This window comes from Cheilinus undulatus, linkage group 22 (genome assembly GCF_018320785.1).
Source record: "Cheilinus undulatus linkage group 22, ASM1832078v1, whole genome shotgun sequence".
NCBI classification, from domain to species: domain Eukaryota; kingdom Metazoa; phylum Chordata; class Actinopteri; order Labriformes; family Labridae; genus Cheilinus; species Cheilinus undulatus.
The window spans coordinates 23,690,993-23,821,418 of record NC_054886.1 but is presented as its reverse complement, the minus strand read 5'-3'; the positions used below and the strand labels follow the sequence as shown (position 1 = coordinate 23,821,418).

At 38.3% G+C, this 130,426-nt stretch overlaps 5 protein-coding genes, 1 long non-coding RNA gene and 7 other non-coding genes across 15 annotated transcripts in view; 7 read left to right on the top strand and 6 right to left on the bottom strand.

Moving 5' to 3' along the window:
* Positions 1–11,274: 11,274 nt before the first annotated feature.
* Positions 11,275–58,190, bottom strand: c22h20orf27 (chromosome 22 C20orf27 homolog). Its single transcript, XM_041779791.1, has 6 exons — positions 57,864–58,190; positions 50,306–50,409; positions 36,852–36,991; positions 22,656–22,794; positions 21,718–21,843; positions 11,275–15,400 (listed from the first exon to the last, which is right to left on the bottom strand). Exons 2-6 carry the CDS (start codon positions 50,322–50,324, stop codon positions 15,300–15,302), a joined length of 525 nt encoding a protein of 174 aa, XP_041635725.1. The 5' UTR covers positions 50,325–50,409; positions 57,864–58,190; the 3' UTR covers positions 11,275–15,299.
* Positions 16,637–16,707, top strand: trnag-gcc. Its single transcript has one exon. It is a non-coding gene; the product is annotated as a tRNA-Gly (tRNA).
* Positions 58,191–60,919: 2,729 nt separating the features above from the next.
* LOC121504090 lies at positions 60,920–67,492 on the top strand. Its single transcript, XR_005991432.1, has 4 exons — positions 60,920–61,024; positions 61,574–61,609; positions 67,265–67,332; positions 67,451–67,492. It is a non-coding gene; the product is annotated as an uncharacterized LOC121504090 (long non-coding RNA).
* trnak-cuu lies at positions 62,992–63,064 on the top strand. The gene has a single exon. It is a non-coding gene; the product is annotated as a tRNA-Lys (tRNA).
* On the bottom strand, positions 63,524–63,597 carry trnan-guu. Its single transcript has one exon. It is a non-coding gene; the product is annotated as a tRNA-Asn (tRNA).
* trnak-cuu lies at positions 65,559–65,631 on the top strand. Its single transcript has one exon. It is a non-coding gene; the product is annotated as a tRNA-Lys (tRNA).
* trnak-cuu lies at positions 66,130–66,202 on the bottom strand. Its single transcript has one exon. It is a non-coding gene; the product is annotated as a tRNA-Lys (tRNA).
* Positions 66,334–66,407, top strand: trnan-guu. The gene has a single exon. It is a non-coding gene; the product is annotated as a tRNA-Asn (tRNA).
* trnan-guu lies at positions 66,841–66,914 on the bottom strand. The gene has a single exon. It is a non-coding gene; the product is annotated as a tRNA-Asn (tRNA).
* A 17,323-nt stretch (positions 67,493–84,815) lies between the features above and the next one.
* Positions 84,816–108,718, bottom strand: gba2 (glucosidase, beta (bile acid) 2). 2 transcript variants are annotated; one of them, XM_041779785.1, is made up of 18 exons: positions 108,670–108,718; positions 107,719–108,392; positions 97,953–98,044; positions 96,555–96,670; positions 95,399–95,617; positions 93,647–93,886; positions 93,393–93,495; positions 93,152–93,305; positions 90,727–90,852; positions 90,459–90,643; positions 90,211–90,315; positions 90,006–90,113; positions 89,767–89,918; positions 89,535–89,641; positions 88,530–88,672; positions 88,299–88,414; positions 86,139–86,330; positions 84,816–85,845 (listed from the first exon to the last, which is right to left on the bottom strand). In XM_041779785.1, the coding sequence occupies exons 2-18, from the start codon at positions 107,910–107,912 to the stop codon at positions 85,597–85,599; spliced, it is 2,601 nt and encodes an 866-aa protein (XP_041635719.1). In that variant the 5' UTR covers positions 107,913–108,392; positions 108,670–108,718; the 3' UTR covers positions 84,816–85,596. The 2 variants fall into 2 exon arrangements, with proteins under 2 accessions (XP_041635719.1, XP_041635720.1); XM_041779786.1 differs by having other exon boundaries at positions 108,651–108,692.
* Positions 108,719–109,211: 493 nt separating this feature from the next.
* Positions 109,212–117,292, top strand: rgp1 (GP1 homolog, RAB6A GEF complex partner 1). Its single transcript, XM_041779893.1, has 9 exons — positions 109,212–109,605; positions 109,797–109,912; positions 111,316–111,449; positions 111,656–111,739; positions 112,100–112,249; positions 112,479–112,625; positions 114,334–114,461; positions 114,545–114,722; positions 115,614–117,292. The coding sequence occupies exons 2-9, from the start codon at positions 109,797–109,799 to the stop codon at positions 115,835–115,837; spliced, it is 1,161 nt and encodes a 386-aa protein (XP_041635827.1). The 5' UTR covers positions 109,212–109,605; the 3' UTR covers positions 115,838–117,292.
* A 181-nt stretch (positions 117,293–117,473) lies between these two features.
* Positions 117,474–119,602, bottom strand: msmp1 (microseminoprotein, prostate associated 1). The gene is made up of 3 exons (XM_041779894.1): positions 119,462–119,602; positions 119,280–119,388; positions 117,474–117,940 (listed from the first exon to the last, which is right to left on the bottom strand). The coding sequence occupies exons 1-3, from the start codon at positions 119,568–119,570 to the stop codon at positions 117,769–117,771; spliced, it is 390 nt and encodes a 129-aa protein (XP_041635828.1). The 5' UTR covers positions 119,571–119,602; the 3' UTR covers positions 117,474–117,768.
* Positions 119,603–123,355: 3,753 nt separating this feature from the next.
* Positions 123,356–130,426, top strand: part of pik3c3 (phosphatidylinositol 3-kinase, catalytic subunit type 3) — a 16,959-nt gene continuing 9,888 nt past the window's right edge. The window contains exons 1-5 of one of the 2 annotated variants that reach the window (XM_041779996.1): positions 123,356–123,732; positions 126,978–127,166; positions 127,408–127,551; positions 127,668–127,797; positions 128,366–128,392. In XM_041779996.1, the coding sequence (XP_041635930.1) occupies positions 123,668–123,732; positions 126,978–127,166; positions 127,408–127,551; positions 127,668–127,797; positions 128,366–128,392 (555 nt within the window). In that variant the 5' untranslated portion in view covers positions 123,356–123,667. The remainder of the gene's footprint in view (positions 123,733–126,977; positions 127,167–127,407; positions 127,552–127,667; positions 127,798–128,365; positions 128,393–130,426) is intronic. The other variant, XM_041779997.1, reaches the window with a different exon arrangement.

Sequence of the window (130,426 nt, the reverse complement as noted above, 5' to 3'; positions counted from 1 at the left end):
TATGGAAGCTATCTCTAATCCATGTTTTTTACTTTTTTTGTGGTGTAATCTGTATAACAAACATCTGATGTGGGAGGAGGCTAAATGTAAATAGCACTTCTTGTCATTAAGATTTCCCAAGGAGGTTGGCAGAGTATCATTTTGCATCATATCACATTGCGCGTTATCATAAAGTATCATATTGTATTTCATTGTATTTTTAGTTTTGAATTATACTTGAATTATACTTTCCTCTTATGACAAATTGTATCATATTGTATCTTATTTTTGCTTTTCTAATCTTATCACATCATTTTGTTCTGCATATTGTTTCATTTTGCATCATAATCATTATATTGTTATGTATCATAATATATCTTATCATTTTGTCCATCACTAAGATACAAGAAAACCTAAAAAAAAAAAAAAACTACATTAAAGAAGTCTGCATTATGCCTTTCTGTATAGTCAGTTAACTGTATTTGCCATTATATTATTCATATTTTTCTAAAATCAAGCTAAAGCTAGCTACAAAGTTTTGAATTTGCTAAATCGAATTTAGGAGATTAGTTTTTGTGAAAGTACTTCCGATCCAAAGGACCTATGGGGTTAGGGCACAAGCATTTTTGATGCTTTTCAGTGGTTTACAAAACCCACCGACAGATGTAGAAAGTGACCAATAGCACTGATTTATGAAAAAAAAAAAAAGTTGGTGTGAATTTCTGCCCGACAGTGACACCTGTTTTTGTATAGAATCACCAGGTCTGTCCTCAGAACTGGCTGGGCCCCTGACAAACCCAGAGATTGGGCCAACCCCAAGTGGGATTTATTAATGACATCAATAACTGTGTGTGATGGTAGCATCCTTGCTAAAAGTTACCTCCTTTTTTTGTTACAAGCCATTGTTGGGTTCTGATGTTGAAATGAATTTTGTTTAATCCCCTTTTGCCACTTTTTCCATTCATTTTGCCACTTCTTTTTGCAACTTTTGACCATTATTTGATCATTTTCACATTGTCTCAGTTTTCCCTACTAGACTCCTGATGTCTGTGAACATTATGGTTTATCTATGAAGTCTGATATAACTTTTCTAAAGGTTTAGCTCAGTGTGCTCATTAACATCAATAAAAAGGTCATTCTGTGTTAAGAAAAGGGGATTACAGTTCATAGAAGGCTATATTGTACTGAAGCATAAAGATATAAAATAATTTTTGTTGTTTTGATAAGAGTGGTTATTATTCAGCTTAGAAATTAAATATGGCTATTGCAGCTTAACTTTGCAGTGAACCATGATGACCTCCTTCAGCCCCCAGTTTGGCAGCGCTTCCCTTTCCTCCCCTTATGGGCAGCCTTGGGAATCAAACCTATATGTTTTGTTTCATTTCATTTAGCATCATATCAGTAAATTTCATATATTTCTATATGGTATTGTTTCATATTATATGGTGTCAAATCATATATGGCATTTTTTTGTTTAAATTTGTATCAAATTGTTTCTTTTGGCTTTGCTTTGTATCGTATTGTGTTGTAACATATTGTAACGTCATACCTTGTCATGAAATCCCTGCTAGCATTGTATTGCTGATGCTGGTACTGATCCAGATTGTATGTGATATGTATGATTATATGTGTGTAGTATCATTTGGTTTTGTGTTGTTTTAATCCTATTTTCATGTTTTGTTTTGTTTTGTTTTTTATTTGTGTAAAGAATCATATCTGTATGTTTTGTATCATTTTATTTTGTATCATATAAGAAAATTTCACATATTTCTGTATAATATTGTTTTGTGTCAAATCTTGTTTTTTTAATCTATTTTTTACCAAATAGTTGTTTTTAAAAAAAAAATGATTTGGTTTTGCATCATGTCCAATCATATTGTGTCATATCTTATCGTACCGTATCATATCGTATCGTATCGTATCGTATCATATCATATCATATCATATTGTATTGTATCATATCGTATCGTACTGTGTTGTACTGTGAAATCTCCCTTAGTATTGTATTGTTTTACATGGTTCTGATCCAGATTGTATGTGTGTAGAATAATTTGTTTTTTTGTTGTTTTAGTCTTATTTTCACGTTTGTTTTTAATGTATGGAATCATACCTACATGTTTAATTTCATCTTATATCATATCAGTTTATTTGATATAATATTGTTTTGTATTATATTGTTCAAAATCATAACATATGGTATTTTTTTGATCTGTTTTTTATCAAATTGTTTCTTCTGTGTTTGTTTGTTTGTTTTGTATTGAACCCCCCAACTGTTGTATTGTATTGTATAAACACGAACCAAAAGTTCATTTCATATGATTTTGTATGGTATTTTTTGTATCATATTGTGTTGTATCAAATCATACATTGATGGGGTTTTTTTTTGTTCAGTGTCATTTTTTATCAAATTGTTTCTTTTTTTCTTTTTTTATTGTTTGGTATGGTATCATATTGTATAGTCAGAGCTCCCTTACTATCAGATTGTATTGTATGACTTTGTATAAAACCATATTGTGTAGTATCATTTGGTTTTGTCTTATTCTTTTGGGTGTTTTTGTACTTTTTGTCTGAAATCTTGCCTGAAGTTTTTTATAAAGAAATTATGTATAGTACTGGTCATTTCATATTAATTGTACTGTATTGTTATACAACATATATCATAATATATTATCAAATTGTTTTGTTGTGTTTTGTTTCATTTCTTATAATGTTATTTCATTTTTGAATCATACTGAGCTGAATCAAATCATCATATCATACTGTATTGTACTGTATCAGATCCAATACTGTATATCACATCTGGATTTCACCTCTTTTTGGTGTTTGAATATCTTTGTAAAGAGGCTACATTCATGTCTTGTTAACCTGATGGATTGAACACAAAGCAAGTTGATTTTTGGGTTAAAATTGGAAATTTATGAAAAAAAAAAGAAAAATCAGCTTAAAGTCATTTAAATGTCCAATAAAAAACATGCCTGGCTCTGCAAGCTACAAATGCAGACATGATGGGGTTTCATATTTGACAAAGTTGGGTAAAATCTTTGTGAATAACATGTTCAACATGTAATGTCAACTAAAAAACACAATGTTGCCAGCCTTCACTAGCTCATATTTGTAACAATATTTAATACACACCTTTAACCATAACGAGGAAAGACTAAAGGGACATTACAACATACTTTTGTTAGAACGAATCTCAGATTAAGACCTGAAATAATCAGTGAGTTGGGTCTAAGTGAAAAATACAATTCAACAGGTGTTTTTCTTCATTCTTTCATCTTCTCTTTAGAAGAAAGTCCTTTATTTCTAAATTTCTATAGCAGCTGTTGGAATATCCCAGCTGTACATAAACTGTAAGAAAAAGATCCTTAAGTGAGTTTAGTATCTGTGTTTTCATACAAACACTGTAAATGTACACCATACATGTGTGCAGACATCTTTTTTTCAGCAGTTTTGTGTTGATGTTGCAGCCTGTAGTTTGTTGTGATTGTGAGATAATTTCAGTGTTAGCAGTGACAGAAACACTGGCTGGAGTTTCCTCCTTACAGGTGAAACATCTTTGAAAACACGGGGCTGAAAAAAAGAGCTGGATTATATAATTATAGTTTAGCAGTGTGTGTTTTTTCTTTACTTTTCTTTCACAGGCCGTAATTACAGCTCTGAGGCGCGGCTCGTTACTCCTTTCAGCGTCTCTAATCTCACACAGGAAGAATAGAAACTGTCAATCACACAACGCACTCAGCAGAGAGACAAGAGGGGACTGATTGCTGCTGCTGTGCTGGGACACACACTCACACATACACACATTTCCTTCCTCCTTCTCTGCGGTGTTGTCAGCCTCTCTGTCTTTACTTATGCACATCCAAAGCCTCAAAAAAGCTGAATTTAAACACCATAAAATCTTCCATAAAATGTAAATCATTGTCATGTGATTGTATAAGCATTCAATGATGGAAAAAGCACCTTTTTGTGATCATTTTAACAACTGTGGAAACATTTTAGTTGCTCTTTTTGCTGCAAAAATTCGACAAACGGGACAGCCTCATTCATGGTCTGACATACCGGCTTATTTTGTCTATTTGTAGCTTTATACACGGTAAAAAACCTTAACCAAAAAAGAGTAAAAAGCTTGTCTATGATGTCTTCATTTGTACCAAACACTTACATAAATCTCAGTATTTTTAAGTCTTTAAATAGTCCTAGGCTTATCCTTTTAATGGTACAATTATTTGTTTTGTATCACATTATAAAATCAAGAACATGAAACACAGTCCTTTTGTCTACAAGCTTTAGTCTGTCTTTTTTTATCTTCTCCTTTAAAAGTGTGCAGCTCATAGTGTCTGTCCAGCTTCCCATGTATCCAGTGGTGCCTGTAGAAGTAGGTATACTCTTGATTTTTCCTCTTCCTCCTGTTATAAATAAAGTCCAATCCAATCATCCTCCATGTTAAGTCAACATAAACGTAACCTATTAGTATTTGCACACAGTCACCTCATGTCCGTTATGAAATTAACAGCAAAAGAAGAGCAGAATTGTCAAAAGACTATTGGCTGAGAAAACGACATGATTACACATTCTGAGTTAACTGTTCCTCATTCTTCAGCAGTGTTGGCAGTAACGCATTATAAATCAATGTCCTAGTGTAAGCAAATCGCTGTTATTGTAGCTTTTGCTTTCCTAGGAGAGGGGATTTAGATGCGAGTAGACTGTAGAGACTGAAAAATAAGTGGTTGTATTTTATACTCTGAACTCTGCCACTGGTTGCATTATTGCATAAATTATAGAGTGACTTTATTGGTTCACATCATATCGTATTGCATCCTATTGTATTGTATCAAATGGTGCCATATCTTGTTGCATCATATCCTATTGTATTAAACCAGATCAATTCACTCTGCATTGTACGGTATGTATCTGTGGTTCTCAGCTGGTGGGTCGGGACCCAAAAGTGGGTCGCGAAGCAGTTTTCAGTGGGTCGCAACTAGGTGTCTAGTAAAAAAATGGTGGCAAAAGTCCTAAAGTCCTTATTGGATATGCATGGATACCTTTTATTTTACCCTTTTTTAAGTGAAATTGGGTAAATTTAAATGTTTGATCAATAATTAAACTACTTTATCTCCTCTTCTTGCAACAGATGGCTACTTTTCCCATGATAATGAAGTAATTGCTCTAGTTCTCTGGAAAATTGGCAAAAATGTACACATAATGACAGGGAAAGAGGGTATACAATTTGACAGTTTTCTCTTTTCTTTCTTTTTTTTTTTATCAGGTGTTTTGGTCCAAGCATGCTCCAAACTGCAACACATTCAATTAACTAAACATACTTGTTGAAAATTTTGGGGAAATTTGGGTTGGGATCTGTTTTAAGACAGACTGGGTCCTGAGACCGGACCAGTTGAGAGCCACTGGTATAAATGGAATCGTATTGTGTCATGTCCTGTATCATTTTGAATGGAATGATATCATGCTGTAACTTGTTGGACTAAATAAAATCCTGTACCGTTTGATGTCACATCATATCGAATTGTACCGTATAGTTTCGTATTGAATGGGATCATCTCGCCTTTTTTTCCTCATATTGTTTCGTATTGTACATATCGAAATAAAAGGAATCCTATTGGATTCTTCCTGATGGAATCCTCATATGGTAATGTATCAAACTGAATAGTATTTAAAAATTGTATCAAATGGCACAATATCATATTGTATCATAACCTATTGTAAAGGAACTTATCGAATTGAATAGAATCCTGTTGTATCACATAGTATCGTATTGTATTGTATTGAATGGAATCATATCATCTTTTCTTGTCTCACATTGTATCATATTGAATTGTAATGAATCGTATCAAATTAAATGGTTTTATATCATAAATCATATCATATCCTATGATAGGTATGCCATCATGTTGTATCACATTGTGCCATGACATCATATCATTTCAAATCTTATTGTGTTGTCCTGTATTCTATCATATTAAATGGAATCATATCATCTTGTCTTATATCATATCAAATGGTATTGTATTGTATTGTATGACACTATATCATACTTGATCTTTTCCTACTCTGTCCTGACCTGTTGAATGAAATCATACTATATCGTCTCTAATAGGTATCCTATTGTGTCGTATCATGTCGTGTAGTCATATTTAATCTTACTGTATCAAACCTTACTGAACCATATTGTATCGCATGATCTTGGCATATATTGCAAGAAAAAATGCTTTCTTTTGTATATTTTCATTTGATAAAGTTCCTTATTTTTGTACAGTTTTCTATCATATTCCAGTTTTTCTTTATGTATTGTTAATTCTAGTTTAATTGTAATCGCTCTCTGTCATTTTGTTTTAGAGTATCAAAATTCCAAATGTCAAACATTGTAGTGTTTTTTTCTTTTTGAATTTTCGGAATTGTTTTTATTAACTTTTTTGATTTTGCCTTTTATTTTTTCTTTCACTTTTCCCTTTACATAACTCTTGTATTATTTGTTTGTTTAAGATTATTTCCTCTATTGTATGTCAATATGTTGCAAAATGCACTTCATACGTTGAAGAGTGTATTCAATTCTCTGATCAAAAGCTTTCATGTTTTTTCTCTCCACTTTTGTACCTTAACATGATTTTAAATAATTCAGCTATTAAAGATCAATACAAACTGAAACAAACAAGTTAAAGGTCATTTCAGAAAGAAATTTCAATAGAAAATCAAACAGCCTATCAGTTTCATAGGGCTGAAAGAATAATGCTAACATGCTAATGTAACATTACTTCTGTACAGAAATGTAAATAATAAAGTGTTTTTATTGTGCATCATAATGAGTCTGCTCTGAAACAACAATAACATCTGCAAATAACACTTTTACCTAATGTTATTTTTTCTGATTGTCCTTTATTCCAGGTCCTGCCTGTTTCTTCTTCTACTGTAAAAAGTGTCACACCCTCCTTTGATCACACACAAGGGGACTTAATTCAATTTTGCACATTCTTCACTTCTCATTAATCACTCCTGTCATGTTAGTTTTTCTCATTAATTTCTCAGTAGGACAGACCAATAACCAACTTTTCCTTCTTTTCATTCAGATTTCTTTGCCTAAAAGAGAGGCTTTTACTTTGAAATGGTTTAATTTGTGTTTTATTAAACACATGATGAAATGGACATGGGTTTAGCTCTTATCTACTGCAAATAAAGAGTGAAAAGGTTGTCGTTCTTGGTGTTTTTAATTACAGATGATGAAATCAGAAGTAATCCCTCGAAATTTAAAACCGTATTTCATTAGACTCACATTTCTGAAATAATCTAAATCCTAATTTCCCTCCATGGGCGCAGATTTCTGCTGCACATGATCCTGATGTGTGTATGAAAACCTGGATATGTTCCCTGCCTGCACGTGCCCATGGGCCAAATAGAGAGAGAAAATGTTTGTTTGCACCACGCACAGACTGCCTCATCTCCACCACCACCCCACCCACCACCACCTCCACCCCCGCGTGCGGCTGGATTGCGGCCTCGTGGAGATGAATCTGATCAATCAGATCAATCAACAGAGATTACAGTAATCCTGGAGGTCAGAGGGAGGGCACCGGGCCACTCAGAGTTCACACATCGAGCACGAGCTGCGCACAAATCTGCGCTGGAATGAAAAACACTCGAGCGCGTGAAACTGTGATTTTATGTCCAACTGTTTCAACAATATAAACAAAGAGCTTGATTTTTCACAATAAAAGCACATATTCAAGCTCTTTCAAGTCTTTCTAAGGGTCGGTAGCGCTTATGTGAGTTGCATCGTGTGTCTGTTTCAGTGTGAGTCGAAGTAAACAATGAAGGAATTGTTTATTTATTGAAAAAAAAAGTGTAAATACGTTTTTTCAGTTTTAACTGAGGCCAAAACACGCAGACTGGGTTTTTTTCTTTATATTTCTTGCAGAGAAAAATGAGTTGTTATGCACCTAACACTGTGGATTTTTTTAAATCTGAGAGTTTGAAGGGAGAGAAGAAAAACTGAAATCTACAAGCGGCGTTTACGCAGTTTTCTTAAATGAAATTATCCACGTTTAAATGCTGGAAACAAACAACAAAGAAAAGTTTTACCAACTGGAATATGGCTCTTTTATGTGCAGACCAATAAATGTCATCAAATCATCTTCGTGTATAAATTCCTGCTTTCTTTGAGTGTAACAAACGGAACTCAAATTTGATTGAAAGGGGTTTCAAGTCACACTTTTTGCCCTTCAGAGTAAGAGAAAATACTCAAATAACACTGCACAATCTGGAAGATATTTATGTCTTATTAAATCAAACAAAACGCTACAAGTAAAATGGCAAAAGCCAGTATCTGAGAAATGACAGGATACACCTGCAGAGTTTGAACCAGTTTTAGGCCTTTTTTGGTAACAGATTTAGCTTAAAAAGTGTAAACAAAAATGATTCCTGCATTAAAAACATTCCCTTTTCCCTCAAACGCATAGTCTGTATAATTGTCTGAATTGTCATCAGCTTTATAAATATGCAAATTTAAATGCATTTATGAAACTTTAAAGAAGCGTTTAATATTATCTTATTTACATAATCTAAAAAATATACAGCCTACATGATACATTTTAGTAGCATTCAGATGCTCAATGAAGGATTTAGACATTTAAAGGCAACATAGATCAAATTTCTTTTTCAGCATGAATAAATTACATTTTGGTAAATAAAAATAATGGATTTGATAAAGCATAACTCTGGATTATTTTCTTTAGATATCAGAAATGAACGGTACTGTTTAAAAAAAAACGTGAATTTAGAAAGTTCTACAAGAAAGCGAAACAAAACACAAAAACCCTCTCACGATTAATGTGGCGAGCACTCAGGCTGTGGTGTTAAGAAAATCACGTTAGCTACACCGCAAATGTTTCGTGCCATATTCAAAATGTAAATAATTAGCCCCCCGGGGACAAATTAAGTTTTTTGAATTTGAATTTGAAGCTCAACCCGATCGTTATAATAAAAAACTAACGAATTAAGGGAAATAAACGACTATTTTTTTCGGAGTGATGAACACACTTGTTTTAAAGCATAAATATGCTGAAGAAGAAACCAAATGTCTTCTTCTCTTCCTAAAATGCGGATCCCTTCGCAACTGCGTGTTGATAACATTTAAAAAATAGTAGAAGAAGAATTTATTCACCTGCTGTCGGTGAGAATTTTGTTTCTCTCCCGCTACATTTCGATATTATTCGTGTTTTTATCGCAGTTAAAATGTGTCTCGGTCGTTTTGTGACTTCCTTCTCGGTCCAGGATTCAAAAACTTCCACAGGGGACGATCTTTGTTTGCTAATGTCCCCTTTAGCTTGTTCCTTAACCACCTAAATCCACGTTTATGTCTCTGAAAACCTCCTTCAAATTTCCAACTATGCAAAGTTTTAATGTAAAACAACCCCCCCCCCAAAAAAAAATTAGCATTTTTAAAATTAGTTTAACAATGACGAAAAAGGTTTCCTCCTTTAATAAAAGATTGGTTAATTTATTCTGTCATTCGTAATGGCTCTAAAAGATTAGTTGTGTAAAGGCTGGAGCTGAGCCAGAAACAAAATCTACAGGATATAAACTTGTAACTCGCTGCTTTTCACTATTAGTTTAAATTTTGTACTTGAATTCGAAAGAAATAGGCTTTAAACTATTGATATACAGTAAGAATATTGATATAGAGGTTTAATGTGAATTTGACTAATGATAAAGGAGGTAAAAGCAGCACAGACTAGCAGTCACCATGAGGCCTCTTAATGCTGTCTCTAAATATTCACTGCCTTCTTTAATTTAAACTTAGAGGCTTATTTCTATAATGAAATTGTTTTTCTTTTATTCATTTCGTTACCTTATATTTCATTTCAGACCTATAGGTCCTTCTTAGCTTTAAAATCAAGGAATATCAATCTGAATACAGCAAGACAACAAGATTTTTTATTTCAATGCTATGGAAGGGCAAACCGATAGTTTTAAATGGTCTTAAAGTGAAAGTAAAGCGCTGATGTGATTTTACAATCAGATGAAATGAATGACAAATGTCATTTGATTTTGTTGTTGCTGTTCGAGCTGTTACAGGCTCGTATTCATTGCTAGATCTCACTCATTGGATGGATTACTTTACTGTGCTGGAGTTTTCCTATTCTGAGAGACAACAAGATGCATGTTTTAGACTGTAAATCATTATTTCTACATGTAATGCTTTGTAAGCCTCAACTGCACTTATTCACACAAAATTTTGTTCACATTTATTCTGATTTGGTTATAAGGAAAATAAAATGTGCAGCCGGGCTACTGCCACAAACAAAATAAAAGCCAGAAGATTTTTTCTGGTTGTTCTTTAAAAGCAGACATTGTGGATTAGTCAGTAAGACAGTGTCATCAATGGGTGTATTCTTTTATGAAAGTCAACCTCCAAAAAGCATCAGATGATTCAACAATAATTAAATTCTTTTACTAGAAAAAAAATCAAGAATTAAAAACATAGCATGGGGTGTACAAAAGCTATCTAAGAGCCTGAGATTTGATTTAAAAAAAAAAAAAATTCTTACTACACTCTTGCAAATTTGTAATTATAAGACATGGTTCTAGCTTCGTAAAAACTCGCATTGTTCCACTGTTAGGTGCAGGGCCAGTAACATCATTAATCACTTGATTTGGGGATAATTTTATTGGATTTTGTACAATGATATGTTTTGCATCTTTATTCAATTTTGATATATTTCAATATTTTTCATATTCTTATGCCTCTCTTTTGCTCTATGTCATGTCTTTTTTTGCTCTTGTCATACAAGACTTGTTTTGAAGTCTCTTTAACTTAGGTATGAATGTCTATAAATGAACTTGTAAGAAACAGAAGAAAATGTTTGTATTTCTTTGTTTTCAGGAGCAGTGACTGTATGGCAGCTTCTTTAAAAGAGCAACAAAGTTGTTGCAGAGCTCTTCCTTCTGTGGAGGATTAAAAAACAGGAGCTGGTCATGATTTATATCTTTAAAGGCAGTTAACCACCATTTCTGTGCCATGTGCAGCCTTTCCAATCGATTTAAATGATCGGTTATTGCACTGTGAAAGGCGCATATGTGGGGTCTTCAGGGTGAAGCTACAGCGTGCAGAGATACATCAGTTAATCGAAACTGTCACCTTCAATTTTCACGTCATTATTTTAAAGAAAAATGTTTTCATAACCTCCACTGGGTCACATGTAGAGAGATTTTGTAACAGAGGTGATGAAAGTGCAGCGGTGTGCAGTGCCACCTAGTGTTCAAGCATTGAAATAAAACAAAAAGTCAAACATACACACTTTTATTCATTTTAACATGAAAAAATACAAATCACACACACACAGGGAGCAGATATCAACAAATAAACTGCTACATGTTGTAAACAGTGACCTATCCAAGCTTCGCTTTAACACTAAGAAGGAAGAAACTTTTGACCTTTAATACACGCAGGCAAACATCTATTTAATCCGCACTACACTAAGAGAAAAACACAGAGTCGTTTCCTTTAAGGCTGATGGATTTAACAGGATGTAACATAACAAAATAAATGTCGATTTATATGAAAGTTTCAGTAAAACAGAGAGATGACGGGAAGAGCCACATCATGGCACTTGTAAAATGAGGAGTGGGTTCAGTGCGTGACAGACGGTACAGCAGATCTTTAAAAAATCAAGCTTGAGTGAAATGACAAACAGTACGGGTTCAATGGAAGGCACTTGTATCAAATGTGTGTTCTGAAGGCGCCACAAAGTCAGGAATTAAAATTAAAACCGCCTTAAATTTTTCCTGCATCAGAGGAGAAATCCTCGAGAACACTTAAAAACAAGACTATGGATTAATCTGATGAGTAATTTCTCAATAAACAGATCAATAACTGTTTTTCTGATGCGAGTTAACTCCAAAGTGACAGGATGATTTCTGAAAATGTCCTTTTTGGTTGCACTAACAGTCAAAAACCCCCAAATTAACAAAACAATGATCAAAGTTTACAGAGATAAAACCACAGAGCAGTACAGACTTATGTTTCTAAAGCTGGAAAGACATTTCTTGATATAAAGATTTCTTTATTTGTAGGTCAACACAACTTCATCTAGTTTAACACCCTGAAAACACATCTCTTGGCAGTCCACAGGAATCTGCATTGGTCATTTAATCTGGTTGAAGACTGATTTATTCATGAGGAAAATGGTCAGACAATCAGAAAAATACATCTCAACATCAAAAAAGTTTGGAAACGGAACAAACTTCTACAGAGTCTTTCATATTTATGTGTTAGTTTGTCAAATTCAAAGCAACGTGTTTTTTTATACTTGCACATTTGTTTGTTAAAGATACAGGAGGGTCCAATCACAAAAGACCTTAATGAACTAATGACATGAAAGAGCTAAAGCGCCATTATTCTCTATTTTCTTTCATTATTGATGCTGCAAATCTTTCCTTAGGCTGGCTACACACAAGACCAGAACAGTCCAGACTGTTTTCACTGAGGGCCACGTACAGACAAATATAAGGCTGATGGGGCCACATTGATATCCTTTAGTTTTAATGTATCAGAGTAAGTTAAACCAACCCAGTGAAGGCTAAAATATGTGCAGTAAAAAAACAGCCAACATCAGAGCTTTCCATTATGACTGAAAGGGCAAATAGCGAGTCATTGTTAAGGACTTTGGGGGGAAGATCACATTTCAGGTGGGCTCTGACTGCAGGATGAGTGACTGTGTGCAGATGAGAGGGGAGGCCCTGACGGCTCATCTTTACATTCAGACACAAAACGAGAGCAAACTGCAGGAAGCTGCCAGACTTTATAGGAGCACTGGTTCTTTAAGATGATCAGCATGATGTGCTTGGTACGTCAGACCTTGAGATGAAGCAGATAGCTGAGAAAATCAGCAGATTAGTGCTGCTACTTGCTGGTATAATAATTTTTTTAATCCTCAGTACTCTGAGTCAAGATATCACTGTTAATTCAGCTGCTGTCTCTATTTTTGTCATCCACAAACTCTTGTCAAAATGTTTTACAGAATAAAAACGGCAGCTCAGCCTAGAGTTGAAACTAAGAAGTAAATGCAGAACATATTTCTTTTATTATCTTTAATTTGCTGAGGACCATAGGCCATAGTCGGACACCTCATGAGACAGTTTTAAGGCCAAGAAGCTGGGGTGTTTGTGGCCTGATCTGAGAGTTGTAACAAATGATTAATTATCACAATAATCCTCAAGTCAATATACTTATTTTACAGTGCCTGATCTAGTTGGAGCTTTCCTTATCTGTTATCATAAATATCAGTCTTACTGCTTTTAACAGAACACCCACAATAATCCAGTGAAGGTGAGTGGACAAGGAATCGCCACCAGCAGGATGTTGCATACTTTCAATCTCAGAAAAAAAGCAGCAAACATAAACTCAACTGTAGCAGCATTTCCAACACATTCTTGTTCTAATTTCATATTTTTCACATGTAATTTGTTATGTTTCATATTTAAATGCCTTGTCATGACTACGTGTCTTTTTAGATGCTCTTGATATTTAAAGTCTTTGGCTCTGTAAAGCACTCTAAATTGCTATATGCATGAGTGGTGATTCAATGATGAGGTTACCCTGCCTCACTGCAACACAAAACATAAACCAGCTGATCGTCCTCCATACTTGTTTTTCTTCTGAAGTCACATTTGATCAAACAGGTTTTTGTGAGATCTATTGTATTTGGAATCAGCACTGTAGAGGTGGACATTTTTCTAAAACAAGATTTGAAAATTCTCTTGTGTGTAGCCAGCCTAACACTGTCTGAAATAAGCTTGGTTAAATCCTAAAGAACACTGGTAATAAAAGTGAGGATTGGTTTAGGTCAGACAGGAAAAAGAGAAACAATTGTTTAATGTGATGTTCTAAAAATCCTAAATTAACCTCTTGAGACATTGTGTGTACATATGAGGACATTCCAACAACATAGTAATACTTTTCTGCTATTAGAATTTTGGCAAAAAGAATTTTTGAGATTATTGTCGGGAATGTTCACTGAAGTTTGAAAAATTTGCTTGAAATGTTGGGAGAATTTGCTATGAAATTTTCATGGAAGTTTTGGAGCATTTCATTAGAAGTCTTGAGGGACAAATCTGATAATTTTTTGGGCATTTTCATGGGTATTTTGTCCAGGTATTATGGGGAGTTTGTTTGGACATTTTCCTGCATTTTTATGGAAATTTGGTAGGAAAAAAATGGGAATTTTCTAGAAAATCTTCAGGAATTTTCTGGGGATTTTTTTAATGAAACAATTTATGGGATACTTTAAAAATAGGTTTAAGAATTTTCAGAGAAATTTAGGGAAATATGTGTAGATTTTGTAAAGGAAAATTCCAAAGAAACTCTGAGCTTTTACTGGAAATTTCACAATAAGAAAATGAGTCCACCATACCTCTCTCAATGACAGACTGGCCAAAACATTTGCTTCAAAACCTATCCAGTGCTATATTTTCTGCAGAAACTGGATCTTCAGGGGTTAATTTAAAAAAAAAAAAAAAAACTACTTCGTGTTCAAAGACAGGGCTGAGCTTTTAAATTTATCTGGTCCTACTGATCCCAAATAAGTGTGAGAAACTAAAAATGCATTCAAAACAAAACAAAACAAACAAACAAACAAACAAAAAAACAAAAAACAAAAAAAACAGGCTGTAGGAGGTTAGTAGTCAAAAATGTAATGATTCCTATTAATAGATGAATATCAGTACACTGCTGCACCTTTAGGTGATGCCTTTGGACTAGAGGAATTACATACAATGGTCTGCATTGCCCCTTTGTGGTAAAACAGACACACTACATGCTTTGTGTCTTTAGAATTACCTCCTTTTCCTTCAATTCTGCGGGTTGCAGTGAGATTCAAACAGCCAAACTAGTAAGAGCCCTTGTGTATTCTCAAACATTATAAACCCATGTTGGATAAACTGAGTACAATCAGAAAATGAGTGAGACATGGATACTTCATAAAGGAGCTGAGGTTGCTCTCATTCAAAGAGCGCTGCCGCCCTCTAGAGGCTCAGATAGGAAAGCACAACAAGAGATGAAAAAAGGAGAGCTGGAGAAGCACAAATAAAACATCAAACTGTCCACTTAGATGACAGAGATGTGATGATTGAAACCAGAGGGGTGATTTTGTGTTTAAATTTCCTCAGGAGGGAGAATGAGCCATAATCCAATCTAAATCTGAATCCTACGGTTATTTAATCATCTTTGTACATTTTTCTGTTTCGTGGGAACAGCAGTGTGGATGATGGCATGTGTGTGTGTGAATGGGTGTGTAAGAGGAGCAGGAGTTTCAGTCGAATCCCTGCCAGTCGCTCTGTTCAGAGTCGTACTCCAGCTCCACCCCGATGCAGCGAACTCCCTCCAGCAGCATGGGTGTGCCATGGTGACGGTCTAGGCAGGAGGGAAAAAACAGAAGAATTATTATTCACATCCATAAAACTTTTATATTTACGCAAATATCAAGTCAAAGATTTGTTTTTAGTTTTTTTTTTTTATCTGCTGGCATAAAATACTTAGGATGCACTGATAGGGTCAGTTACCCCCTCCTCAGTCCTTACTGTAGCCTATTGGTCAGATTCTGCTCTCTGTCACTCCATCATCGATTAAACTATCAAGAGTAACCATTGCAATGATTAAACATCACCCGTGCATATGAAAAACTACCAATACCAGCAATAATTCCATGGTGAAGCACACCTTTTCTGTCAAGGCCAAGGAAGTTTGATGTGCTTGAGCATGGTACAGAGCTCTCATACTATTCATAAAAACAGGACTTTGGGGCTCAAATGTGCTCAGGTACAGCAGAGATTGCTTAGTGTGAGTGCACCCTTACTTGCAAACACATGTATATACAGTACACTACAACGGTACCAGGTCTTCATCAAAATTGTGATTGCAATATTTGGGAGAAAATAATTGCAAGTAGATTATTTTTGCAAATTGTTCAGCCCTAGTTTGAAGTCCCAAAATATTCTTCCCTTCTCTTAAAATGCTCCCGGGCTTGTTTTTCTTCTTTGCTGAAATGTTTTTACACTGCATGGATCTTGCTCCATTTGGGTAAATTCTATTAAAATGTCATAACAACACCTCGGTTTTGGCTTTCACTTTACCAAAGAAAAGTATTTTTGAGATCTTGGAGGGTTTGTAACCTTTGAGGCCAAAAACGAACTAGCTTTTTCACTTATTCAGAAACACATTAGCCCTAAATTGCAAAAACATATTCAGTGTGAAAACAGCCCGGGAGAAAAACCAGATCAAGTTGCTCCATGTAGGGTAGAAGTTCCCCCTCAACCCCCCTGACTGAAAGTGTCAGCTTACACTCAGTTTAAGACCCTCCTACACTTACAAAGAACCTCCCGATGTGACGTTTCAGTGAAAAACTGCAGAACACAATGCAAGAAATAATCAAAAAAAATCAACACTATGAGACAACTTTCCACTCTGTACTGCACAAAAACCTACAAATCTCCTCAGGTCTTTTACAAGATGATGAATGAACATTAGTTTGGGTAAATAAAGCATGTTTTCAGTCACTCTTTCAACAACTTGGAAAGTTGGAAAGCAACTGATTCATGTAAACTCTGTACATCACTGACTCTCAGCAGTCCAGCTGTTTCTGACATGTAAGCATTGGTGGTTCAGTGGTAGAATTCTCGCCTGCCACGCGGGAGGCCCGGGTTCGATTCCCGGCCAATGCAATGCCCTTTTCCCCCTTTCTGCTAAAGTGAGACTGAAGGTAGTGGTAGTGTTTCTTTTCTTGCTAATATATAAGAAATCTGTTCTCAGACAAGCACAAAGAGGGCCTGATTGCTCTTACATCCTCACACCCAACGATACAAAGCCCCCAAAACTGCTTTGAGTTCACCTGTGTTGATGTTTAGATATTTCTTTAGGCTGCATGGGTTGTGCAAAAGTCACAAAAGTCAGCACTTGAAAATGTATTTTCTCTGGGCTGGAGGCATACAGATCACGACTAACGCTTTTGGACATCCACAAAGCAGAAATACCACAGCCATCATAGTGATGTAAAATATTACCTTGGACTAGTTCTTTAAAAGCTTTCAATGAATGTTTATATTCTTATATTATATTGTTTCATATTGTAATGTACAGTTACTCTGGTTAAAATGTGCTTTAAGTAAAATTAAAAGTACTGCTCTATAAAGCTACACAAAAGTAAAAAGAATCTAGTTAAACTACACTTTTGAAAGTTTTAAATATTTCACAATACGGCAGAATTGCAGTAACTCTTGGCAGTCCCCTCTGAAAAGAACATAGCAGAGAGTCAACCTCATAACAAGACAATGCAAACTGATGAAGATATGCTGTATGCATCCTTTATGAGCATAGAGCATTTAAAGTCACAGAACTCTTACTCAGTGGATAACTTCACTCATGGTGCAAATACATCTCACATCAAAAACAACAACCTGCCAGAAACATGACCAAAAGAGCCAAAGCAGGGATCACTGTACAACAGAAAACATCCAAACACAACTATAAAACACATCTAAACCTGCTGCCCAAGGGCATGACGGGAAACAACGCCCACACATCCCCAGGATATGAAGACACAGTGGGGAGAGCTTAGATCAGTTGATTCTTTACAGCAGTGATCATCACCTGGAGGCTCTTCAGGCCCCCAGAGGATTATTACATCCAGAAAATTTGTAAGGGAAAAATATGGCATGCTATTTACTTTTTTTCTCAAAGGTTAAATAAAACCTTCAACCTAGCGACTTATCAAACAAGAAGCAACAAGCATTTTTGTGATTTGGCATGTTAAATGTGAACTTATTGTTCTTATCTTGATTAAAGCTGCAGTTTTTCACATCAATTTCCATATAAGGCCCTTTAAGAGTACAATTTCCCTTCCTGAGAATCTTCACAGAAGATCTGTTTCCTGCATGCGTTTTTGGCCAATCACGACAAAGAATATTAGCGTCAAACATGACGGATGTCATGAGGGTTCCAGAAATATGTAGCAAAAATATCTTAATCGCCCCCTTGCGGTTGCCTGCAGCGTAGGTGATAGGGACTGATCTCACTGTTAAAGGCTTAAAGTTCATTAATTTTGAAAGCTTTTTTTTTCTTTTTACAAAAATATGTTGACTAGACCGAAATATTGATTTAACTTTAGTCCAGCCCCAACAGCGTCTGTCTAGTAAAAGCTGGCCCTTGTGAAAATGGAGTTGATGACCCCTGCTCTACAGAGTTGAACTAACATCAGTGGCTTAGGTAAGCTGAAAAACTACAACTCCCAGTGCTACAGGTTCCCAGAGGTAGTGCCAGTTCCTGCAGATTGTTTGCAAAGACCTGCTGATTGGACAACTGCACACAGCAGCAGCAGTGGAGACACCACCCACATTCTTGTTGAGGAAGAATCATAACTTAGCTTTTACATCTTTATATCTGCTTTCACTGATGGCTGTAGTAAAGCTGTCATTCATAGCCACCCCACTGTAGCTTTACAGATTTAGCATGATGCAAAGTTGACTCCATATCAACAGTAGAGCTGTGCTTGTCATGTGGAGAGACTTCAACAACCAGTGGCATAATTTTCCACCTTCTCTGCACCAAAAAAACCCTGAATTGGATAAGATCAAGCCTGCATGAAAGCTTTAGATTGCAGCATTGGGTCATGGAGAGAGGACATGCTCAATAAAATTCAGACCCAGTGCCCAATCACATGAGCATCACTGCGTTGATACTCAGCTCTTGTTTACATTCCAGCTCCTAGGATTATGGCTTTCCTTGCTTTTAGGTTGTGATGTAGTGGCTGCAACTCCAGGTGATGGCAGTTTAGACAGTGTGCTGGAGTGTGACTGAAATGTTGGGAAAAAAAAACCTTAGGAATGATTTTAAAACAAATTACTGTCCTGATTTCAAAAGTAAAACCCTAAAACATTTAAAGTATCTAAATATCTACCACATTTACACAGAACAGTCCTAAAACCTGAAGGTTCCTGCAAGCAGAACAAAGTTAATATCTCTCTCATTCAGTCACAGATATAAACATCGTATTGAAGCTCAGCGTCTGTAGACTCACATCTTAATCCTCTGATCTGGTCGACATCCAGGCCTCAATTACACACACACACACACACACATCTGGACAGATGTTCAGCTTTGTGAGTAAAAATAGACACTCACTGACTAACACAACCACCATTCATCCTCAAACACACATGTGCATGCAGAGAAAAACACATCTGTGCTATATTTAAGCTGGCATAACTGAAGACCCAAACACACCCCCTTTACCTAATTGTCCATCTGCTGACACACAAACCAGCATCTAAATGAGTCTGACTTATTCAAAGGAGAAAATGGAAATTCACACAGGCTCCCCTCTGATGCAGAAAGCTTTAGAACAACAGAGATAGAGAAATATCGATAGAGATCCTGACAAAGCTCACAACAGAGATTTAATGCTTTCTTTAGTGCCCTACAAAACTCCTCTGCACAGTTTACCTTCAAATATCTTAATATAACTTATAGTATGTGTCTTTATTGTTTAAATTATATAAACCACACTGAGCTTCTTATTTGGAGCAGCTGTTGGAAAGACACAGTGTTCAGACTCTGTCACAGAGCACTGAGTCACCAGCAGGGGGCAGTAGCACACATAAATGAGAGTTTGCCTTTGAAACTAGAAGAATTAAAAAACATAAAAAGCCCCAACATGTTAGAATTCGGCAGTAGTTTTAATTATGGGCTCAAAGAGCTGGTTTAAGACTAAAGAAATGTTTTTAAGAGAAAAAACAACTGTGCTGAAATTAATATATGATTATCCCCATTACGATAGATACAGTTTAAATAAAATTCAGGGTGACTGTGGTAGACAATAATAGCTCCTGTCTGGAAATTTAATTTTGATTTTTATGCCTCCTGTGGACAAAGTGGTAGCTCTTTTCTTTTTGCAGACATTTTCCTGTACATGTGAAAGTACTGTTTGTTTCTAATGTAAAGTTATAACCTGTTAGTTTGCGATTCTCTTTTTTAAGTTTTACTTAATTTAATTTATGCCCTTTTGGCCTGTGTTTGCAGTTAGCATTTTTAGTGCTGTCAGCGGTCATTTTCAATACAAAGCCAATGCAGTCCAACTTTCTCAGCGCCCTAAGCAGAAAAAAACACTCATGGCTCCAGTTGTTTTTCTCACTTGGTGCTCACTCCCAAGTGAAAACAGCTCAACTTGTGGAAAAGCGCTGCACTCGTCAGTGTCACTGCTCCTTCACTGGCCAATCAAAACTGAGAAGAGGCGGGACTTCTGATAATGGCTTAAGAAAAACAAATTTGATTTTTTGAGAATGAAGGTTCCAGGTCTACAGCAGCTGCTGCCTATGCCAGGACAGGATCCTTTATTTATTATCCCATTATCTACATGTTTTTGACATGTGAAGCACACAGAGCTATTCTAAAACTACGTTGCGTATACTATTGAGAGCTCTGCACACACTAAAGCGCCAGCAGCCTGTTGCACCAGCTATGCATAAGTTCTGTCTTAAGTTATGGTGTAGAGTCCAAACTAAACCCTACACTGAAGCGGTTTAAAGTTAGGGCTGAACATGTGAAAACAATGTAATTGCGTTTTTTCCCTAATATTGCGATTGCTATTTGATATGCGATTATTTCTAGGTTCCTCATCTTATATATTTTTAAATAAATACAAGCAATAAATCATTCTATATTGTAACACAGAGGAAAGCATTTAGATTAGGGCTTCATCATTGTTGTATTGTTGTTCGACCATGATGCCAACGTGCGCATAGGTGATATGCACATGCAATGTTAGTCTCATGACCTGAAACATGTCATGCTGTTTAATGATATACAAAACTGAAAGTTTTCTGGAGGTTTATGACCCATTTCTTAATAAAGTCTGTTTGTATGACAATTAAAACTTAGAGGACTGACTGTATGCATAAAGAGGCAGTAAGACATATAACGACAATTTGGCTACACACACCTTATGCCTCCTGTGTGCAATACAACACAACCCATCCGTTTCACTGAATCAAACTGGTATCGACACTTTTTAATCATCCACAAGGTCTGTTTTAATGGGCTCTGTGTGCGTAATATTAGCAGCAACTCCAAATCTAGAAACTGTGCCTATAAAAAGATATGGTGGGGTCAGTTTCCTCTCCCCTGTTGTTGTTGATGATGCTGATATCAGAAGCCCCGCCCCCTCTTGATTCTGACAGGCTGATGTGGGAGAGGTGACACTGATGAGTGCAGAGGTGTTCCAAAGCTGAACTATTTTCAACTGAGAGCACCGTGAATGTTGCAAAAAAAAAAAAAAAGAACAGCTGTCACAAAAGGCGTTTCTTCACTCGGTACGCTAAGCTCTGAAAAGCTAAGGATACAGTCCCTGAACATCTACCTTGAACGGACTGAAATAAAAACGTGTAGTGGATATCATGTTAATTCCATCTGAGTCATGCTTTTTGTTCATCATAATTACTCCTTCAGTGTGCTTTGACTGCCTCTGCCACATTAATCAAACTTTCACCTCCTCAGTAAACGATTTTTGCAGCCACTTCTTTTTTCCAAGTTTCTTTTTTTCCCCACGGGGTTAATGTCCAAATAGAGAACAAAAACAAGCTCTACTGTCCAAAGGCCATTCAAACAGCTCTGTGTTTAAATGTAAACTGTACATTCAGGGAAGAAGATTAGTATCAGTTATATTTGTAAAGTAACCTCACCCATGACTCTGGCGTGGACTTTGACTTTCACACAGACATCTTCGTTGGTCTCACTCAGCAGCAGCACCTCCTCACACAGAACCCCCTCCTGCTGGGCCATGTACTCACACGTCACCTTCAGACCTCCTGAGAAATACACAGAGAGGGGAAATATGAAGAAGCGGAGAGATTAGATTTCTCCTTTAATGTCCGGTTTTAAACAGCACACTCACGCTGTCTCTGGCTCTCTGCGTGACTATTTTTAATACAGATCAGACACTAAAGAAATAATCCGGCTGTCAAGACAGAATGACAACAGGATGAAAAGCTGACTGATGAGCAAACTGTCACGAAGATATAATACAGTCACCATCAGCTGACAAAAGCTGACACAGCTTTAGATTACAGTGTATCATAAAGAGAGTGACACTAGCTTGATGTAAAAGGTCACTAACCTGCCAAAGCTACACATGTAGCTGGAACGGCTCCCAGAGTCAGAGGATCACCTTTGGCCTGAATGAGCAGGTTTAACCGTGAGGCCAGAATAGACTCTCACACCTTTAAGTTTGCTGTTATGCTTAAAATAAAAGGTTTTTTTTAGCTTGGGCCTAGTGTTCTAATTAAAGACAGAGATAAGGATGTTTTCGCTAAAGTTTTCTTTACTCTTCTGACGTTTTGTCATCAGTGAAGCCTGAAACAACAGTGTTAAGGATGACAACACAAACTACAATCTAAGAACTCATCAGCTATCATCTGAAGGCTATACATGCTTCTGAGAAAAATGGCTGAGTATAGGGGCATCATGGTTAAGAGTGCACCCGGCATTAAAGGCTGAATGGAGGTTTGATCAATGATGTGTGATACAGTCAAGGAAGTTTTAAATTTAAACGCTTTGATCAGACTCTGTGAAGCGGATTATTGGTAAATGATTTGCTGCCCTTGTTCTCTCCTGATCTTACCCTCAGGTGCAGGTGTGATGTCAGTGATCCGGAGGTGTGGACTTGGAACAGGTGCTGGACAAACATCCTTCCCCAGAGCTGGGACCTCGGGTAAGGTGAACACTATTTCATACCGGTGCTGCGTCTTTAAGAAGCCGACCTACAGAGAGAGAGAAGAAGGCCAAGGAGTCAGGAAAAGATTTATAAACCTGTAGGAAAAACAATGTCTTTTTCAGTTGCAAAAACTTTGGATTAGTGTGACTGTAACACACAGAGAGAGGCGGAATAACAGAGAGAGGGATTTATACACAGGAAACAGGCTTTGGCCTGACCACAAAGTCCATTAGAGCTCAGTAAACAAGGATTTATTCCTATAATAAGTAATTCTCACAAGCACCGCATCGTCAATCTGAGTTTTCCAAGAAGGAGTCGTCTAATTGAAATCATTCGTTATTGCTGAAGGGTTTTTAAACCCTCTCACCTCTGCGCAGGTTGGCAATTTAAGCCAGAGGGAAATAAACCTGAACCACCTCCTGGATTTGACTCAGCTTCAAAATCTTCCAATAATACTAATCCAATGTGAAGAGATTTGTTCTGAACTCAAGAGCTTAATCTTATTTATGGTTACACCATCTAGTTTGTGTTAGAGACAGCAGCAGAGACCGTGTAAAAGCTTGAGAGTCACAAAGCAAAAAACAGATCCTCAAGAGGACGACATTTAGAATAATAAAAGGGATGTGCCACAATCCAACCTCATTACATGAGTGCAATAAAATATGAGTCCACATTAAAACCCTTAGGACTTATTCACTCTTGGGTAGATCAAACAGTTTAACACATGTTCAGTATGCTGTTTCTTGATGCCTTCCACGTTGAAGTAAATGCCTCTTTAAAACCTTGTAAATGATTGACACTGAAGGAATTGTAACCAGGTGGGCATCTCATCCAAGCTGTGGCTGGGAAGTTTGTTTTCAAAGTCACCGTATTTCAACACACCTTCAACTCAACTTGCCAGACTCCATCTTGTTAAAGTGCCAGAACAGCTGTTTACTGGCTCCAGGGCAGGGTGGCTTCAATGCCACAACTAAACCTTAAATCTTAAGATGAACTGTAATGACCTGGCTCTATTTCATGGCCAACGTGTACAACCCTATATACACTGATTTAAATGAGATTTAAAGCACACACACAAAAAAAGTTTTTTTCTACAATCTGTATCTGATGTTGTGTCTGCTTTGAATCAATAGCATTTATATATCTGATTTTGCAGTGGCTGATTGGTTACAATGAGCAACCTTGTAAACTTGTGTAAACTACTTTTCATATCATATATGTGTACTTGTGCTGTATTTAGACCTTTTGCATCATCATGCTGTCTGTTCCATTCTGTCTCGCCCCTGACTGGACAGCAAAAGGCAAATGTTATTCACAGGGTGCTATTACTAAAGAGATACTCCTGTCAACAAATTCCCTGAAGTAATCTTTGTAGTGCAAATTTCGAACAGGGAAAGTTTAGAATGCTTGAACTGTCAATCAGAGATGCCAGCAACACTAGTTAGCTAGCGCTAGCAAACGTCAGTAATGTGACCATATTCCTGGTAACTTTCAACCGAATGAGAAGGAAAAACAGAACTGAAAACAGAACAGTATATTTTCACATATTAATAAAACACATCACCACAAACACACTATCCACACTTTGAAGCATAGTGGTGGCAAGCATCATACTGTGAGGATGCTTCTCAGCAGCTGGCCCTGGAAGGCTTGTAAAGGTAGAGGGTAAAATGAATGCTGCAAAATATAGGAAAATCCAGGAGGACAATCCTATTGAGTCTGCAAGAGAACTACAGCTTGGGAAAAGATTTATTTTCCAGCGAGCATACAGCAAAAACAACGCAGAAATGGTCAAAGCCCAGACATCAACCCCATAGAGAATTTGTGGCAGGACTTTAAAAGAGCTGTTCACCCCTGATTCCCGTGCAACCTGACAGCGCTTGAGCAGTTTTGCAAAGAAAAATGGAGTAAAATTGATGTTCAGATGTGAAAGCCTCAGATCTATCCACACAGACCAAAGCTACTAAATACTGACTTGAAGTAGGTGAAAATGTATGCAGTCACTTATTTTACATCATACATTTACATTCAACTGACATAATTTTGCAGGTTCTGTTTTCACTTTGATGTTTAAAGATGTCTTTTTGTATTTATTTGCAAAAAAAAAAAAAAAAAGCTTCAGTGCTGCTGCTGAAAATGGACACACACTCTTAAGGCATTTATTATAAGCGTGCCCCTTCTTAATAATGCTCACCAAAACTACTATGGCTTTTTTCTTTTAAATAATCCAGGTTTAGTAATACTACCGCCCATTCTTATAATGGACAATATTACTTTTCATAGTATGTGAAATATGACCTTTCATTTCCTGTGCAACATTGCTCCTTAGATCATGTGTAAAATTACTTCCTATATCACTTGCAATACTATAAAATGCTCTGTTGTGTTCAACTTTCACTGACTTTTTCATGAAGAAATTTTTACTGGGGAACTTTGCCTGGACGTCAATGTAACAGACATGTTTGGATATTTTCTGACCCTTTATAAGGTGACTTATAATCAGCAGATTAGTTGATGATGAAACATCACTTGCAGTTCTTAGTTTTGTTTAAATCCTTAAACTGAAAGAAAAAATATCAGAACAAAGAGATGCAAAAATATCTGATGCAACAAAAGTAAACCTCTTTCGTTGTTGCTTCTTCTAACGGCTCTATTCACACTCTGTCAATTCATATCAAAAACAAGCAAAATCTAAAGAGACGCTACGATGCAGGGGAATGAGAGAGCAATAGAGGATGAGAGGATGGGATTGATGGAGATGCAATGGTGTAATAATCAGCAAAGAGAAAAATTCATGAGGGAATCTACACGAAGAAAGGCAAGCCTCACAGAGGAGACAGGTACAAAGAGATGCAGAGAAAAGGGGATGAGAGACAGAGAGAGAAAGGGAAAAGAAAGAGAAGAGAGAGATGGACACCGCAGGGAAGTGCAGGCGAGGAGAGATAAGCCCAAAGCCCCTCAAGCTACTGCTGCACACAGCAGCTTCAGCCCCACACGACCCCGTGTTTAGGCAGCGGGCAAAGCTGAGCTGCAAACAGCATGAAGTTAGGAGAGAGAGAGGGAAGACTGGAGGAAGCTCTGCAGAGAAAAACAATAATCACTCTGTGAGAGGAGTCCCACGCATGTCCACAGATCATCAACTGTCTCTGAAATTGCTTTAGTTTGGATTTCATGCTGCGGATTTGGACAAAGAGGGAGGTTTGAGGAACTTCAAGGAGAGGGACAACAACATGATGCATTTACAGAAAATTAAAGACTAAAGTGTCTTTTAAGGGATGACAATATGGTGCTGTTTCTAGAGATGTGTAGCACTGTGTGGGACACACCCAGACACACAAACAACGCAGCGTTCATCCTCAACAACGGCGCTATTCTTTGCTAAACTCCATGTTGAATACCACATCTTTTATGATCTTGGCTTGCCAGTTCACCAAGACAGATCAGCCAGTATTAATGAACATAAAACAAACTTTACTATGAAACTACACTTATAACATTCCACTTACAGGAGGATGAACAACAGCCCCACAAAATTAGACACGCGCGTTTAACATTTACTTGTAAGCTCTTTAAAATTCTGGCTTAATGCTCTTGGCAATGTGAGAAATAAAAAATCATGTAGTATGACACTATTTGGTGAGTCAGAAAATACATTTTCATTAGAGTGCTAGCACGCAACCTATGCAGATTATCTCACTTTAAACTATAAAAAAAGAGAAACTGAACTTAGAGAACACTGTTACATAAACAAATCAGTCTGGTAAGGACAGAGAGATCCCAGTGGGGAACCAAACCATAATTTATTAAACCAACAACGCCTGCAGTGGCAAGTGAAAGAAATAAAAAGATATTTGGTTAAGCAAGAAAGCAAGAAAGAAAATGACATCTTTGACACTTGATGTTTTTAACCAAAGACATGAGAAGTATTGAATAAAGCCTGGGTGAGGTCAGGCCTTTGATTACTGGAGGGGGATTTTGAAGCCACTCCGCAGTGGCCTCCATCCATCCATCCATCTTCTTCTGCTTATCCAGGGTCTGGTCGCAGTGGCAGCAGGTGAAGCAAGTCAACCCAGATGTCCATCTCCCCCACACTATCCAGTTCCTCTTGTGGGATTCCAAGGCGCCCCCAGGCCAGATGGGATATATAATCCCTCCAGCGAGTGCTGGGTCTGCATCGGGGTCTCCTCCCAGTAGGACCTGCCCAGAAGACCTCCACAGGAAGGGCAGAGGAGGCATCCTGATAAGATGCCTGAACCACCTCAACTGGCTCCTTGTGACGTGAAGGAGCAGCGGTTCTACTTCGAGATCCTTCCGGACCCTTCCCATCTCTAAGGCTGAGCCCGGCCACCCTCCTAAGGAATCTCATTTCGACTGCTTGTATCCTTGATCTCATTCTTTTACAATGCGGCAGCCTCTAAATCAAAAATACTGTCTCTAGCTTTAGATCAGCTTAAAAACAAAGAAATAAAGCTGAGGCAGGTCTGCAGCCACCTGACAGGTGGCTGAACCATGCTGGCTTAAGTATCTGGCCACACCTGTTAATCATTGAATTCAGGTGGTTCAATCAGACCCGTTGCCACAGGTGTACAAAAGTCAAGTATGTAGCCATACAGTCTCTATTTGCAAAAAATGTGATTCCAAATGGGTTACTGTAAGATTGTTTCTGTAAATGATTGATTCTTTACCATAAAAAGGTTTGTGAAATTTCATCCCTCCTGGATATTCCACGGTCAACTGTAAGTGATAACATTAGAAAGTGGACGTGTTTAGGAACATTAGCAACTCAGCCACGATGCAGATGACCACGTAAAATCCCAGATCAGGGTCAAAGACTGCTAAGGCGCAAAGCTGCACTGATTCCAGAGCTGAAAAGTTCTGAATTTCCACTGACACTAGACGGAAACTTGATCTGTGGAGTCTGGGAGAGTCTGTTTGGTGGATGCCGGGGAACGTTACCTGCCTGCCAACTGTGAAGTTTGGTGGAGGAGGGATATTGCTATGGGGTTGTTTTTCAGGGTTCAGGCTAGGCCCTTTATCTCCAGTGAAGGCCAATCTTAATCCCATAGCATACCAAGACATCTTGGACAATGCTATGTTTCTAACTGAGTAGCAACAGATTGGGAAGGCCTTTTACTACTCCAAAATGACTGTACCCCTGTGCACAAAGCAAGGACTATAAAGAAATGGTTTGATGAGTTTGGATGCAGAAGAACTTGACTGCACTGTGCCTGACCTCATAAATGCTCTACAGAATGAATGGACACAAATTCCCACAGAAACACTCCAAAATCTTGTGGAAAGCTTTCCAAGAAAAGTGGAGGCTGTTAGAGCTGCAGACATATTAAAGTTCATGTATTTGAATACAATGTCATCATGGTCTCTGTTGGCATAATGGTCAGGTGGCCGGATACTTTCTTCCATATAGTGTATTTCTAATATCTAATTTCATGCATATCAGGACAGATAGCTAATCTGCTCTTGGATTTTATTGTTCTGATCAAAGGTTGTTCTATATAAACTTTTGATTGGATGACATTTAAATCACAGGAGAACTACAAATCCTTACGGGACAGGTTATGATGCCTTTCAGAGGATGATTTGCTGTTCACTATGACAAAATTACCCTGTTTTGTTGCTTATGCCATGGGTGAGTACACTGAAAAATTAAAAGGGTTATGTTATCTAGAGGGGATGTGGGGAGTCTGATAAAATCCGGGAGTTTTCCACCTCCAAAATTAACTTCTCTTGGTCAGTGGCATTGTATTTCTTCAGAGACCTCTGTCCAGTTTACAACTTTTGGCTTGTATAGTATATAGTATAGTATATAGTCTATATATATAATATAGTAATGAGATTTACAATCGGGAGTCTGTGTGTTGTGTTGTATTTCAAAACTGACAAGATGCTTTGTGCATGCTCATTCCTTTTCAGGTTGAGCTGCTCCACTTGGATTGATGAGTCCTGGCAGTGGTCTCCACTGAAAACAGACACGGTGGGTATGACCAGTGGAGCAAAGTGGAGAGGTGTTTCTGGCATGTACTGGAGAGAGACAAGAGCGCACGGTGTGGAACTTGCAAAGGTTGGCCTGAAAGAGAGAGATATGCGCTACACTATGCAGGTGGAGTATGTGGAATGTGAGGGTTAGTGTTCCTTTATCCAGGTGTCAGCTTTGTCTTTGACCATTTAACTTTCATTCACCTTTTCCCTCATTCATGCTGTTAGAGTCACCATGAGCAATCATGTATTAGTCACCCTGTGAGTCATATAGGCAGTGAAATCTAAAAAACAGTTGTATCACAAGTATGTAAAAAACTGCATGGATATTTAGTCCCATTCCAAACATGAAAACATTACACTGCAGACCAGAAAACAGTGAGTAGACAGATGCTAAGGTCAATCACAGACTCTGTTTTTAATGAATTATTCATACAGAAATATTGATCGATGCTGCTTTGAACTAAAATAATTACTAGTATAACCTCTTTAATTTCCCCTTCTCTGTATTTTCATGCTGTCTTCCCTCCAGGCTACATTGATTCTTGCTGTCGTTAACATTTAATCGTGTTACCCAAAGTAATGTGATTGTAGTTAATGAGCATGTTAACCTACAGAAGATAGTTCAAAAATTGGCTCAGAAATGTAGAAATGCAGTAACACTTCCTCAGCTGAACTCTGTGGCAGCGACAGCTGCTCATTTCCATAGCCTCCTTCACCGTCATCACCAGAAACCAGAGAAAACACTGAAAATTTAACAGGATTACAGACTGTTCCTGTGTGAACCTGCCTGCTGCAAGGACAAAACACAGCTTGTGAAAATCAAAAAGCCTTCATTAAAAGTAAAAAAAAAAAAAAAAAAATACAACTGTGATGAGCATACCACTTCCATCCCACACACTTCCATCTCATCTTTGCAGGAACCCCCCCCAATTCCTTGATTATTTCCTTAGCAACAACCCCTTCACCACCGCTTACAGCTCTACGGTGCCAGTGTGACAGAATTTATGCCCACTCTCAGGGACACTTCTAGAGCTCTGAGAAACACTCAAACTCACACGACCAGGCTGATCTGTAACTGTGGTGGCCAAGTTTGTAGTCCATCTACTTAGAAGGACACATAAAAAAATTACACCTAATTATTTTGGCTTTCAAAGTTTAGTAAGGCTCAGTCAACGACAGTACAGAACTTTCCCTTGGGATTTAATTGAGGAGGAGCAGAAAAAGAAAGGTAACGTATGCTTTTTGATTGTGTTTGGTGTATCTTAAAGGACGTATGGTCTTTTATACCAAGCTGAGAAGATTTTCAAAGGCCTTTCCAATAAGAGAAGCTACTTGGTTTGCACTTAGTTTAATGAGCCATCCACTGGAACAGAGACCAGTGTATGACTTGTCTGATTCATCATGTGGTTGATTTTCTGCCCGTATGCATATCTTCAATGTTTTACTATGGCCTCAGACTAAGAGCTCTTATTTATTTGTAAATGATTCTTTATGCTACCTAAGTGTCCTCATTCAACATCTAAAAACAAAATCAAAAGAGACAATTTTTCTATTTTTTGCACAAAGCAGTGCACTGTGAAGGGGTCATTACTTTTTCAGACCAAGCAGATAGAAATGTTCTGCTGTGTTCCAACTGTTTTAGAAACAAATGAAGCCAAGTAAACTGTTAACTTACAGGAAAAAAGCTTTTCCTCCATGAACAATGTTATGCAAATAATGTAGCTGGGGCTAAAGTTAACAAAGCCAACCAAAGTACATAAGCTACATAGATAACATAACTTCGTAGCCAACGTAGATAAGGCTAAAGCTGATTAAGTTATGTTTGCTTATGCTTTGTTTGCTAAAGATAACGTAGCTACTCAGCTATGTTAGCTTTAGCTACATTAACTATGTAGCTAACACAGCTACCTTAGGCTTAGCTACATTTGCATAATTACATCAACTACACAGCTAGCATAGCTATGTTAGCTAATAAAGCTTAAGTGAGCCACTGTTTGTGTAACTACTTCTACAACAGGTCCATACATAATTTGATCCTGGATTAGTCCTCGGGTCTTTGCTGTGTTTGCAATGTGGTTATTTCATAAATGTAACTGCCAGATTTCTTTATAATTTTTTAAAATCTAAAACTGAAAATACTCTGCACTGGCATATTACATTACTTCCGTTCTGACAGAGGTGGTGTCTCACAGTAGTGCTCTGCAAGAGGGGGCATCCGTCTGGGTCTGCAGCCAGACTCCTCTCAATGTGAACAACTAACTAATTACCAAAAATAAACAATAAAAATATATGTTGTCATCCCCGCTTGTTTGCACAAGAGTTACTGTTGGATACACTTATAAATATTTTTATTAGGGGTGTGTGATTAGCCAGCTTAAAGGCCTAATAAAGCTGGCAGGTGCAAGTCGGCTAAACTACTGAGCTTTCTTTTGTAAGAACACGGGTCTGATTTCCCAGTCCAATGCTCTTTTTGAACTGTAATGAAGCCTTCCTGTCACTAGTAGCCACCATAGATTCAATCTGTGGCCGCTGCCTTTCTGTTAGAGCTTGCCCTAGGCACTTCACCGGATGTGAAAACAAGAAGCTCAGAGGTTAGCATGAAATAGGAATGTCATGGTTTGACAGGTTTTTTTTTAAACTAGAAAAGGCTGTTGAGGGTTATCCTCACATATAACTCAACTCAAGTGATGAGTGACCACATTAAGCATGTTTTAAATCTGCAAAGTGGAATAAAGGCTCACAGAGCTAGCTGCTAACTTTGGCCACACTCAACTCTACATTCTGGGCTCATACTATAGACTCTCAATGGCCCCATAATGAATTTGACTGTTCCCTAAGCATTTCCATCCACCTTAGACTAGTCATTTAAACAGAATTTAAATGGGTGTTTCACCAAATAGGACTAAACGGTTGAAGGTGTAGGAAAATCTTTTTCTTTTCCCAGTGCAATCCAACCACTCAGATGCAGACACATTGTTCCTACTAAATTAGAGATGAGCATAATAGAAAGGCATTATTGACAATTAGTGTACCACTGAAACAATAAACTCAATTTATGCTGAGTCATGTTGACTTATTATATAAATTGGTTGGGCTTATATAAAAGCCCAACCAGAGCGATGCTTAATCAGCACAGGCATGGGGACACGAGCCTAGGGCTAGAAGAACTGCTAACAACAACAATTAGCAAGCCAATTTGATGTTCTTCACCTGCAGACGCTTTGACCTTGTGTTTAGCTCTATTAAATTTAGACAGTTTTCCAAGTGTTTACTTTGCACTTGTTGGTTAGTCTGAATTTAACTTCCATTTAACTGACGAAGAAATTGGTTGTAAGGGAGCAGTGGAGCAATGTAATGTGTAAAAGGGTCATGAAAGGGCCTCTGGAGCTACAGTACTAGATATTTTTGCCATGCACAGTAATGCTTTAGCTATGGTCAACACACTGTCAACTCATTGCTAACATCTGGATGTTTTGGTGATAAATTTAGCATGTTTACTATCTTACTGAAGCATATTAGCTAGCTAGCTGCTCTGTGTTTCATGAGAGTATCTTTGATTTTATATGTACTGTGTCCCAAACTGAAGGACTAGTAAAATTCAGACAACAAGTAAGGCATTGCTGTGGCTACTCCAGTTAAAGCAAGCGTCTGTGCACTATGAAATAAACCAAATTTCAAGGTTATTCACTTCATAGTTTTGAGCTATTTCCATCTGAAATGAACTGTTGAAATGACAGACAGGCAGACTGATGGTCTTCAAATTTTAAATGCATTTTAAATCTGGTATAACTCCTATCCCACAAGATGAACTGGGTCTGTGATGGAAGCTTTCATGTCCTTTGCTTTGAGACTGATGAGAATCTTTGCTGCAGAGCATCAATCAAATGTTTTTTACAGCTTTCACTGCCCATGATGAATGCGGTGTGCTCACAACAAGACTGAATCCAAAAGGAAGAAGAAGAAACACAGCTATACGGATATGGTGAGATTAATTTACCCTGATTGGTTAGTTAGAACTGAGCTGCATTTAAATTGGCAAGGCAGAGCAAAACAACCATCATCCTAGCAATCCCTCATTACTGCCATTACCATTAGGTCTGAACACCTGAACACATTTATTGCCACCGATTGTCAATTTGAGTCATTTTTCAGGCATTGGTACCAGTTTTTTAGCTGAGCCAAGCAGCTCCAGAGGTTTCTGGGCTGACAGCAGAGAACAGATGAGAGTACTGATATCATTGTTCAGTGCTTTTAGAGCCATCACAGGAGATTAACGTGATGGGAAAGGAATTTAATCTTCTCTTGGATGATTTGCGGGAAAAATCCTATCAATCCTTGTAGAAACTGAGGGTCCGACTCCTACAATACATCTGCTACTTAAAAAATATGGCACTAAGGGAAGGAAAGCCCCAAATTATGATCAATAACAAGACTTAGAGTAGCACTAAAGACAAAGTGATATCAGTATTTGAAAGAAAGTGCTGGAGGCACTTCATCAAGGGAAACTCAGCCTACATAGAGTACCTGTAAAAAGTATTCACCTCCTTGGATGTTTACCCTTTGATTGATTTTATAATGATCAATAAAATTTAGCTTTTTTGACAAAAAACAAACTAAAAAAACATTTTATGTCAAAGTAAAAACAGATTTGTACAAAGGTATATCAATTTAATAAAAATATGTAACATAAAATGAGTGAGCCAGTTTATGCTAGTAGTTCCACAGTCACTGAAATTAGATCATCTGAATGCAGTGAATGTGACTATAGTGATTGCAGTATATAAAGACACCTGTGTCTGGAAGGTCCAATCACTGGTTAATCAGTATTCCTGGTTACCATTACACTATGAAGACAAAAGAACACCCTAAGCAACTCAGAGAAAAGGTTTTTGAAAAGTATGAGTCAGGGGATGGATACAAAAAAATTCCAATGCTCTGAACATCCCCCTGAGCTCAGTTAAATCCATCACCAAGAAATGGAAGGACTTTTGCACATGTGTAAATCTGCCGAGATCAGGCCGTCCTCAACCTGAGTGACCTTGCAAGAAGGAGACAAACACACCATCCCCACTGTGAACTATGGTGGTGGCAGCATCATGCTGTGGGGATGCTTCGCGGCAGCAAGCCCTGGAAGGCTTGTAAATGTAGAGGGTAAATGAATGCAACGAAATACAGGAAAATACTGGAGGACAATCTTATTCAGTCTACAAGGGAACTACAGCTTGGTAAAAGATTTATTTCCCAGCAACACACTAACCCAAAGCATAGGTTCACAGTCAAAGCCTAGACCTCAATTTAATAGAAAATTTGGAGATGGACTCCACGTGCAACTTGACAAAGCTTGAGCAATTTTTTTGCAAGCCTGATGAGACCCCATTAGGTTTTGTGGAAGGCGATGACTTCAGCAAGCTGATGGCATTTGTTGAGCCAGAGAAAAAGCCATCATCACAGCTATCCAGTTGGCAGCGATGACTGAAAAATGTTGGGACTCTCTCGTTCATAGTATGGAGCTGGGTGTTGATGTTCTCTATTTATTTGTACAATTAATAGCTTTGGTTACATTACCATCTCTAGTTATTTAATTCAGAGCTGGGATATGAAGCACTGATGGGCAGAGGATGTTAAAAAATAAAAAAATAGCATACACCTTTATCCCCATGTGTTATGTTTTCTAACAGTAATCATGATTTGTAAATACTTGAGTATTGAAAATACAGTAAAATTCCATTCCTAGTCAGAACCATATATTTTTAACTGAAGAGAAAGCAGAGTTTATGTGATATCAGCTGAAGGGCTTGAAAGGATTGAAGTACCAGGAAGCAAACACAGAATGGGGACAGTCAGTTGTTTGGTATGTGGTATAACAGGGCAGCTGAAGAAGGTTCCAGAGTAACTAGCTGAGAGGGGGCATATCATCACCCACTGTTGAGAATTTTGGCATGCTTCCATCAGTTAATCAATTCTCCCCTGGTGCTTTTATTCTGGGACAAGGACAGTGGTCCAATTAAACTGTGTCACTGACCTATACTGTGACTGCAGCCTGACTTAACTGTGCAAGTATGATTCATATTGTGACATCCTCATAAAAAATGTGCTGTTGCTGCTGCTATGTTCAGAACATTTATCAGCATAAATCAGGCCCGATTTTTACCTGTGAAACCAGCTTTAACACCTTGCTTAGTCATTTGTGTTGCAAAATCATGTTTACCTCATATTCACTATTAAAAATATTAATACCCTGACATGATGATTAACTTGGACATGGTTTGAGTATCTGTTGTACACGATGTCCATGAAGCAGATGGAGACTCAATAATGTCATTTGGCAGAGGGGAAAAGCAGAGCATTTCTTATCCAAGAAGGGATGTGAAGATGCCAGACGATAACCGAGCCTGGTAAAAAAAAATCTGATCATCTATGTGTCTCAAAGACGTCCAAGATTTTAAGGAAACCACTTCAAACTAAGTGGATTCATGCCAATCATAATGGGACTGCAACATGCTGCTTTGGGACAAAGTCTGCCCACATATCTTTAGCTTCACTTTGAGTAAAAGGGTCTTCAATGCACTACAAGTAACATTTGGTTTTATTTACTGCTGTCATTTAATCCCACCTGAGCACTGACTGTATATAAAGATGAACAAGACTTTCCCACCTCCTCTTGCTATACAAAAGTGAAGCCAAAATACTTTAGCAAAGGATACAGACATATTCTGCTGATGGTGTGATTTTAGAGCCAGAGTTGTTCCTGCATTTTTGCTAACCGAAACAAACATTTAACTTGACCATGAAACTACAAAGACTTTTCAAGTCACAGCACAGCAAAATCTACCGTCAGTCCTTGTGCTTCTTTGTATTTACTCTATTTGAGTCATTTCTCAAAGTAGATCCTGTCTGCAGTGACACTGAGGGCCACATCACAGAGTCTCTCTCTCTCTCTCTTTCTCTCTCCATTCTTACCTATTCAGGACATCTCCACCACAATCCCCTCACAAAGCATTCTTGGAAAAAATATGGTGGTTAGCATTAGCAACTAAGACAACAAATTATAAAAAATTGATTAAAAACTAGATAAAAATACATTTAATATCAGAATCACTGATGTGGATTTAATCTTTGAAGCCCCTAAAAAGTCACTTAAGTTCCAGGCTTGCTAGAAACGCTTCTGTAAGGGCTACAAAGGTGTGGATAGCGTCATAAGAAGAGCGCAATGGCTAGCTTCAAGAGGAAAAATGTAAGAGGCTACCATTTATGGTTAAAAATATTTAACTTTTACTAACGTGTGTCACTCCTTGTTGTATACGACAACATCAGTCTAGAAGGGTTTTAACAAGAACATATAGAGAATAATGAATGTCAAGCTGCCTCCAAACTTTTGTGCTGCAGTTGGTCCTTCTTTCTCCTTTGTTTAGTTCTTCTTCTCTGCTCTAACAACAGTAGTTCATGTTTGTGCATTTGAACAGCAAAGAAGAACTGATTTTCAATTTAGAACGTGAACGTACAGCTAACCCATGGCTGAATACGGCAAAAGATATAGTTAAACAAACTATCAGATTGGTGCATAAACATTTGTACTCACCAAAACCAATACCCACATTTTCAGCTGTATCAGATGTATTTTGAAACTGCATTCATATGATTCCTAGTTCAAGATACTGGTCCATATGGTCTTAAAAATTGCAAAACTGTAAACAGCTCTGTTTACAAACATTGCAAACCACCAGTGGTTATATGTTGTGTCCAATCAATTCTCTGCTTGCTTCTGGTGTATCTAACTGAATTAAATAAGATATTTTTATAATAATTATTATTAACATTATCAATTATCTGTCTGTGAGAACCATTATGTTCTCCTTGCCCTTAAGCATGTTCCACTAAACAAATTGCTTTGATAGAGGATAACACTGATGGAAAGAGTAGAGCAAGGTTGTGTCCTTTGTGGGAATCAGGAATAGACTCACCAGACCTGAATTTAAATAGAACAGATACCAGCAGCGGAAACAGATCCAACACTGAGATTAAAGATGAAAGTGGAAGGAAAAAAAGCAAGAATTTGAGTTAAATCAATAGCTTTCAAGTGCCAGTGTATTGCAAGGTTAAACACACCTTGACCATGAAGTTACCGTCGTCTTCTGGCGTCACCATGACGACAGAGTCATGCAGCTTCTCCTCAAAGTGAACATGTGAGGGGGCCCCGGCAGCAGGAGGTTCCTCAGAGAAGCGCACGCCTCCCATCTTCACACCACCTGAGAGAGAAAGAGGGAGAGAGGAGGTTTGGTCAGAGCCACACAAAACAAACACACACTGGGCGATGTTAGAGAAAAGATCTGTTCAAAAGAGACACATGGAGCACAGTGCAGTAATTTACAAATGCAGTAAGTCAGTGCTGCTATGACGGTTTGCTTTTTCTGTATCTTTTATCACCAACATGATTCCTGCATTAAGCAGATTAATTTCTAGTCCCTTTAATAAAGATGCTGCATGCGTGTTTCTTGTCATCACCACTCTAGCATGGGAGCACTCGTTCACAGCACATATCAAACACAAAAATGCTTTGTCAGCTCAGTCTTGTTATAACCAAGATATCTGCAGGAAAGTTTTCTGCTGACAGATTTAGCTGCTACAGCCTTGAATTTCTAATGTGTTAGCAAGTAAAGCACAGTGGATCCTGCCTTAAGTGGGCAGCTGATGGAGAGGACAGGTGTTCATTTAATAAAGTTTCTCTGTGAGGAGTTTAAAAAAAAAAAAGATGTAATAATAATAATTCTCTAAATTCACAGTATTGTTTGTCTAATGCAATATTTTACTTTGAACAAATAGGCTATGTGTCTGTTTGCAACACCCAAAACACAGCTAATGGCAATGTGACAAACTGAATCACCAGAAACACGTCATCAGCCGGCCTGATTACAGCTGTAACAGTTCCATTCACACATCTGCAATTAGCTCTGTAAAAAATGTCAATCACTCAATCAGTGATTAATCTTTATATGGCAAGGAGTTTCTACATATGTGGCTGCATGAGTTAGAAATAATCTTGGGTTTAATGAACTCTTTCAGGATAATCTACAACTCCAATACCAAAAAAGTTGGGGCACTATGAATAATGTAAATAAAAACAAAATGCAGTGATTGTAAATTTCAAAATTCATAATTTCATAAACCCATATTTTATTCACAGTAGGACATAAAGAAAATATCAAATATCAAACTGAGACATTTTACCATTTCATTAAAATATTAGCTCATTTTGAATTTGATGGCAGTAAAATATCTCAGAAAAGTAGGGATGGGACAACCAAAGGCTAAGGGGCAGAGTCTGTAAGAAGTAAAGATGGGCAGTCTAAAAACTGAAAAATTAAAAGTCATCTTTTCTGGGCCACAGTTCATTTGAATGGAAAAATGATGATCAGATCAAATGATCAGATGATTCAAATATTTGAAATTCTTTATGGAAACCCTGAAAGTTGTGTCCTGAGGGACCATCCAGTTTGTTATCAGCACAGTTCCAAAGCCTGCATCTCGTATGGGGTTGCATTAGTGCCCATGGCAGCTTACACATCTGGAAAGGCACTAACAATGCTGAAAAGTATAAAGAGGTATTAGAGCAACATATGTTCCAATCTAGACAACGTGTCTTACAGGAAAGGCCTTGCAGATTTTAGTAAGGCAGTGTTTAACAACATACTTCACCCATTACAACAGCATAGCTTTAAAGTAGAAGAATGCAAGTGCTAAACTGGCGTGCCTACGGTCCGGACCTTTCCCTGATAGAAAACATCTGAAGCATCATAAACCGAAAAATCCTGCAAGGATGACCAAGGACTGTTGAGCAGCTAGAATCCTACATCAGCAAGAATGGGACAGCATTCCTCTCCCAGAACTTTAAATTGGGGTTGTAAATCTAACTGTGTACGATTCAAGCCTTGTTCTACAGTGAAAAATAACCATAATAATAATAATAACTAAATTAATTTCAGTGTAATAACCTGAAGCTTTCTTTAAAAAAATACTTTATTTTGAAATTCACTTGAATAAACTTAAATATGATCACTTGCATCAAAAACAGGCATCTTGCAGCTCTAATGGAGTCTTAAGCCTTGAGTCAAACAAGGAGAGATGGCCTTTTAATCATTTTTTATTATGTCAGGCTGTTTGCAAATGAAATGTACCATTAAATTTCCCTTTACAATCAAATTACCTTGCAGAGTTCTGAGTGCAGTCTCTACAGAATCTCAACATAAAGAATATGAGGTTTAGGCTTACAGGCTACACATATCATTTCCCTTTAGGTTTACTTTTGACTCCAAGACTCTAATGTTTATTGTTCTCTCGTCCTGACATTCAATTCTACTGTGAGAGAATGGAAACCTTTTCTCCAAATAAGCTAACTCCACCAAAAAATAAACTGTGATGAATGAGTTTCAGTTACAGAGGCTTTCCCAAGACCTCATGAGAGTGCCAGACATGTACAAAACAAGAGATAAATAAACAGTGCAGAGAATCGCTGTCCTTTCCTGCTATAACAACAGCCCTTCAATGTTTGGTTCATAATCTTTTAATGAGAGAGCCTCAGGGAGTCATCCATCAGTGGAACTTAGAAGTCATTTCCCACAGAAACTTCCCTGGAAGTAGTTGTTGCTACGTGTGTGTTTTTGCGAAAATTTGACTTTAAAAAGACACGGTGATGTTGAATATGGTAATCACGAAACACACACACTTCAAGGGCCCTGTGTGTCTCGTTACCATCTCTCCAATTATTCTTGATTTATTCAGAAACTTCAAAGTTGCTCCAATCTTCACGGTGACACTGAGCTGGAGCTTTGTTTGTTGGCCAATCTGACGCTTTGCCAACTATTTTAAGTGCGGTGAGACAACAGAGCACAATCAGGTACAAGTACTTAACTTTCAAAATAAAAACATTCTCCTAAAGAGAACCTCAACCTCCAGAAGACTCAGGCTTGGTCACGGTACTACAAACTTCAAGCAGCTGTTTTTGCAAACGAGGCAGAGATATTTCATTACTTCACATCTCTCCTTTTCCTAGTAAACTTTAAAGTTTGCTAAGCCTCTCCTTTTTGAAAGTCATTGGCAGAGAGACGTCCTTCACTTTATATGTGGTCCAGAAATCTTTCTTAAAGTCAATCACAGGTTTTTTTTTCTCAGAGGAGGATGAGTTGAAGTTTCCTGCCAAGCAATGATGAGCCAACGTTTGTGAAACTGGTGCCATCTGTATGAATTATTCAGCAGGCATGCAGAGCCTGGTAATAATTTAACATACATCATGAAAATCAAACAGACAGCAACATGATGAATGTCCTATTCCCATACAACAGCACAGGAAACCTGGTCATTTCATAATATAATTATATTAAATTAACCTGAATGTCTGCTCTGAATTATGTGCTTGTATTTCTCAAGGAACATGCCATTACTGACCCACATGGGCCCACTTCCATTAAACTTTTATACAGACTCATATTAGAGATTAGGACTCCTTGCTATCAGCAATCTGGTTCAATATAATGAGTTCAGGAGTTACATAATGTTCCATATGTGCATGATTACAGACCTGAATGAGAAAGTGAGAATGAATGCTGTTGGACGTGTGATATTAAAAAGCCCTTTAATATCTACAGATCTGTTTGCAAAAGATCCAATATCACAATATTAGCAGGATCCTGGAAGGAGGCTAACAAAATACCCTTTGTTCCTTATTCATTTGGTCCTGGATAGCACAATCTCTCTAATGTCCAGATAAAGTAGTGCAAGAGTTAAAATGAGTTTTCTTATCAAACTCACACTTAAATGAAAAACTTGTTTACGAGAGGATAAATTAATAAATGAATGAGTTTCAAGAGTTCCATCATTGTAAAATGGCGATATGATTATATATAGTTCATATATTGCATTATAACAGCAGATAAAGGTACAAAAGTGGTGTTATGTAATGTAGAATTTACCAGTCATACAACAAAAGAGAGTTACACTGAGTTTGGAACTGTATTAATTCAAAGCATTACTGAATAAAAAATATCACATATTTTCTTGCTTTGGCTTCTAGATCATGTAAAATAACCATTCTTATCTGTTTGATATTATTGCTTAAAGGGACTTTTCCCAAATGACACCGGCCTTGCTGGTGAAAAGATTCCATCAACATGAACGGCAGCAAATGGCAAAGATTGGGTCATTAGGGGTTTAAAAACTTAAAATATGAAAAAGTACGCTTCAGCGATTACTGAGAGCCCAAATCCAATAGGAAGACATTTAAGAGTAATGATTGGCATCTTAAGATTATAAAATGAACAAAGGTTTAGTTGCATGAGTCTCTGTTCAGACTCCCTGAGTCATACTGGACAAACTACCTCATCCTTATAACCGGGGAAAAATCTGTTAACGGGAAAACAGATTACAGCCAAAAATTATGTCTTAATTATTTGACAAAACACATGCAATAACATTAAATCTGTGTCCTTTCTTTTCTACTGCCATTCAAACACGAACCTTTTTTCACCCAAATGGGGGTGTAATTTCTAGGGATGTGCGCAGTTAAATGGTAAAACAGTGACATTAATTTATCATATTAGCTGGCAGGAGATTTACGAGTCGGTTAAATAATTGCCTATCATTTTTTATAAACACAGGCTTGAAATCCCAATCTGTAATGCTCTTCTAAACTGTAATGGACCTCTCGCCACTAGAGGCCGCTGTAACTTCAGTTAATAGCTGCTGCCTTCCTGTCTGGCACTTCACCGGACATAAATATGTAGTAGTATGAACAGTGTGGTATGACAGTTTATTATGAAGTAAATGGACATAAAGTGGTATGTAGGCTGTTGAAGGTTGAACTCAAGTGTAACTACTCAGCTGAAGTGAAAAGAGGCCACACATCAAAGCACAATATTAATCTGCAAAGAGGAACGAAGGCTGGCGGCGTTAGCTTTGAATGTTAGCCACACTGTACCAGGAATACACCCACTGACACAATGACACTGTAAGGAATTTGACTGTTTTCTAAGAATTTTCTCCTGTTTAGATTAGTCAGTTCAATGAAATTTAAATGAGTGGTTAGCCGAATAGGGAAATAGACGCTTAGGAACATCCTTAGTAATTTCTCTGGAGGGTGGGAAGAGACATTGCACTGTTTCTATAAATAGTGGTCAAAATTTGTTGACCATTTTTTTTATAACGACTCAACATTTGACCCAAAAATTATGACCGCGGACCTGTCGGCAAAAAAAAATCAACCTTTTTTTTTTAAACAAATGTTTAAAAGATTGTCAGGCGGATTGGTGCTGCATCAGCAGTATTGCAGACGTTGCATCAGATCACTGTGGTGAAGATGGAGCAAAGCAGGAGGGCAAAGCTCTCAATTTACTGGTCGTCTTCATTCCAACCCTCACCTATGGCCATGAGCTTTGGGTAATGATGGTAAGCATGAGAGGGTGTCCAGGCTCAGCCTTAGAGATCGGGGAGGAGCGCGGAAATCCAGAGAGAGCCAGGAGAAGAGCCGCTGCTCCCTCACATCAATAGGAGGGAGATAAGGTGGTTTGGGCATCTGACTAGGACCTGTGGGGGTCTTCCAGGCATGCCCAACTAGGAGGGGACCCTGGGGTAGACCTGGGACTTGCTGGAGGGATTACATATCTCATCTGGCCTGGGAAAACCTTGGGATCTCCCAGGAAAAGCTGCACTGTTGCTGGTAGGAGGGATATATGGGCTGACTTGCTAAGCCTGCTGCTGGAGTTACCAGCGGTGTTTGGTCCTATGTAGAATTTGTTCATGCTTAGACTGTTTTCTTGCCTGTGGTTTGGCCATTGATTTCAGTGGAAAAGTGGAGTAAAATCACTCCACAAGAGCTTTGCCACCATCAGTATCGATTCAACGGACATGCACATTTGCGAGGAGGTTTGTGAGAAGAGGAGCAGTGCTACGGAGCTCAAACACAGAGAAGAACAGGAAGGGAGGGGGAGTAGAGTTGATTCTACAAGGCTCTCATTGAATGTTACATACTCAAGCTTGAACCTCCAGTATATAAATTACCTACATATTCGGTTTTCTCCACCCCTGGCAGTATCAATAGACCAGGACTCAAGCTGGGACTTCATCTTTAAATCACTTGACATGACCTGTTATTTTAGGTCACCACTCCTGCTATAAGAGGCTTTCATCCATGAAGCCTTTGACTTCTTACAACAGGACTCCATGGCTGTAATTACAGGCACACAGTAAGCTTGATAATGGCAGGCTTTCATGTTATAAGCAGGTCTATGAGGAGTTTAGAGTGTAGAAAGAGATGGGGCTTTTATTTGCAGAGTTAAAGTGAACTCTAATATCAGAGGGGGAATTTGATGACTGTGGCAGAACAATTAGTTTTATCGCTGTTAAAAAAAAGATAGGAGCGCATACAGTCGGTTATTGTGCAGATATAGTGTTTGTCTCATCTCAATCGTCATCACTTACTCATTAATTTGTCGTGCAGCTGCTCCCTTTCTTGTTTGTACAAGGAAAGCATATTTGGTTTCACTTCCTTTGTTTTTATCTTTACTCCTCCAGTTCAGACTTTTGTCTTTTTTTTCTGTGCTTGTATTCGATTTACCTCCTCTTAAACAAACAGCACTCAATCAGCAGTGAAGCTCTGAGCCAAGCTTCTGTTTCAGGCTCATTATCACAATACTGAATTCTCGGGCCTTTCCGCTGGGTCGGATAATCTCAGACAAAGCCGTGGCAGGGGCACACACACACACACACACACACACACACACACCCACACACACAAACACTCTTTACCAACTCAGTAACCACACACAAGCATGTGCACACAAAAATTTACTATGCATGTGTGCACGCCCATGCACGCCCCACTGAACTGGCTTATTTCAGATTAATCTCTACCTCTGTTCCTCCACTAATCTGTCTGTCAGTGTATCTGCTTGTGCTCTGCTAAATGCTAAATATGCTCTGTCAACCCAGAAGCCTATTCTATCAACTCTCTCTTATACAAAACTGTCAAATATAGCAAAAATGTGCTCCTATCTAGAGGATAAACAGCTTAATTTGGCCAATTAGAGCATCAAATTTGGCTGCCATAATTGCAGGTTTAACAATGGAGCATCACTGTCTACAAATGATTGTGCAGCCTGGCTGATATTTCCAACAACACCATGATTTTTTTGACTCAGCAGTAACAATCAGGAGCTTCTCCAGCACAGTAATGAACACCTGGGATTCTACCTATTGTTAAATAAAATCTCAAATATGTTTGGGTATAAAGCAGCTTGCACATTTTGCAGTTAGATTGCACAATTCCATCTCTGTCATTCCAACTTCTGTTGAAGCTCCTCTACAAAGAAAGCAAACAAAAGCTGATGAGTTACTTTCATATACAATGATGCAATTCAAGGAGGGAGAGTAGATTATATGTGTTTATGATTGACCAATAAAACCACTGAAAAAGGAAAGTGTTAAATTTAGGCATTAGTACCATACAGGTTAAGCTAACAGCCTGTCAAACAGCAGAAATAGTGGCTGCAGACTCTCCCCACTTCAATGCTGATTTTAGGCGTCAGCTGAATAAACCGGTTGTGTTGCAACTGAGGCATGTAAAAAAAAAGTGATGACCATAAAAAACTTTCATAATCCTCCAATACTGTGAGAACTGCTGACAAAAAAAAACAACATGACATATAAGGATATAACTGGCAGCTCAGCTAGCAGCCCCCTTACTCAACATTCTACAGCCAAAGAGGCACTGGAAAGATCACTTATTCACATTTTTACTGGTTTCAATTAGGGCAGATGGATTCAACATTCTAGCTTTGCAACAGTTCAGCTGTCATGACTTTTTCTTCAAATTTTGAGTCATTTCCACCAGGATTAATTTCTCACTTAACTTTGGCAACGGGTCTGCAGTCATGACTTTTTGGTCAAATTTGAGTCGTTTTTGCAGGGATTGATTTTTCACTCTAATTTGGCAACAGATTTGAGGTCATGACTTTTTGGTCAAACTTTGATTTGTTTCTGTTGTGGTCCATTTTTCACTTAAATCTGTCAACAGGTCTGCTGTCATCATTTTTGGTAATATCCGCCTTTGTAGGGGTCAATTTTTCACTTCAAATTTTGCAAGCGGTCTGCCATCATGACTTTCTGGTCGATTTTTGGGTCTTTTCTGCCTTGGTCAATTTTTCCACTGAAATTTGGCAACAGGTCAGCCGTCATGAGGTTTTGGCCAAATTTGGGGTTGTTTCCACCTAGATCCAATTTTTTGCCAAAATCTGGGGATAGGTCTGAGTTCAAGACTTTTTTGTCAGATTTTGAGTTGTTCCTGCCATGTCAATTTTTCGGTCAAATTTGGCAACAGGTCCATTGTCGTGACTTTTTGGTCAAATTTGGGTCGTTCCTGCAATGGTCGCTTTTTTTTTCTTTTTCCACTCAAATGTGGGGACAGGTTCATGGTCATGACTTTCTGATCAAATATGGGTCGTTCCTGCCATAGGCGCTTTTTCACTCAAATTTGGCGACAGGTCCTTAGTAATGACTTTTTATTTGGCTAATTTTGAGCAGTTTCTGCTGTGATTGATTTTTCACTTTAATTTGGCAACAAGCCATGACTTTGACAAATTTCGGGTTGTTTCCACTAAGGTTGATTTTTTGCTTAAATTTGGCAACATGTCCACGGTCATGACTTTTTGATCAAATTTTCAGTCGCTTCAGTCCAGACGAATTTTCGGTCAAATTTGACAGCAGGTGACAGGTGACAGGTTCACCATTATGACTTTTTTTGTCGAATTTCGAGTTGCCACGGTCTAGTTGATCAAATTCTGCTCAAATATGCACGAGTATAGTTATATCCCAGGATGCAGAATGTCAGTTATGTGACCCAAAGCATGTTCGTCTTCATTTTTTGGTTTGATATTAACTAAAACCACCTGTTTTCTAGTTTGACTTGACTAATCTACTGATGAAGTTTGTCTGTTTACCTCCTAAGACCCTCAAGGGGACATAACAGCCAGGCTTTCCTATAATATAGTTGAAGTTTGGGTAAATTGTTTGAAATGTTGGGAGAACTTGCAATATATTTTGATTATTCACATGGAAATTTCAGGGACATGTTTGTTTATTTTGAAGAGTTTCATTGAACGTTTGGGAAAATTTGCTTTTAATTTTTTTTTCTGGCATTTTCATGGAAATTTGAGAAAAGCATGAGTAATTTTGGGGTATATGATTTAACTTTTTTACGACTTTTAGATATTTTCATGTAAATATGTGAAATTTAAATTTTGGGGGAATTTAAAATGGGAACGGGGTGTCCTTTAAAATGAAAGAGTTTTCATAGAAATTTCATGTATCTGGATATTTGGGTCATTTTGAATTCTTGATAATTCGATAAGAAAGTTTAGGCAAATTTAATTTGGCATGTAGGCATGACAAGGATGCAAAAGGTTGTCTTTGTTTGCTGTATTCAGAGACGAAATGTTAAATGGAAACTTGTATTACATTCTGGCATCACATTTAACTTGAAAACGTTCCTCTGGGCCGGAGATGAGCTATCGGTTGGGTTGTACCCCATGTACGTGGAAAGCCTGAGTTCAGGTCCAGACTGTGGCTCCATTCCCGCATGTCTCAGCCACTCTCTCATCCCTGTTTCTGTTTCTGTCCACATGCAAAAAGCTGAATCAGACCGTAATACTACAGATAGAGCAAATGATCTGTAATTATTTGAGCTATTAACACAGCAATCCACAGTTTGCTGTTCAAAAAGAAAAAACACCACCCTAAATGGGGGAAGCTAACTAATAACACATTAACAGTGGTTTCTTAAAGCTTTCATTTTTTCAGAGCATTAATGTATTTTATTTTGCGTATCATGCTGTCCTACATTCACTGTTGACTGAAAGAGTGTCATGGTCATTTAGACATCCTTTAAGGTTATAATTCTTATGAGGAAACACAACCAAAGATTACACAATAAAAGCTTCAGTGCTCCTAGTAATATAACTTGAACCTTCACAAACGTGTCAAAACATTCCTCTCCCTGTCAAAAAGGAAACTAACACTCTTCCTGTGACATTTCAGTCCACCCCAAACACACGTAAAATACAGTTTTCTTTACAAATGCTGTCAACAGGAAGTCAATACACAATCTCCCTATGCACTGCCTTTCATTCAGTGACCTTATCAAAGAACAAAGGCCTGCAGAGTGGTCCTTGAATACAACAAGTACCCATTTCCACTGGGAAGCAGACAAAGCGAATTTATGGTGCTGATAAAAAATAATAAAAAACTGATGAGCAATTTAAAACTCTTCACCAGCTCTTGAACTTTTCACAGTTTTTTGTAGTCCTTCCTACTTTTTAGGAAATAAATGTGCTGGCCTTCACAGAAAAAAGCCATAAAGCTGCTCAGCCAGAAACCAAAACATGTCTTTTCCCTAGAAACCCAACCCAGAGAAAAAATCAATACAAATTTAAATTCAATCGATCCACCATCCCGAGGATCCCACCTGGGGGATTCCTGTGTGACAATCACAAAGTAATATACTAAAAAAACTGTCCAGCATTTTTTTCTTTACCAGGTATTACTGTGAAGCTCTTCTTAGAACGTCTGAATACAGAGGAAGGATTACAGATGTTTAATTCACCTATAGCAGATTACAGGATATAGAGTCATAAACATCTAATCACTTCCTGGTTGCATAAAATAGCTTACAGGTACAGAGTAATCCATCTCCTGCACTACAGAGTCAGGTTTGAGTGTTTGCAATTCAATACCAAATGAAAATACAAACTGAGTGTGTAGCGTTAGCTCCAGCAAGCCAGGAGTCAAACACTGCCATATAACTGAGGTCAGCTGATCCCATGCAAGCCCTCATCAGCTGACAGCCAGCTGATTCGCTCTAGGCACGCTATTGGCAAATCGCACTCATGCTGCCATATTTAACCTGTTCTAGCTTTACTGCTCCCTCTGCAAGCTGCTTTTTGCAACCCTCCTCCACCCAAGCTCCTCCTTTAATCTGCTTCTGACTTAAGCGGTGCCATTCTGTTGTCATTGATGGCAGTCCTGCTCTGGGTTTTTGGCTGCTTCTCTCCCTGCCTCAGGATTTTCTTGCAGGCACAGAAAAGGCAGGAGCCTGTGCTGATGTAAATCATTTTGTCTGACGAATTTCCCCAATTAAATTACGTATTTATTGCAGATATAGTGAAAATTTGTCTCGTCTGACATCACAAAGCAATTAAAGCCAAAAAATTACAATACAATTTAAATCCATCTTGTCACTGATGGTTTCATTTGCATTGGTAGGTCATAAAAAGCAACACCATGAATTTCACTCAGTTTCAAATCCAGATAAAAACTTTTTACAGGGGCTGCAAGGAGACGTTTTATTGTTTCTTTTCCTCATGAACCTGGACTTGTGACTTTCTCTGTACTTTCACTGCTTGTCTACAAATTCATTTCTGCAATGAACTTCAAGCACGTTTCCATACGGTTGATGTATTCATCAAAAAAAGGATAAGACCTGATCCTGAGAGTGCGATGCAAATTCACCTAGTCCCCATGAAATCTGCATTTACTTGCAATTTTGTGAAATTACTGATTTTTTTCCAAAAATATTACCAGTGGTCATAGCCCTGCACTCTTCCAGCCCTGCACATCAACATCTTTACAATCAGACTTACTTCCTCTTAAGAGGAGCCATGGCTGGGGCTCTCAGCATTAACACGTTAATCACAGTGAGATTAAGGGCTAAAATAAAAGTATTAAATTATCTAATCACATGTTAAGTTACCATAGCCGGCCAGCACCTAGAAGTTATTCACGGTAGTGTCCCTGCTTTTACAGTGATGAAAAACAAGGACACCACTGTTTATCATGACTTAATCAACTCCCAGTCTTCTCAACAGACGAGTCAGAAGCAATCTGAACCATGTGTACATTTTACTTTTATACAGTTCCCCACATTTACTTTTTAATCCATATAAAGTGGTTAAGCAGAAGTTCCCCACTTTTCATTAAAATAGAAGCAGAATCTTATCAAACCGGAAGCAAGGTACCTTTAGCTCAATATGGTGCTAAACAAGGTTATCATAGCGATCTAAAACTGATTAAAGAACTAAAACTAGAATATGAAAATCCTTTTAGTTAACTAAAACTAATTAAAAACTAAGCTTTACTAAAAAAAAAAAAAGAAAACTACCTAAAACTTTATGGTGCACATACAAAACTAACTAAAATAAAATCTAAATAGAGACAAAATGTCCTTAGTTTAAGTCTTTGACACAACCATACTGACTGGCACAATCTAGGGAGTGAAAATAGCCTGATTTGATTGGTTAAGACTTGTGTTATGTGAAGAGTAGCCTGTTTGAATATGTTTTTAAAAATGCATGATGCTCACTCAGCCCTGACATCCAAAAAACAAAAACACTAAAACTAATAAAAATGAAACCAAAACAAAGCATTTTTGCAAAATAAAAAACTAAACTAAACTAACACACCAGCAGTAAAAACTAATTAAAACTAAACAAAGTGAAAACAGAAGTGAAAACGAAATAAAAATTAAAACAAATAAAAAATCCAAAACTAATTTAACCTTGGTCCTAAAACTAACAGCATCAACAAAGACAGTTTCTTAAGAAAGTACCTTAGCTTACCTTTTAGCTTTAAAAGGGTTATTTTCACAGAGAAAGCAATTAAATGTGAACTCCTGAAAAGAGTGAATGCTGTTACATTGTTCCAGAATAACTGGATTTCAGAGAGTCATTTTGTACATGCGCTCCTATGTATTTCTTAAACAGTGTTTAAGACTGTTTTTCTACAAATAAGCACTTTGAAAGTGTCTCCTACCTCTAAGTCAGTGCAGCCCTTATTAACATAATGAAGCTGAAATCATGATGTGCATTTCACTGCATCCATTTGATTCCAAAATCAAGACACTACAAAGATTTGCTTTCCATTATAAAAATATGGACTTAAGAAAGACGTAAAGAAATACAGAACTTGAATGTAGTAATCAAATTTTTTAAATGTTGAGTTTGACTGTTCTTGGTTAAATACACTAATAAAAATTTCTGTTGCGCAGATTCATATAAAAGATTTTGACTGATACTTTGATTTTTTATCTTAAGTCTTTTTATGTAATCTACGTAGAACACAAAATTGGTTGCATGAACTCTTCCAATTCAATCATATTAGGATATCTTGAATAAGTAAAGCCTCATAACATCATAAATGCAACTTTGAGGCAAAATCAGGCATGCAACAACCACAAGACACACTTGCAAATGCTGGAGAGCCTGGATAGTATTAAAAGGTACCAAAGCTTTGAAAGAATTACAACTCTTCAGTGATATTTTTAACCAAAGCTGCTTCAGAAAAAGAAAAGGAGCAGAGTTGATGTTTCTTCTTATTTGTAAAAATCGGTGTGCAGGTGAATTTTGTTAGCACGGCATCAAAACAGGTAAAAATATTTTGATTTTTACTATTATTGGACCGAAGTTCAAGATTCTGATATTGTGACAAGCCTACATCAGGCACTGATGAGAAAATTAAAAACTTACTCTTCTTTGCAGCAGCCATGTCCCAGGGTTCGGTCCAGCACAGACTCAGTTGGACAGACACTGTCACAGCCTCATCATGTCAGCAATCTGACCTCAGAACGACCCTGCAAAGCACGTCAGGATGGAGGACACGGTGTGAGAGGGAGATTCAGCAAAATACAGAGAGCAGAGTGAGGCAGAGGCAGTAGGCGGTGATTAGATCAACAGAGGAACACTAGAAGATAAGGAGGAAGAAAGATTGTACAGGAGAGAGAAATATAACAAGGAGATAACAGCTTGTCATTGTTAGCCTCCTGAGGTGTTTTTCTTTCTAAATGTCAGACCTCAGGTTGGCTGCTGTATCAGCTGACAGCACAGCTGTGCTGCAATAGTCCAGCTAAGAGAGGCAGGGGCTTCCAACAGAGAGTTCAATTAAAAGAAAACAACATAACAGTGTAAGAGGATTATCCAGGGGCTGAGGCTGCTGTTTGTGTCAGCTTCACACAGATGGGAAACTATTATCACCTCTCTGAGAGGAGCTTTATATCAATAAGTTTATGAAGAAAACTGACCGCAATTTTGTTTTTCATATAAAGCATATCTACTGTTGTGATGCTTTATATGACAAACAAAATTGCACTAGAAATGCTTAAAAATGTTTAGAGATGCTTAGCACATGATAAAATACTTGATTGAATTTCAATTCTTAATGTCAGTCTTTAAGTATGACAATCATTAAGTGGGCCAACAACACAGGTATAATTCAAATTTATATAAATGAAAAAGACAGCATTGTTTCCCACACATAGACCATACTGAGGCTGGCCACCCAGGTGTATTTGTCCACCATTTTCCTTCTTTCATAAAAGGAAATCCACATAAAATACCCATGCACAAGAGAAAGCATCCACAAGTGCCCCCCTCCAATAAATGTAACTTCTGGGGAGAGATGTCTCGACTTAATCTTATAAGACTCTATCACAGTGGACTTAGTGAAAAGTTTTACAAAAAAATCTTTATCATTGTACTGACATAAAACATTCCATTTAAAATACTAATAACTATAGGTAAGCAGATTTGTGACAGCAACAGTGTGATGATTCTAAAGACACAGTATGTTTAATTTTTCACCGAAACATCTTTATCAAGTAAAAGAATTCTACTCATATACCATGAACCATGAAAACACTGGATATAGATTCTTTGCAGATGACATCACGTAGCAGCAGAGAACAACCGCTGGGGGGCAAGTAGTGATTTCTGCATAGAGAAATGCAACCAAAAAGGCCACATTCTGAGTGTTCAAGGTGCAAAACTGAAAAAGATCTTGATTCTTATGCTACTTTTGTGTCTCTGACGTAGTGAAATATTCAGGCAATAAATCTGTGTGAAACGGCAGCAAGATTCTAAGACTCCTGCATTCATATACACCTCTTATCTACCTTCAATTGGCTAGATCAGTGGTTCCCAAAGTAGGGGTTGGGACCCCCAGAAGGGTCGCCAGACAGTGAAGGGGGGTCGTGGGATGCTTTCCAAATACAAAGGGAAATTTAATATGCTTTAAAAACATTAATTTATGTATTATTGTAAGAGTATTGTTAAAAAGAGTTCAAGTTTAACGTCGTTAGAAAGTTATATTTGTGCTTAAATGTAAGTAAAAGTTATAAAAATGACCTGAAATGCAAACTTTGTACATGATGCTTTGTGCAACATTGTACACTTTATCCCACCAGGGGACAGTAGGGTCTCTGACACTGTTAATTTGGGGGTCATGGGCCGAAAAGTTTGGGAAGCCCCCTTGGCTAGATGACACGAGAAGATCCAGGGGACTAAGTGTATGGATTGTACCCCATATACATAAACTATACTAATTGTCCTCCATTCCCACTTAATGCAAATGTCTGTCCTCTACTTCCTGACCCCTAACAGGCATTTGGGATCATGTGATTGCAAAAAACCTTTTACATTAAAGACTTTGACATAAATGTGGAAGCGGAACTGCAGCTGGAAGCTACCCTTCTTATTTGGTATTTCCATGAGAAATAGTGGCCAAATGCAATGCTCTGCATTCAGAGCGGAGTATAAACTAACATCACTGATAAATTTCACACAACGCTGCTGGCTACTCTCACTTTTAACAACTATTGAGGGTTACACTTATGCATAACTACTCAATCAAAGTGATGAGTAACTACATTAATCTCAGTTAATCTGTAAAGAGGAACAAAGCATGGTGCCACTAGCTGCTAATGTTGGCGATGCTCTGCACAGTATATTGACTCACATCATACTCACTGCCCAAATGACCCTGTTATGAATTTGACAGTTGTTTAGGCCTTTTCTCCTCTTTAGACTGGTCTGTTAAACACAATCTAAATGGATCTTTGGCTGATTAGAGAAATAGGCACCTTGAAACAATCTTAGCATGGACTGCTGTTTTTGTTGTAAAGAGGAGCTGGGTGAAGCTGAGCAGTGCATCTCCACTCCTCTTGTCTTTGTTTTGCTTGAGAGCTCCTTAGCAGCAGAATTTACATTCTGTGCTTTTAAATTTGTTGCACCAATTAAGGCTACACCAATCACCCACAGATTACTATGATGATATTTTATGATAAATCATAATGTCTACTGGAATTAATATTTGCAGAAGTGAATAGAATAAAAGACACTGATGTTTGCTAAACCCTTGCAGAGGTTTGGGCAAAAACTGGTGCTATATTCAGTACAACAGCCTACTGGTGCCTTGTGTATATCAGCTTGAGGGCACCTTTGACCATAAAGGCAGAAGGGAAAGCTCTGACTATTGAATGCCAAAATTCTGACTGGCATGCACGTTTGAAAGGTTGAAAACACAGCATCAGCTCCATAACAGTAACAGTTCACTGCCTTTGTAAAAATATTTTTACAACCTCACAGATCAAAACTGAGTGTTTTTAGAATAAGCAAACAACTAGAGACTACATTTCTGCATGGGCAAAACTAACTATAAATGAAAAAACAGCTTTTTCACTGCTTCATAGCTTTGATCACTAGTCTTACATCAGTTTTAGAAGCATTCTCCTTCAGATTTTCCAACTTTGTAAACCACAGCATATTCATACTTTCATTTTAACATGGGGAGTATTTTTGTTTAATCGTTTTGAACATTTTAAGGCTGTAAAGCAAAACTCTGAAAGCTCTGATCTGTGTCAGTCTATCATCTACTGAGAAAAGTTAAGAATCAGAGGACGATCCTTTTTAGACAGCTCCAAATATCTGTGCTGTTTTGGGCACTGAAATGGGTCACTATGATTGGAAAACCAAGGATGAGATCCAGATCCTATGAGAGAAGTAGAGTGAATAGAGAAAATGAAGCTTGTCTGATCAAATGGATACTCTGCACACACACACACACATATATTCTGATATGGCATGCAATACCTTTTTTAACCACTTACATTAATATAGCATTATTATAGCTCTGAGAACAGCTGAGAACTTGAAATGCGCATTCACATCATTAGAGGAACCAAAATGGGCAAACAGACAGTTAGATAGGATTAAAACAAACAACCCCTTGTCTAATCTCACACCGACATGAAAATAAGAAGAAAGATTAAGCTGTTACCCCCACTTTATGTTTAACTTCTCTAAAGATATTGCACAAGATCCATCAACAAGCAAACCTCTAGGAAGACCACTTGTTTCCCAAAAGGGGGCAGGGGTCACTGCTACCACCTCTACAATAATATTACCTCATTGGATAGCATTTCCTCTAGACACACAGCTATGAAATGATGCTCAGTTCTTCTCCAGCTGCTCGTCTCTCAGACTCCCAGAGTCTAAAAGCAGAACTTGTTGTTCTTGAAAAAAAAGAGAACCACAGGAGATGTTCATAATAATCAGGTTCTCTTTTTTCATGAGGCTTGGGCTTTCTTGTCTACTCTTGAAAGGATGAAGTCAAACTAATGTCGACAATTATGGAGCACAACTTCCTCTGCAGAGGTTCAGTCTTTGTTTAAGTAAGACAAAGAAAACCAGTGTCCCTGCTTGCTAAACTATCTGAAGCATATAATAGGGACCTGTGAAATCCGTTTTATTTTTTGCCAAATTCCGTTTTATTTTTTTCTGAATTCTGTTTTTCTGTTTTAATATTTTGGAATTCCATTTTTTAACCTTTCCACTAATTTTACCACGTAAAAGAGTGTCCTGTTTATGTAAATGAAAATGTTCACTAATTAAATGGAAATAAACTTAAATTTCATGAAAAAAGGGCCACTGGTGGCCACAGATCCATTGTTTGAATAACCCTGATATAAAATACTTATAACCAATGAAACAGATATTTCCAACATTTTGACACATCCACAAGTATAATCACACCCTAAATTGGGCTGCAGTAATCAATTCCTTTTGTAATCGAGTACTCTATTGATTCTTCTGGTGATTAATCAGGTACTCTAATAAGAAATGTATTTTTTTTCCAATCACTTTTGCTTTTTAAGAGAAGTAGTACTAGGCAAATAAGAAAAGAAGCTGGGTCCCTTAAATGAACTACTTCTATATTAAAAATTGGTATTAACAGGTTCTCTAAAGAAAATATATTTTACAAAGTGCAATGAAGTTCTGATGACAATTTACATTTATTAAAGTTACAAGGAAAGGAAGTTAAATAATGCCATTAGATTATGCCATATTTGGGGTTTTAGGGATCCTCTCCCAGGAAATTTGGGGTGCTAACACTTTATTTTAATTGTAATTTATTTCTATTCTCCAAGTTGCCATTAAAGTAAAGGGACACTTAATTATTTTAACATCCTCTACTTTATGTATGAATGTAATATTTCACATTCTAGCAAGAATAAAGCTCCATCATTCACACAGTGGTCTGATGATGTCTGAAAGGTGAACCTTCAGATTACAGGAATATGATCCATTTTTCAAAGGGTGTTCACTTTTAATTTTTGCACATTTTTGTTTGTGAATTCATCCACCATTAAGACCATCCACTGACATGGAGAACGCATTTTAAGGGATAAAGCTGCTTCAGTGACCTGTTGAATCCTGACTCTATGATGATGAACTTTAACCTATTTGGTCTTAGTCCGTCTGTGGCAATAGTGCGTTTCTATTTAGTTGGTGTCAATTTATTATCAATATAAGTCTTATCAAATTAGGTTATTCGGAATGCTGAAACATTTGGAAAAATACACTGTAATCAAGACATCAGTGCGCTGAATTTAAATGATTTATAATTAAATGTATAATGTGCAAACACGAGAGAGAGGGGGAGGGAGAGAGAGAGAGAGAGAGGGAGGGAAAGCACCAAAACAGGACTTTAATCGTGAAGCCTGACTGTCTTCTGTGAAACCGTCAGGTCAATCAGAGTAGTTTATGAGATGCCCTGAAGTCTGCTGACACAAACTGAGTGCTGTCTCACACCAGCGAGTCATGCAGGCAGCGTGGAAACTCAGAGAACTGTGTAGGTTCATAGGGGCAGGCGTAGTGCCATATTTGCCATAAAGCCACGACCAGTGGATGCCTAAAAATGCAGGACAAGTACCTGTAAACTTCTCTGCATCAGCTTCTCTTCCTTCGTGATTTTCACGCCTCAAATCATGTTACGTTATGGTAACAGTGAAAACAAACACAGCACGCCTTGCAACACACGCCGCAATGTCCAGGCTTACAGAATGAGCGTATATGGAAACAGGACTGATTTAAGAGAAGCCTCGAGGCAGACAACTTGCTTCGAGGAATTTTTTGAATCGAATCACTTGGATAATTCGAGGAATCGTTTCAGCTCTACTTGTGATCTTCATGCCCTCACGTGATATTGCATTAAAAAACAGGCATGATTCTGTACTGAAGATCACTGCGTGGGCTCAGAAACACTTCCAGAACTCATTGTCTGTTGCCACAGTTCACTGTGCCATCCACAAATGCAAGTTAAAGCTGTATCATGCAAAGACAAAGCCATATGTGAACATAATACAGAATCAATGCTGACTTCTCTTGGACATTTAAAATGGAATGAGGAAAAATGGAAAACTGTTCTGTGGTCAGATGAATCAAAATTTCAGATTCATTTTGGAAACCACAGATGTTGTCTTTTGCAGAGTAAAGAGAGAGGGACCATCCAGCTTGTTATCAGTGCACAACTCAAATCCTACATTTCTGATGGTATGGGGTTGTATTAGTGCCTACGGCATGGGCAGCTCACACATCTGTAAAGGCTCTATCAATGCTGAAAAGTATAAAGACTTTAGAGCAACATGTGCTCCCATCCAGACAATGTCTCTTTTGGGGAAGGCCTTGACTATTTCAGAAAGTCAATGCTAACCCACATTAGAAAAGGAAAAATCTGAGGACCCAGGACTGTCAAGCAGCTGAAACCTAAATCAGACATGAATGGGACAACATTCCTCCCCCAGAACTCCAGCAACTGGTCTCCTCACTTCCCAGACATATATTCAGACTGTTGTTAAAGGAAGAGGAGAAGCTACGCAACGGTTAACGTGGCCCTGTCCCTACTGTTTTCGAGATGTGTTGCTGCACAGCACCCCAACTTTTTTGTACCACAACATGTTACTGCCTTCTTTTAAACTCTAACTTCTGCATTGCAAAGGCTGGTTCCTTTAAGCAACCTCCAATGATGTGAGCACTGAGTTTAATTTATAAGCAAGACCCCCTTATTCATATCCTGAGGCCACGCCGAGCTTTGTCGCTGACAGCTCCCACTCAGCTCCGAGCCACAGCTGACAAATTAAAATTGCAGATACCACACAGATGACAGCAACAGGTACCCACCCCCTGCTTTGATTCAATGCTTTGTTGTTAGAATAAAGTGTCTCTATCTCTGTGAGAAGGAAGCACTCATAGACAATCAAGTGAAACAATATAGGAGTCATAGTTATTATTTTCATTTTTTACTTAGCCTCTGCTCTTGATTGCAACTGTAGTAAAATGTTTCTGAGCATTGATATGCAAAATGTATTATCAATAAAAAATGTTTTTAAAAAAAATTGGCATTCACTCTTAAATCTTCAGCCTCTGGTCCATTTGTTTTAGCTGTATCTAACTCTATATGTCTCCCTATTTAAAAAAAAAAAAGTTTCCCTGAATGGAGGTTTATTTGGAATTTTGCCATCTGCAGTAACAGTACATTCTTAAAGCACATTTCAAAAAATGCATACAGCACCTTCAGTTGTTATTACAGAAGCATAATACTTCGTTGTTTTTTTTTTTTTTTAATTTACAACAATTAAAACCGCAAAAAACGTACCTTACTTGTACTCGTCGTGCATATACTTGTTTCAAGTTTAAATATGTTATCAAAAACGCATTTTGTTATAATAAAACTTTGGCTTCAGTAGTTTGGCGCGCTAAAAGTTCCTTTGTTGATATTACAAATATGAACAAATATTTTTTGATATTTGATATATTCTGATATTAACTGGGATCATAGCAACATCAACATGAAAGCACGTTAGCCTGCCGTCTTGACATATGAGTCTGGCATTAACACAAAAAGTTACCATTGACGCAATAACGTTCAATTGTCAAACGTTAGTTTCTTCGGTTTTGTTTCTGTCAAGCTTACCTTGCTGTATTCCAGACGGAAGAAACTCGTAAACAGAAAGGCTACTCTGCCGTTTTCTCCCCGTGGAATAAGTGTTGTTTTGGTCCGGGGGATCAAGAACACCACTAACCGCTGCGACTCAAAACACAAACGGTCGTCAAAACCTCGAAAACCTCCACTCCCGTCTTTTCTCCGCTACACTTTCTCTATCAGACAATTTCCGCATTTGATCACGTGATTGCTCGTGGCTATCCGTGTGTGGTTAACTGCCCGGTTTGACACCTTTGAGTAGGTACAAAAGACGCTCCGCTGTAGACACCTGCGACGCTCCTCTCGATGCTGTGTTTGGCTGAGAAGTAAGGATCAAAGCCAGGAGGAATGCAGCAGTTGGCGTCGCTCTGCTGCTGGAGCCACCGGTTCTCTGTTGTAGAGGAAGGACGCCACCTTGTGGAAGTGCGTACACATAATTTTTTTGTTGTTGTTTTAATCAAATAATAAGCCTTATTCTTAGGTGAAACGTTTCTTCAACCAAATAATGTTTTTGCTTTTTTAAATTAGGCTTTATTTTTATTTAATTTGCCCTGCTGTTTCCAATTTCAGTTTAGATTTTTTTTCTTTTTTATCAGTTTTGACTGTTGGTTTGTTAGCTTCATTTTTGCCAAATTGATTCATTTTAGTTTTTGTGTTTTTCAGTGATCTGGGATACTTGTCAGCATCAAAACCAAAAGGGTCAGAAAAATTAAAACATCAAACAATTTTTAAGTTCATAAAAGCTGCTCTTCACTTCCCCTTTTATCTACTCAATGTTTTATTTACTCATTTGATTTTCTTCATTTATACCTAACTTTTTATTTCTTCATGTAAGAATTTGAACTTTAAACAGATTTATATTCCTTTTATTGCTTCTTTTCTGTGATTTCACTGGCACAGGGACTTTAGAGAATCAGAGAGGCATCTACATTTTTATTTTTTTTTCACATCATAGTAGCCCTTTGACTTCTAAATTGACATATGTAACTAATCTTTTTAAACAGTCTAAATTGTTGCGGATTGATCAGTCAATGCTTCAAAAACATACGTTGTGAAAAATGTCACATGCGTCTAATATGGTATTATCTAATAAGTTATCTAATAAGTTTTTTTTGACCATGTATTTTTTATTTATTCTTTTATTTTTATTTATTTATTTATTTGCCATTTCTATTGTAATTAAGGCAGTGTTAATTTTAAGGGGTTTACAATATTTCATTTTAACCCATATTTGATATGCCAATATTTACAAATAATATTTTTCTGGTACCAGTATCAATACTGATATCTAAATGTAATTCAGACCTAAAACATGAACCCTTAAACACACAATTTAAAGTTTAAGGATGAACAAACTTTCTTAAAACCAAGGGTGGAAAGTAAATTATTACAACTACTCAAACTGATGTGACTGGGTAGATTTTTTTGTGTGTATTTGGACTTTTGTTGAAATACAAAAAAAAAAACATTTTGAATTCAGTATTTTTACTTATACTTATGTATATTTCTGGGGAAAGCACTGTAGCCTACCTTATTACATTTCTAAAATGGTTCAAACTTAAGGTCAAAACACAGCAATTTTTTTTTCTGTCAACGGGATGACACTGGCTGGTTGTTTGACTTTGACTACATATGACTGCCAGAAAATAACATCACATCCCAGCCGTTGCATATCACTTTATCTTAAGACTTTACCTAAACAACCTTGCTGCAGAGCCATATTCTCAAGCTGTTCCTGCCAATAAGAAAAGATAAAATTTTACTGAACAACTCCTCAGAAACTAGTCAGTAGTCTAAAGATTATGTCTAAAGAAATAAGTTTTACTTTTACTTGAGTAAACTGATAGACCAGCAATTTAACTTCTACTTAAGAGAACTTTAACCAAAGTAACTGTAATTTTACTTGAGTGCAATAATCTTGTACTCTTTCCACTTCTGTTTAAAACATACTTTAAAGTGTAAGGAATGATCATAAATAAAGAAAAGCCTTCAGCTGACATAAGTCTGTTGGTCCACCCTAAAAAACCACAAACTTACTTGTTAGTACAGCAAATATTTATAGCTGATATCGGCATACTTTGATGGCAAAAATATAGGTTATAGATATCCAGTACCATACCTATAATATTGTGCATCCCTATTCATTTTGGAAGCTATTATAAATTTTACTCTTTGTCTTAGTCCTAGATTAAGTCACATTTTACCCATTTTCTCTCTTGAAAGTTTTAGTCTAGTTTTAGCCAATGAAAATTCAAACACGTCTCACTCAGAAAAACTGCTTACATTTTAGTCATTACTTTTAGTCAAGACATTTATTTTCCTTGAACTAATTTAAATTAGCAATATGAGAAGTCAAATTTAAAAACCGGTAAAACATTCAAGTGATGCACTTTCAATATTTAAATCAATTTAAAATATACTAATGAAAATATTGACACACAGTGAAGAAATATCATGGATTTTGAACGTCCAACAAAAAAAATATATATATATTGGTCTCATTGACGAAAACAACTGTTTCGTTTTTTTTGTTTGTTTTTTTTTGTTTTGTTTTGTTTTGTTTTGTTTTTTGGTTAAACCAAGGATCTGGCCCTGAAGCTGGTGTGGCATTGCCCCTGTAAGTTAACAAATTAAGCAAAACGAAACAACGCCTTTATTATAGCGTTATTTTGATAAGACCTGCGATAGAATTTAGGCCTATGGCGACATAATCCTACTATTATTGGCCATTTCTCTCGTCATATTAACCAGTAATTAAACAATTGCGATTACAATAGCGTTTACACTGTGACTCCCAATCCTAGCCGGTTCTTGTACATCTAACTGATTTGAATAAAGTTTAAGATCATTGAATCGCCCCCCACCCCTCCTCTTCCGCCTTCTTAATCGACCGAGGACAGAAAAGTCCATCGACGTCGAGCCAGGTGAGTCGTTCTTCCAAAGCTTGGATAAATGTCATTTTCTGTGGCCATAAATCGCGTCTTAAATATGTATATTTGGAACTATTACTAAGGACGCATGTTTAAACTAAGTTTTGGCCTTTTTTGTTTTCTCTGCTTTGCAACTGGACCCCTAACACCGAGTGACGACGCTAGTTAAGCCGGAGTTTGACATGTCAGGCTAGCTAGCTAGCTGACTGGCCGATTTTCACGGTGAGTATTAAAGTAACTTCAAATGTTGGGAAGAAATAAACAGTTATAGCACATAATAACTGGTGATAATCATCACCAAGTAGTTGTTTAAGCTAAATTATGTTCGAGTGACTAGACTATGTAAGCGTTACCACAAATCGGCACACGTCGTCTTCACGTCGACTAAAAGGGAGTGAAACACTCCGTGCAAAAGATGTAGAAATTCATACTAACCTGTTTTCTATGCAAAATATGTAAAATTACAATGCTGATTGAGAAATATGTGTAGAGTTGAGATGAAAAGAGGTAAAGGCCATGGTAAAAACTATGCAATTTCAGTTAGGCTTTTGGTCGATGACGCACTTTAATTTAGGCCTCAGTTTAAGGCCTAGAGAGGTCAACGACCGTTAAGTGGAGCAACGGTTATTGATTGATGAGGTTATATAACTGTATAACTGCCCTACTGTTTTCACAATAACGTTGGTTGTTTGCAATAAAATATTTGTGGAATAGAATGAAACATTAAATATTTTTCTTGTTTTTTTTTGTTGTTTTTTTTTTGTTTTTTAGGATTTGTTGGAGCAGCTAATGGCTGAAGATATGGAGGTAAGTTAGAATTAATTTGACTATTTTATCCAAGAGTCCGGCCACAGAATTCAGACACCCCTCTTTCAGACTACTAGTGTGAGACGTTGCCTCAGTCAGAACAGAAATACATGCTAACACGTTAAAAAAAAACAAAATTGGATGAAATTTTTAGTTAGGGTTAACAAGTTAAAAGTCAAAAACTTGATCTGCAAAACCTGATTACAAATCATTAAGTAAAGCTGAGTAAACAGTCTTGACTTCCATCAGAACTCTCTAATGTAGCTAAGCCTAAAGCTAATGAAGCTATGTAAGCTTATGGTATGTTTGCTAAAGGTAACATAGCTGCTGTTAGCTACGGTAGCTGTGAAGCTGCTTTAGTTTTAGCTATGTTAGGTACGCATTTACATTACCTCTTGTAGTTAATGTAGCTACACTAGCCTTAGCTGTGTTTGCTTAAAATCACGTTGCTAAAGCTAACATAGCTACATTGGCTTACCAAGTAATGTGAACTTTGTTGCTAGCATGGCTATTTAAGTTTTTGCGAAAGCTAACGACACCAAATTAAGCCACAAGCCGCGTACTGTTAACTCACTGGTAACTTTCTTCACTTAACTTTCGTCTTACTGTAGCAGTTTGCGAGAGTGGGCATCTGAAATCTGTGGTTTGAAGCTAGATCCCTCACATGTTACAAAGCCTGGTTTATTCATCAATACTCATAGAGCTGCTAAAAAGCCATGAGGCTATTGGTTTCAGTTGTCTTACGTAACCTTAAAGTGGAATATTTTGTCTTAGATAATATGCACAATTTGCATAATTTGAGTAAGAATTTGCTTTTCATTTCAGCCTTTCTAAAATGTGATTTGGTGATCAATCTTACAATTACAATATCTGTTAAATCTTAGCAAAACTTCCTCTTCCAGAAAATTAACAATCAGCTACAGCTAACCTCAGTTTGAAAGTTGTGCTTTATTAAAAAACAAAAAAAACAAAAACAGAAGTAATACAATTTTCTGCATAAACTGTAATTCACTTTTTATGTTAAAGTCTGATTAGTTTCAAATATAAATAGTTTTTGCAAAAAAGTCCAAATTTAAATACCTCACATTTTACAGATCATTTGTAGGATGGTGGACGACTCATACTAGAGAGCCTAAAACTTCTTCTCTGTCGGGACTGGGTTTTGTATTAACCAAAATTCTCATCCCACATTTATAGGAACTGGCCCTATGATACTGGGTCATTGTGAGCTTAGAACATAACAGCTGACAGTGCACATGTGTCAAGTAACAAGTCCTAAGTTTTTACATGCGAGCCCTTGGAGGGAGGGGGAGGGGGAGGGGGAGGGGGGGGGGGGGGGGGGGATGCGTTTTTAAACCCCACCCCCTGTCAGGGATGCATATGCCCGGCTAGCTCAGTCGGTAGAGCATGAGACTCTTAATCTCAGGGTCGTGGGTTCGAGCCCCACGTTGGGCGCAACTTTTTTTTTTTTTTTTTTCTGTCCTTGGTGTGTCACGTGTTTCTTATACTGTTGGTGTTGTTTGGGATATTTGTTACTCACTTTTAAAAAGGAAGTTTAGCATACAGTGTTGGTGAGCAGTAGTTTCAGAATAATTGTAAAAACCATGTTCATCACCTGTATCCTATGAATGTCATTGTTATGTGTTATGGTTTTTAGTATTTGTGTTTTCAAAATTATGTTTAAGAATGTTGTATGACTAACATAAAACATGTAATTCTAATATTGGTTAGTTCGTTTGTGTTATGTCTTTTTTTTCTCTCTCTCTTTTTGCTGTTCTATTCAGCTACTTGGGTGTGAGGGTAAAGGATCCCTCGTTGGATGGGCTCCTTTCCACAGTGTTTTATTTTGACATGTGGCTTTATTGGTTGTCAGGTGTTCTTTGCATTGCTATTTTGAGAACAAGAGAAAAGCTTCGTCCCTGGGTGGGCTCGAACCACCAACCTTTCGGTTAACAGCCGAACGCGCTAACCGATTGCGCCACAGAGACTTGTCATTTGGGGATTTTCAGCCTGAAAAAATTTTCAGGTCAGATATAGCTTATTCCAAACATAGTGCCAGTTTTTTTTTTCAGCACTAGGCACCATAAATGTAAGTTAAAATGAACGCAATAGATTCCAGGCTTAATGTGCTAGAATGTGTCTGGAATTTGTCCAGGATCAGACACCGGTTGATGGGGTTTCTGAGTATGTAGGTGCATGCCTTGAGTATATTTTTACTTCTTTTGTAAGTGACTGACCTTTTTCAACGTTTTTGTAGTTGCATTATAATTTATTGGGTGGTTGTAGGTCATGGGAGTTCTTGCATGCATATGTGCTTAAGTGCCTGGTTTTGGAGGTTGGGCTTGATGTAAAGATTGTTTGCAGAGTGAGATAAGTTTTGGGTTGAAGGGCCTATTACAAACAGGTCAGGCTAGGTTACCATTGTAGTTAACAACTCCCCCAGCTGCATAGTCAGTAATGACTAGAGGTGTAACGGTTCATCGATGTGTATCGATAAATCGATTGGTTGGCTAATGGTCCAGTCAGACTAATGAAAAGTCAAAACATCGATCTAAATTGATGCTTCAAGCTATGCCTTTATTTTGAAATTCCCCCAGAACGTCTGTTGACAGTTTCCGCCTCAGGCAGCTTCCTCAACAAGCTAGCTGCACGCTAGCTAACTAGCAGCAGTGGCTTAAAGGTTTCCGGCTGAGGGAAAGAGGCTATCCCCTTTCTGCTGTATGGACATATTTCAGACAGACACAGCAGGCCAGGTCTCTCCCCTTAGTTTGCAGACTACATCTACGTCTTTATCAGTACGCAACCGCCGTTTTAGATTGTTCAGGGATCTCATTCACTTGCAATGGCTGAGGTAGCAAAAGCATTGTCTGAACACGAAAAAGACAGTCTCTATGTGTTTTTCTATCAGAAAACCAACACAATCAACAAAACTCAGAGTAACAGTCCAGGGAGAAGAAATAGAGATGGTTAATGAATTTAAGTTTCTAGGTGTAGTACTAGATTCCAGACCTAAATTTGATAAACATGTCAAACAGGTCACAAAGACAGTAAAAAGAAATCTCAACGGCTTCAAATTAATAAGGCACCATATACCAATAAAAGTATCACAGCTGTGTATGCATGCAATGATTTTTTTCACACGTCTTATTGTGTCACAGTGTGGAGCCAAGCCTCCCTGACCATGGTTAAGCCTGTTTCATCTTTGTATAACCAAACATTAAAAATAATGGATAAAAAACCTAGGAGGTGGCACCACTGTCACATACTAATACCCTGAGAAGAAAAAGATGTTTAAGATGTCTTCTTTGATTCTAATGAGTGACTTTCATTGTGTTTGTCACAGTCCCCAATGTCAAGTTTCTGTTCAGTGTATGTGTTTTTTTTAACATCTGTCTTGTCATGCAGATTTTGCAATCAACTTTGCTGGTCACTTTTTATCTTTAATTGGGGAATCTTTTCGCTCAAACCAGCTCTCCAGATGGTTTATGTTCTTAACAGTATGCCACCAGCTTCTTTAAATGCAGGGTTATTGCCTAATGAGGGAAAGTCTGTGAGACATTGGCAGCCTGAGCCTGGCCTCTGTCATTATGTTTTCCAGCACGGTTTGAACACTGATGGGGCTGCTGGCAACACACACTGAATTGGTGTTAATTTCAGCAGTGTGAAGTTTTGTGCAATCTGTGATGGTAACAGCTTTACTTAAGGTAACGACAGCACGTTTTAGCATTTCATACTGACATTTCAGTTGCACCGGTAAACAGAGAGTAGCTAACTTTTTTAGATGAAAAAAATAGTATTTTTATGTGTCTGCCCTAGATTTTACAGTTGTTAGCTTGGGGCCTTGTTGACCAAACCACTCTTTCTGCGAAGAGGACAAAGCGTGCTCTTTGTGTCGCATTGAGGAGGACGTTCACATACATAAACCCTTCCCCCCGACAGTGTTGCAACAGCCCGGCTAGCTCAGTCGGTAGAGCATGAGACTCTTAATCTCAGGGTCGTGGGTTCGAGCCCCACGTTGGGCGCAGTATTTTTTTTCTGAATGTGGCTGTGATTTTCATAGCACTGGCTGTGTTGTTTGCACTTGTTCTTAGGTACGACCCAAAAAAAAAAAAAACTTGAAGGGAAGTAGGAAACAAGAGAGATATTACAGTGGGTTCATCATGACATTTTCTAGGATTTTGGCGCTTCTTGCTCACAAAGCAAGAAGATGACAAGATATTGAAATTAACAAGGGGAATACACAAGTCTTTAAGAAGGTGATTAAAATATAACTCTTTACTTTGAGCCTTATATGAGGTTTAGAGTTAAATGCTCTACCATTGATCCCCATCTTCCATGGCAGTGATTCTTTGCAGCTCTGACTGACTCCCATCCCCCGTTTGTGCACAGCACAAAGATCCAAAGGGTGTCTAGTCAGTTTACTTTTAGAGGGTGCTATCTTGCATGTAAAGGAATGTAAAGCTGCATGTTACTAGATAGGTTGCATCATCTAAAAACTATCGCTCAGAAAAAAAGAACTGCGCCCAACGTGGGGCTCGAACCCACGACCCTGAGATTAAGAGTCTCATGCTCTACCGACTGAGCTAGCCGGGCTATGCTCCACCCCTCCCCCTCATAGAATGGGACACTGCGGCACGCCTGCCCATGATGCTTCCTTGTCCCATCCCCCACTGTTGAAGAACACATGGAGAAAGACTCAAAGCTTAGCCTTCTGCAGCAACCTTGTCTCTGTGGCGCAATCGGTTAGCGCGTTCGGCTGTTAACCGAAAGGTTGGTGGTTCGAGCCCACCCAGGGACGAGATTTTTCTTTTTTGGGCCCCTGTATCACATAAAGATAGTCCCAGTGCCAGTAGTTTTGTTTTTCTGGCCTTCCAATAAAAAAACAAGTTTAGATTTGATTGTAAATGAGGCATGATTCCCTGCAAAGGCTGAACAATGGAAAATATGACAATTCTGAGAAATACACAAAGTGAAAGGAATTTCCTTTTGGTTCTTTAAGATACACTGACATCATTTAAGGGTGTAAATCTATGCCACTATTTTCAGAGAGTTGGCCAGGTGTAAATAGTTGGAAAGGCAAACTGCAAGGACTGTTTCTTTTGAAAAGCAACATTAAAGAATGGGTGATTCACTCATCCCCTTACTATTCCTTTAGTTTACCTGATCGTTTTGTTAGCCGTGGCTGTCCGTGTGGCATGTTTGTGTATGTCATGGGATTAAGACAAAAGCCTCGTCCCTGGGTGGGCTCGAACCACCAACCTTTCGGTTAACAGCCGAACGCGCTAACCGATTGCGCCACAGAGACTGATGCTAAAGGCTTGTGTTTCTAAGGAAATTAACTGCACCATTGTGAGGACTTTGTCCTGTATTTTTCACCTGTCTTTAAAGAGGTAGTGAACACTTCAACTTTTTTTTTAATCTGTACACTGTGGTATCTGACTGAACTATGATAGAACACATCAATGTTTATGTTATAGCTGAGATTTGCACCAAACTGATAAAAATCTTTTCTGAAAAGGTGGGGCTTATGTGACTTAGAATCCTACCATCTGTAGGTTTCTATGTCACAAACTTTATATAAAAGGTAGAATGTTACTGCCTCTAACTGACTTTTCCAGCAATCGATCACTGTATCAACTACCCTTTGTTTCTCAGAGTGATGGTGTCTGGCGGGAACCACTTGCCTAGCATGCTGTGGGAATTGGTGGATTGTTTGGAAAACAGTAAGTAACTAGAAAAGCACAGTGAAGAATCCTTTAAAAACATTACTGGATCCAGACAGTGATGCAGATCACTCCCAAAATCTAATTCACCGATTACTCCCTCTCTGGTGGGGTGGAGGCAAAGCATTGGCTTCGCTACGTGTGGGCTGTCATGGCGGAAGCACCCATGGTCTCACCGGACGCCTGAAAGTCATGGCAGAGGGTGAATGTTCCTCTATTCCTCCCAGCATTGTGAGTATTCTCATTACAATTTACTGTCTTTCTCTCTGTTACACTCCGACTCGTCTCCTTGACCGGGCGTGCGTCTTTCAAACTCTATAAACTCCAAAACTTTGAATAGAAACACACTAAAGACATGCTGCTGGGATTAAGGTTACTCATGTCCACCATCTCCTGGTGTAAAGGGGTAACAGCGCAGACCTCCGCCATTAGCTCCATCTCCCAATAGTAAGAATCCCTTAAAAAATTCTTGGATCCAGATGGTGATCCGGATCACTCCCAAAATCTAATCAGTTCTTCCTTATGCCATTTCTGACATTTCCTAAAAAATTTCATCAAAATCTGTCCATGACTTTATGAGTTATGATGCTAACAAACAAACAAACAAACAAAAAAACAAACAAACAAACCCACTCGATCACATAACCTCTGTGGCGGAGGTTACTAGATCAAAATTGCAATTTCAGCTGAAGTTACGTGGGGATGCTGAGAGCTGAATTGTGGAAGAACTGCTGAAAATAGCCAAAAGCACAAAAATAGCTGAAAATAGCATAAAATGGCATAAAAGTAACTGAAAATGGCATTCAATAGCTAAAAAAGGATGAAAATAGCTGAAAGTACCTAAAATGCTGAAAATAGCCTAAAAATAGCTGAAAATAGCATAAGAACAGCTGAAAGTAGCCTTAGAATGTTGAAAATAGCCGAAAATTGCATTCAATGGCTGAAAAGAATAAAAATAGCTGAAAATAGTGAAAAAAATAGCTGAAAATAGCTTAAAAGCTGTAGAGTGCAATACCTGATTTGTGAAGAAAGTGAAATCATTCCTTAGAATATAGAATTTAGTTAACAAAAAATTGAACACTGCCTTATTGACAGAGTAGCCTCTTGAGTCTAAATGCTGAAGGTTTGTGAGATTGTGCTAAAGATGGTGAAGATACTTAACCCTGAGCCAAATTACTGAAAATACTTTTGCAAGAGCCACAATCAAAGAGGTGAAACAAAAACAGCTTGAAGTACAAAAACAATAAGTTAAAGGCGTTAAAACTGGTCGACAAGCAACAAAAATGGGTGAAAAAAAGTGAGAATGGGGACGAAAAGGGAAAAGGGGTCAGAAAGTAGCAAAAAATGGGTGAGAAGTGGCAAAAAATTAGTTAAAGGTGACATAAAATGGTCCAAATGTGGCAAAAAAGAATGAGAAGTGACTAAAATGTACACAAAGCAGTGAATAGTGGCAAAAACTGGCAAAACATTGGAAACAAGTGTTGAAGTAAGTTGAAGTATTAATAGTATTTTAAAAAGTATTATAAATAGCTTAATAGAACACAAGAAGCTGAAGAGAATTGATAGTAGAATAGTGAAAATAGTTAAACATCTGTTTAACATTGTTAAACAAAGTTAAACATTTTTAAAATTAAAAAAGTTAGAAATGAGAAAAGTCAGAGCAGTCGAATGGCAAAGACACTGAATTTTTTTTTAGTTTAAACGGTGTTGATAGGACAAAGTATGAAGGAGGAGCTAGCCAGAAGAAGAAGAATAAACAAAATGGCCGACGCGAATATCAATAGTGTGGATAGTGTGCTGAGCATCCCCACTAATGAATGACACAGTGAATGCCACAACTAAATGAGTGGTTATTTAATGAAAATATAACATTTTATCTCTCTAATCCAAGTCCATATTTTCATGCAGCACCGGTTGTTGTTAACACCGCTAGTCAGGTTCAGTCTCCAATTTCACCTTCAACTACACTCCGACGACTGGTGGAGAGTAAGTCTCAGGATTCTCTATTCTGATAATATTTTACAAACTTACATAAAAAAATAAAACGTTCTAATGTGGATTACTGTTTGATCCTAGTCAACGTTTCACGACTTTTCGGGCCATGGAGGGAGACAGCTGACAGTGTGCCGTTCGGCTGCGGCGATCACTCAACATCTGTCTACATACACCCAGAACTTAACTACAAAAAATGCAGAGCTTGTGCCTAGTAGTGATTTTTCTGATTGCTTGCGGGGAAAAAAGATATTAAATGTTGCCAGTTTTTGGCTGTAAATTCTGCGTATTAATACAACGTATCTCAAGTCAATAGAAATAATCAAAGAACACAATTAGAAATTTTACGGAGCAAAAACAAGTGGAAAAGTGCTAAACAAGCATTTGAAAAAGTGCCCATTGTTGGCTGATATTTTTGAGATGATCAGCAGAGTATTTGGGTAATAACAAGTCAGTTTTTCTTTCTAACTTATCCTGAGCATGCCTTAATTACAGTTTACCTTGCATCACTGTGTGGGCTGTGTCTTATGGTTATCCATTGAGGTTTTTTTGTTGTTTGTTGTCTTAAGCTGCTTGGAGAAGCTATTGTTTCCTGGTTACTTTTATTTTTATTAACGCTATCACAATTTTGTTAGATGGTCTTGGACAAGATCAGCTGACCCACACTGGACCAAGAAGAAGACAATGATGTGTCTTTGAAAGATACATGCAGACTCACAGGATTCTGTGTGCATTCATTGAGAATGGTGAGTGTGTAACTGATGCGGTTGCGGTCTAGAGTGTGCTCCCCTCTAATTTTTTGTTCTTTCTTACAACTGTAATGACCCAAAGCAAATATTTCCTAAAATTATTGAGGTGAGTTTTAATTTGGTTTTAATCTTAAACACAATTTTGGCCTCCTCCAACTCAAAGAAACTTTATTGGTGCATCTTTTGCATTCATAATGCAGTACCTTGTTTATATATACAAAAAAAAAAAAAACAGCAATATTTTTATGAAATATATTTGTAAGGGTTGGCTGTTTCATATTTAGCTATTAGTTTTCAAGCTGTTGTTAGCCCAAAACCATCCAAATCATTGTTTTTTGAGCCAGCCACAGCAAAAGGTATAAAGCTGTCAGTGAACTAATCTTTAATGGCTGGATTAATATTAACCCTGTGCTCATTATTTCATTGTATATACACTGTATGTCAACCAATAGATGTGCTGCTTTTACAACTTACACAACCTTAGACATCTGTTTTGCTCTCTTTAAATAATTGTGATCATTTAAGTTGTCCTACCGTCCAATGCTGTTAAAAAAGTAATTTCAGTTTAAAATAGAGGATTTTTTCCCTCTCTTCCAGCATCGCCAAACTTGCTTGGAAAACTTCTGCAGTTTTGGGTAGGACGGGATGTGCTTCCCCAACACTTGGCTGTTGAAGTTGTCGAGAGCTCCCTCCTGGGGTCTTCAGCTTAAATCTGCTCAAACTCCCTCGACATTACACAGACTACAGTGTCTTCAATAGAGACCTCCTTGCTGCTATTGGGACTGTTGATACTGGTTTTGGACTGATCTGAGCAGAACACACGTGCATCATTGTCCCAAAGTTCAAAATATCATATGCCCTCTGGATATCTTAGACTAGTTAATACACTTGTTGAAAACAGTTCTAAACAGTTTTAAACAAAAATATTTTGGATGATGCCTCATCCGGTCAGTGGGCAGTGCTTTGGATATGTTAAGCATTGTTTTACAAAGGTCTTTTGCCAAATATTTTTTCAGGTTCAGTCCTCTTAATATTCAGCTGAAATAATTTACAATTCAGCTGTTTTGTTATCTCCAAAGGAACCAAAACTGCAGCAGAGTGTTTTGAATGCAACTTAGACAACCCCAATTGATGGAGTTGTGGTCACTGCATCCAAATGTGAAAATACAACCATGAGCTGAGCTGTAAACCAGAGGTGAATAAATGGCAGCTGTGTGTACCTGGTGTGACGTCTGGACCTCGACCACGGCATCCTTCCTCGGCTACCCGATAAGCACAGTCTTTGGCTCCCACGAGCTGCCAGCCCCAACTGGTTGGTTCCGTTCAGTTTTTGTTGTGTTATGGTGGATAGATGGTGGAAACGGTGGTGCAGGTTTAAAAACGTGCGGGCTAAACTCATGCAGCTAAGCGAGCATGGTGCGAGCTGAACTACACAACTTCACATGTTTGTCCATCAGATGTAAGAGGGAAGTAGTTCTTTACGGCCTCTCTATCATGGCCCTGCAGCTTCTGCGAATCCCCGCTGCTCTCTGTACAGGTGTCCTCAATTTCACAATCAACCGGTTTTCAAACACAGACCGGAAGTGACGTCTCCCACCACCGACCTGTGTCGCTGGGATTTGTAGTCTTTATCTCCCAGGCTTTACCCAACAATGTATTTACACACAGCTGCTGCATCTCTGTTTAATACCAGCTCATAGTTTCAGGGGAAAAGAAAAGTAGTTTATCACTTGTGCCAGCATGCACATGGTATTGTGCATGCTGGCGCATGGGCATGATTTCTTGAGACAAATAATGAAGTTAAGCTATGTTAGTATTACACCTATACCCAGATTTTCCTGTATTGACTTTTTATTTTTGCTCATGATTGTTACATGACCATATTAACACATTGTAACTGTCTGGATCAGAGGTGTCCAAACTACAGTTGCAAGAAAAAGTATGCGAACCCTTTGGGATTTCTTGGATTTCTGCATAAATTGGGCATAAAATGTGTTCTGATCTTCATCTAAGTCACAACAATAGACAAACACAGCCTGCTTAAACTAATACCACACAAAAAAATGATATGTTTTCATGTTTTTATTGAACAAAACATGTAAACATTCACAGTGCCGGGTGGAAAAAGTATGTGAACCCCTAGGCTAATGACTTCTCCAAGAGCTAATTGGAGCCAGGAGTCAGCCAACCTGGAGTCCAATCAATGTGATGAGATTGGATGTGTTGGTTAAAGCTGCCCTGCCCTTTAAAAAACACACACACTAGTTTTGAGTTTGCTGTTCTCAAGAAGCATTGCCTGATGTGAACCATGCCTTGCACAAAAGAGCTCTCAGAAGACCTACGATCAAGAATTGTTGACTTGCATGAAGCTGGAAAGGGTTACAAAAGTATCTCTAAAAGCCTTGATGTTCATGTGTCCACGGTAAGACAGACTGTCTACAAATGGAGAAAGTTCAGCACTGGTGCTACTCTCCCTAGGCGTGGTCGTCCTGTAAAGATGACTGCAAGAGTATAGCGCAGAATGCTCAATGAGGTGAAGAAGAATCCTAGAGTTTCAGCTAAAGACTTAAAGAAATCTCTGGCACATGCTAACATTTGTGTTTATAAATCTACAATGAGTAAAACATTAAACAAGAATGGAGTTCATGGGAGGACACCACAGAGGAAGCCAATGCTGTCCCAAAAAAACATTGCTGCACAGAGAATAAAAGGCACAGCACACCCAACTTTTCCAGTCTTTTGTTAGCCTTGTCTCACCTTTTTTGAACATTTTACCATAATCAAATGCAGAATGCGTATATATCCATACACTTTTTTTTACTTAGTTGAAATATTTTATATGAAGTCAGAGTATGCTTAAATAGTGAAAGTAGGTAATGAAATTTGGCTTTTTTTTACTTAGTTGAAATATTTTATATGAAGTCAGAGTATGCTTAAATAGTGAAAGTAGGTAATGAAATTTGGCTTACTTTACTTTTAACAAAACAGTCACACTGCTTTGGAATTTATTTTTAGGAAAATTTAAACATTTATGAACTGTAAATTCATAGTTTGCAAAAGTACACTGATGTTTTACTGTTCCATGCAGCATTGTAATTTTAATATAAACCAACCAGACGAGGCAGAATAGAAACATAACTTACCTTATCTCATAGTGGGTCATCCTCCTCCAAACAGTTCTCTCACTCCAAACAAATGAGCAATCTCCCAAGCCGTGTGTCCTAAAAGAATATGAAACCTTATCACCTCTGGAGGTAAGAGATATGTTGTTGCTTCTTCTGACTTCAGCTGGACATTAAGCTATTGAGCAACTTCTTGGGGGCCATCAATCACTGTTGGGTGAACCTCATGGTCCATGTAGGCACTAAACTGAAGTATGTCTTCAACAACATTTTCCAAACAAAACTAAACAACATCAGAAGGCCCACTGTTCTCCAGGTCATCTCAAGAGGGTCTGGCTGCAGCCCTCGAGCAAACCTCTACGCTGGGGCATTCGGCTGGAGACCTCTACAGTGGGACAAAACCTCTGCTGGGGTGTGATGTACATTGCCCAAGCCTACACTGGGGCGTGCAGCGTGTTAGCTATTGTTAGCATGACCTAGCTGTTGTTAGCATGACTACACCGCTGTGCTTATGACACATAAAGCATTAAAACTGTCACCTGTGCGTCTCTACAGGTGATCAGACGGAGAACAAGAGGAAGAGAGACAAAAGCGCTGCTGTGTGCCTGTTGATGTATATTTAAGACAATAACAGAGAATTGTGACGGTCTCTACAGTATGCCTTATGCCTCATATCAAAGAATATGTGAAATCATACCTTATTGGATTTAACAACAAAGAGATTCTCTCTCTTTGCCACATAAACACACAACATCTATGATCCGCTGTTAGTATTAACAAGTTTCAACTTTTTTCTCATAATTATGACTTTAATCTCAAAATTGTATTTCAACTCTATTCTCGAAATTTCAACTTTTTTTCTTGTCATTTTGACTTAAATCTCTAAAGTGTGTTTCAACTTTATTCAAAATTTCGACTTTAATCTCGACTTGTCCAAAATTGTTTTCTCCTTTGAAAATGGCCCTAATCCACTTCCGTAAAAAATGAAGAAACAAATACTGAAATATCAAAATAATGAATATATAAGCATATAAACAAATAAATAAATGAGCCTGGAAATGTCAAAAAAGACAAATACATATATTTCTACATTTTTGCACTTTTTAAAAATTCATTTATTTATATATTCCTGTATTTATTTTTTTATTCATTTATTTCTATCCGTAATTATCTCTGTATTAATTTCTACAGTCATTTATTTTTAGTTTGGTCATTTTGGTCCCCCATAGTTTGTTGGCAGTTTTCTTAGAAATATATGTGCAAGTCATAATGATACGATTACAATTTTTCCACAAGGTTAGTAAATCATAAAGCTTACATAAAAATGTTGAGAGGGATCCTGGTAACATTACAAGAAAGCTCTTGGTCATTAAAAGGCTCTTAAAGGGGACTTATTTTACCCTTTTAAGACAAGTTTATATTGGTCTCAGAGTTCCCTAAAACATGCCTGTGAAGTCTACTGCTGAAAAAACACTCCAGGATAGGATTTTTGTATGTCTAAATACCCCTATGTTTCAGTCCTGCTCAGAATGAGCTGTTTATGTGTCTGTGGCTTTAAATGTTACTGAGCTGTCTGACTCCACCCTTGACTCTGCCCCTCTCAGGAAATGGATGTGGCTTAATGGATGTGGTTCTCCTGACTCAGGAGAGGAGGGTGGAACTTTCTTCCAAGTGGGGAGGGCCAACTAAACCTGGGGGTGGGGCTAACTGAAGGGGAAAGGGAAAAATCCGAGAACGGCTTGTTTCAGCATACATTTTTCTGAAAGGTGGAAAAAAAGGGGGGGGGGTGGATTTTTCTGGTACTTTAGGGGATTGTGGACAGGCCAGGGGCACTTTTTGTTAGAAAAGCCTGAAAAAGTGCTTTTTGCATTATATGTCCCTTTTAACACCTTGGAGCATTTCTATCATTTGGAGTTAAGTTGAAAGGCAAAAACTGAAAATTAAAAGCTTCCTTTTTTGTGGAAAGAGAAAAAATTAATGGGTTGAATTTTGTCTTTATTGTATGCTCTGTTTAAAATAGGCAGCAAGCTGTGTTTGAATTTGATGTTATTTCTAATGTTACTGTCCAAGAATCACATTCATCCCACAAGAGCACTCAAAATAAACCTAGCACAAAAAGTAAGGAGATTTGTGTTTGGTAGATGATAACTTTGTTGTAACAAGGTTTCTTGGTAATGAATCATATACCATTAGAAAGACTGTTTATTTCTTTTTTAAATTGTGCCATATTTGTAAGGAACATGCATTTGAATAGGTGGTGTGTGACTATGAAAAAAATACCAAACTTCTCTGCCAGTTAAGCACCCCATTTTCAGCACCCAATGTTATCAGAGGCTGAAAACAAGAGGCAAAAGCAAAATAAGCTGTTGGCAGAGATTTGGTTTCCTAAGGGAATGAGGGAGACCATCCGTGTTCAGGATCTGAAATGGATTAGCAAAACCCTCTTCAACTCACAAAAACTGGGGGAAGATGTAAAGCTGTGGTATGAGCCCCCTAATCCTGTGCCAGTTTACCACCAGAAACCGACACCTGGCAGATTTTTCACTCATCGACTGATGGCGTGGATGTCTTACCACTTGTGGAAGGTGGTAGTGCGTTGCCCAGTTTGTGAGAAGAACCTGACAGGTTATGGTATCCACAAGAGATCTCCAAAGGTCCTCGATATCAACAGGTGCTATCTCCTGGTGACAGAAACACTCAGGTGCACTGTGTGTTCTGTCACTATCTGTCGACCAGTCAGACTGTCAGGGGCCAGCTAGACACAGCACACCAGGAACGGTTCGGTCTGATCATGACCCGCAAGTGAGTAAAAATGGTTATAAAATGATGGAGGTTGAAAAAGTTGTACAACATATTAATTTATCCTCCTGTTAACATGAAATCTAACTTGTTTTAAAAAATCTACTTTTCAGGTATGCCTGTGACATTCGTGTTATTTTTCTGTTTTGGGACAGAATTCTGGGCAGTAGTCCAGCAAGGTTGGTCAAGCAGTTTGACATCCCCACCAGTCACTGGGTGTTGTCGGTGTATGGCAGGGACGTCCTCTCTCCCATCTTGACTGCATAAAGGCCAGCATAACATTCATATTTGGCACCATCTTAAAGTTGGATTCCACCAAAAAGGTTTAAAAAAAAAATGACTGCATAGTGTTACGCCCTAATCCTAACCCAGCCCTGCTGATTACAACAACAGCTCTCAGCTGGGAGCAGACACCTCAGGTGCGCTAAGTTTCCCTAAATGAGCAGGGTGAATTTTCCGAGTTTTTGTGGGGAAAATCAGGTACAAAAATAACTATTCATAACAATAGTACATTTTCATTCAGTTTAATTTCTTACACACATGGTATTAGCAGTGAGCATATTTAAAATAAGATATTTAATGTAAGCAGATAAACACTACGAAATATTTGTATTTTGTACAAAAAAGTGAAATTTTTCAGATCACAAAGAAGCTGGCTGAGCACGTAAGAGGAACTGCTCTCTGGGTGACCTCCATAGGCAATGAGTTTGGCCAGATCCTCACTAGTGTCCTCTCAGTGCAGGATGGGCCAGGTCTGGACACCATGGTGCAAGGTGTTACGGACTGTTACCACCCCCCACTGCTGTTGTATGTGGACTGTGGCTGCTGTGTGAGTGAGGGGACATACAAGCTGCAGTCCAGGTTTGCAGACTGGCCAGACCTCCAGATCTGCCTTGACATCTGCCACTTTATGCAGACACCGGCTGTAGGCTGCACCGCAGATGCCCACCCCCTTTACCCTACTTTTATGGGCTGTCTCTCTGCCTGCATCTTCAAGTGGGATGCAGGAGACCTCACTCTCTTGCAGCAGGAAAAGAAAGAGCAGCTCTGGCATGAAGGTGTTCCGTCTCTAGCTGATGAACTGGTGGACAAGAAAATCAGCAAAAAAGAGCTGAGTCAGTTTTGCAGGAGGAGGACTCATGGTGTGACGGAAACCACTGACCAGCTGCGCCAGAAACTGGGAGGTGCAAATGGGATGCCATTGCTTGATCAGGTATGGATGGAACACATCTGGCATGTTCAGAAACGACATGTCAGATGTATCCTCAACATGCCTGGTGTACAGCTGTCTCTGAGGTAGGCACCACCACTAAGTATGGTGTGGTCCTCACCAAGTACTGCTGTGCCAGAGGGTCCACATCCCTGGAGTCATTTCACCACCACCTGAATAGATTCGTTCCAGGTTTGTGTCTCCCAAATGTGTGATCATTTTTTTCGTTTTTATGGGGAAAAAAATTAGATTGAAAGAAAAAAAGCCTTTGATTGGCATATATTTTTTGTTTTCACAGGAACCAGTGCGAATGCACTTCCAGCTTTACCTCCTGAAAGGCCTGAACAGGTGGAAACAGGACTGGAGTGTTGTGGCAGTGACAAGAAAGCCACCATCTTTGCTGACCTACACCGGGTACCAGAGCGTCAAAAGGCATGCTCTCACCACCACTGCCCCACTTGCCCAGCGGCCAGACTGCTGTCACCTAATAGAAAGTATTTTAATCAGGCTGGGACTGCAGTGGACCTCTCATCAGGCTTTGAGAGATCCACCGCAGTCCCAAAAAAAGGGGGACAGGCACTGTGTCAAGATGGGACCTTATCCTGGAAGATTACAAGAGAATAAGGCAGTGCATTCTAGCTAATGGGTCAGTTGCAGCAGACCAGCTGGTGGATGTGAGCCACACCACACTTGTGCAGTGGCACAACAGGAGGGTGAAGAGACAGAAAACTGCTTTTATGATGCAAGAGCTATGTCTACCCAGCTGCTTAGCTATAGCTTCTACCACTCTCCTTCCTACTAACTTTCAAGCCCCAGTTGCTCACCCCCAGCCAGGACCAGCACACCACTACATTTTTCCTGAGAGCACTGTGGGCCAGATGACATACTTTGTGCGAGAAATGGCGTACGCCACTTTCAGGCCCTGTTTTGTGCCCACATTTTTTGTGTGTTAATAATGTAGTTTAAAGGATGCATCTGTATCTCACTTTATTATTTTTGTAATTTTCATTAATAAATAACTGATTATTCTAACTTCCTCAACAAGATTTAAGCCGTTTTTTTTAATTGAATAGTTGTTTAAATTAAGAAAATTAAATAGGAGAATGTGATGAAGGGACATATTTTTTGGGCATTTTATAAACATTGGCGTGTTCCAGCCTTGCAGATATGAAGATCTGCTGCCTTTCGGAAACTAAATAATCACTGATGAAATAAGACAAACCCTCCTGCCTTAGAGAAACTAAAAGACCAAAATTAAAAAAACAAATGTCAACAAAACAAACATTTCTGCTGCTTCCTGTGAGAAGATACCTGAGGGGTAAAGCCCCTCAAAATCTGCCGTAGGTGAGGCTTGAACTAGTAGCATTGTTACTTCTTTTATGCATTAAATGTCTACAGTAATACTAGTGCAGGTTTTATAAAAATGTTTCTAAATTTCAATAAATTAAAAAAATCTGAATCTTGTTCATCTTCCTTTTTAGTCCTTGTAGCGTGTTTATGAACATTTGGGTCTGGACATATTTAAATCTAAAGAACAGATTTCTGATACATTAAACAAAGCTTACAACAGTTGAGCTGGTGCAGTGTGCTGATCTGTAAGTCTTACGCCCGATTCGGACAGAATAAGAATTACTTAAGGACCTCTGGTAATTTGTAAATTCCCCTCTAACATTGATTTTTTGGTGTGGCGCATTTGCATGCAATAAGGAAAGTCTGTAATGTACTCAAATTTACAGACAATTCTGAAGGAAAACATAAGAATGCTAACTGGACATGCCAGATGGATGTGTTTCACACATCCTTCCCGGAAAACCTTCGATTCTAAGCGTTTGGGAAAGGGCAGAGAATTTGAAAAAGACTCGAAGTGTGATTGGATTAACATTCTGTCTGTTACATCTTTACAGGCCAATAAGAGCAACAAAACACGTGATGTAGCCGCGTCCGAGGTGTGTTTTCGCAGCTACCAAGGAATAATATGAACTATGGCAACTATAGACATGTCAGTACACGACTTTTTTCGTTTCTTAAAAGAAAAAAACTCACTGCTGTTCTTTGTTCTTTTAACAAAGAATGTGTCCATCTGCATTGCAAGGTTATAAGGGTGCTGCATGGCTGCAGCAATGAAAATGCATGATTAATTTTTAATTCCAAAATTTATACAAAAATAAATGTAATGTGCACATCACATTCTGCAGGTGACATTTTTGTCATGCATCTTACACAAACGGTTTACCTCATGGTCAATCTGAACCCTTCCTGTTATTTTTAACATTTTTATGCATTTGACGCTGTAATATTTCGCTTTCTATTCATTGTGGAACGTTACACATCCACAACAACTGTTCTCACCGAGATCAGCTGTTGCAGCTTAACCACTAAATGTTGACTGACACATTTTAAATCATAAACTGTGATGTGCATAAAATATGCATTAAGTTATGTAAAATAAAGCAATTTTTACACATACGCTGAAATTAACTGAAAGCGAAGCACTATCATCTCTATATGTCAAAATTTTGTTAACCATTTCCTACACAGCGTCTGTTTTTTTTTTTTTTATCAGAAAAAGGAATAAAGAAAAGTAATTACTCGTGGACCTCTGTGTGCTGAAATATGGTAGGTAATTTGCCTTGGATTTTTTAATCCTGCAAATAACGGAGATGGTCAGTTCTCACTGGATAAAACACGCTGACGGCCTGTTAGGTTTTTAGTCAAAACAAGGGAGTGTCACTGTAGTAAGGTAGTTATCTTATAAATGTCTTCATTATTTTGATGGATTTCTGAATTTTTAACATTTTATTTTAAAGTTAACATCGGTAAGCATTTTCTAGGCCCAGCAAATTTACTTAATCATTTCAGATGAGGATCTTTAGTGAATTTCTTATCTGAATCTCTAGAAATCTCAGATTTACATATATTCAATCCATGACCATCCTCTTTTAAGGTGTCGTAGATGTGACAGGAGGAGTGAGTATTGTTTTAGTTAGATATTTATCCGTTAGCTGTGATGGTTATTTTGATGGATTTATTCATTTTTAACATTTGCCTCATGAATTATGCCAGTAGAGTACATGGTGGCTCATGGGGCTAGGTGTGTTGTTTTCACTCACTACGTTCAAATGAACTTCTCTGGCTGACGAATTCACCTTCATAAATTCTATATAGCATTGATAAATGTGCTGCATTCAATTGTGGATTTGCACTGTCATGTTGCAAAAGCGCTTGTCATCTCTTTGTGACGTTTTATGTAAATGCAAACAAATACGGAAAATTTGTACCAGCAGTTTTGTTGAAAATAAACAAAATGTTCTGAAAATCCTTACAAGTGAGAGATGCAGAATGTCAAGGTTCAGCCCTCAGCACACACAGTTCTGCTTCAAGTACCTGCCAGTTAATTGCTAACACCTGAGAGCATGCTCACAGGTGAAAACACTTGAAACACAAGTACCAAAATACTGTCCCCTTTTGTCTTGGACTAGTCCAAATTTAAGTGGGTAATTTTAAGAATAGTGGTTTTTCCTGTGAATTTTGGCTTTTTGTGTACATCTGAACGACATTTTAGGTAATTAAAAACACCTTTGAGAAAATATATGATTTTTAGTACCTCTGTTTACAGAATTTATGTGTAGACAGGAAAAAATTGTTTTGGTTATGTAACAAACTGCTGTCAGGTTCTCCTGTGTGCAGGATTGTGACTTAAATTTGCATAGAAACAGCAGATGCTGCCACACTTTTTGCCAAATGAACTACAGGTTTCACTGCTAATTCATGCTACATCCTTTTCTATAGAAGAGGATTAGGGTCAGAGGCAAGGGGAAAATAATTCTGTGCACTTTAAGATTAAAGTCAAAATGTTGGGAAAAAAGTGAAAAGGTCAAGAGTGAATTTAAAAATTTTGCGAAGAACAACAACAACAAAAAAAAAGTCAAGCCTGTTTAAACCATAAAAATAGTCTTGTATTGATGAATTTGTGAAACCATACTTCAGAAGAGATTCTTTCTCTCTTAGCTCATAAACACTGCAGTTGTCTAGTATCTGTTGTTTTTATAGTCTTATAAAAAATTTACTCTATTATCAAAATGTAAGCTTTTTTCTCGAAATTGTATTTAAACTTTTTTCTTGATATTGTGATGTGTTTTTTCTTGACATTTTAACTTTCATCTTAGAATTTCTACTTTATTCTCTGCAATTCAACATAAATCAAATTGCACATGATTATTTTTTCCGTCACCTCTGGCCTAAGTGTGTTTTGTTAAGTTATGGGTTGCCCAGGGCACCCTAAAGGCCTTTGCAAATGTAGGCCGTCTAGTGGCTCAGGTGGCCTAGTGGTTTAAGGCGCGCCCCACGTACGCGGACGGCCCAGGTACGAATCTGACCTGAGGCCCTTTACCACATGTCTCCCCCCGGCTCTCGTCTCTGTTTCTGACTCTATCCACTGTCCTTCTCTATCAAATAAAGGCACAAAAATTCCCCCCCCCCCCCCCCCCCCCCAAAAAAATCTAAAAACAAAAATTAGTCCGTTTTTCGCACGTTAAAATAGAAAATCAGTTTTATGTTATTCCATCGTGTTTGCACACTGATGCTGAAACTTTTGTCTGCCATTATTATTATTATTTTTGGAACAGGTTTGATTTAATGTGAATTTCTCATCAGTCCCAGTCATTTGGATGGGGATTTATGATTCAGATGCAATTTGACCGTGTATTATGTAAAAATCAACCGTGGAAATATAACAGATAAAGGCATACATTCTTAACCTTGCAAGGCAGATGGATGCGCCCATTTCCTTGTTTTTCACTGGCGAATCCATCTTGCAAAGCTCCCGTCTGAACTGTTTGGGTCCACAGGGGCAGTAATTTCAGGCATGGCAGAGTCGTGACATAAACAAGCAGGAGCAAGAGGGGGTACAATTATGGCGAAAGAGATTAGCGTGGATGCTGCTAAAGTGCCAGTTTTAGCAGAACTTCAGAATAATTCATCATTAAAAAAGGAGCAAAGAACAGCAGTGAGTTGTTTTCTTCTAAGAAATGAAAAAAGTCGTGTACTGACATGTCTATAGTTGCCATGGTTTATATTATTCCTCGGTAGCTGTGAAAACGAACCTCGGACGCGGCTACGTCACGTGTTTTGTTGTTCTTATTGGCCTGTAAAGATGTAACAGACAGAATGTTCATCCAATCACACTTCGAGTCTTTTTCAAATTCTCTGCCCTTTTCCAAACGCTTAGTATTGAAGGTTTTCCGGGAAGGATGTGTGAAACACATCCATCTGGCGTGTCAGGTTAATACATTCTTAATTGACTCAAAAAGTTCTCCATCACTGCAATTTGGCACAGCACTAAGATGCATGAGCAGCAGGTGCTGTAGGATTCAGTCAGGATGGATGAATCCAAAGGCAAATAAAACACAGCAGACTTAATGTGCAAGGTTTGAATGTGTGACGTTTTTTCAGATTATGGATTTAGAAAAAAAACCCATCCAAAAATAATGGACCCAGTGTGTGAAGACCTCTAATATCATTATTGTCTTTAGTGTGATGTTCAAGGCTTTTAAAATTGCAGTGTGTAATATTTAGCCTAGAAGCATTTAGTGAAACAAACCTGGTGAAATTAAACATATTTATAAGAAAGCCAAAGTAAATTGGCTTTTAATCACCTAAATATGTAAAATTGTTTTATTATTAAGTTAGAATAAGCATTTAATTCATTCATAATGGGAGGAACCCCTCCATGGAGTCCCCCATCTTGAATTTTTCATATTGCATGTTTCTACAGTACAACAGAGGGCAACAAATAACAGAAACCTATTTCTCAAAATTCCACTGTATGCAATTTGTGAGTGTTGAATTCCTTTTGCATTTTTGCATCATGTATATTTTTCTTCAATTCCTTTAGGTGTTTAGAGCCACAAACTGTCGCCTTGATACCAATTTCTGATACCAGTCTGACTTAGTTCAAAGAGAGAAAATGCTAGACTCAAATCCAACAATCTATCCATCTTCTTCCACTTATCTGAGGCCAGATTGCAGAGGTAGCAGGTTGAACAAGTCAACCCATACTTCCCTTTCCGCAGGAACACTTTCAAACTCCTTCTGGGAGATCCCGAGGCTTCCCTAGACCAGACAGGATATATAATCCCACCAGCGCATTCTGGGTCTTCCCAGAGGTTTTCTCTGAGCTGGACATGCCTGGAAAACCTCCAAAGGGAGGCGTCCAGAAGACATCCTGATCAGATGCCTGAACCACCCCCTGTGGCTCCTTTTCGATGCGAAGGAGCAGCGGCTCTGCTTGTCTGAATTCCTCACCCTATTGCTAAGGTTTGAGCCCATCCCCCTCCAGAGAAAACTAATTTCAGTTACTTGTATCTTAGATCTCCTTGTTTTGGTCATTATCCAGAGTTCGTGACCATAAGGGAGGGCTGGGAGGAAGATTGACCAGTAATTCAAAAGCTTTGCCTTCCAGCTCAGCTCCCTCTTCACCACAACCATCCGGCACAACGGTTGCAGCACTGCTGATGCTGCATCAATCTGCCTAACCCTTGCCTGTCTATCTCAGACTGCCTTTTACCCTGTTTGCAATTTCCACATAGGAGGACTTGGCTGTGCACCAAAACGCCGCGGGTTTTCTCCAAACCGAAGGCAGGCAACCTAGCCCACTGGAAGTGTGTCTAGAGTGCTGTGCTGTGGCACACAGCCCTGATCAGAGGGCAGAGATCACGGGGAGAACTGCGAGTTCATGCAGGAATAGTATGTCAACAGCAGACAATTTTACCTTTGGGGGTTAATATATCATCCTTTCCGGTGAAAGTCCATGATATTATTGTTCCGCCATTGGATGAGTACATTAGGAAGTTAAAAGGTTAATGTTTGCTTACAGGATCTGTGGTTTTATGTAAAATTCTTTGGCTAAATGTCCTCAAAAGTTAACTTTTCCTCATCAATGGCACCATTGTAGCTCTGTGACCCACTGACCTCTCAGTGACCCTTTGCTCTCGCTGCAGGATGAGACGTAATGTTGATATAGTGATGATATGCGATCCCTAGTCCGTGCATTGTGTTGTATTTTTAAACAACCGGACTTTCTACACTTGTGACTTCCTTTTTGGAGCTTAATGATCGACAGGAATCGACATGGCCAGTGCTGAAAATCTGCAGCATATCTTGTACGAAGTAGAGCAGAGTGGCGCTCCAGGGACGCGCCGCTGCCGGACTGGAGCGCCGGCTGTGGAACTGCTCTGATAGACTAGAGAGGGAGCGATGTGCTTTGCAGTTTGATTCGCCAGCGGAACTTGGCGCAGTCGCTATATGTGGAAATTGGAGGTTACTTCTAAACAATGCCCCAAGTTACTTGAACTCCTTCACCTGAGGCAGAGACTCACTCCCCACTTGGAGAGAGCAATCCACCAGTCTCCAGCTAGACTCAGTGTAGTTATTTAATGTGAAAAACTACTAGATGGCTGCCTGACTCATTCTGTTTAAAGACTAAATCTAAAAAAGCATCTAAAACGACCACTGCTTCTTATTGTTTTCTTTTGAAGATATGATAAAGGCATTCGATTGTTTCGTAACTAGTGAAAAATCACAGTGAATTAAATTAAATGCACAACCTCCTGTTGTATCAGTTCGTTTAATTCCACATGATTGTCATGAGTATTGGGTTTATAAAACAGTAAATGTTGCCTCTACATAATACTCTGTAGACTTCGGCCAACATGCAGCAAGGCACCAAATTCTATTACAACAAAATTTCCAACTCTACTCATCACACATGATTTCACTTAGTTCAGCATTCAAATTGAAGCCAAGGAAACAGGAAATACCTTTAACTTTGCAGTCTTCTTTTCAATTGTCCATATTTCTGATTGGGAAATTATTCAAATACAGCTTTATTTAAAGGTCTGCTGATGTCGATTTAACCGTCAAAGACAATAATGACTACATATGGCTGGTAGAATAATGAGAACAGTCCTTAAATAGTTAGCTTAGAAGTTGCTTAACATGTTGAGATGATTAGGGAATGTAGTGCAAAAAGACAGTATGTTGTCTAAAAACAAGTTTGTTTTTTTTCTATCAGCAATGCTCACTGGCTATGATTTTATTACTGCCGCATGACAGCACAACTTAAAAAAATAAAAAATGAACCATTTGCAGTAAAACTTTTTCCCTCTACAGCTAAAATCATGATCTACAGTAGCTAAAGACATTGAGTAAAAACCATTTTAGTTCTGACCTCAAACAACAAGACATTTGAAGTAAAATAAACAGTACAGTGTCATTTTAGGGTCTGAATCTGATCAGGGCTGGAGTGTAGATGAGGTTTTTGTCTGCCAGGGGAGAGATTGAAAATGATTTTCAGAGGAGCTTTTCTAATCACAGCAGTCTTTATTCTCAGATCCTAGCTCTCAGTTTCCCTCACATGCTGCTCCCCGTCAGATGCTCCATTTTGAGATGACGTTTTCTGATCCTTCTGTGAAGAGTTGAGGGCCAGTTGCATGGCCCAGATGCTCAGAGGCCTCATGTAAGCCAGCGAGCGGTAGATGCCCTTCTCACAGTAAGCTTCAGGAGTCTGGAAGGCCATGCCCAGCCTTTCCCACACAGTCCGATAACAGCCCTCTGCAGTGCGCATGCCCTCTTTATGCATACCCTGGGGAAGAAAAACAAAAACAGTGAGGGAACACAAATTTAGGATGTGTGAATAGTTAGAAGAAGCAATAAAGGTAATGAGTTTAAACATTAAATATATTGTTTTTGTGCTGCACTCAATTGACTGGGTTTGTTAAAGAGCAACATAGCTTATATTAAAGAAGCTACACATTGTGGACTGCATCTTACATACCAGAGTGACTACTGGAATATACAAACACACTCAGTTTAATTTATATATCATGTCAGTGCCGTTAATTAGTACATTTTAAAGTCATACATGCGCATGTTTACCTCATGAATCATGGTGGCAGCCAGTCCGTACACGACTCCAATCCAGACCTCATCTGACTGCACACTGGAGCGGTCGGCCACTCCTTCAGGACGCATACCGTTTACAGCCCCCATCTGACCTCCAGCAAAGCTCATCACATTTAAGTCATAGACAGACTTTAGAGCACTCTGGATTTTTTCTTTTGGAAAAGGCTGAAGGAAGACAGAGTAATGTTGAGCTTTAATATGCAGTGATTTTTCATGTATCTTTGCTTAGACAAAGGATGAAATGCTTGCTGTTTTAACAACAAAGTCTGCGTTAAATTAGACATGCATTAGGAAGATAACCATCTGTCTACAAGTATCCTTACGTATTTACAAAACTAAACCAAACTTTTGACAAAACAAATATTTTGGAAGTCAGTCAAAGTTCCTAAATTAGAATTCATCACTGAATTTTGACAATAAATCACAGCTAGTTGTGCTTTTAACTAGAAAAGCACTCGGAGAGCGCAGACCTCCGCCATTAGCCCTATCTCCCAATAGCACAGAATCCTTTAAAAAATTCCTGGACCCAGACGGTGATCCGGATCACTCCCAAAATCAAATCAGTTCTTCCTTATGCCATTTCTGACATTTCCTGAAAATTTCATTAAATTCCGTCCACAACTTTTTGAGTTATGTTGCTAACAATCAAACAAACTAACCAACAAACGAACAAAACCACCTGATCACATAACCTCCTTGGCAGAGGTAATGAAGTTTGAGGGGTTTTTTTCAGATTTCATAGCAGTTTTTTTAAAGTCCATATTGACTAGCTATATATTGTGAGAGGGGTCTGGCTACCGACCACAGATCTCAGACCCCCCCCTTGCAAACCACTACTGTGACGCTCGTCTCTGTCAGAACTGAAGTGCATAATTTAACAAAACAGCATAACAGTTTTAGATATTTTAAGTTCAACTGTATTTACAAAACAAACTCTGGCAGCAACACTCATGAAACAACCACATTGCTAAGATTACAAACTAAACATTTCATGAATAAAACTGAAAAAAGGTCTACTGCATGCACACTAGCTATGTACTTAATGTTACTACATAAGCCAAAGTAACTACTTCAACTTTAGCAGAAGTAGCTAAAGCTAACGTAGATACAAACCTAAAGCAAAGACTTCATAACTAATGTTGTTTAGTTAGCTTTAGATGTAGTTACTTTAGCTATGTAACTACGCTATCTACATAGTTTACCTAGTTTTGTTAACTTCATTTTTAGCAACATCAGCTATGTAGCTATGTAATCCATATATCTAACATAGCTTTGTTGGTTTTAGCCTAAGTTCTGCTGGCTTCAGCAATGTGAACCCTAAGCAAACGAAGCTAAAGCTAACATAGCTATATAGGTTATGTAGCTAAAGCTAAGGTAGCATAAGCTAATGTTTTTAATAGCTTTAGATGTAGCTAGGTAAACTACATGATCTACGTGGCTTACGCTGTTAACATAACTTCATTAACTTTAGATTTATCAATTTAGCTACGTTACCTCCGTAGCTAACATCGCTTCGTAAACTTTAGTCTCACCCTAGTTAGCTGCATTAGAGTGCTTTCATGAAGGACTAGCTTTTTTCTGTAAGCTTTTATCTTTTAGTATTCTAACCCTACCTAACTGAAAGTTTAATCCAATTTTAGTTTGGTGCTATCTCACAGTATTGGTCTCCAAGAGTGGGCATCTGATAACTGCTGTCTGCAGCCAGACTGTTGTGTATATTGGAAAGGCGTTATGGAATCCTCTAAAAATACAATTGCACTGGTGGCATTTTCAAAATAATGTCAGTGTCCGTCTCAAAAGTCTGAAAGAAGTTGTACTTTGCATCCAGTTTTTTATTTATTTATTTATTCATTGCTCAACTTAGGATTGTGGTTTGTTTTGCATTATTTTTAATATATAATTTTCAAGATAATGAATAATATCTATTACAATAAAGGCAGAAAACTCTCATTCTAAGCCGAGAGGATTTGTTGTAAAATTACAAAAGTAAAAAAAAACAAACAAACAAACAAAAAAACAACAACAACAATAAAAACATGGACCCTCCTACTGTACAACCAGGATTATGTGTTTGCACTGGAAGTAAAGGAAATAAAAACACCATGTGCTTCCAGGAAACTGGTTCAGTCTCACCTGGAATTCTCCCTCTCCCAGGCCAGACGCTCTCAGGAACCAGTGACCCGCACACTGGTCAGACATGACACTGTTAGAGAGATCTCTCCCACTGCTGTCATAGTTGTAGTATTTACCTCAAGAAAATAATATAGAGGAAACATTTCAGGTCTTAAGCATCATCCATCAAATTGTTTGTTTTCACAGAGAACTCTGGCTGGTGGTGAGACTTGAAGGCTTAATGAAGTTTACCATTCCACAGCAGCTTATCAAAGGCAGCACTGCCTCTGTCCAGGATGTCTCTGTAACGTTGGTACGCCTCCTCACTTTCAACCACTCGAGCCATCTTACACATGACACACAGGGACGCCAACCACAGCCCACCGCAGTAAGCACTGTGAAACAAAACCACCAGACAAACAGGTTCATTAGCAAGCCTTCTCTTTGATATGCAAAACTGATTCACATTAAAATAAAAAATAACACCTTGCTGTTATCATAAACAGTTAGGTCTTGTCTCCACAGAAAAAAATACTTTCAAGCTTCAGCAGGATGACTGGACTTCAAGTCTTTTTTCCAAGTATTCTGTTGCCCTTGAATTCAGTCTTTGCTTATGCAGCATTTACAAAAACATGGCAGAAAAAACCCACAATTTTACATGCATTTAGTTACTCATCAAAGACTTGTGTACCTGGAAAAAATACACTCTCATGCTCATCTTTAAGGCAGAGATCCAGACAAATCTGCAAATTCAGGGTTTATTTGCTCTTGCAGCTGCCTTGCTAGGTGACTCAGCAGAAGCATAAATGGCCACATCATCTGCATAAAGCTGGAAGCCAGACTCAGGACAAGTCTTAGGCAAGTCATTTATAAACAGACTAAAAAGCAAAGGGCAAAGATAGCAAAATCTATCTTATGTTTCCACAGCTAATATCAATCAAGCCTCCCTCACTCAAGGTAATAAGAATTTTGTCACTTTTTAAGGCTACACAATATTTTTGTGTTTTGGGATGGAACCATGTCAGACTATCCATTTTGGCAACTTTTGAGCTGTGGTGTCCAGATTTATCTGCTAAATATTATATCACGGTGTCCTCTAAAAGCCTGTTTATGACAAACTGAGGGAGAAAAGCTGTTCAGCGCAGTGCAAAACATGGTATATTTGTGTTTGTCCATTTTTACTGGAGATTTTTTGACTATTCAGTGGACAGCATAGAGTCTAGAGCAGCATTTTCACTAAGTGCGCTTTAGTCTCACCTTGGTCCAGTCACTGTCCAACCATCATAAGTCTGGTCTGCATATCCAGAATTCTCTATCAGTCCATCTCCATCCAGGTCGAACTTCATCTCTGACTCCATCACAGCCTGGTCATAATAAAAGAAAATAAATAAAAAATAACATATCTGAGAAAAACCTGACTCCAACAGACAAGTCTGTATATTTAGGTACACACTACAATTACAATCAAGCCTACAAGGCTCAGTTTTACCTGGCAGACTGGCCACATGTCCTTCAGGTACTGAAGGTCCTGTGTGAGATGATAGTCCCTGTAGACCTGCAGCACAAACTTCAGGTTTAGGTCCTTCCAGTCCGAAGTGTCATGGATGAGGTAGGCGTTCACCCTCTGCCATGGCTCGTCATCTGTAGACACAGTCATCATGTTTTTTTTTGGGCTGCCTCTGAGACTGTATATCAAACATCCCCTCCTTTACATTATATTCCTCTTACCTGGGTCTCCAATGTCATGAGGCACCACATTTTTGATCTTTACAGGAGAGTACAGCCCACTCATCAGATGCAGCCTCTCTGTCGGGTCGACACTGACCACACTGCCAGCTGAGGACAGATCCAGGCTGTAAAACTTGGCTTTGCTGTAACTTTTTTTATAACACATGCTTTAATGAGTTATAAGCCAAAAACAGCCTTTACTTACCTATATCGTACTGTAAACTGAGGGCCAGTTTGGGCCACAGCATGATAAGTGCAAAGGAAGCGTAGAAATGCACATCGTATGTGTTATACATTCTGTACTCCTGGCCTAAGAAAACAATAAGAGCTCGGTTATGTCAAACATAAAAACATACAACAGACTCAGACAAAGATTAGGGAGCAAAAGCTTTAAAAGCACTTTCATCCAAGACATGACTCTGATCTGTTGTCTCCTGTTTCTCTGACTCTCACCTTCCAGGTAAGCAAACCGCCCATACTCCTTGATGACATCAGGCTGAGCAGGCAGCCCTCCGTCCTCGCTGCGGACACCACCACTGACATCAGCATCCTCTGGCAGCTCCGTCCACACCGTCCCTCCATCGGCGACAAAATACAACTCATTAAACAGAGCCGACTTGTACCAGGAGGGGAGGGAACTGAAATATACACATCAACAGTTACTTTAAGACAAAACAAAGCAGTGTTTTCTTCACCTTTAACCATCAGAGCTGTGATCTACCTGTCCTGTAGGATGGGTCTCTGCCACTCCTCGATGCTCTCCTCCCATCTTCTGTAGTGTGTGAGTGCATAGTGACTGAGTGATGGGGATGCATCTCCTTTAGATCCAAAGAAACGAGTGTATCTCCTGGAAAGGGGAAAAACAAGAGCTCAGCACAAATTAAACAAATAATAAAAGCAGATGCTATTTTACTTTTTTAATCATTTAAGATTTGAAATCCCCAAAAGGCTTCTTTTGCATTTCCTAATTGTGGCTTCTTATAGAGCCAGGAACCTGCATAAGTATCATTGTCTCTGAATGATGATGCAGCTAATACATATTGGTCCCTTCACAAAGCAGTTACTGCATATTGGAGACATTACAGTGCTACTATTATATCTTGGCTACTTTACGATGTAAGATTTGCATCATGATCACTTTATGATGAGCCTGTTGTAGATCTTGTATTGTTAATTTTATCATGTAGTGCTTACTTAAAGGTTCTCTGAATTCATTTATTTTCCTTATAATGTTTAACAATGTAGTTTATGAGCTTTGTACTGTTACTTTGTCCTTGCTGTGTGGGCGTTTTATTGTGTCTTGCATCAGTTTTATGCAGGACTAAAAAAAAGAAATTAGCAATTTGCTAAAACTAGTGCAAATGATTTTTCAGTTCCCATGTATGAATCATCAATATCAGTGTACACTGATGAACACAGTTAATTTCAATAACACAGATGTTATCAGACTACACAAAGAGGCATTCATGAGTATTCTCATTGTTTTCAACATCTCATTCAATTGAAAGTAACTAGTAAACAGGGTCAAATTTTAAACCGCTACACTGACATTTGCTAGCATTAGCCCATTCAGTTCTTCTGATACAAAGAAGACACTGCCTTGTGTAATTCTTTGTTTTAAATTTCATAACATAACTTGCAGGAAAGTGATATTTAGATTTCCAGATGTATTAACTTTCCATGTACAAAATGTGCACTACAAGGCTATTTATTTAGCATTGTCCAAAGTCTTGACATGGACAAGAACATGCACTTCTGATATTTTTCAGATGTTGGCAAGTAGATTTGATAAGTTTGATTGTAGTCCGTGTCCATTTATTTATCACTCTGTCACATCTATCACATCTGTTTATCACTCTGCTACTACTAACACTCATCAGTGTATTCTGTATAACAAAGCTGGTTGAGAGGCATGATAAACACCTGTATCTCTTTATTTATAAATCCTTAAATGGACATACACCATCTTACATAAAACATCAATGCTAAACTGGTCAACTGAACCTTACCAAACTTGCTCTACTGACTATCAAATGCTTCAGGTACGATGGGTTTACTCTTAATTGGGAAAAAAGCTTTTGTGCTCCAAACAGGGAATCTTTTACAACACAATCTTTTATTTTATTTTTCTGTAACGCGACAATGTAAATTAAGGAAACCTCAATGATCTTTGAGATTTGAATAAAGGTGGATTATGATGATTCGTCTTACAGTAGAGTACATACACCGGCCCTCATTTATCAAAAGTGTATACCACAGAAATTGGTGTGTACGATCATTTCCATGCACAGATCGGCATTTATCAATCTAAATGTGAGCTTCTGATACGCTCAAATCCCAATCCAGGCCTGACTTCATTTACGCATGTTTTCAACTCAGTGTGGATTTACTTTGCAGCGCTACTCTGGCTGTCTTGGATCAGATATGACTTTTAAAATGTATTTAAAATCAAACCAAAGCTTTGACAATCCCTGTGAGCAACATTGCTTTTTGTTGATGATGGAGACTGAAACCATAATAAAGGGAGCAGGTATTTTTGCCATATTATGTATCCGAATGTCATGAACTCCAGGGGTGGGGCTGGCTGAATATCTGGGGGAGTAGTATTTAAATGAAGATGGTTTTCAGTTGTTGTATTTATCAACACCAACTCATTTGTATTCTGTTAATGGCAAGATGCATTTCATAAATTGCATGTGAACCTTGTCCTAGTATGATTTCTGATTGGTAATTTGCTGGGGTCTCTACACACATTTGATAAATGGGAGCCATCGTGTCGTGGACATTTTTGAGGAGGTACAGGACAGGTTACGTACTTCAGTGTTGACTCTGAGCTAAGTGAACCTATGGCGTATATTACAGTGTAAATTCAATGCAGAAGGTGGCATGCATTTTAAAATCATGACAATTTGTTTCTTAAATGGCTTGCTTTTTCTTCATACCCTTGAAATATTCTTTGAATGAAACTGTTTGATTGTAACTTGTGAGAGATAAAAAAAAATCTCTAACTGCAAGCACTGACATCCAAAAGTGTTGTTTTAGGTCAGCAAAGGAACTGCCTTCAATATTTAGCTTTGCTCAGTTTCAGGCTATTTTAATTACAGGCAAGACCAACACTGAGAGTCTAACTTCAATGTTTGATGTACCTGATGTGCTCCCTCTCCCTGGAGCCAAAGGTGATTTTGGGCATGTCCCAGACCAGACAGAACTCCACCGAGTTGTGACCCTGAGCCGGCACTGGGCAGCCCACAGCCACTGCAGCCGCCACCTTCTCTCCTTTAGACGTCGGTGGGCTGGAGCCTGCAAAGTGAAGACAGAGAGGGGAGGAATTAAACTTGCTTTGCTGTGCTTCAGTTTTGTCTTCCTTACACCTCATCCTCCACCAACCTGTAGGAGAGTCAAGCCGTCCGTCAGTTATGAGGTCACTCCACAGGCTGCTGCAGGTTCCCTTTGGACTGAACGCCGTCTGATGACTGACCTCCCTATCAGACTGTTAAAACATGCAAACAAACACACTTTTTAAATCCCACGCCTAATGCTCATTAAAGCCTTCAGACTTTTGTTTTTGTAATCCTGTTTATTTCTGAACTAGTCCTACAAAAAAGGCTCAAAGCTGCTCTAATCTAAATGCTGTGTCAAACCTGCTCTTGGGCAGCGATGCACAGAGTGTAAGGGTTCACTGTGGTGCAGTGGTGTAATAAGACCCCCGACACCGCCTTCCCCTCTTTCTCCAGGTGGAATGGTTCGTTCCAGTGTCCCCCGCTCTTGTCTTCTTTGTGTCCTGACCCGTTGACCATGGTGAACATGATGGAGACCTCTAGAGCAAAGTCGTTCTTGTTCTCTATGTCCCACACAAACACAGCCACAGGGAGACTCGAGTCCTGAGAGGACACAGATACACGCTGGAGTGACTTACATAGAGCTGTTTCCTAAATAATCTGAATCTCCAAAATGTAGTAACATTAGAAAAGCAAGAATTCCAAACCAACTAGAAAGACTGTGGGAGTTCATTTTAGCTGCTAGATTACAAACTCCTTTATATCTGATTATAGATACAAAAACCATGATAAAATGTTATGATGGCAGCCAAATCACTATTTTCTGATGTGCCTCTCTTCATAATAGTGAGATAGAGATGATGTGTTGGTATGGTCCCCCTGAAATTGGCAGTCAAACTGAGAGGGGTCTGGCTACAGACCATAGATCTCAGATGTTCAGACCTCTATGCTGAGACGCCTCATCTCTCGGAACTGAAGGGAGGTAATTTGCAGGTACATTATTATTCTTATTTTTATTATTATTATTATTGTTAATATCAATTTAGATTTATTTATAAACAAACTTTGGAAGTTACATTCATGAAATAACCCCATTACAGACTAAGCAAAATTTCATAAATAAAACTGAAAAAGTTTGATACCTGATCTGTGATTAGACCATTTTTGACCTATTTTAGAAGTAGATGAACGATGGCTCACCTAAGCTTTGCTAACTTTGGCAAAAGCTAATAAAGCTAAGCTTGCTAGCAATGTGGTCAATGTAACTACATAAGCCAATGTAGCTACCTTAGCTTTGACTAAAGCGAACCACCATTAGCATTACTACTCCTAAAACAGGTCTAGCTTAGCAAACTGTAGCTTTGTTACCCATGTAGCTAAAAAGCTTCAGTAGCTTTACATTTAGCTTTGTAGGTACATCAGCTTTGTAGCTTACTAGCTGACATAGCTTTGTTAGCTTTAGCCTTAGCTACACTGGATTGTTTTTGTGGAGGACAAGCTTTTTTCCTGTAAGTAAACTGTGTACTCAGCTTTATTAGATGCTTTGTAATTAGGTTTTAACTTTTGGTATCCAAACACTTAGATCTGCAGTCTGCAGCCAGATGGTTTTATTCAAGCTGACCCCTGATCAGCACCACAGAGCGGCGTATTCATACTGACTAATAACAGCCTGAAACCTCCTCAGCCTGGTTTAATTAAACTACCAAACATCCAAATTGGTCTGATGGCTTACTCTGTGAGAGACAGCAAATGCTGCAGAAAAATGTATCAGTGTAAATGCAGCAAAATCTGTGCGGTCAAAATGACAGCCTGCAGTCTTTCTAGGTAGAACTTCTATTTTCTTTGCTTTTTGTGCAATTTGTTAAAATAACATTCTAAATGAAAATAGGAAAAGTCAAGAAGCAGCAGCTTTCTATTGTCTCATTCAGTAAAAAAAATCTCTGAAATTCATCATAAAATTATGTGAAAAATGCTGCAGGTGCATCTTTTGATGTTTTGGGGACCACAAACACCAAATACCTTTGGATTTGACGTTTAAAAAGTAAATACCTAGATACACAATCCTCAAGTTGATAGGAAGAGAATACATTTTTTTTCCCAGGATGCCTTGTTTACCTGGTAGTCATGTGGGATAACTGGGGAGACCTGTCTGCAGGTTAGAGTCACATTCTGTCCCGGCAGATGATAAACAGTCCAGGCTCGAGGGTAAAGGGCGTGATAGAAAGCGTATTCTCCGCAGTAACCCCAGTTCCATCCTTGCAGCGTGGGTGGACGCTCGACAGAGAGCACCTGCTGGTAAATGGTTTGTCCCCCGCGTCGTAAACATACGGTAAACTGACAAAGAAACAGACATGAAAGGACATGTAAACACACTTGGACAATTTTTTTCTTTGTTTATTTAAGAGTTATATTTCCACAATACTCTCTGACAAACCCTGAGGACATAGGCATCCAGCCTGTTCTGTAAGGTAGTTTAAGCGGTTCAGAGACCTGGGAGCGAGTTTTTCCTGGATGGAAAGAGCCACACCCTTTCTTCAAACAAGCCACTCTGCTGAGAGAGGAATCTCTTACCTGTGCTTGCACTACACTCGATTTGTCCCTCCTTTAACTCCACTATTTCATGTGTAGAACTGCATGAATGGGATACTTAGCAAACACATTTGGCAAGAACAGGAAAAAAAACCAACAGAAAAGAAAAAACAGATCATTATATTGAGACCTGGTCAATCAGGAGCTGTTATTAAAATGAGTACTTTGGAGCTTTTACAACACCTAAAGCAGCTTCATGGAGAAGATAAGCTTCTCCTTATCAGGAGTGTAAACAGTGATTTAACAGGCTGCAGGAGTTGTCGCTGGACTTTGTTTGACAGTATTCCAATAAGCCAGAGGCTATTGTGTGGGCCGAAATTAGAACAAGAACTACTGGTGGATATATGCCTTCAAGTAGTTTCAAATTACCAGGAAATGAAGGCAGAGAAAAGGGCTGAGGTGTTTGGCCTAACGACCCTTACCTTTTCCTCTGAAATCGAGTCAGTTCATCTATGGGTCAGGGTGAACATTTGTGCAAAGTTGGATGCAAATTCATACCACAATTCCTGAGATATTGTGTTCACAAGAATGGTGCAGATGGACTGACAGACAACCAGATAACTTCATGCCTCCAGTCTCAGTACCCCGTTGTAGAATCATAAGAATACAGAGAAAACATCCTTCAACGAAGTTATTCTTAGCCCTGTCAGATGTCTCTCAGTCTTCTTAAGATTCTGTTTACCTGGTTTGCTGTGACAGTTTTGTAGTGGTACATTCCAGGGTTGAGCTGCCACCTACAGAACTCCCCCCTCCAACCTCTGGTGATGGTTCCTCCTCCAATACCACCGAGTGGAGCACCTGCAAAATATGGGAAATATAGCAGGTTATAACGGGGTAGCAGACTAGGGTTTGGGCCTTTTTATGGAAAAGACAAGTAAAGTTCTACAACCCCAATTCCAAAAAACTTGGGATGCTTTTAAAATGTGAATTAAGTCAGAATGCAATGATTTGCAAATCTCATAAACCCATACTTTATTCACAATACAACACAAATGACATATCAGACGTTGAAACTGAAACATTTTAACAGTTCAAGAAAAATATTCGCTCATTTGAATTTAAAGGCAGCAACACATCTGAAAGGAGCACGGACAATTTTGATTCATCTGACCATAGAACAGTTTTCCATTTAGCCTCAGTACATTTTAAATGAGCTTTGACTCAGAGAAGACACTGACATTTCAGAATCATGTTCACATGTAGCTTCTTCTTTGCATGATACACTGCATTTGTGCATTTGTGGATGGCACGGCCAGGTGTTGACAGCAAAAGTGTGTTAGCACTAGAGCCCAACTGATTTTTAGGGCCCGAGCACCAAATGGGTGCGAGACCCCTATTGTAATTGTAGGTGTTTTGCTTTTCTCTCACTCTCTCTCTCACTCTCATCCACATTTGGGCCGTTAGACATGCAGAGATTTAGGTGACAAGTGGCACATGCCAACAACTCCTGACACATTTTGTGCTTGGTTTGAACACTGCCAAAAAATAAGTTTTACTTAGATTTATGAAATTTGGTGTGAGGCAACAGGTGAGACCATGTTTCTATTTCTATGGGTGTTTTGGACCTGTTTCATGGAGCATATTTGATCTAACTAAACTTAGTACAAGAACTTAGGAAAGCACTGAATGTCTTACCCTAGCTTTGCAATCAAGTGTTACTGACACAACATGTCGATGGAAGTTGCTGCTACATTTCTGTGCTTGTTTTGGTCCAGATGTTGCTCCTAAGCTTATCCTATTATTTTGTACTTGAGAAGATGGTTCATAAGCGAAGTTGGGCATTAATCGTGAACAGTCAGTAAACCTCTTGACAAGCCACTGAAGAACAAATTTGTCAAAAATTATGAACTTGTACTTCTTTGGTCTGGCAATTTAAAAAACAATCAGCTTCAGTTATTTCCAAAAGCACTTACGGGGACTTAACTTTGGAAAATAAAGAGGTCAACTGAGGTTTTGGCCCAAGATTAGACAGAATTACACTAACCTTTCACAAAACCTTGAAATATTATGAAACAGGTCACTTATTCCTCTGAAATTCAACCTTTGATATAAAATTGACGTAAGAATGATGTGAACTCACCGTATATCTGGCGCAAAGGCTGCGCTCGAAACATATCGATGAATGGAGCTTTCTTTTCCACCTGCGTCTTCTTGTACCACCATTTCAGATACCTGGATGAACACATTAAGGATGGAGTTAACAATTTAATTGACCACTTTAATTGGCCAATCCATATACTCACCTTTCCATTATGTCCCCCAAACAAATACATTCACACATACACACACACACCCCACTGACACACTCTCCCACTCGAGTAAAAACATAGCCTTCCAACACCTTCAAACTTAAAATATCTAAATGTTATGAGTCCCTGCTTTACTTTTCCCTTTGCTGTCTTGTTTCCACCGTATGTATGTATTGCTTGCGTGTTGTCTTCACTTGTCATGATCTGTTTCGCATCACTAAATAAATAAATAAATAAAAGGATGGAGTTAACAACAGTGTTAAATCCACAAATTCTCCCTGACTATAGTCGAGTTGTAAAGGGTTATGAATCAAGGAAATTAATCTTCAAAGCAGTTTACAAACAACTATAATAAGTGTAAGTGCCATTGAATAGCAGGCTGTTTCTTCTAGTCTACTGCTCTGTAGTATCTGGAGCCAAAAACTGGAACAAATAGTTAATTTTCACACACACTTAACCAACGCTCAGACACACAGGCAGAGACACAAAGGAGGGAATTGTGCAAAAGCATAAAGAAAGCACTTGTAAGAGGAGAGAAGTGAAGCCAAAGTGGCAGTTTTCCACTTTATCTGACTGATGTTAACAGTGTGGGTATGTGCCTTTTGTGTATGTGGCTGTGGGTGTATCACACCAATTTGTAAAATATGAATTACACTACATTAACAACAGCCTCAGAGATGAAGGATAAAGTCAGTAATCTGTTTTATGCTCTGGACTTTGATCTCAGACATGCAAGATTTCCTTCTAGCTCACTGAGCAGATTATAACTTCTTTACCGCTCGTTTGTTGTTCAGAAATCTCGACTGATGGATGTGACAAAGCTGAGAAAGCAAGTGTTTCTCTGTAATTTGAAATCAACCCTTGGTTGTCTGGCTATTTGAGTAATTTTTAAAAAATGTACTCCCAGGGTGAAGGTAGCATGGGGACAACCTTTGGTGTGCATTTAATATACAGTGCAGTCATTAGGCACTGAAACTTTTTTCAGTTTCTGGGCAAGTGTTATAAGCTAGCTTTTGAAAAACTTTTGCATTTCACAAAGCTATACAGCTATCTTATGATACTTGCCCAGGAACTTCAGAATGCAACGTTGCAACTTTTGCCTTGGTGTTTGTCACACTACTGGGATAATGTTACCTGTTTTGTAAAGATGTTAAAAGGCCTAAACTACCAAATTTACAAAAAGCTACTAGAGCTAGCAAGAATTTGTAGCTAATGACTCTGTCATACTACTGGGATAATGTTACCTGTTTTGTAAGGATGTTAAAAAGTCCCAAACTACCAAATTTACAAAAAGCTACTAAAGCTAGCAAGAATTTGTAGCTAATGACTGTCATACTACTGGACTAATGTTGCCTGTTTTGTAAAGATGTTAAAAAGTCCCAAACTACCAAATTTACAAAAAGCTACTAGAGCTAGCAAGAATTTGTAGCAAATGACTCAGTTACACTGCTGGCCTTCATGTTACCTGCTTTGTAAGACATTAACAATTCAAAAACTGACAAATATCAGAAAACTAAGTGCTGTCTTAAAGTATGTAGCTTTAAAATGTATTAAATTACTGGGCATCACTTAACTTTTCTGATACATATTTAAAAATCACTTTCCGAGTTGGATAGCGAAATACCACAACCGTGCAACCTGCCACCTTTTCTGTCTATAACACCAAACTGGTGACTTTGGCAAAGCTAACAGAGCTGGCTTAAAATCTGTAGTTTGTTAATGTATTAAAACCTCCAGTCATCAGAAACTTCTTTTCATGTTAGGTATTTGGCAAGGCTAACAATATCATGTAGCATATTAACGTATTAACACCAACAGGGATATTGATTTAAGGCCTCCTCTTTCTGTGATTTGTGGCAGATTTGTTTAGGCTAAAATTTAAATCCTATTACCGAAGGAAAACAAAGGTTTAAAATTTTTAGTCTCTAATGAAAGCTTCAAGACACATTTTGCAGCATTCCCTAGGAAAGAAACCATGTGTTATTGAAAACTTACAAATTCATGCCACTGTGTTAAAATAAAAGCATCCAAACTCTTTTGGAATGACTTATGATGTTGAGAGATGTGTTTTTATGTAAATAGAAAAAGCAACTTAGTAACAATGTAGCTCATTGACTGTACAGTCTCTGCCTCATTAGATGTCAAACCAGGCGTAGTAGCTTTGTGCTCAGCTTTATGACCTTATTTGACTCTGACATTGTTGACAACATCTCCCTGACAAAACTTTTCTTGCTCTTTGTGAGGATCTCGTGCGACTGCAGAAAAGCTACACTGGATGCCAGTGTAGCCACATACAATAACCTACAGGAAAACAACAAAACAATGGTCTGCAGACACCACTACACTCAGGAGGATATGAATAGGATGGAGTTATCTGAGGCCACACCAGGTGACGCTTTTGTTAAGATGTTGATGCTTTTCAGCTCAACTGAAATGTGAAAGATGGTGCTGACCCTGATCTGAATCTGTGTCCAGGATGATGACACTGACCTGAAGCCAACCTCTTCTAATTAAACAGTCAACTTCAAATCAAAAGCAGGAAAATTCAAATGGCATAAAATAATCTATTATATTCAAAAATGTAACACTCGGCAGATTAAGGTAGAAGACTTATTCTAAGTAGAATTATACATTTGAGTAATTAAAGTGTTTTTCTCTTTTCTTGACAACTTAGTGCTTTTATGTCCCATATTTAATGCAAGTATCTTTGCTTTTTTCTTTTAAAACTAGACTGAGACACAAGTAAAAAGAGGGCACCACTTATTATTGGTATTGAAGAGTTATAGAGAAAAATCTGAATAAGATAGACAACTTCACTCCAACGTAGCTTCAGCAGACGGCTGTTCAACAGGTCTGGTTCTGCTCGAGGTTTCTGCCCAGTAACGGGAGCTTTTTGCTAACCGCTGTAACTTTGCTAAATGATACTTAGATCTGTGTTTGTGCAGTCCTGGTAACAGGATTAGCTGGGACCCTGAAAAACACAGTAAATGGACCCTCCTATGCTGTGATTTATCGATGGTATCGATGTGTGTGTGCTTGATGAGTAACATTGGTGCTAGTATGGGTCCCATTATCTCAGTTACCTCACTTTGAAGCCGAAGAGCGTGTCAAGCTGTTGTTCGGTTGGTAAGTAAATTTGTGACACCTTTGAACCCATTTTAACCACTTCCCCCCCATTTTTGCCATTTTTAAAATCTAATTTAACCACTTCTTCAACCTATTTTTACCACTTCCTGCTTTTTTTTAGCCTGCTAACCCATTTTTGCTGCTTTAATCCCGTAGTGCCACTTTAATCCCATTTTGACACTTTATAATCTCAATTCATCACCTTTTCTGTTAATTTCTGCCACTTGGAAGACATCTTACTACTTTTTAACCAATTTTTACCACTTTCTATGCCCATTTAGGCATGCTTAACCCATTTTTGCTACTTTCCATCTCTTTTTGCCTCTGTTAACCCATTTTTGACTCTCTTAACCCCATTTAACCACATTTATGTCAAGTTTTGCCAGTTTTAGTTGTTTTTTTCCAACTTGTTAAGTCCCTTTTTGCAACCTCAAACCTGTTTGGACAACTCTTGACCCCTCTTCACCACTTTTAAGCCCAGCTTTGAGTCCTCTTTTGCCACTTTTGACCCATTTTGCCGCTTATAACCCATTTTTGTCAGTTTTAAAATCCAGTTTCACCACCTTTTCTGCCCATTCTTGCCACTTACAACCAACACATGCCACTCTTCAACCCCCCTAATAGAGGCAGGGAAATTTCATAAACGTCAATAAAAGCCTGGGCTCTTACTGGGTTTAACAGTGTCTATGATATGAAGTTAGGTCAATTATATCTACACTACCACTCAAGCAACAATGCGCACTTTGCTAATTCTACTCCTAAAGCTTAGATATAGTATCACCCTACTCTTGCTGAACAGTTATTTTGTTGTTTAAGGTTCATAGTTCAGTAAATCCAGATTATTCACATTTCTTCTATATTTTCCTTGAAATCCGTGCAGTCTTTCTTGTAGAGCGTCTGACGAGGTGTAACTGATCATTTCTAAGCATAACAGCAAACAACAATTGCCTCATCTTGTGATCAAATGTTATAGCAGAAGGTGTGGCCATTCTTCTGTTTAACACTCTTCAAACATGCTGTCCCTCGTACCGCTGCTTTATGACTATCATGCTATTCTGTGCAATGATTAACAAAGGTTGCCACTGGCATTAAAGCAACCAGGACACACCTCTAATGAGACATGGGAAAAAAATGTTTGCTCTTTGTGTTAGTTTAGGCTGATGTGTGTTTTCTTTAATTCTACATAGAAACAGATAGATTCAAAAGAGGAGCGAGTTTGACTGCTTAGACAGCCCTTTGCCATGAAATGCAGAAATCACACGCCTCAATGTTGCAGACATAGAAAAATGAAAGGCAGAAGCAGTAACAAAGGTGATTTGGAAAGGAAGACAAAGTAAATAATCTCTTGTCCAGATTACAGACAAATGCCAAAGATTTCTGAGTCAAGCTCTCTGGAGATCGAACTGATAACTGAGAGAAAATGTTGCTGGCATAATATGTTTCTTTACGTCTCAGATGTCAGCGGGTGGCTTGGAAAACAAACCCCATCAGATCCACAGATGTCGAGCTCTGCTAGATTTTTGCTCTATAGCTGCAGGGTGATTTCTAATTAGCTGTGCTGCATAGATTTAAACCTCACAAGCAGACAGATTGTGTTTGTGAGACCTGGTTTAACTTCCTGCGTTCACTGCTGGAAGGGATTTTGAAGTCATGGAAAAAGAAACAAACTGCAGCTTGAACTTAAAGCTGACCTGGCAGCAGAAAAGTACAGAACGTGACATGAGCATTTCCTTTTCAACCACAAAGTTTCAACAGGACATTCACAGAGGATGCTTTGTGACCAGACTAATGTGAAAGCACTTATCTATAAACTGTACTTTATAAACAAAAAATGGCAAACCACAAGCTGCAAAAGAACTTTTGAACTCTTTCGTCACTTGTTATGCTGCCCATCCTGTTTGTACATGGAGATAAAAACTCCCTTTTCTAGACAGTTGAAAAAATATCCATTTATTTTACTTAATAAATGTAATTCTTCTAACATTTAGCTATTTACATATTCAATTCAGCAGATACTAATTGATACTGATATAGTAATAAAAGTTCAGACCTAAAACTTTAGTCCTCAAAACACACTTTGAAGTTAAAGATGAATAAAGAAGCCTAGTCTAGCCATGCAGTCTCCATTTGAAAACATTTGTGATAAATAATGGGTATAGCTCAGTGACTTCAAGTGTGGTACTGTGATGGATGCCACCTTTGCAATAAGGCAGTTTGTGAAAGTTCATCCCTTCTGGATATTCCACAGTTAACTGTAAGTGGTATTTTTAGAAATTGAAGCATTTAGGAACAACAGCAACGCAACCACAAAGCAGCTGCAGCTCCATGGAATGGGCTTCTATGCATGCGAACCTCACGTCATCAAGTCCAATGCCAAGCGTCAGCTGGAGTGTTGTAAAGCACATCGACATTGACTGGTGGAAATGTGTTCTGTTGAGTGACGAATCACACTTGTCTGTTTAGCAGTCAGATGAGCGAATCTGGGTTTGGCGAAAGCAGAGAGAACCTGCCTGACTGCACCGTGCTAAATGTAAAGTTAGGTGGAGGAGGGATAATGGTATGGGGCTGTTTTTCAGGATTTGGGCTATGCCCCTTATTGCTAGTGAAGGCCAATCTTAATGCCTCAGCAAACCAAGACTTTTTTGGACAATGCTACGATTCCAACTGTGTGGCAACAGTTTGGGGAAGGTCCTTTTCGATTCTAACATGACTGTGTCCCAGTGCACAAAGTAAGGACTATAAAGACAAAGTTCCATGAGTTTGGTGGGAAAGAACTTCACTGGCCCACACAGGGCCCTGACCTTAACCACATCAAGCACCTTTAAGAATAACTGGAACAGAGATTGTGAAGCAGGCCTTGTCGTCCAAATTCTCTACAGAATGAATGGGCACAAATTCCCACAGAAACACTCCAAACTCTTGAGGAAAGCCTTTCAAGAAGGGTGGAGGCTGTAATTGAATACAATGTCATTACAGTCCCTGTTGGTGTGATGGTCAGGTGTACAAATACTTTTGTCTAAATAGTGTTTATCAAAATCTAAATCATGATAAAATTTTAAAATGCAGTATCTTGACAAGAGCAGGTTTTACTACCTCACTGTTGTAGAACTGAAACTGACATATTTTAAGAGCCTTTTATTACTTTAGTGTGTAGTGTCAACCTAACAGAGGCAGGACATTTCTCTTTATTGTTTACTTTTGATTTAGGAATTTAAAACAGAGCAATCCCAACAAATCAAACACAAAACAAAACCAAATACAAAACAGAAGTAACCATGAAGTCATGGAATCAGCTGTTCATGAAGTCAAACATTACTGCCTCCGTCAAATGAGTTGTTGCATACAAGCATATATTTAACATTACAACTTTGTTTCACTGGTTAAATGTGTACAGTTTTTACCATTGTTTCTCTTCCTGTTCTTTGTGACACCATTTAGAGTAGGTCACTGTTAAAGTATGCTTATAAAAGGGCCAGCAATAAAGCCAGCAGGACCTTTATAAAGTAAGCATCATCTTTCTCAAGTCAAACAGGGAGAAGTCTAAAATCAAGGGGCTGACATGTAATAAACCCAGATTTTTGAGAATAACTGTTGCAACGTCTCTCCAGAAAGGCTGAACGGAACCAAAACATGTGAGAATGATCAATCCTAGACTCTCCACATTCCCTCCAACAGCAGCAGAGCTGGCTGCCTGTGTGTTTGGATTTCTGTTTGAGCAGGATGAGAAAGCTGACACTTAGGGCTAACAGGTCCCCAGGTGCTGTACGATGGAAACACACGAGGTATAGACAACAGGTTGCTATGGAGGTGTAAACTGAGACTAGCAGGTGTTAGAAGGAGGAATCTAAAGGTGATGCACTGAGTGAAAAATAGGAAGTGTTTGTGCTCTGTTCGGCACAAAACTTCCCTGTTTATGGGGAAGTCCATGCAAGTCATTAATGTCTACAAATGGTTAAAATGACTTAACCTTCTGGACTTCTAAATAGTGGCTAAAAAAGTTAAGGGAGATCTGGAAATTATACAAAGAAATGAAAGATCTTTGTTTTGTTTCGAAAGCCTAAAATGAATCAGCTGCACTGATTTGGCCCTAGTAATTCTCTGTACTACTCTGCCTCTGGGAGTACAACACACCACATCTCCTCCTCCTCATCCACAGTTCCCCTATTAGTTTATGCTAAGGGTGAAACTATCTCAAGAATATAAAGCCAAAGGTCAAAACACCTGTGAGTATTTCCTCATTGCACAGAGAAAGTTGTTGTAGATGTTATTATTGCTTTAATGAAGATATTCATTTAACATATTGAATATTAGAGGTAGTACGGTAGTTAAAGATTCTTGTATCTTGTATTCACTTCACATAAGAAAGAACTGAAGCCAAATCATTTCAAAGGTGTAGGTGCAGAAGGAATAAAAGAAGTGGGAAAACGCTGTGTTTACTATTTGAATAAAATAATTACAACTTTAATTATGTGTAAAATTATGACAAGGGTCCATGAGGCAGGCAAGAATGTTGGCTATTACTGGAGTAACACTGTCCTAGACACTCATTCCCATCTAAAAAAAAGCTGCATTTTACCATGATAACTTATAAAAGTATTGCCAAAAAAAAAAGAACTAGACATGCATTTTCTACAGATTTTGCTAATCAAATACAAACATATTGCTGGATTAAAACTGTTTTAGTTTTGCTCTTTCAGACAAGCATTACATAATGTATACAACCTTAGAGGGAGATTAAAGCTCCTGTGAGATTTTTTTTTATCTGTTTACAAAACAGGCAGAAAATAATACTGAGCATGACAAAAAGCAAGCATGACAATTAGCCTGAAGATTGATTATATCCACATAGCCATTTTCATATGGCAGTGGCGGAGGGTAGGTGTCCGTCAACTTGACAAACTGCTACAGAAATAACCTTTGTTTATATTTTCCCCTCAATATTTTCTTTGAGTGGTGCTTTTGACTGTTAACATACATCAAGTTGTCTCCAGTGGAAGCCAGTCTTAATGCCTCAGCATACCAAGATATTTTGGACAATGCTATGCTTCCAACTGTGTGGCAACAGCTTGGGGAAGGTCCTTTTCAACAAGACTGTGCACCAGTGCACAAGGCAAGGACTATAAAGACATGGTCCCATGAGGTTGGTGTGAAAGAATTTCACTGGCCCACAAATAGCCCTAACCTCAACCCATCAGGCAACTTCGGGATGAACTGGAATGGAGATTGCAGGCCAGGCCTTCTCCTCTAACATTAGTTCCTGACCTCATCCTTGCTCTACAGAATGAATGGCATAAATTCCCACAGAAACTAAAATCTTGTGGAAAGCCTTCCAAGAAGAGTGGAGACTGTTATAGCTGCAAAAGAGGCCCAACTCCATATTAAAGTTTGTATATTTGTATACAATGTTACTACAGTCCCTGTTAGTGTGACAGTCAGGCAGCCAAATAATTTTGTCAATATGATGCATGTTCTGTCATTTATTTCAGCCTCTTCTTTCTAATTATCTTGTTTCAACTAATTTAGCATTATTTGTATCCCCTTGTTGTAACATGGGTTACTTTTCCTTTTTATTGTATTGCCCTTTTATCATTTGGGTAGTTGCCCCTGAAACACATGCAAAATCCACTGATTTTGTATGTATTTCAGAGTCCCATTAAGGAGAAGTTGATGTAAACTAGTTTAAAGCTCCTGTGAGAAGCTTTTGTCTGATTAAAAAACAGGCAGAAATAGATACTGATGACTTTTTTAAGCCCTACACAAGCAAGCAAGACCATCAGGAACAAGATTGATCATTTCTGCAAAGTTATTTGAATGTCTGTAACTACTGACGGGAGGTAGATTTCAGAAAAGTCTACTGAAATGTCCTTTTTTAAACTGTTTTCCATGGCAAAGATTAAAAAAAATATTTGTTAAGGAATACAAGGTGACGTATTTTGTTAGGAAAAACAAGTAGCACTCAAGATAAGAGGTATTTCTTTGTCCACAGAGGGCTCCAGAATCAACACAACTTTAGAACTCCTTGCAGGAGCTTTAAGCCCTTTCTTCTAAACTGGAGGTCTGAACCCAAAAGTGGGTTGCAAAGCGAATTTTAGTGGTCCAGACATGTGCCAGCAGAAAAATATGTGGTAAAAACTCTATGTGCTTTTATCTTGAAGAAAACTTCTCATTTGCTTTGTTTTGTTACATTATTTGCATCATTTTGAGCCTAAACTGCCCCATTTTTCATATAAAAAATGGTGATGATTGAAAATTTTGAGAAATTTAGGTCTTGATTTGTTATTAAGGAGGTGGTGGTGGGTCCTGATGCTAAACCAGTCAAGAACCACTGCTTTAAACTATGTAATTTGTGTAGCATCAGATTATATGCTGCATTGGTTTCCCTAATAAAATTAATTATTGTGCTATAAATGGGCTTCCTAAGCAAAGTGGTGTAACCTGAAGCTACTCAAGCAGAGAGGCAGAGGTTCTTACCTGATACCCAGACCAACGTGCTCTACAACGTTGGACAGAGAGACATCTTTAGCCTGAAAGGGCTTCCTCTTCTCCTTGAACTCATGTGCCAGACAGATCCGCCAACCCTCCTTGGGCACGCCATATCCCATTTCCTTGGAGACATACCTGCTCATGAGGTCTGCTGTGGACTTCTCACCCCACTCTGAAGTCATTTTTGCAGCCAGACTGAGCTCAAAGAAATTAGTAGAAGAAGGGGAAAAAATCACTTCTTGGTGCACGAACAGGGAAGGTTTCACCACTTTCTGTCAGTGGGGTCAGATTTAGAAAACAGCAGCATGGAGCATTGAAATCCTGAAGTGTATCAGCTGTCAGGAAAGAGTCATTCCTGTGAGGTAAACCGGTTCTCAACTGACAACCTGAATACCTTCAGGGAATAGGACCAAGCAGGGGTAATAATGCTCCTTCAGGTGGGAGGCCCTTGTGCCATTATAGTGTTATTACAGTCCGCAAGATCACCCACAGTTGGGTAAGCTCATATCATAGTGGACATTTTGCATCAGCCTCTGGATCACTGTGTTTAGTGATGGTGGAAACCTTTGGCACTTTTGCACAGTCTGGATGAGGCTGCGTGGTTAGAAGGCAGCCGGAAACCGACAGAAAGCATTAAAGGCGCGATCCCAATCATTCAGCACCTGAAATAAAACCAAATATTTTGACATAGTGGTTAAAAAGAAATGATCAAGTGTACCTGGTATCCACACAAGAGGGCCGATATCAGACAAGCATCTCAGTAACCGGCGGTTAGCTGCAAAGAAACAGACTGGCACCTAGTCATTAACCATTAACGTTAGCCACATTTGTCTTTGCTTCTATGTCATGGATCACTAGCTAACTTTAATGGATCACTGGTAATTATTTAACGAGTGAATATATGATGTTTGTTAAAGTACCGAAGAGACGGCGTCATACCTATGCTGCTCCAAACCGACTTCTGTCAGAGCCCTGCAGTTTCTACAAGCTCAACCCTCGGTATGTAAGAATATCTTTTCCCCTCACGTAGTCTTTTAGGCAACAATTTCTTTCTGGCTTCCGTCGAAGAACATCTACTTCTACCTGAAATGACACCCAAACCTCAGCCAAACTACTAAACTTACTTTATTAATATTTTTTTGTTTGGTGGAGTCAAAATTGGCCGTGTAACTTCAAGTTTGCCGTGCCTAAGAAGTCTTGCTCAGGGGAGAATTGCACTCCACTACAGGGTACCGTCGCTGCGAAGCCTGAATCATTAGTAGTGAATGGGGGTGACTGCGTTTTATTAAGCGTTCGAATGTTTAATTCTAGAACGTTAAAATTACGTTTTTGATTTTTTCAAACACACCTACGCCTCAAGAAAACGAATTCTTTACAAATTACTGTGTAAATAAGAAAACTTAAAGAAAACGGTGTAAAAAATTTCGCGAACGCCCCCAAGTTACCATAGCAACAGTCCACTTCGCTGTAACTGCGCCACGGGACGTTTTGTAAATGGCCAACCAAAACATTTTACAGAATATTTGTATTATATATCCCTCCGTAAATATGTTGAATTAGAATTACAAAAGCACGAAGATGGTTGACATATTTTATTTTAAAACAAAGCGCGTTATTGGTTCTAAGTTTATCTTTTTGTCCTGCGGGAGTTTCATTCCCATGGTTTGCTTTTGAAGGAGCAGCACCGGAACTAGCCTGTCTACGGATTGATTTTGTTGTTTACTGTATCAGGAATGCTAGCTACCTAGATAAACTATGCCGAGTTGAGCTGAAAAGAAAGTTAAATCTCACATTATTCTATTAGATGATTAAACTAAGCGGTGTTTGGGTTTGAGGCAACGTATTTGGACTGCTGCAGTATCGTTTGGGGCCAAGGTATGTATTTAAATGACCGTTTGAACAGGATCCCTTAGCAAACAGAACCAACCAAGTTAACTTCTGTATGTGTAAGTCTGACCAACGTTTATGTTTAGCTCAAACTACGATGGTGTCCGGCCAAAGAAAACCTAGGGTTATGATCTCCTTGAACGTAGTTAAGTGATTTTTGTCGGTGTTTATCGCTACAGATGATCGAGGTGGTGGCCTCCATGGCCCGAGGCCCTGTGTTCCTCGCCGGGGAGCTCATGGAGTGTCTCATAACATTCACCAACCCGATGTCCCATCTTTCCACGTCTGCCAGCAGGTACGATTTACGTGTTTTCACCTCTCCGCCCCTACACTTGGACATCAGGATGCTAAATTTGTTTTAAAATTGTGAGGTCATGAGGGTTAACACGATACCAAGATTACCATGCATACTTTTTAACTTGCAGGAAAAACACTGCTCAAGTCATTAACAAATCATTAGTGCAGTTTAGACTTTATTGTCTTTCTCGCTTTCGCTTGTGGCAGATTTTTGTTCAAGATATGGTTGACGATACTAAGTGGGTTTTTTTTTAAGTTCCAGTACTTTTCTCTACTGATGATTATTGAAATAACAGGTATTTTTTATTTCAACCAAAGTATTGAAAAATTTAACAACCCTTAGAGTTCAATCTTTTCATGTTTATGACATTACTGGACATAGACATCATAAAGCAAACTGTGACTTTGCACTGTACTTTCATCACCGTGTAAAAATAATTGCTTGGAAAAAACCCCAGAGAAACATGTTAAAGGTCCCTCTGGGCCAGTGGTTCTTAAATGATGTGGCAAGGCACACCAGGTAAGTCTCGGTGGGAATTTGTATGACCATACCTTAATGCTACAACTATGTAACAACCTAAGTTACTGTAGCATGTTTCAAAGATGCTATTTTGAACGGATATGATGGGCCTTGAGATTTTTTGCTTGATCCTAGGTGTGCCTAAAAGAATTGAAAACCACTACTCTAGGGTACCCTGTAAGTGCACATAGTGTGGCAAATTACCCTCGAGTGGTATTTAAGTGGCCAAAATTTCACTAAGTACCCTGTAGGGACATTTTACCCTCTCTGGTACCCTTAAAACAGACAAAATTCTCTTGTTAAATTCCCAACATGTGTCAGGTATAAAATAGTTTAAAACCAATAATCTTAATCAGGATGTCTGTTTCTCTATAAAGGTGTGACAACTTTTTGTGCCCTGGTGATACACAGCAAACAATAAGTGCCCTTTTAATCATTTTCACCCCTGTCCCTTAAATATCCTGATCCTACCACTAATTACAAGGAAATATTGGCAGAGAGTGAACAAGCCAAATTTGGAAAGTACATCAAAATTAAAAATGCCATCCAGGGTCATGCTGTATAGATAAATTAGATAAGAGATAACACTCCATGTGTGCTTAAAGGACTGATAACTATACTGAATTTTTATTCCTTAACTAACCATGATTTTTTTTTAAGTTCTCTTATAATGCATGATGAATTTCATTGAAGAATTTCATGCCTGAAAATGTTTCCTTTCAAAGTGTTGATCATAAATTTGAACACAAACGTCCTATTAGTTTAATCATGTCTTGTAATCCCACACAGACTGTGGTTGTCTCATAGTCTTAAAACTATCTTGCAACCAATGACTCTGTAAATGTTTATGTATGACTTTAGTTGTCTTGATCGTGTTCTAGTGAAATGCTAGCATGGGCCAGCGCCCAAATCCACTGCCAGTTTCATGCCAGTGAGAGCAGAGTGGCCCTGCCGGCTCAGGGAAACAAACAGGACGTCCAGGCCGAGAGTGATACCGTGCTTATTCCAAGCAGAGGTTAGTGGTGAAAATGAAAATAACCATCTTTTTAATATGAGAACATGAAACAAGAAAAAACAGTCAGTAAAAAAATAAACAAATAGGGGTTTTGTTGCATCATTAAATCTTCAGGCAAGATGGAAGAGTTTCCAAATATTCTTTGCCTAATTGCCTCTTGGTGATGTGGCTCAGATTGGTTCAACACTTAATCCTTTCTTTTGCAGGAGAGCGAGGACAGTGTGTGCTGGATACACCACCCAAGATTCTTTTCTGTGACCTGCGGCTGGACCCCGGGGAGAGCAAAACATGTATGTTTAAACACGTGTATAACAATTTTGGATCCATTTAAATTAGAAGTGAAATCTTCTCTTTAAAGGAGTCACATTACACTTTGACAAATTAATTTCAAATAAGAAACGAAAACCACTGAGGCGCAAATAGCCTAGCAGTTATGTGTGCCCCCACCTGTCTAAATAACAAAGGCTTAAAAGCCCAAAAATCTTAAGATTAAGAAGAAAAGACACAAAACAATAGTGCTCAAACAATAGCTTTCTATTTTTACAATTTTTAATTATTAACTAGTTTTTCTAACAAAACATTCATTAATAAGTGTTTTTGTTTGTGTTTATGATTCAAACAGTCTATCATGATTTCTCTGTCTTCCTCAGATTCATACAGTGAGATGGTTCCAATAGATGGTCCTCCCAGTTTCCGTGGTCAGGCGGTGAAGTATGTCTACAAATTGACAATTGGCTGCCAGCGAGTCAACTCTCCTATCAAACTGCTGAGAGTTCCCTTCAGAGTGCTGGTTCTGCAGGGTCAGCTTTGATTAATCTTTCTATGAGTGTTTCACTTCTTTAGAATGATAGGATCAACAAGAATAAAAACCACATACAGGCTAAAAGTTTTCCTGCCGGAACTTAAATAATAAAAACCTTTGAACGTCATCGTCATATATCGCCATATCCTTTGGTCTTTGGAAAGAATCTTTAAGTGTCACGTCACAATGTTATCTGGAGTACTGACTAATTCATGTCAAACTCATAGGTATGCCAGAGCCTTCCTTCCCCCAGGATGAGGAAGTTTCCCCCTCTAACCCATTCCTGGAGGAAGAGGAAGCAAGCCACAGGGACGCTCGTCCTTTAGAGAGAGCTCTGGACATGCTGATGGTCAGCACCTCCAGGCGCTGCCCCCGTGAGTCATTGCTGTAGTTTAAAGGACTGAATCATGCCACCCAAAGCTTTTTATTTATTTATTTTTGATTCAGAAATTGTAAATTTTTTGTTAGATTTAGGGTCGATTATTGTTGATATTGTTATGAAACGGTTGATGAGATATTTGTAGCAAGAAATGAAACTGTGGTGCCTTGTTAGGTTAATTTTTACATTTCTGTTGTTAATATATTTGTCACAGTTAATCAGCACAGAAGCGCACTCATGCACGTACAGTGCATTCAGAAAGTATTCAGACCCCTTCGCTTTTTTCAATTTTGTTATGTTGCAGCCTGATGCTGTATTCATTAAAATTCATTTTTCCTCTTATTAATCTACACTAAATACCTCATAATGACAAAATGAAAACAGAATTTTAGATTTTTTTGCATATTTATTAAAAAGAAAAAACAGAAATATCACATTTCCTTAGGTATTCAACCCCTTTACAACAACACTTGAAATTTAGCTCTTGTCCCTCCTATTTCTCTGGATCTTTGCTGAGATGTTCTACACCTTGATAGGAGTCCACCTGTGTAAACTTAATTGATTGGGCATGATTTGGAAAGGCACACACCTCTCTATAGAAGGCCTCCATAATTCTCAAATGGAAGAAAGTTTGGCTCGACCAGGACTCTTCCGAGAGCTGGTCGCGTGACCAAAGTGAGCAATCAGAGAGAAGAGCCTTAGTCAGAGAAGTGACCGAGAACCCTATGATCACTTTGACGAAGCTCCAGTGATCCAGAGTGGACATGGGACAGAGTTCCAGGAGGACAACCATGACAACAGCCTTCCATCAGTGTGGGCTTTATGGCAGAGAAGGTAGATGGAAGCCTCTCCTCAACACATGAAGGTCCACCTGAAGGACTCTCAGACTGTGAGAAACAAGATTCTCTGGTTTGATGGAACCAAGCTTGGACTGTCTGGCTTCATTTCTAAATGTTATGTCTGGAGGAAACCATGCACTGCTCACCACTTGCCCAATACTGTTCTAACAGTGAAGCATGGTGGTGGCAGCATCATGCTGTGGGGGTGTGTTTCAGCAGCAGGGACTGGGGGACTGGTCAGTGTTGAGGGAAAGCTGCATGGAGCGAAGTACAGGGATATCAACAATGAAAACCTCTTCCGCAGTGCTGAGGACCTCGAACTGGGCCGAAGTTTCACCTTCCAACATGATAATGATTCTAGCACAGCCAAGTCAACACAAGAGTGGCTTAGGGACAACTCTGTAAATGTCCAGTGGCCTAGCCAGAGCCCTGACTTGACCCTGTGAAACATCTCTGAAGAGACAGGAAAATGGCTGTAAACTGATGGTCCCTTTCCAACCTGACTGTCCTTGAGAGGACTTGCAAAGAAAAATGGTAGAAAATCCCCCAATCCAGGTGTGCAAAGCTTGATGTGTCTTATTCAGAAAGACTCCAGGCTGTAATTGCTGCCAAATTCCTTCAACTAAGTATTGAGTAAAGGATTTGAATTATGTCAGTGTTATATTATATTTTTTCTTTTTAATAAACTTGCAAACATTTCTAAAACTCTGTTTTCACTTTGTGATGGTGGGGTACTGCATGCACTGTATTCTACAACCACTGACTTAAATTATGACAGAAGGTAAAATAAACAAGCCAGTTCCTGCAATTTTTTTCCCCTCTTTTTTGTCCCATATTTGATCTATGTTTCTTTGTTTTGTCCAGACATGTTCAATATCACCAACATGCGAGGGAAAGTGGCAAAGTTCTGCATCTTTAAGACGGTTTATAGACTCGGGGAGGACATTATCGGCACCTTCAACTTCTCTGAAGGAGACATTCCCTGCTTGCAGGTGTGTTTGCTGTCGTTTTGCACGCTGCTGCAGTTTTATCATAAAACTTACTAATATCCTGAGCCTGTGTCTGTGTGTTTCAGTATTCAGTAAGCCTTCAGAGTGAGGAGGAGATCCAGCAGCCTTATCAACGGCGTCCTGGACAGGCCGTCAGTGTGACCGGACATGGGCGACACATGGAGTCCTGCCTTCACACGGCCTCCAGCCATTTTTCCCTCCCTGTCCCTTTAAACGTCACCCCGGGGTTCAGCACAGACACAGGTCAGTCCGGCTGGGGAAGTAGGGTGAGCACACAGTGGAAGCTTTACAGACACAGCTGGCTCAAACATTGTAGCGCGTCAGCTCATTCACTCTATTCTCTGTTAAAACCTACAATGGCAGATCAGGAGAGGAAAGACTTTGCTGCACTACTCTGCCTCTGTGTGCGAGTCATTAAAAGGAAGCAAGTATTCTGCGTTAATATGCAGTGTTTACTATTTGACTGCAGGAGGGTACTTTCTAAGGATGTTACTAACTTTTTTAATGCCGTAATTTTTATAAATTATGTTGAAATAGCAAAATATTTTACTTGTTCAAAATAGAAATAAGGCTTGGCAAAAATATAAAGTTTAGGCAAAGGCATTCTCAACCACTCTAACACCAGAGAACATTCTTTTAGACACAGAGAGGCACATATTTAGAGATTCAGTGTGATTTACACTTCAGTCGAAAACATTATCTCTGTATTTCAAAGGCTTTTCATCTGCTTAGAACTCATTGAAGTTATGCTTCTTATTACACAGAACCTGCCTTAGAACTGGTGTGTTTCCTGCTCTCTTCAGCTTTAAAGTAATATGGTAAAGGTTGTTTGGTTTGTGCATTACTATAGAGCAGACAGGAGCTACTTATTAATAAGGCATATTTTAATTTACCAATTCACTTCACTTTTTTCTGAAATGAGGGTTTCAGACAGAAAGTCTGATTGAAGAAATTTTCTCATTTTGTTTTTCGTCCATTGTCTTCGTTAATAATCAAGTAAATCAGAATAACTAAAGTTATATTTGCAAAACAAACATTTAAAGTGTGATAGTTACATGGGTTTACCCCAGAACTAGGAAAGTTGTTTTTTCTACATCCGAGCTTCTAATTGAATATTTTTCTCTGCTTGCGCAGTGATTTTAAGGTGGCGTCTTCACTTTGAATTCGTCACGGCTCGGGAGCCAATGGAACCACCCACTGTGCTGCAGAACCAATCAGAGGTCACTGTTTGGACCGGGGCAGAGAACGTCGACGTGGATACCTTCAGCTGGGACCTGCCAATCAAAGTCCTACCCACTAACCCAGCCCTGGCGTCCTACATGTCCCACTTCACAGGAACCAACAGCATTAATATCTGACCTCTGCGTGTGATATGAACTCTAAATGTGTTTCTAAAGGATGGCTGCCTTGTTCTGTGTGAGTGTGTGTCTGTTAACGACAGAGAGAGACGTTTGTTCTTCCAGAGGAGGAATTCAAGTAAAGAAATGGCTGTTCAGGTGCAAAGGAGTGTTCTTGTTGTTCTCCACTTGATTTCAAAGCCAGTGATGTATTCTTTATTAGGTTTTCTGCTGCGTACAGCAGCTTTGTTTGCCTTTTTATTTAGGATTTTGCATTGCGCCTATTACACCTGCAATCATAATAACTGCCCACAAACACAATAAACCACAAACGTAATACAAATCTGCATTTTTTTTATGGAATAATCCCACAAATGCAACAGCAGTTACCTACTATAGAATTCCCACTAATGTAATAATTATTATATTTGCAGGGATTTATTACATTTGTTGGAGGGTAAAAATCTCCAGCCTTTAAAAATTGTGATAACTTCCCACAAATGTAATGTGAACATGAAATTAAGTGTTTGTGCTCATTGTTTGTTTGTCGTACCCTTTTTACATCTGCCAGTGGGTTCAAGTCAGCTAAAGCTCAAGTCACATTAGAAAACATAGTCATGGTGATTTTTTGTTCACCATGAAACAGGAAGTTTGTTTTTTTTTCCAGAGTATTAAAACACTGGTAGAGCCATGAATCTTAGCACAGTGGATTTGAAATCTGAACAGACACACTGTTCACCCAGCCAGTTCTAATGTTTTACGACAACTTATAACCCCTGTTCACTAAAGATTTGTTTTTTTATTTTAAATGAAGTTTTTGCACTTTCTATTACTGTAACTTGCCAGCACAGCCTCAGCCTATGAGTTTTGTTCACATACAGATTTTTACCATTTTTTCAGCTCTCTGAGAACTGTAAAATTACTTAAATTTGGATCAGAGTAACCCCCTCTGATGCCTTGATTTAAGAAGAACAAGCAACAAAACTTTCCCAAATTGATATCATTCCTCTCCGTTTCTCATTGAAAACTTGTGCAAAGATTCAGGGCTCTCCAAGGGTTTTAAGAATCTGGAAAAAACAACTTCCTGTTTCATGGTGAACAAAAAATTGAGATTAAGCTGACTTAAACCCACTGGCAGTTGTAAAAAGGCTACAAACAATAAACAATGACCACAACTTACATTTTTAATGTTCAGATTACATTTGTGGGAAGTTAATAATTATGTTTGCAGCTGGCAACTGCTGTTACGTTTGTGGGAAAGTTATTATGTTTGCAGGTGTTACAGTGTCTAAGCCCAACAAACGTCTTCTTTTTGGAAGATTTTCTATCACTGACGTTTTAGAGTTCAACTATTTCTGGGGTTGTTGAACATCCCCATAGTTATTTCATTTTGACTCATCTCTGAAAGTTTTTTAAATTTTACCATCTTTCTTTCAGCTTGAGCAAAAACTGATGTAAATACTACATAAGAAAACCATTAAAAGTGTGATTTAAACTGAATGGTTCATGTAGGATGATTTCATTCGTTACTGACGTTTTTTCTTTTTTAACAAAGTTTTTATTTGAAAGGTAAAGGAGCTACAGCAGAGAGTAGGTCAAATCCAACAGGTATTGTTTTATATATTAATGTACATATATTTGTGTTTATATTTACATGAAGTTATGATGAAGAAAAGAAAGATTACATGATTGATACACTGTGAAAACAACATATGCTAAAATCATATATGCCAGTTTTAGTATAAAGCACTTTAAAAAACTAAAAGCTTATAATACTAATAACTAATAATTGTGCAGATACATTTTCTTCATTACAGCCCAAACATTCCAGATGCTTTAACCTCATGTATAAATGTAGTTTGTGTAAAAAAAAATGCTTGCTGATTTTTAACTAGAATGATTATCATTTTCCCTTTTCAGACTGAAGAGAAAGGTCTCAGTCCGAGCATTTTCTACCCTTCCAGATGTTGCTGCAGATGCAGAGATCCATGGCTCGGGTCCCTCATGTCCTCTCCTGGGGTGCAAGGCAGGCGGGGGTCTGCAGTCTGGACCAGAGACACTTTGCAGGTCACGGGCTCCACGCGCACCTGACACCACGCAGGGAAATCCACTGGACGGTGCAGCCTGAACAACCAGAAAGGCAGACGAGCATTCGTAAGGTTTACTTTAATTTTAAGGCGCTTCTTAGTCCAAAAAATCCTCCAATTCTCATTTTGACTTTGCAAATGCTAACAACATAACATTTTTAAGGGCATTTTCTTTTTCAATAAGATTTTGACTATCAGAACATGCAATAGGTCAAAAATAAGCTCTGCACACTTTTTGTGTCCACTCAGGCTGTTGGTGACCAAAAATGCCCCATTGAAACCCATGAAAACCAAAATTATTTATCCTGAAGCCATAACTGTAATTAACATGTATTTTTATAATATTAGGCTGTCATTTTGGGGTCATTGCTTCAAATTTGCATTTTTTTTCCTGTTTCATGAAATGTAAGCTTTTTTACCATATTTGGCAGGAGAGAAAATTGCACGTTTTTTCCCAGTTTCCTATAGGGTCACCATTAGAACATCTTATTAAAATTATAAAATTAAAAAATTATAATAAGGCATAAATGTCAGAGTTTTTGCTCATTATTAACATATTCAAGGCTTGGATAATGCTGTTTAAGGAAATCCAATTTTGTAGTCCATAAAAAAAGCCCTGTTTTTGTAGGATTTTTAATATTACAGAAATCAGAGACTTGTGTAGTTAAAGTGGCATTTAAAGGGTTAAATTCTGAAAATGTTCTTAATATTTAATATTTATGATCAAATCTAATCTTGATCAAAAAAATAATGCAAAAAAAGGGAAACATTTTTAATGTAAATTCTTTTAACTGCCATTTATGTATGTTGCTGTTTTATTTATTTGATTTTAATTTTTATTTATTAATGTATTTTACACCAACTGAGGTTTAATGTATATAATTAAAGATTCTTAATTACCTACTTTTGCTTGCATGGTAGAAATTTTGACCACTGTGTATGAAAATATATTCCATTTAAAACAGAGAACAATGCATACGATCAAAATGGTACATTAGAAGCCACTAAACACACAATAAAAATGCAATATTTATATAATAATAAAACAAATAAAAAAACAGTCACAATAGAGCTACATGTAAACAAGGCACCAGGCTGTAGAGGTAAATTCATTAATTCATGCATGTGTCCTACATTTCTGATAATATTAGTCAGTATACTAGCACGATAATACATTATTGTCTAAATTGTATATAAAATTGTTTGACATGGTCCAGTAATTTTATTTTTACCTTTCATATTTTAATTAAACTGCTAACATTAGACTGAAATGTTGAATGCAGGACGTTTAAAAAAGTATTTTCTTTTACTACAATTTACTAATACTTATTTTAGTCACCTGGACCCCAAACCAAGCAGGGATGTTGTTTACTCACGTCTCACAGCAACCGACTCCAACAGGGTGCAGACAGGTGCACTGCATACATGCGTTGTTCATCCAGGTTTCACCCAGAGCGTACTGCCTCCCTTCGAACTCGCACAGCGCTGTAAAAACACATAATAATCAAAACCTGTTCAACTATATTTAACCTGTGAGATTTTACAGTGTTCGTCTCACCTCTGGAGTCAAAGTGGCACTCCATAGGTGCAGCAGACCCTCCACTGCTCCACAGGAGAAACCCCGCCGCCACGAGCACCCAGTTCACCCTGATGAGCTCCATCTTCATCTGGTCTTTTCAGCCTCTGGTTCCTCTTCATCCTTTTGCTGCTTTATTTATACATCCTGAGGCTTCACAGCGGCGGTGTGGAGGTGGGGTCAGTGCTGTCATGTGGCCCACAGGCCGGGGGACTGCACAAAGGTGCAGTCCACTGGGAAACGAGGAGGTGGTGGAGTCTTTGTATCTTGGCGCAGATTTGGCACTCTGGAGATGGGCTTGCTGTGCTTCAGTGGGCATGAACCTCTGAAGAGATAGAAACAATGACACATCCATGCAGTGACTAATCGAGGTGAGATGGAGGGCAGAGAAGGAGTGAAGGGATGGAATTATCAAACATGATTCATCACCGTTCAACCTCTCATTTTGTTACTTTGCCCTGGTCTTCATCCAGAAACTGAAGATTTCAGTGAAACACGTGTAAAACATACAACGTATCACTGATCTATGACAGGATGAGTCATTACATACATGCACTAAAAAAGTTAGTGAAGAAACATATGATTTATAAATGATCTCATACAAAGAGCTGAGAGCCCATGAATGGTTTGACGAGTACTATCAAAGAGATTTCTACAATTGTTTTTTCATTTCCGTTTATGTTGCAGGAAGGCATTTTTTAATTTAATCACTTTAAGATGACATGCTGTTGAAATTAGTGATGGTTCAAAGTTGTTATTCACACTATTTTGAGGAAAAACTTGAAAAAGTAGCTGGCTGTAATGAAGCAAATAGTCAGCTGTTTTGCTGACAGCTGTCACTGGAGTTTGAAGATTTCAAAGGAAACCCCTCCTTACTGTGAAAAGTCCAGAATTCAAGTTGATTTCTTTTTAAATTATTAAATAAATAAATGGATAAACATGTTCCCCTTTTAAATGGGCTGAGGATTCATCATGGCCCGAAGTGCCACAACCCGGGGCTGCCAGAATCAAGCTTGACACATGTCAACACATGTAGGCCACTTGGTAGTCAAGGCAAAGCTCGATGGCATCTTGTATGCCCAGGCTTTTTTTATGCAAATTGAGACAGACACATGGACAGGCCGCCAGTTATAGTAGTAAGATGTTAATGTATCGCTCAACTTCAACTGCTATAATCATCATTGTAGCTGCATTCTAGCATAATTACCTTCCTCCCCAGTGTGTCATAGCTATAGCTGTTAATGTAAATATTAGAATAATTGGTCTATAATCATACTTTGTTGTTGCTACTACTGCTACACCAACTGGCACTACTATCAGCTGTATCAACTGCGAGTCGCTCTCACTTCTCACCAGATCACAACACCTCCCCTAAAGAAAAATGTCAGAAATATGAAATGTGACCTGACAGTGCAGCAAAGCATCACTGGGCCAACAAAACATGAGCTCATGTTCTTCCACTAGTTTGTTATCTTCAGTCTGAGGTATCAGATCATAGGAAAAATCCTCTCAACCCATCACAGGAGGCCCCAGAGCCACATAATGTGCTGTTTTATGTGCATTTTCTCCTTTACCCACCACAGTAGTCACATCAGTAATAGGTCCCACTCGTCAGACATGGTGCTACTTTAGTTATTTATATAACTTACAGCTGTCTCTCTCAAGCTTTTGTTTAATTTAATGAAGACTTGTATTTCAAGCACTCTGACATTATTGAGGGTGTTATTCAGGTGATTATACTCTATCTAATCCTATCCTTCCATTAGTTCTAAGCCTGTTTTACTCTGTCCTCTTCACAGTGTTGACCTGATTTCACACCCTGATTTGGCAGCCCACTGTCGTCATCGTTGACGAACAGGGCGGCTCTCATCATAACAGAAGATGAGGATTTTCCTGTCACGCCTGCTGCCCTTCACGGATGTGCAGTTAATTGGTGACAAGCGCTCTTTAAATTGGGAGAACTTTCTTTTCAAAGGTTCACTGGGCTGTCATCATGTTTGGTATCTTGAATACTGTAATGCATAACTTCCATCTTCCACATAGGTGAACTGTGCACAACAGGCTTTTAAATTCACACCTTAAAGCTGTTGTCCTTTGATATGATTAATTTAGATATTTCAGAAATTAAAAACAGTTTTATTCTCAAGGAGACTTCACAGAAAATAAACTTGCCTAAGTTCTTTGGTGCAAAATTTACACTGTTAAAAAGAAACAAGTGCAGAAGTCAAATAAATAAAATAAAGATTAAAAAACACTGAATTAAACCCAATTTTGGATAAACATTTAAAGGACTTTTGTGAATAAAGAAAATCTGACATAAAACCTCCACGTTTGTGTAGGTCCTCATTTATCCAGATCATTGAAATCTAAAACCTGATCCAAAAAAGGCCCCTGGTTTGAGTTTCACACCTCAGTTCAATTCATTATCCTTTTTGCATCAAATATCAAACCAAAACTATTCCAAAATGTGACATTTTGACATAGATTGGCACAATTATAATAATAAATCACCATGGAAAATCTGGGTTTGACAAATTTTTGTCATGTTTTTATTAACTGAGTAGTTTGGCTCATACCCTGTTTGTTAGCATTGAGGAAGTGTTTTCTGACCTATTCTGCAACCAAACAGCTGGGGGAGCTCTAATTCTTTTGGTTTCATTCCCAGAAAGCTTATGCCCGTCCATCTTAATAAGTTTGTGGTTCATTGAATTGAGCAGCATATATCCATGCATTGCATTCACGACTGATCTGGCTGACTCTCATAGTTATGGTTATTTTAACCATATTTTTAAATAAATTAACTTCCTTTGAATTTTGTTTGTTGTATGACTCCCTTCTTTGTCACTTATTCTGAGCCAGTTTGTGACAAATGGGGGCTCGTCCGGGATATACTTTTTCAGTCACAAAGAAAGTCATGATAATTCAAGTTTTATAACCATAACAACTCCTCAAAGGGGCTTGAAAGCGATATAAGAAAAGTGATCTTGACAACTTTTGTCACAAGTCACCAAAACAGTTTTTAATTTTGCTAGCTAGCTATGCCATCATGATCCTTGTGCATCTTCTTAAGAGTCAGTCTAGTTAGTGTGCATTTTACAGTTATGCCCACAGTATCCCTGCTTGTGTGGGTTTTTTTTCTATTATTTTAAACTTCATATCAAATACTCAGTGATATTTTCATGACTGAAATTTGGCCAGGATGTTGATAACACAGTCTTCTGTTATATTACATTAACTCACACTGAACCTAGGCTATCTCTCCTGTTTATTTATCAGTATACCTGAATGGGTCCTCCTTTGCACTTTTATACATTTTTTATATGATTATATTGTATTTTATATTTCTATTCTGCTACTATATTTTTCCATAATAATCTATTTACGTTTCTAACCTTTTAAAATTTTTTAGCATTTTATTTTGTCTTTAGCCCCTAAATTTGTTTATTATTAACCTCTAAATATTTTTTACCTGCCTTCAACGATTTTCATTCTTCTCATGTTATTTGTCTCTGCGCCAAATTCCAAGTAAAACTCCTTGTATGTGGAAATGTACCTGGCAATAAAACTCAATTCTGATTCTGATTCTAACCTACTTAAAATACTCATTTATATTGTTCTCGTGGACTTTGAATCCAAATTTACAAAGTTAAAAAGGGCAAAATTACAACAAATACTGTACGTCAATATGAGAATCTGAACTATACTTCATCATTACACTCGTGAACACTGTCCCTTTAAAAAGTGGACCCCGCCTCTTCTTTACTTCCTCTTTGGTCTTACCAGGCTCAACAAATCGTTACTGGATAAAGTGAGTGAACGCCAAGCAACGGGTACCCTCCCTTATCGGCAATCGGCTACTTTTGCCTGTCTGTACATTTCGGTTGATGCTGTGTTGTTGTGTAGCTATCAAAAACATCAAATCATGCCCGGTGAGACAGCCGTTAAAATAATGTCCTTGCCGTGAACACAGGGACTCAAACGGATCCATTTAAACGTGTGGACAGACTAATCACTTATCTCTCTGTGAGACTAGTATTTTATTTTACACGGGCTTCTGAGAAGTATTGTTGTGCTGAGCCGAGGCCTTGTCGCAGACCTGACCACTCGCAAAGTCTCAAATAACCGTCCGGGATTTCATGTTGAAGTCGTCAGGCTTTTGGTTAAATTTTAGTGTTTCCCCGTCGGAAGATGGACACTGATAAATTCAACTATGTCTACAGCTGTGATTTGGACATCAACGTTCAACTTAAGATGTAAGTTTTGTACTTAATGCTTCGCTTTTGGTCAAGCGGTGTAACTAATCTATCTTGTGACTTGACAGGATGCTCGGTATGTTTGCTATGTATATGGGCGCGAGCCTGTGAGTGGATGTGCTTATGGTTTTCTGACTTTAAGTCTTTCATTTTAAAATGCTTAACTCTTAATATGGCACTTTAATCCTGATGTAGTGAGTACAGTAATACAAATACATAATGGTGTCGTTTGAAACCAGTAAAGGAAGCCCTTGTGACCCTTATTTTTTAACACCCTGATACAAAGCCAGTGGAGAGAAAATATATATCGACACTACGGCAACTAAAAACGATATATTTGGCATCAAATTTGGAGTAAATTAATGGGTTTACTTAACTTAAGAAATACTTTACATCAGGAGTAGAAAAACTTTATCGAACAATTCTCAGTTATAGCACTAGTCAAACCAAATTATTCATTTATCCTGCTTTACCTACTCGTTGTTTCTACTAAGTAATCCTCCATGTGAATGCAATGAGCATTGTAAATAATAAACTCACTTATTATTTAATAAGGAATAATTTCTGTTGCAGCCTGATGCTACAGTCGTTTAAATGAATATTTTCTCTCCTCAATAAACACTTAGTACCTCATAATGACAAAGGGAAAAAATAATTGTTTTTTGCATTTGTATTAAAAGGAAAGAGCTGTAATATTGCATTGCCACAAGTATTCAGACGCTTTTCAACAACTCCTCCCATTTCTCTTGAGCTTTGCTTTCTACACCTTGATTGGAGTCCACCTGTGGTAAGTTAAATTGATTAGAAAGGCACATGCTTCTTTGTATAAGGCCTCACAGCTGACAATTCATTCAATATCAGAGCGAAAATCAAGCCATGAGGTCAAAGGGACTGCCTGCAGAGTTCAGAGACGGGATTATTGCAAGGTACAGATCTAGGAAAGGCTACAAAAAATCTACTGCAGTGAAGGTTCCCAAGAGCACAGTGCTCGCCACTATTCACAAATGGAAGAAGTTTGGCACAACCAGGACTTTTGTAAGAGCTGGTCACCCTGCCAAACTGAGCAATCAGCCAGAAAGAACCTTAGTAGAGAGGTGATGGTCACTCTGACTGAGCTCTAGAGATCCTGTGTGGAGGTGGGACAAAGGTCCAGAAGGACAACCATCACTGCAGCCCTCCACTGATCTGGGTTTTATGGTAGAGTGGCTAGACAGAAGCCTCTCCTTGGTGTAAAACACATGAAAGCCAGCTTGAAGTTTGCAAAAAAAAAGCACCTGAAGGACACTCAGACTGAGAGAAACAAGATTCTCTAGTTTGATGAACTGCCTAATACATCCCAGCATGGAGAATGGTGGTGGCAGCATCATGCTGTGGGGGTGTTTTTCAGCAGCAGGGACTGGTAGACTGGTCAGGGTTGAGGGGAAGCTGAATGGAGTGAAGTACAGGGATATCCTCAACCCTTTCTGCAGCACCCTTACCTCACACTGGACCAAAGGTTCAGCATTTTTTCTCTTTAATAAATTTGCGAAAATCTCTATAATTGTTTTCACTTTGTCGTGATGGGGTACTGAGTGTAGATGAATGAGAGAAAAACTGGATTTAAATGACTGTAGCATCAGGCTGTAACATAACAAAATTGACAAAAGTGAAGGGGGTCTGAATACTACTGTACAGGCAATGATTCTGTGCCATTATCACCATATTTATTTGGTCAGAGAATGCTCATAACTTAAATAACACTTTAAAAGACCATATACCATATTGTTGTACATTTTTGTGCACATCATTAGTTGCAGACTCTGCTTCATGTGCTTGAACCGTGCTAAGAGTATTATGACCTGTATTATACAGTAACCTCCCTTATTTTAGTGTCATAATCAAGAAATATACATCATCAATGTATCTGTAACAGGTACATTACAAGTTTACCTGTTTTCTGCATGCTTATTTGAGCAAAAATGGTTAGGACTTGTACAAAGCACAAACTTCATTATTAAATTGGAATAGAGGTCAAAGAAATACATCAGAAAACAGCCAAAATCAACCCCTAATAAATGATTAGTGTTCTGTTTCCATAAAAATAAGCAAAAGTATTTTTTCAAAATAAAAACACTGAAAAATATTGTTTCAGATATGATTGATTTATTGATTTATATATTTGTCATGCACACAGCGCGCCATACACTCATGGCTTTGTGAGACACCAGACATACCGCTGCAGTGTTCAAACAATTCAGTTTATTGCAAGCCATGACAAAGCTGCATTTTCCTTTTACAGCTCAGTTTTGAATTACATACTTTGCCTTCTCTCTCAGGCTTTGCATTAAATCTGCTACAAAAGGTTCCTTTTTTTCCATATTACCTTAGTTTACATAATCATGGAACCAGAAAAAAAATCAACACTAATGACACACATTTTCTAAAAAGGACGTCCATTATGTCATCAGAAGTGGGGTGTTAAAAATGAAAATAAAAGAAACTAGAAAAGCACTCGGAGAGCACAGACCTCCGCCATTAGCCCTATCTCCCAATAGTACAGAATCCTTCCAAAAATTCCTGGATCCAGACGGTGATCCAGATCACTCTCAAAACCTAATCAGTTCTTCCTTATGCCATTTCTGACATTTCCTGAAAATTTCATCAAAATCCGTCCATAACTTTTTGAGTTATGTTGCTAACAAACAAACAAACTAACTAACAAACGAACAAACCCACCGATCACATAACCTCCTTGGTGGAAGTAATTAAAGTTTTCCCATCACACAAACTGTATTTCTCTCCTTAGTATATATATATAATATCTGTCACAAAAATAGGGCTGTTAAGATTACTTGCCTTAATTATGATTAAATAAGATCCACTATTAGTGCTTTCATATTTTTAAATCACTCTTATTTACATGCTTTATTGCCCTTTTTTTAAATATAATTTGGTTAAGACACTGAGAATCTCCCTGCAGCCACAGTGATGAAGGCTTACCACTGCTTCTTTATGTTTAATTTCACTTAAAAAAAAAAAACCCTCACAGACAGCTCAGTGAACAAGTCAAAAGTCAGCTGCACCTCTTGTCATCAAGTTTAGAAAAGGAAATCAATGCTAAAGCCATTATTTAATAGTAGGGAGAAAAGGTATTAAAACCACTAGTGACTGTTACAGATGACTTCTATTTGCTAAGGACAAGTCTAACCAGTCTTGATGATATCAGCAAACACTTTGTTTACCTTGTCTCTGCTCTCCTCTTCCAGAGGCAGTTTAGAAGGAAAGCGGGAGCAGAAGAGCTACAAAGCCCTGCTGGAGGACCCCATGCTGCGCTTCTCTGGTCTGTACCAGGAGAACTGCTCGGACCTTTATGTTACCTGTCAGGTGTTTGCTGAAGGAAAACCGCTTGCTCTGCCTGTTCGCACTTCTTATAAAGCTTTCAGCACACGTTGGAAGTGAGTTATAAAATATTTCTATTGATTTTTGCGTGATGTGTCAGATGTTTCAAACAGATTTTATGTTTTTCTGTATTCCTGTTGGAGGAATTGGTCACAACACAAAGTATAATATCCTGGACAATACTGCACTGAGTTGATGACTAATTAAGAAAAAAGGAAAATGTAGTGGTTTGAACCTATTGTCATTTTTAACTCTCTTTGTTGTCTTCTCTCTGTCCTCTTCTGCTGTCCGCTGCAGCTGGAATGAGTGGCTGCGGCTGCCCGTCAAGTACCCAGACCTCCCTCAAAGTGCTCAGGTTGCTCTTACAGTGTGGGACATCTATGGACCCGGCAGAGCCGTCCCAGTCGGGGGAACTACTGTTACCTTGTTTGGCAAATATGGGTACATCCAAACTGGCAATATCACTTTTGCTAATCTTAGTTTTAGATGATCTTTAATATTAAAATTCTTGCAAGAGTCTGATATTTTTTATAACTCCCTATTCTGTTCTATTCTAGGATGTTCCGACAAGGCATGCATGACCTGAAGGTTTGGCCGGGTGTGGAGGGGGATGGAGCAGAGCCCACCACAACACCAGGACGCACCAGCAGCAGTCTGACAGAGGACCAGATGGGCAGACTGGCCAAGGTACAACACAGCAAGTGTTCAAGAGAGAGCAACAGCAAAAGAAAAGCACTTCTAATTAAAATCAGAGGTGTAGAAATGTGCAATGGTTGTGGAAATAAAGACACTGGAAGGGCTAATTTCTATAAAGATTTGATTTTTCTCCTGGTGTAGATGACACCTTTAAGTCCTTTAAATCACCAGCCTAGGAGTTCTGTGTAGTGATCAACAACATCAGAAAGTACTGAAGTAAAAAAACATCTATTTCTTATGACAGGTGTGTAGGAGAGGAATGACTCCTTCAAATTGTACAAGATAACTCCTACTGTGTTTGTAAATTTCACAGAAACATCAGCAACATTTTGTGTGATTTAGTTTTTGTGCAGTTGGCAATGTATTAATGCAATGTAGACTATATGCAGGAGTTTTTTTTTTTTGCTATTTGTGGGATTACAGTAAAACCTAACCCGGTATCATATATTGGGCTTAAAGAAGGTTGGACTTAGAGGATGGCGGGGAAAGATGGAGGGTAAACAAACAGCATTCTGTGCTAGAAACCCCCGATTCGTGTCTAAACCATCATCTGTTCCAGGGCCCTGACCTGGAGGTACTCAGTGATGTGAGTACATGTAGAGGAGTTAGTGTTCGCATTGCAGACTGTGTATCTGAACTGGATGTATGTGTGGAGAAGGCCTCGGTCCAAATGTATTTGTAGTTCAGCACATTTGCACCACCAACAATAATTTCCACAGAAGAACAATTCAGACTTGGCAGGGAAGTTTACTGTGGAGAGTGAAGTCTGGGGTTGTAACAAGTGTATGATAATATTAAGAAAGTATTTACTTAGTAATAATGTATTAATTATCAGGTAATTCCTCACAACATTGAGGCAATTCTCTGCTTATTAGATGGTATTCTACCCAACCCCCTAACCTTCATATTACTGTGGCAGTTCTCTGTAAGTAGGTCGTATTTTACTAAATAATTTCTAATAAATATGATGATAATTTTCTGTTTAAGTTGATTGAGAATTCTAAGGTGATTTCTTTATTTTGGCCCAGTAATTAAAGTGGGTCTTTCCTGAATAATTTTAAAGTAATTTATAGGTTTAGGGTGAGGGTTAGGGGGTTGGAATTAGGTAAGAGCTCAGTGTTGGAGATCGAGGGTTAGGGCTAGGGGTTAGGGTAAAGCATTGTTTCCCAACTTGGGGTGCGGGACCCCCTAGGGGGGACGCCAGAGATCTTTTGGGGGGGGGGTAATAAACATATATAAACCTATTTTCTTTGAGTTTTGCTTAAAAACAATTAAAATGTATGATTTTGACAGTAATCAATAACTTTTTGATTCATGTGGGTCTCATGCCAGGAAAAAAGGTTGGGAAAAGTACACCTATCACTAGAGCATTACACAATATTACAAGCATTACACAATATTACAAGGAATTACTTGATAATTGATACATTACTGCTAGGTAAATACTTCCTTATGAAATACAAAAATATAAAATTACTAAATGATTAGGACCCACTGAAATAAAGTGTTGCCCTTTCCTTAAGTTGTTGTAACTCAAGGTTGTAAAAATTCCCATGGTATACCAAGACACCAGTATGCCTCACTACACCCTTTTAGAAACACAGGGTTGAGATTATTACTTTTTTTTTTTAGTTAAAAACAACATTTTTGATTCATTTTGACTGTATTTATGATTAGCCTAGTATCTGATGATTGATGATCACAAACCATATATGCTTCTCTTTGTAATCTATGCTTAATTTTCCTCATTTAAATGAAATTCTGTCTCATTTTAGTCTCAAATTTGGCAGAAATTGTTTCACTATTCTGGCTGTAGTTACGACTGTAGCAACACTAATCAATTTTTGCCATTCATTTAAAGTATTGATCATGAAGGGTATATGCAACTACTGTGACAGGAAACCATCTGTGTTATTTGAGGCAATTAGACCAAAGAAATACATAGGGATGCACAATATTGGATATATGCTGACACCTGATATGCCGATATTTACAGATTCATTTTTAGCCGATACCGATATCAATACCGATATTTAAATATGTTTGTCGGACAAGAAATTTCAGTCCTTTTGGACACACTTTAAGGTTTGAGGATGACCAAGGAAACATACTTTTGTCCTTAAATACCCTTTAAAGTTTAAAGAATGAGGATAAATTAAGAAAAAGGCTTCAACTGACATAAGTCTTTTGGTTCACCCTAAAACTCCACTAATTTATTAGTATATATATGGACAAAATTTACAGTCGATATATGCCAAAATAATGCAAAGTATAAATATCGGCAGAAATTTTCATATATGCCGATAATTGCCTTTTTAAACTAATATCTGCTGATACCAGACCAATAATATTATGCATCCCTAGAAATACATGTTTACTAACAAAAATTCTACCTCCAAATTTTTTAATATATTGGATGGAAATCCCACCAGTAGGTGAAACGTAAAGGTGGAATCCAGGAAGTTTGGAGAAGGAGACGAGGGAGAAGCTGAGGGAGGAGGAAGGTTTGTCCAAATGGAGAATCTGTTTTGATCGTTGCTCAGTAAACTTTTAATAAACTTAGAAAATAAATTTCATAAGACCCCTGATCACTTTGTATTGTTCTTTTCTGGAAACCCAT

Excerpts from the sequence above, each read along its gene's own strand:
- c22h20orf27 (XM_041779791.1), bottom strand. Across the intron at positions 22,795-36,851 it reads ACGGTAACTTCATGGTCAAG|GTCGGCTTCTTAAAGACGCA; the intron begins GTGTGTTTAACC and ends CTCTCTCTGTAG. Across the intron at positions 21,844-22,655 it reads CATCACACCTGCACCTGAGG|GAGGTCTGAAGGTGACGTGT; the intron begins GTAAGATCAGGA and ends TGTATTTCTCAG.
- gba2 (XM_041779785.1), bottom strand. The coding sequence starts at position 107,912 with ATGACTTCAGAGTGGGGTGAGAAGTCCACAGCAGACCTCATGAGCAGG. Across the intron at positions 89,919-90,005 it reads TCATGACATTGGAGACCCAG|ATGACGAGCCATGGCAGAGG; the intron begins GTAAGAGGAATA and ends CTGTGTCTACAG. Across the intron at positions 88,415-88,529 it reads TGATAAGCTGCTGTGGAATG|GTAAATACTACAACTATGAC; the intron begins GTAAACTTCATT and ends TATTTTCTTGAG.
- msmp1 (XM_041779894.1), bottom strand. The coding sequence starts at position 119,570 with ATGAAGATGGAGCTCATCAGGGTGAACTGGGTGCTCGTGGCGGCGGGG. Across the intron at positions 119,389-119,461 it reads GTGCCACTTTGACTCCAGAG|CGCTGTGCGAGTTCGAAGGG; the intron begins GTGAGACGAACA and ends GTGTTTTTACAG. Across the intron at positions 117,941-119,279 it reads GGAGTCGGTTGCTGTGAGAC|GCTGCACCGTCCAGTGGATT; the intron begins GTGAGTAAACAA and ends CTGGTTGTTCAG.
- rgp1 (XM_041779893.1), top strand. The coding sequence starts at position 109,797 with ATGATCGAGGTGGTGGCCTCCATGGCCCGAGGCCCTGTGTTCCTCGCC. Across the intron at positions 109,913-111,315 it reads CTTTCCACGTCTGCCAGCAG|TGAAATGCTAGCATGGGCCA; the intron begins GTACGATTTACG and ends ATCGTGTTCTAG. Across the intron at positions 112,626-114,333 it reads CACCTCCAGGCGCTGCCCCC|ACATGTTCAATATCACCAAC; the intron begins GTGAGTCATTGC and ends TGTTTTGTCCAG.